The 144,179-nt window shown below is 37.9% G+C and overlaps 1 protein-coding gene and 1 long non-coding RNA gene across 2 annotated transcripts; one reads left to right on the top strand and one right to left on the bottom strand.

Annotated features, from left to right (window-relative positions):
• Positions 1–7,213: 7,213 nt before the first annotated feature.
• LOC308056111 lies at positions 7,214–64,948 on the bottom strand. The gene is made up of 2 exons (XR_013924710.1): positions 43,285–64,948; positions 7,214–34,426 (listed from the first exon to the last, which is right to left on the bottom strand). It is a non-coding gene; the product is annotated as an uncharacterized lncRNA (long non-coding RNA).
• A 47-nt stretch (positions 64,949–64,995) lies between these two features.
• LOC308056110 (uncharacterized protein) lies at positions 64,996–112,220 on the top strand. The gene is made up of 3 exons (XM_080370961.1): positions 64,996–82,780; positions 83,235–83,280; positions 100,932–112,220. Exons 1-3 carry the CDS (start codon positions 82,568–82,570, stop codon positions 101,057–101,059), a joined length of 387 nt encoding a protein of 128 aa, XP_080227087.1. The 5' UTR covers positions 64,996–82,567; the 3' UTR covers positions 101,060–112,220.
• Positions 112,221–144,179: the final 31,959 nt, after the last annotated feature.

Here is a 144,179-nt window from a genome sequence, read left to right on the forward strand (position 1 = left end):
GCAAGAAACATAGATGGCTTTCAAATAGGACTTGAGAATTAGGTTATTACAGAATACTCTTGCCTTTAGCTGTTTCTGTCAATTAAGCACAAGAATGTAGGTGGTATGTAAGCTGACTGGATGTGATACTAGATGTACAAGTAAAAGTTGTGTCTTAAAACAACCTGAATTTTAACAAGTAAAGTTTGCTATATCATGTGGCTGCACTCAGCTATAACATGTCTTCCTCTTCAATTTATTAGATATTGAGATCATTTACGTACATGAATTTAACTCCAAAATGTGTCCATGTTGATGGTCAGTGAATTTGCCATTTTCTAAGGTCACAGTGTTGTGGTGTAGTACTGTTAGGTCTATAGGAAAGCAGAAGTGAATTTTCCCTGAGCTGCAAAGAAAAGGTCAAAAAGACAAAAGCCAGGAAATGAAATTGGCAGCATCATAACTGAATGAGGGAACAGCCTGAATTTCTCAGTGGCTAATAGTATTGTAACAGCTGCTAATTTGTTAAAGTTGTACCTGAAATGACCTTATTTATATAAGCATGCTTTTTGGGGAAATTTTATGGAAGGGAAATCTGAAAATCGGAAATGTGTAGTTAAATGATAGGTAAAACTCTGCACTGTCAGGGTATTATTTGAGAAGTAATACGGTATACTGTGGTCCTGTAATGAAATGCCAAAGATGAGTATATATGGACACACTTGAGCTGCAGAGATTTCTGAAAGACACCAAAATAAATCCAAATAGTTCAGTAATCCTTTCATCTGAAAGTGCAAGTCGAGTCCTAGAATGTCTTTTCCAGGGCTTTCTATAATTACTATATTTATCTTTCTAATATTCAGCTTCATTGCCATGGCCAAAAAACCCCTCAGAAATATATATGAAAGTAAAAAATTAAATGGACTCTTATTTAGTTCTTATCCTGTTTAGTCAACCAACTTCTTTTGACACAGATAATCTTGTAATTTTTCTATATTCTGCCCCTTTTTAATTTTTGATAAATCTGTATTCTCTTTGTTCTGTTGATTATTCCTCTGGCTGCTACTTAAGAATCTCCTTCTTCCTCATTTGAACCTCTTTCACATGCATCCATGGGTCCTGCTTTCCCTCTCTTTTCCCTCCCTGTTCATAGTGTTCGAATGATATAAAGCGTTGTGAGAGTTTTAAAGTAGCTGCTCTTTGCAGGCAACTCCCAAGCTTACCTCCTCACCCCATTCTGTCGCTCACAATTTAGTTTCACATTTCAGCCTGTCTTTCTGGATGTCCTGTTCCCAGTTCAAACCCAATATTCTGAAAGTGAACTATCTTTGGGGGTTTTTTTTAGATTATCAGTGTTGCTCAGTTCTTTATCCTAGCTGGTAGTTTCATTATTTCTTTGGTGATTTAAACTGTGACATGTGTCCTTTTCCAGCTGCATTTGTGCTGACTTGTAGAAATCACTGCTATCTGTCCCCAGACCACTTTCTTGCTGAAAGTTTCTATCTTTGCCACATCCAGTGGCTGAGGACTTGTAGAATATATCATTTAGTCTCTGTCAGAATGAACTAGGTTATTTTAAACAGTGAATTTCATGTTGATTTTGATGGAACTGTGTTGAGGAATGCTCACACGAGCATTTCGTGTGGACACCAGACTGGTCCATAACCTCTTTCAGAAGTCAATACCGAGTAAGGAGGAGTTGTCTGGGAGCAGCAGTTGTAGCTAGTACCAATGTGTATCCAAAACTATAGCAATGGGATCTTCAGATCATAATAGCACCATATGGGAACAAGGGTCTTCTTGTACTGCTTTTCTTCACTGTTATAGTCAGAAAAGTGTGACAACTTCACATTAATTTATTAATCTCCTGTCATGTAGACTAAATTTAAAATAAAAAGGAAAATAGACAAGTGACATCCACAGCCTGAAATAGGAAGCTGAAGGAGAGAGTTCAAAGTTTCCAGCACTTTGACCCATGCCAGCCTTGACCCTAAGCTGAGCAGCAGGGCATTCTCCAGAAGGGGAGAGTCCTAAAGGTGCCACAAAGCTCTTTGTTTTGCTGTCCAGGACCATGCTTCTCTCTGTGTTAGGTTTGCAATGCGGGATCTTCTTCTGGAGCAAAATATATAAGGTGTTATCTGTGCAGAAAGTTGAAAGGGAATTGATCTCTTTCAAACTGGTGAAAGAAGTTGTGGCACTGTTTCAGTGTGCGTCACGCTCAGTAGCTGAAGAGCTCACCCAAAGTGTGAGGGGCCTATGCTCAGTTCATCTCTGACCAAACAGACTCAGACCCCCGTTTCTCACTTTGCCCTGATCAGCAGACAGTACGTATTTCATTCTCGAGTTGTCCCCGGGAAACAAAAAATATTTTCTTTGCTTTGGAGAATGACCAACTGATTGGGCGCTTGGGCAAGAAGTGCACTTCATGCTCCATCTAGTGGTTGTGGCTTAACCTTCACTTTAGAAGGCCAAGAAGGAATTTTTCCCCTCTGTCTTGGTCACTGCTCTTGCCACTGGACTACTTGATGGCTAAGGGAGCATGTAAGATGAGGAGGAAGGATAAAGGAGAGAGAGGGAGATGAGCTGCACATTGTTGTCAAGACTGTTACATGTCTGTGCATATTCAGAAGACATTTAGATATGCAGGGGACTTCACAAAGAGAGTGGTTGTTTTTAGGCACCAGAAGGATTAGACAGTCTGAGCAAAGTCCAAACCCCACTGCTCTGGGTTTGGAAAACCTGTACCAGGGAAAAGGCCAGTCTAAACAATGTTGTGCCTCTGATGTTACATAGTGGTGGATGCCTGGGGAGGAGAATAAGAACATGTAATGACACATGTTTTCATTGAGCCAGGGTGGATGTCTTTATATTTCATGGTCTTTGCTGTGTTTTTCCCTCGATGAATTTGCCCAGTTGCTTTTTAGAGACATTAAAATCCAGCATCTACAGCATCCTGTGGCAAAGATTTTTACCATTAGTTGCACACTGTGTGGAAACCACATTCTCATACTTGTTTTGAACTTACCTGCTGTTTCCTGCTGGTGCCTACTGGAGCCTCAGAGAGGGTTCACCCCACTACCATGGCATCTACCATGTTTTCCATAAATGCCGGTGCCAGTAAGTGAGTGAGATATCTAAATCCTTTTTTGTCAAGCTGGGCTGTTACCCTTGGGAGCAAGCAGTGCCCAGTACACTGACAGAATCTGGTGAAATTTAAGTTTAAAAGATGCCATTAAAAAAATAAGATTTTTTAAAAAATAATTCAATATGTCCTGCTGTTTGTGGTCTCAGTATCTTTTCATAATGTCTGTATCTAAATATGTAACAGCTAATTCTTTCTAAGACAGGGAGACTAGAACTACCTGCATTTTTCCATGTGGAAACACAAAATCACTTTATGTATAATATTATTTTTAACAGCAGAAAACCAACTGTTTTTCATATCTCATTTCATCTTACATTTTCCTAGAGAGTGGACAGCTTTTATTGCTTGCAGGTTTGAAAGAAAAGAGATTCACAGAAATAAAGGTGATGGTCCATTAACATTGCTTCACTAGAAGAAGTTCATCGCTAGACCCCTCAAGCCATTATGTGTTTCCCTTCACTTGAACTTATCTGTTTTTCCACTCTTCTGCACAGCTGGGTAGGATATTGCTTGGGCTTGATTTCGATGGCCAAAGGTAGTCTGGACCATCTGTTCCTCATTTAGTTCTCTCAACCTTGGTATTTGAGCAGCTGGCTTTTCTTTTTTGTCTCATGTTGTCTTTTTTTCTTTTTTTTTGGAGGACTGTTAGGACCAGCAAGAGTTCTTTGCTTACTGCAGCTCTTATATATTGCAAACACAGCAAACAGCTCTACTTATATTAAAACTAACCAGTAATACATACAAGGAAAGGGATAGAAATTCAAATATTTGAATTCCAAAGAAGCAGAGGTCCTGTACATGTGCTTAATTGTTGACTGAGTTAAGATATTTGTAAAAAATTACCATTAAGAATTCATTTGTATTCACATTAGCAAATAATCAAGTGGTATCAAAATTACATAGTCTAATGCTGCAGATTTTCCTTGTCCAAATTGTATCTGGTGTTGGTAGGATTTTTGGCTGTGTTGTACTGACCATAGGATACAAAGGAAACCGAAGAGATAGTAGGACACACCCCTAACTCCTAGGTGTGCTACACACAGTGGAGCTCTTAAGTATCTCATCATCAGCAGAACTAGAATTTGTTCCTTCATTAACAAAATCAAAATTTTTAAGGCTGTACTCCTTCCCTCCAAATTCAATAAACCCCAGGACCAACAAAAAACCCCACAAAACCAAAGAAAACACACACACCCACACACCCGAAATAACAAAATAACCTGGTGCAAAACCAGGCTGAGGACAAGTTGGTGTCATTATCATTTCTTATTATTTGTTGTCCAGGAAATTTCTGCTACCATCCCAGTCTTCGTTGTGATTCCTGTTCTGACAAGCCTGGCTTTGCCCTGGTGCTGGATGGGGAGTCTTGGTGCCCAGTGCAATGATCTGCATTTTTGTAGGTGATAATTATCTAAAAAAAAAATCATGTGTTGCAACCTTTAACTTTGTGTGCTCAAGCTTTGTTCTGGATCTAGCATTTTTAATCGTCTCTGACTGTAGATTAAATTCTTTCCAGCAGAGGGTGATGGCACATTTATGCTCAGACAGCTGATCACAATGACTCGGGAGCAGAGCTGATTTTGTACTAAAGAGGATGTGAACATACACGCGTTTCCATTAAGCCCATTCCTGTATGTGGGTCTGATCAGTCCCAATGTAAAGCACTCTCTAGGTTCATGGGAATTTATGACTGGTCCAAATAATAAACAAGTAGATCTGTGAAAACCAGAACTAAAGAAACCTGGTTTCATGGGGTGTCTCTTCATTCATTGGTTACTTAACTGAATTACAGTATGATTCTGTGCTGTACTTGCATTTATGTATCACTTTCCTTTGAGAGCATTCCCCATTCAGCTGTGTAAGTATTGCTGGCTTTGACTGTAGCAGTACTATAAACCCAAAAGTTATTATCTTTGAATGTATATCCACCTGTCTGTTTTTACAAAGCTTATAGGGGCTTATTTGACCTTGAGACCTCATTGACTCTAGCAAGTTCAGGTGAAACTGGCCAAGGGTTTCAAATCTTATGTGGGGAGGAGGGGAACTGAAAGAACATGCAGGACAGCTGCGTAACATAAGTCTTGTTTCCAGAGGGAACAAAACTATTGAAATTTAAATATAGCTAGAATTATAGAATATATTAAATATACCTGGACATTATGGGCATTTTAGCTTCATTAACATCAGCACTCAGCACCTAATTTAGTAAGTACTCTGAGACTTCTGAATAAAAGGTCTATGGAGAAATACTGCAAAGCTTGACTGAATCCGGACCTGGCATGGATTAGAAAATAAAAATAACACAAAATCCACCCATCAATACAAACAAAACAGAATTACAAATGTGAAAAAGTGTGTACCTGCTTTTCATGATAATGAGGGTATTTATTTCATTGCCATTTATTGTCAGTCTTTAATTCCAGTGATTTCATCGTTAAACCCGTATCTATAGGTGAAAAGCCCCATATATATTGTACATAAATACTCACGTTGCAGATCTCTAATTGATCTAGACTGTTTTGTGTGTTGCAGAGCCAGAAACTTTAATAAATCTTAATTGCCTAAATCTTTTATACCTCTGTGCGCTAACAGAAGAACAGACTTGAACATAACTTTAACCAGAAAAAGATTAATGTCATGCTGATCCTCCAAACAACCTGTCTGTATATCTTTTCAGACCTGAAAATTTCTTCAAACTTTAATTTGTACTAATTTTTTCTCATCTGCATTGAGTTAATGCCTTTATTTTCTGGTGATATTGTTTGATTGCCATGTCTATGTTTTCAGGTAGGTGTACATCTGACAACTAATGTTTGAAATACAAGCAGAAATTTTTTTTGTGTGTGCATTGTGTTTAGATGCAAAACTCTTCCAGATTTCCTAGGTAAAGAACATTGAGTTCTGAACCAGTAATTCCTCTCAGAAAAGTACTTATTTTCTACTGTCTGAAAGGAAATTGAATACCAAGTTCAGAACAGACTGCATTTGGGGAGAAATCTAACTGTGGTATGTTAATTTATCTGCAAAATGAAATATTCATGGATTTTTGTAACATTTAAACAACAACAGCAAAAATGACTAACATTTTTACACAGACACACAAAAAGAAATTAGAAGAGGCATGGCTAAATCTAACTTTTGCAGCAGTGATCGCCTGGATGATTCTGTCCTTAAGCAAGTCACATTAGCAAACAAGTAGCTGGAAGCAATTATAGTAGCAGATGCTGCTGTTTCTTTTCACTGTTCTGGGCTGCTAACAAGTGCATGGCAGCTGTTGTAACCTTGATACTTCTAATGGAATTATTTTGGATAAATTATTATTTTATACTGTTATATCTCTTTAACCACCTCCTGATCTTTTAGTAGGGGAATTCCTGGAGCTTCATAGGGTCTTCTGGGAAATGTTGTCTTGCTTAGTCTTTTATAGCGAAAAGAAATCACTAATTTATGGCCCAGGTCACAAAGCAGTTAAACCTGTGTTTACATCTAAGCTGTGTGGATATGGGGCCAATATACATATATATGTAGTTATTTGTTTAATATAATGAGGTTAACTTTCATTTTTGCAAAATGAAAATTAGTGTTTGCAGAGGCTGAATCTGTATAAACCTGCTGAGATTCTGTGGCTGACTCCATTACATCAGGGAACCAGAATTCTCCTTTGAATTGCACGTTCCCAGTTGGGGCATGCAAAAATCACACACTGACTGGAACAGGCTCAGGGATGGCACTCCCCTGCAGGATGCAAAGGTGCATTTTTCTCTAGGAAGAAATACTTGATCTGAATAGTTTGGCATGCTTTGAGAGACAGCACAGGGCCTCTGAATTTATCCCCCCTCCCTCTCTTTTTTTGGAGAGTGTGTGCGCGAGTGAAAAATAGTTTGTTAACTGTGGTGAGCAGAACAAATTTCAAATTTTAGACCTGGTAGTAGGATATTCTGCCAGCTGAGTTCTTTCAGCAGTTTCAGTTTTTCTGTCTCACAGACATGAAACTGTGAATTGTCCTAACAGGTCTCTTTTACTTCATGGGGACATTTCAGAGTTTAGGTACCTATAATTCTTTGTTATTTTTAGAATCCTTTCAGAAGCTGGTTTGTTTGGGGTTTTTTTGTTGGTTTTTTTTTTTTTTTTTGTTGTTGTTATTGTTTGTTTCTTAAATGACTGTATTCTGATTAATTTAAACCATAAACGATTCTGAAGAAATAAGCTGATTAAATAGTAATAATATTAGATGAATATTAATCAACTTTGTGGCAAAACATGTTTTTTGGTATGTACGTGTTCTTAAAAAACTTTGCAGTCATGGGAAGGACAGATTGCATATCTTCCTGCACCAAAACAGGATCTTCTTTCATACATTTTGGGCATTTGTTGCTTTTACCCAATAGAATGCTAAATTATTACATTTTTGGAAATTGGGGGGGAAAAAAAAAAGCTACCCTGAAGTGTCCAGCAAAAAGCCACTCAACATTCAACAAATTCTGAAGGTATTATTTTTATAGATTCATAGAAAACATCTTTTATTCACACACCTGTTATCAGGGAAGTTTAGTGAAACCTTTTTTGGGGGACTAAACTCATTTAATTAGTCTCCACTTCAACATGTCTGAAAATGCTGCGAAGTCTGGGAGGTGAGAAACTGGTAGATTTGCAGGTAGTTGTGGAGGTACGGAGATGACATTCTCAGTCACATCCACCGCAAAATGTAGGTGTTCATCATAAGGGTAAGCACCCATTTTCTCACTCCTATCTGTGACTAAGGACTTGAGGCATGGTCATAAAAAGAACTGACAGGACACAGCCCCCAGACTTACCCAGTGACAAGCTGTCCATGTCCTATCTCTAGCTCGTATAGCTGGCACGCTGTGCTCCAATCTGCTCTCGCAGCATTGCTGGTGAACTTACTAGTCCCCACCTGGCCCTGCAGCCATGCTGACTGCTTTCGATATACTGCCCTTCTTACCAGCCAGGACCCTAACTCATGCAGTAGTTTTTAAGAACAAACAATTCAAGACCAGCTTTGCTATGGATAACGTTTTATTTAGGGAACAGAGCAGGTCACAAGCATAATGCTGTGTATTGTTGAATAAACAGCAAGACCAAAGCCAAAACCCAAAGAAAGCCATCCCCAGTTCTACTGGCCTACCTTTGAATAGTATCTTGGAGATGTTACCAGTCATTTTCTTACTGCTTATCTATGGTCTTCCACAGATACGGTCTAAGTGTCTGTGATACACTTCCTAGACTTTTTTATTTATTTTAGCTATGTGCACTGTATGCACTGAAGCCTTTCAGTTAATCCTTTCATGGGGGACACATTCTTAGCCCCATTAGTTAGCTTAGTACTTGGTTTATTTATTTCTGTAATTTGAAGTAATAGTACAGCGGTGATAATTTGCAGTTGAAGAGATTTAAAGGTATAGACTACCTGAGCTGACTTTGAAATGCTCAGCTATGGTACATCAGCAATGTGAAGAGGACAGCATGGAGCTTAGCAGAGCTGTGCAAAAAGCCAAACACCCATGCCATTACTTTGCATTGAGCTGCAGCCTGCCATTGACAGCTCCACTGGTATTTGAACTAACTAATTTAAAGCAAACAAAGCATGTCCATAGTGGGCTGGATTGTAACCACTTTGGTGCTGAAAGGTGAGTAAAGCAACTTCTCATTTTCCAGGAGCAATATATGTAATGAGTCAGCAGTAGCAGTGCACTCTGAATCCCCTTTGGAAAGTGTGCTGTCCTATAAGATGCATTTTGGGAAAGAGGCCTTTTCCATTGGAATACACTTTTTTTTCTGATTCAACTGAACTGTGAAATTATTTTATATGAAAACTTGGGGTGTGTGGGAGGGTGTATGTTAACTGTCCTGGGGTCATGTGTGATGATTTGTTGAAAGTTGCTGGTGTGAGCAGTTTCTACAGACAGATTATTCTGTTTATTCAAACTATGTAACAGCTCATGTTCTTAATCTTCAGTTCTGTCTGCACAGTCAGCTCAATATATTTCACATTGAAATGCAATAAAGTGGGAAGGATCACAGACCCAGAAAGCACCATTAGAGAATGGTGTCTACCTGCCTGAGCCGATTCCCTGCTGTCTGAGATTGATCCTGGTTTTACTTTAGGAACTTTACTGTTTAACTCCAGCAGTCACTGCAACTAGGTTTGAATTGTACAAAAGAAAGGATACTTGGTAAAAAAGGAGCTAGAAACTGAAAGACTCAACATGGAAATAGGGCAGTTCATTAAATATGTGTTGGGAGAGGCTTTTTTTAAATGAAGAGTGAAGAAGGGGAAAGAAGATTGGAATTGGAACAGGAATACTCTATTGTGGTCAATACCACTTCTTTTAGATGCAGCATACGCTGCAGATCCCCCCAGTGTGACTTACAGACCTTTGTTGCTCTGCTTCGGGAATGGCATGATGAAGGCTATGGCTGTAGAAAAAAAGGACATGCTAATGACCTCAAAAATATGTTTTAAAATTATATGTAGCCTCCTTAAAGGTCCTAAACACATTTTAAACTTAAATATAATTCTTAAACCATAGTTCTGGGAGTATTAAGGCAGTGTGTAAGTGCAGGTTCGGAGCGTATGATCTCTGTGTAGGACTGCAAGGACATAGATATTACCCAAGTCTCAAATCCTGGTAAATGGTGTCTTGCTGGGCTGGACTCGTGGAAATCAGGCAGGTCGTGTGCTGTTTCTCATGCTTTCGGGTAGAGGCAAGAGCAGTGCCCCTGAACAACAAAACTATTCTTCCCCATGGCAAATGGCTGCCTAACAGAATGGGAAATGTTAACCATCTGCCAGAAGAGACAAAGAAGGATTTTCATTACATTTGTTCAGCTACTCATTTGATTTCAAATTCAGAAAAAAATATGTCTTTTTTTGATAACTTTTACTTTCTCTTATTCAGTATGTTTCTAAACTTTGACATGTGTATCCCATGGTGTATGCCGTGGCAGGCAAGCAAGCTCAAGTCCCTGTACACAGAAACCTGAGTCTTGTTTACCTCTTTTTAACTCTTCAACGCTTTGATAGCAGGGTTATTTTAACAGCATGCATTCTTTAAAACCCTGTCATAAAATATGTGTTTAGCAAGAAACATGGGACCGAAGGGGGTTTTCTAGGTCACTGAGTTTTCTCCCTGCTATTGCAGGCAGCCAGGATCTTTTCCAGAAGCCAATCAAACATTGTCTCAGGATTTGAATTATTGACCTTGTGATTGCCTTTCTCTTAGGTGCCTGATTTTGTTTAAGGTAAAATATTAATTTCCTTTTTGGATAATAGCAAGAATACCTTTATTTTGCACTACTTGGTAGCATAGAAATATCTGTTTTCTCCAGTGTTTGTGGCTGATGTACTGCCTGTTTTTTTTTAAATTTTCTCTGCTAGATTTTACTCAGCTTGACTGCTAGCACTCCTCACTTGCCCTTGAATCTGCTCTTCTCCATCGATCCTTGTTCTCAATTCTTTTCTTCTCTCTGCTTTTTTCATTAATCTGGAAGTGAATGTCTATCTAATCTGTGCTTTCCCTGAAAAATCTTCCCCCATTTATTTATTATTTTCTTTTAGTTAAAACTGGAAGTACTGATAAGACGTAAACATACTGTTACATGTTACATCATTTACATGATATGGAATGTATAGAATCATAGAATTATAGAATGGTTTGTGGTGGAAAGGACCTTAAAGATCATCTACTTCCAACCCCCTGCCATGGGCAGGAACACCTTCCACCAGCCCAGGTTGCTCAAAGCCCCATCCAGCCTGGCCTTGGACACTGCCAGGGATGGGGCACTCACAACTTGTCTGTGCAGCCAGTGCCTCACCACCATCACAGTAAAGAATCCTGATATTGAATCTAAATCTATTCTCTTTCAGTTTAAAGCCATTACCCCTTGTCCTATCACTAGAGGCCCTTGCAAAACCTCTCTCTTCAGCTTTCTTGTAGGACCCTTTAGGTACTGGAAGGCTACTGTAAGGTCTCCCCAGTCTTCTCTTCTCCAGTCTGAATAATTCCAACTGTCTCATAGGAGAGGTACCCCAGCCCCCTGATCATCTATGTGACCCTCCTTCTCAACTTACTTCCACAGGTCCATGGCCTTATTAAATACATTATTAGCATCTAAGAGCCAGTAGTGCCCTAATGTACATACACACCACACACATATGTTACTATTGTATTTTTATTTTGTAATTGTAGGCTTATTTTATGCCCATGCTTCTATGAACTCCACAGCAGAGATGGAATAGCCACTAAGGATGATTCAGACTCAAGAAATCAAGTCAGATTATTGCTGAAGCCTTCATTTTGCAAATATCAAAATTCCCAGTGGAAAATACATTGCTGTTCTGGCTCTGGAAATTGTTTCTTAATGAAAAAAAATTGCCTGAATATTCAACAAAATCAAGCAGTGTAAGTTTCCCCTCTTACAGCTACCTTGTGTTTTGAAGCAAGGTATATAAAGAAAGCATCTTCCCCAGGAATGCTACTCCTTATTCCACAAATGCAGGCAGGATTGCTTTCTGCATCTTTCTTGAATGCAAGATAAGAAGGGGCTTTGATTCCACTCCCAAAATGTTGCTGATGAGCTTGTATGAAGCTGAAAGCAGTTGGTGCTATATAAAGAAACAATGTGTGAGGCAGAACATTTCACTTGGAATGGCACCAGCTTGTGGTTATTGATGTTGTTGCAAAACCTGTATCTTTGGTGCTTTGAGGCTTTTCTTTTTCAGTGCTGCTCTGAATTAGGAAGCACAGTGCACCAGGGCAGGAACTCTGAGATGACCGTGTTGAAAATGCATTTCTTCCACTGAAAAAAGTCACAACAAATTTCTTCGAACGTATCACCTATATTTGAGTAGGCTGTCAATATAAACAAATGTCTTAGGAAGGTTTTTAATGGGTATCTCAAACCAGCCTGGGTTCCATGAGGGAAGTATAATTTGGCAAGAGTCTCTGCAGGACCTCTCCACACTCTGCAGGTTTCCACCAAGATCCTCAAAAGCAATTCAGTTTGCCAAGGAGAACGGACTCCAGGGGAATACAATAAATTTATAGCTGTGTAGTACTTTCACTTCCCTCTTTGCTTCTTTTTTGTGACATTTAAAATTGATGTTGGGTGTACTTTTTTCTCTGTATGACTGATAGACTCAAGCAATCAGAATATGGCAGTTGTACCTCCATCTTGGCCTTCCTGTTTCAAATGTGTTTGGCTTGAGAATGGCTGTGAGAGTCAAACCCTCATATTCTTATTCAGATGAAAAAGCCCATTGACCTTTCACACAATGAACTGAAATGATCAGAACCTCAGAGTATAGCCAGTGTACAGTTATGTAATTCTGTTTTGTAAGTTCCACATGTATGTTTAATGTACCCCTTGGTACATTGCATAAGGGGACTCCACAACTATAAAAGGGTAAAGTGGCTCTTGCTAAGAGGTTCTGTTGCCTGAGTGGCTGCAACTGAGTTAATTCCTGTAAACATCTGTAAATACACTTCTGTCCCAGGCTGACATTTTTTGCTCTGAATTCCATAGCAAGTTTTACATGCTTGAGTGTGAATATGAATATATATTCCGTAGCTTTCTGCAGTCACTCCCAAAATTTTAATATATTTTAGAGGAATTTTCTCCATTAGCTTCTACTTTTTTTTTTAAATAGTTCTTATGCTGCAGTTAGTTTTGACAAATTTCTTTATATTCATGTTAAAAAATCCATGAAACTTGTGTGCTAAGGTACAGTCATTTAGAAAGAAAAAAACCAGCAGCAGCCTCAACATGTCGGTGGTGAAAATGATGTTTGGTTTTCTGTTACTGGGCTATGAATCATGCATAATCTTTCAGATTTTAATTCTTTCTGATAGAAGTAGGATGAGGGTAGGTGGGCAGTTTTGAAAAGTGGATGAGCCTCATTTGATACAATTTAAGGTCAGTGGTTTGAAGCACTTTGGGAGGAAGAATTTGAAATTATTATGACTCTATGCTTTGTTCCTATGTTCTATAACAATTTTGATACAAAAAGTTATTAGGTTGTCTTAACCACTGTGAAATATTCTAAATTAAACTACACCAGCTGCATTCTTTCAGGGCTGATTATTTTCTTTGGATAAAGGGCGTGTTGTGCAGTTGCTTGTATATGACTTGTCATTCATATAAGCCATATGCCTCTCACAAACAATTATGATGAATTATATCTTCTGTGGAACTGTAATAGACCAGGGTCTAGGGAAATAAGAGATTTCATTTCTTGAAGTTTGCAAGGAATATGTGAGAGCTGTGAAGAGTGCCTTATTGCTCCAGGCAGGTAACTTAAATTCAGATGACAGAAAGTTAGAGGAAATCAGGCTATTTTCTGTTATATCTCTTGCTGCTCTGGAATAGCATTTAGACAAAGAGAAGATAAGATGGGGATTATTTTAGACAAAATGATTTATTCTAATTTTACTCCAAGATCTGAATAGCACTGTGTTCGATTCCAAAACAATTGCCCTCAAACTGGGAGTTTAAATAGCCTATTGGCTGGTGTCAATGCCTGCAGTGTACATAGGTCTACTTTGCTCTAATGAGGCATATGCAGTGCTGAGGAATCTGTGTTGTTTTTTTAACTTTACCTGCTCTGGTCATCCATCCTCATGTTCTTAAAGGTAACCCTGAGAAAACATTGGGTGTGAATGCACTGCTTTTTTCAAGGTTAGTGACTGTTTGAAAGGATGCAAAGAGTTTGAAAAAAAGAGATTTCTGTTGATCTAATATAAATGTTAGATCAGCTCCTTAGCTGCTACAAAAAGGTACTACACCTACACACTCATTCACAGCATTTCTACATTTAAACACCCACCATGAACTGACATTCATACTATACCCCGAAGCTGCAGCCATGCACCTCTCAAATCATTAACCTGTACGTGTACATTTCTCCCACTTTCCTAAATTTTAGTAGCCCAGTGCAGTGTCATGGCTTAACCCCAGCCAGCAACTAAGCACCACACAGCCATTCACTCACTCCTTTGCAGTGGGATGGGGAGGAGAGTCAGAAGGGTTAAAGTGAGAAAACTCATGGGATGAGATAAAAACAGTTTAATAATTGAAATTAAATGAAACCTATTAGTAGCAATTATTATAACAAAATAATAATTATTAAATGATAAATATAATGGAAAGGAAAATAACAAAGAGGGAGAAATAAAACTCAAGATAGACAAGTGATGCAAATGAAAACGATTTCTTACCACCAAGTGATCGATGCCCAGCCAGTCCCCACGCAGTGGCCCCCACACCGAACTCCTCCCTAGTTTTATTGCTGAGCATGACATGTGGTATGAAATATCCCCTTGGTCAGCTGGAGGCAGCTGTCCCGGCTGTGCCCTCTCCCAACCCCTTGTGCACCTCCAGCCCCTCGCTGGTGGGGTTGTGTGAGGAGCAGAAAAGGCCTTGGCTCTGTGTAAGCGCTGCTCAGCAACAGCTAGAACATCTCTGTATTATCAAACTGTTTCCAGCACAAATCCAAAATATGGCCTTATACTAACTATTATGGAGAAATTTAACTACTCCAACTGAAACCACACCCGGTGATCCCCAGGTAATGGTATTTGTAGTTTTCATTGGAAAGTATCAGGATTACTTGGGATTCAGTAGATTTGCCTGCTGTTACCAGCCTTGCCCTTGGCCAGCTGTATGTCTCTTGCCCAACTTACTCTGTCACAAATTCCCCATATTCCCCTCATTTCCGACTCCAGTAAAGGTAAGCTGTCTACGACTCGTTTGTAAGGATGGTTAGATCTGATGACTCAAAGTGCTACAAGATGAAATGATTGTTGTTATTTTATCATTCAGTGACCTCAGATATTCCATGAATGTCAAAATTCAGAGAAATGTAGATTTCAAGTAATATAGGAAGATCATGCAGATTAGTTGGATGTGCAAATGTAAGTGGAGATGAATGATATCTGTGAGGATGTACTAGAAGATTATAAGTAGGTTGACTTAGTAAGGTATAAGGTTGGTTGGCTTCTGTGATTGAATGATATAAGAAGTTTGAGTAGATAAATTTTGGTGGACACTAAAAGTTTTGTGCAGTGATATTGGCAATTTTGAGACTTTCCTATGAACAAAAGTACTATACCCACCAGTCACATGGGAAGCAGGCATGGATGCCTGTAAGTTCTCTATTAACTCTGAGATGAGAACATGCTGTGACCTACCTCTGCTAATATATTCTGAGAAAGAATTTTATGAGTTGAAGTTAGGAGGGCTCTTTATTAAGATGAAAAGGCTGTGATACTGTATAAAAATCTTTCCGGTCCTACATCTGGGGTTAGTATTTAATTGAGAACAGAAATCTATTGCTGAAGGATTTCAGTACATGAAAAGATTGAGAAGCCGTTGGTGCTGACAATTTTTAGATGGTAAGAGTACTTAATTTACTGGGAGTTATACCTTATGAAGGAGCTGAATATGTGCTTCCAGTCAACTTCAAAAAGAAGCTGTTCTTAGAATGACAGCTACATGACACTAGTATGCCTATTTAGTCATATCTTCAAATAATCTTGACCTAAATAAATTCCACAGCCATTTTATCACTCAGTGCAGTATTTCAAAGGGAATTGATTATTTCTGACAATAAGTCTCGTAACTTATAAGCAAGTGATACCTTCTAAGCTACAAGCTGCCAACCCTATTTTAAAACAATTTTAGTCAATGACATCATGTCTTGTCTTTGTTTTATTTTTCCAACCAAAGGCAGGAAAACAACACTTAGAAGCTGAGATGAATATGCAACACCATGCTGTAATTCTGGGTAGCTGAAAACACTGGAAATTCTGATGGTGTCATTATGCTATATAAAAGATATTTAGTTTACTAACTTATTTAGTTGTCTGTGTATTCTTCATTAAAGTTTATATCTATGCCCTGGATAATGTTTGTGGGGATATGTAGTGTCATTTAGCTCATGAAAATGATAAAGCTGGGGTGGGAAGTCATCTTTCAGTCACACAATCCTTTCTTCTGGTCTGAAACAGAAGTGACTTGTTAGTGCTGTGATGGATTCAAGTTTGCTTTGATGTTGCTGAGTTAATTTCAGAGGTAAGTGTTTTTTATACTAATGGAATAAATACTCACTGGGTTTGTATGCAAGGAGGGTTCAGTTTGACTATAAATTTTAATAACTATAGAAAAACAGTAACTGGCAGTTTTCTTTGGATGTTGTAGCAGTGTTATTTTGAATGAAGCCATGTATTAATTTATGTTTGGCCAGGGCTGATGTTACTCCATTCATTCAGCAATCCAGGGGAAGACAGATGGTCTGACTCACAGTTCACAGCCAAAGAAACAGAGTTAAACAAAATTATTAATTTTTTTATTATTTTATCCATAGTTCATGACCATCACCTAGTCTGTGATAATAAGATGACTCAGGTAAAATGTAATTCATTGGTTTGAAAAGATGCTTTACATTTTCCTTCAAGAAGTTCAGGATAGGATTCCCACATTGCAGGTTGTTCTATCGGTCATGGAAGGTGTTTTCCAAAAGATATCCTGAGTGGCTAGAAATATTTGAATACTAGTCTCTATGCTTTGATCCGGCCAAGATGATATAAAAGCAGATAGACGAGAGATGCAAAGAGTGACTTCATTTCGGGCTATTAAATATTTGGCTTCATGCCAAGAAGCTTCTTAAGTTAATATGGGCTAGTATACTTCATCTCCACCAAAAGAGTGAAAGGGAGAAAGGCAAAATGATGATAAGATTATGTCTTTTTCTTTCCCATTTCAACAGAACTTTTTTTAGCCAATCTGAAGTTAAAAATAACAAAAATGGTCCCCCTGCCCCTTCTCAAATAAAAGGATATTGGCTGGTGAGTTTCCAGAGAAGTCTCAGGTACTCTGATTCCTCAGCTAACATGGCCTGGCAAGCAATCAGCACTGGGATGTTCAGAGCTAAATGTTAGCCTCCATAGTTTGTCTTTCTGCCTCCTACTTTTTGCTGTACAGAACAGTAAAGGCAAGCTGCACAGTGTAATCACACTGTAGCAGTCTTAGATCAGCTGTGCTTTGGGGCTTTCATGCAAATTTTTCTGTTATGTTTGTGAGGGAGTGTGGGTTTGCATCGCAAAACTACAACCTTTGAAATATAAGTTTGGGGCTTTTATTTGAAGAAATTCAATTTCTTTAAGGACAGCTTGTTCATAACTGTGAAGTTTCACTTCACACCCAAACTGTGTAGGACTGTGAGTTTTGCATGATTAGGATGCAGCAATAGGAACTATGAATCATTTCCTCCAGTTTTATGAGTCTTTGAAGATTATAGATGTGAGGCTTTTGTTAGCTGTGATGTGCTTTATATAGTTTCCAGGTCTGTTGCAATCTGTCCATGTGATTGCAGTACCATGAAATGGCATGGTTTGAGATCAGTCTAACTTTTCTTAAAGATAAAGACCTGTGTTAGTTCTTGCCACTTTTAAGCTTGCAGTGTGATAGCTACAAAAGGAAATCTAGTGAGATCTATGAAGGAGATCCCATTCAAGGGGACGTATTCACCTTGGAAGCACTTGTCTCTTTCCATTGACTGGGACCAGGTGCCTGAGGTGCCATTGGACAGCTGGGGTGCTGTACACAGATGCAAGTTATTTTCAGTCATCTTATTAGCAAGAAGTGTCATTTGTCAGTAACCTTTAAATGCAGACGATTGCTGCTGATCCTCTTATGGAGGATCTCACACTATGGATCAGTGAAGTACACGTGCACATGCTGTGACCTGCCTTTGGCATAGGAAGGCTCTGGTTTGTTTATCATGATCAGTGAATCTTTGCTGTAGATTTTCCTATTACCTTACATTATTACTGACTTCTGAAAGCTAAATAGAAACCAGTGTTATTTCTGTTCACATGTAGCTAATTTTTTCAACTAAAAGAAAGCATCTTGATGTAAACAGGGGAAATATTTTGGAAGATATCAGTGATTAGGAGGAAAAACAATGCAAAAATAATATCAGTTGGAGAGACTTCAAATTAACATTTATCTGCATTTGATGTTTGAACAGGAAACACAGCAAAAACTAGGACCCTACCCAATGTTTTCTTCCCCAATTAATTATATGGACAAAAGCAATTTTTCTATTTTCAGTTCCAAAATTATATGATACTGTAGGTTTTCACAGCTCTTCCACAGGTTAGTAAATGTCTCTTAATGCTGAAAATATATTTAGTACCATGAGCAACAGGGGAAGAGTTCATTTCAGAGATTAATTCCAGAAAAAGACTATGAAGTTGATGGTATTAATTATTTTTATGGTTGCTAGAAATATACTTTGAAAACTTTATTGGCTTTAACCATTTGATTTTGACTTTATCTGCAAAACCAGACCGCCTATTTGGGCAGTCAAACAGAGCAATTGTTTGAGAATTGTCATTTTGCAAACTTGTTAAATGTGAGAATATTTTTTTCAGGGCTGGCTGCAGCTACAGTGAGAAACTGTAGAATTGTATGCCAGTCATGATGGGGTGCTGATGAGAGGATGAATTCTTGCAGATTCCCCATTCCCATTCAGAGCAATATGGGATATTTCCTTCCCTTTCCCTTTACGACACTGCTGCCTACCACATGGTTTATTTTCAGTTAGAAACTGAAGATCTGGTTCAGGGTCCACTGCTGATAGAGGAGAGACTTCCATTATATTGGTGTGGGGAGCCTTAGTTCATGTCATTGAAGACCATCATGCTCTGAAGTTAAATCAACAGAATTTGTTCCATAGAGCTCAAATGGCAGAGGGTCATACTCTAGAGGTGAAATACTATTTGATGAACCAGCACAAAGCACGTGCATGATAACATTGTGTTGTGAAGTACTGAGCTACCATGCCTGTGAACTCAGTGTAAGAACTCATGGTTATGAACTCAGTATAAGAACTCCTATAGACTAGGACAGAAAAATATAAGAATTGGCATATGCACTGTGCTTAGAGTTTGCATAGGAATTGCAGCTTAATAGCATTAAGGAAAAAATATACATTTAACATGTAGTTATTAGGTAGTTACTATTTGGGATAGTTTTACATTTGTATACTGGCTATTACTGCATTTTTTCCAGCTGTATTTTAGCATACAGCTAAAGCCCTTTATAATGTATATAATACTAGAAGTGAGGTGGTTTTAGGAAAAGGATAAAGGTACTTATATATTTCCAGTGCTTCTGAGTACTCTGTTCATTGTAGAAAAGGATGACACACAAAGTGTCCATTCTGCTCTGATCAGGGATGTTATGTTGTCTCTCTCTTTCTTTTTTTTTTTTTTTTTTTTTTTTTTTTTCCATGTAGTTACCTCCAGGGTAGTAAAGACAGTAGTAGACAGTTGGCAACCATCAAAGAAATAATGAAACATTTCATTTAGAGGTTGTAGAGCTGTTCAGAATATCACTTCAAGGCTAAGAATAGCACAGAGAATTTAAATGACAGTGCAGTGTTGAATTTTTGTGCTACTTCTAAAGTGTGAAGCCTTTTTTTCCCTGGTTTAGGAAGATCCCAAGTTTATTTTGAATCTATAGTCAGCTGGAAAGCAGTTATGTTTGAGCTGAAGAAGATGTTATTTGGGGACAAGGAAGAACAAAGGCGTCAGGAGTCAGAAAGACAATGTTTGTCATTATTTTGGGTCACTGAAGATTACATCTGAAAAGGATAATCTCAGATAGGTATTTCTAGGCTCACATATGGAGAAGTAGGACAAGAGATTATTTAACAGATCAACACAAAATTTGTTGGTTGAGGTAGCTGGTGCCAAATCTCAGTTTACTTGGCAATAAACTGCTTTTTATTTAGCTTAATCTCTTTGCTAAAAACTATTGTAAGTTATCCATACTCAAAAAAAAAAAAAAAAAAAGTAAATGCTCCTTTTTGGATTAAGGCATGAAAACTGATTAAAAATAGCATCTCTTCACAGACTCTGAAGTCCAGAAAGCAGGTAACCAGAGGAGAGTGCTACCTGCCAAATGCCAGTGCTTCTTCCAATGTCAGAAAGTTCCCTCAGACCTTGTAAGGCACTATTTCAGAGATGGAGATTCAGCTAACTAACATTCCAGTTCATTTCAACAGTAGTCCCATTCCTTTAGGCAAAACAGCAGTGTTAAGGTACATTTGGGCAGAAACAGTTTATTAGATTTAAGAATTAATATGCCTTTGGATCTATGAGAAGCATTTTAAGAAAAGTCATTGCTCATCCAAAATGGCATTGGTGTTGCCTCTGGAAATGTTATGCAATGGGGTTGTAGTTAGAGTAGTGCCTAGGTTTAGTTGAACATGTTGTAAAAGACAACAGCCTCAGAAATCTGCCTTTGAAATCTGGCGTAATAGGTTCATGTGGATTTGATATGTTTTACGTTCAAAATTTCTGTAGAGTTACTTGAAATATTGTAGAACTCAGTGACTTAATAACAAAAAATCATATTCTCATTTTTATTTTGATGTGTACATAATAGTTAAAAGATGTGGTGCTGTGCAAACCAAAGTAATATGGAATAAAGAAATATTTAGCAAATTTAACAAATAATGTTCTATATGTTCTGTAGGTGTTCTGTTTTATTTACTTAATATGATGTGTTCAAGATTTTTTCTTGTAACCAGTAACCAGATCTGTCCCAAATGTGCCTGAAATCAAAATGTAAATTCTGTCCCACTGTGAGCAAATCTTAACTTCTGCCATACAGGCTTACTGAAATGGTGGAAACTGGTGTGCAATAAAAACCCAGAACTTGAAATAAAGTGAGTAGCTCAGTAGGCTCGTGACCATCCCCACTTCCAGCAACTGGTGTACTCTTAACATAAAAGAATTTTGGTGGGATATTTCTGTCATTAGTGCTTTTGTCCTGGCAAACAAAAAGTTGCTTAGTGGCTCACTGTGCTGTTTGGTAACACCTGAATGAGGTGTGAGGTCATGTTCTGCTGCCCTTAAAGGCAATACCTAACCTTGTAGGTGTTTATTTGCTCTCTGAAGGTGATTAGGGCCTGCACTACAACACCAATACTGCTGGTTTTAAAACAGCAAATTAAATTATTACTGTATTAGGTATGAGTAAATAATCACTCACTACACAAGTCTGTCCAAGAATACAGCATTTCAGGATCTCAGATGTTTTAAATAAAGATAGATGATGTGTAAAAATTCTTACATCTGTAGTTTAAAAATGCAGTTTCTGAAGCAGTTTTAAGTCACAGTTGTATGGAAGATTCAGAGAAAAATTTTATAATTTGCAAGTCTTAAATGCCTGGAAGACGTATCTTGAGCTTACAGGCATCTCCATGATGAATACTCAAGCTGAAAGGAGATTTTCATCTCCCTATGCCATGCACAGCTAGAACTGTGATTCTCACTGAATATTTGTCGTGCTGCTTTCATTTTATCTGGGAGGGTGTGGATGGGTAGCAAAACAATGTTCCAAAATTAAAAGCTCAGAAGACCTTAAACTGACCTCTTAAGTCCACATAATAACAAAGCAACATTGAAGGCCTTCCCTCACAAACTCAGAAAACACAGCACCAATTAATCCTGTATGGTATAGCGAAGCCAAAATATTGAACCTTATTTTAGTTCTGCTCTGACAGATGCTCCAAAGCCTTGGGTGCATCTTCTTCTCTACTCAAGAGCAACATACAGCTCAAGCTTGTAAAAAGAAAAAAAAATCCTGCATGTCCACAAGTGGAGCTCCCTGTGCTGCAAGGCAGCTGGGTGCTGGGGACATGGGGAGTGCACCTGGGGCAGGAGGTGCACAGTGCACTGTCCTTTGGGGTTTCTCTTTCCTCACTTGAGACAGGATGGCAGGAATTAGATACAATGGAGCAGTGATGGAGTAGAAGAGCCAGCCCAAGGAAGACATGTGCTTTTCTGGTGAGGCTGACAAGAGATTCATGCCCCTCTTCTGGTATTTGTTGTTTACAGCAAGCCTGGGTAGAATCCCATCACTTAAAGTGACTAGGTTTACATCAGCTGTGAATCTTGATGCAAGATTACATGCAGTGAAGTAGAAAATAAAAGCCTACGTTAAACTTAGGCACAAAAATCTGTCAGGATTTAATTCCAGCTCCCTTATACCACCCAGCCCTGGGACTGGGTATATCATGGTACAGAGCTATGAGGTTTAAGGCTACTGTCAGCACAACTATAGCAGCTAGAAATTCCTCTTTGGGACTGAGAAATCTGGTGGGTAGCTGTAGCTGTTTCCTGAACTGTAGAGTATGTCTTGAGGAATGTCTTTGATACCCTAACTCCAATCCATTTCTCAGATGGAGAGACGACTGAAATGCTGCTGGATCAGGTTTATCTGCAGAGAACTCCATCTAAGTGACATCTCTTCATTGTCTTCCTTTAAGGATATTTAACTTGTGATAATTCCTTATAGGAAAATGTTAACTGCAAAAGTGTGTTTATACTGATAGAAATGTGTGTGTTTAGGGTTGTAATGAGGGAAGTGCTCCTACTCAAAAAAGCTCTTATGTTAGGAAGTTTGTATTCCTACAAGGTGCTGCCTGTATGAAGATAAAAGTACAATGGAAATGCTTGGCTACTCCTCTGTAATTTATGCAACATGCATAATGCTTTTATTGTAAAATAGAAATTTTCTTCCCATAATAAAATGGCTAAAAAAAGTTAAGTCAGCAGATAAAATAGAAGTGCTGTGAATGAATTGTTTAGTCTTTTGCCATGTCAGTCCAAGTCGAATTTTCTGTTCCACACTTTATAATTGGGTTGCTGTTTATTTCGTTGCAGCTTTTTTCAGTTTGGGGTGAAAAAACATTAATGTTTTGATTTTAATTTGAAATAGAGAAAAGAACATAAATAGTCTGAACCTTTAAGTAATGAAATGGAGATTCATAAGTGAAAAAATACATTCATGTTTAGAAATCAGATGTTAGAAATTAGTTTAGGGTTTCATCTTGCAATTAAAAATTGTCAAAATGACAGATGACAAATATAGTATGGAATGCTCCAGTATATCTTCCATGCAATTAAATTGAAATGTTGCAATTACTTTGATTTACTTTGGTATTGGAAATTTATCAAGAAGCTTGTGGGACACAGCAAGAGGAAGGTCTGCATTCCTTTCAGAGTGAAGATGGATGCTACTGTCTGGTGGCATTTTTATCCAGAAATGCAGTCATCAGCCTTGTCAGGACTAGCCTTGTTCCTGACTAGCATGAACTATAACTAACAGAGTGTACAGTTACTAACAACATTGTGATGGCAGTATTAGGTGCTGTCAGTAATATAATACAGATATTTCTTAAGCTGTGGTTGCAGTGGGTGGTGTGTGATCTGTGAAGGATGAGAAGAACTGAAAGGGATGTGAATTTCTTTTTCAGTTGAGGCAGAGAGACATCTACTCCCAGACCTTCCGTGCTGTCTCTGAATGTTTTTCCTAGCTTTTTGACACAGCCTTGTCTGGGCAGAAGAACCATTTCCACCATGAAGAGCTGAAAGGGCTTGGAATTATCATAGTGTTTTATGGATGCAGAAATCACGGCCACTTGGTCTGGGTACAGCACAGAGCCTATCAAAGATGGACCCAGATAAATGAACAGATGAGAAGCTGAGAGCTCAGCTGTTCCCATCCTCATCTGAAATTCCAGAAATCTTATACGAGGATTACAAGCACCTTGCTTGAGAGGGCAACAGTTATAAGGAACACTGCAGAATTTGATAGCTATATTGATAAGAATCTATTGAGTACAGATGATGCAGGGTTTGTCTTTTCATGTTCTTTCATGTTCTTATGCAAGAGTAACTTGCAATGCTGGGAGAATTCAGGCTGAGGACACTACATAAAATAGTTGACAATGAATGTTAATACTTGTCTTTTCTGCTCTGGTCAGTTGTCCTTAAAGTAACTCCTGCAGACTCCATCTGGCCATCCTTATGTGACATTGAAAAAGTCAGCACTATAAACTTCATCTGACTGTTAATTTATTTATATTTTTTCCGGTCCAGGCAGATGGAATAGTAAGAAATTTCCCTTTGCTGCCAAGAAACAAGAGAGCTGATGATATCAAGTTCAGGTGTTTTCCTCTACTCCATTTATTCTGCATTGCAATGGTATTATGGAGGGAAGGGTAAACATGTACTTTCTCTGCTGAAGTTTCCCTGCATGTGGAAGAATGAGGGCACATGGAAGAAAAGGTGGGTTTTATGTCTGGAGGGAGGTATTAACAGGACTTTTGTGTGCAAGATATAAAGGTATTTATTCTGTTCTTACTGTTGCTTGTGAGCCTTCAGATGGACAAATGTGTTACAGATAGATCTCAACATGCTTGTCCCTTCCTTCTTGTAGGAAGGTGGGCTAAATGATGAGTTTGAAATTCCTTCCAATTCTGCCCTTTCTATGATTTTTAGCTTCTATTTAGGAATCTCTGTCTAGTCTGTTTAAGCGGAAGGACACTTTGTTTATAGTAGGGTAGTCATTGGTTGCTTATGATTTTTTAAAGTGGTAAGGCAGCTGTCTGCCGTAATGTATATTGCTGCGTATCTCAGAAAGCAGCCATCATGCTTCCACTTACAAGTTCAAGAGCTGACTGTTAGGTGCAAAGATGAAGCCATAGACTGCTGAGGCCTATGTATGACATATAAGGAGTTAAATACACACGCTAGTAGCTGCCTGATGTTGGCAGACTTCAGAAAAGTGTTGGTTTGTATAAAGCTTCAACTTTGCTATCATGAACCTAAGGCAGAAATAATTTCAGATTTTTGTGAAAGAACAATCTTTTTAGCATTTTACAGTGAATTATGTTCTTACAGATTTAGATATGTCCATATATATCAGTTCTCAGCTCTGTTCTATGGCTCTTTATGGCACTGTTATAGATGGGAAACCAAGATAACTAGCTTCCTAGCTATGCTTTTTGTATCCCAACAAAGAGTGGAGTAGTGGTGGCAAAAATAAGTCATTAGAAACATGTGTTCGGGAAATCATTATAGTTGCAACTGCTTCTTGAGAGCCAGTTTAGTTAGTTGCAGTTCAGGGAAGCCATGACTTAATATCAAACATGGCTCCAGAAAGTACATTTCTGAAAAGCTAGGTTTAATGTAACCCAAATATCGGTGATTTTACTTGACTAATAAGAACCTGTTCGGTTTGTTCTTTATGGCCTCGATAGTAATTATGTTATACTATATTCAGTCTACCATTACTTTTTTAGTTAAGTTCTGTAATTAAAAAAATGCCCTCGTTGTGTGGTAGATGACTTAACAATCCCTTTATTATCTTGTTTTAAGGAAATAGTTTCTCAACATTTTTCCAGGCCCCCTGGAGCAGAATCATAAAATTTCAGAATTGCTGTCTTAATTTGCTTTCAGTCTTCTATTGGTGATTGCTGCCTCTGCTGAAATGTCGTATCTGGCATCTAACCTAACCAAATTGCATTGTTTTTCTTTTCTGCTTATTTCTACAGTTTGTCAGGATCTTTCAAAATTTGTAAAATTGTAGTCTCCAAAGCATTCACAGTCTTTTCCTGCTTCTTATCATCTGACAGTTTGATATTCTCTGATTCATCATCAGTGTCTTTGATGAAAATATTTATCAAGGTCCAAGAAAGCCCCACAACAGAACATAAACTTTCACAACAAATTGTAGCTCATCTTTGAGGACATTTTTTAGCTTGGTTTACCAAAAGCTTGCATTAGTTTCATTTACTAATGAAATTACTCCCATAGTTTACCTGTATCAGGACATAGTGTCAAACTCCTAACTAAAGTCACACACTATTTCCCCACTATAAAAAAATATTATTAGAGTGGGCTAGCATGAGTTGCTTAGCTGTTACTTCCATTTTGTAAGTACCTAGAATACTTTGTTGCCTATCTTTTCCTGTATTTTTTTTCCTGGGAACTCAGTTACAGATAACTGAATCTGAAACTCCTATTTTCTTGCTAAAATATAAGAATTATTTTTTGTCCCATTTTTTGCGTCCTGGTTGTACTAGATTTGATTATTTAATGCAGTCATCATCTTCTGGAATATCCCAGCCTTCCTTATGAGGGGGTTCAGAATAGATAACCGAAATGGTCCTGCCTGGCCTTGAAATATAGTGATCTGGGATATATGTTTTTGAGATTATCCCTGTTTATTCCAGACTGAAACATATTTTGGCTCCAGATGATATTAAGTACACCTAGACTGTCTCCTGCAGTTTGTCACCTTGTAAGTCTTGAAAGCAGTCAGTGAAGATCCTGCTGTATTCCTAGTTGACCAGTCCTGGTACTTAACTGTAATTCTGGATGGATATTTTTCCTAATGTGCCATCCAGATCTCTATTTGAATTTAAGTGTTTGCTTCTTGCCTGACCTTTGATTGGCATGGGGAACATTCAGACTCTTTATTTCACTTTCCTTCATATTTGAACTCTGTTGTTATGCTTCACCTCAGTCTTTCCTAAATCAGGGAAACCTGAATCCTTCTTTTCTTGTCTTGTATTTCAAGCCTCTTAACTGTTGCTGATCTTTTTTATGTTCTCTTTGGCTTGTCTAATAATTGGTGCCTGAAACTGGATGGAGCAGTCCAGGTGAAATTATCCATTGCTGTTTTTAAGAAGTACAAAAGGAAAAAAAATGTAATTCTGTACTATGCACCATACTCATTATATCATAGACTGACAGTTCTTTGGAACTGGACTGTAGACTTGCACAGACTTAATGAATACATTACAAAGTTTTCCTTCAGCCCTGTTTTATTAATCTATGTTAAGAGTTCATTTCAGTAACAAAGTATAATTTCACAAAAAAAGTGTGGGACTTCAAGGAAGGCAAAAGCTCTTAATCGAATGTGCTCAGTTCAAAAATCTGAAACAAGAAATAGCAAGCAATAAAAAACCCCAACACCCTATTTATGAGCTCTGCAAAGACAACTTGCCTAAATTGAATTTGTTCTTCCCTGGTGTACTTATACAAGGGCCAGCAAAATTTAATTTGCTGCGCCTAACATGAAGGGAAATTCTATCTGTGTGCAATCTGACTTCTCCAACACTACAAGCAGAAACTTGTTCCCCTACTACAATTAAATACAAGCACCTTCCAGTTCACAGTCTGGATTACAAGCTGTCCCTCCCCTCTGGATGACAAATTTCACCACAGTTTCACAGATAGAAGACAGAGCTGAGGCAAAGCAAAGCTTCCTGGTGTTGAATAAAAAAGATGGCAGGCAAACACAAAGCAGTGTTGGATACACAGGCAGCAGAGGTTAGCTGCTCACTCCAGGGATGTCTCTACAGCCAACATTACTGTGCTGTCGTAGGCAATCACCTGCTTTGCCCAAGCCTAGGGCTATCACTGTTTCAAATGACAAGGGGAATTCTTCTCAGTGCTTCCCCGTGAGCTCTATGCTGAAGCTTAGACATTTGTGTGATGCTCCAAACCTGTTCATCTTGGTCTGAGCCATGACTCTGTCTTGCTAATTCCTCTGACAGAAGTGCAATTTGTAGGACTCTAGTTACAGCTAAAAAAAAATGTAAGTTTACATGTAATTATTTAATCAATAGTTGGAAGTTTCTTAGCCCATGATTTGTGATCCTTTCCTCCTTCTCAGCCTCTTTGTGTGAAGACAAGAGATTTGACAGACCATGATAAGGTGTCTGGCACATAAGTTGCCAAAAGGTAATTAGCAGAGTTGTTTCTGATTTAACATGTGAAGCAGGGAAAATACTAAAGTTCAGATAATATCCTTAGCAGCCCTGGCCAAGTGCGAGGTCCCCCAAGTGAAAGAACTAATTTCTGTCTTCAGCAGCACTAATAAGAAATGTGAGACACAGGACTGTGGGGAGCATTTAGTCATTTGGACCCCTGGGCCTCAGTAAGCACAGACTTCAGAAAAGAGAGATGCTGTCCTTGGGGGCCATGTTTCACAGATATGTTGGTAGCATGGGGCAAGGGAGTGGAGGAGTTCATGGTGCAATAGCTTAGGTACCCATCCTGCCTGGGTTTTAACAAGAGACCTTCAACAAATTCAGGCTGCAAATAATGAGGTTTTTTATAAAGAGGTTGTGCAGGAAGTGGAAGCCTGTACACAGGCACCCTGGTCATGTTGAAAGGTGGTCCACTGGCAGTGGTCCCTGCTTAGCAAACATCTGTGAACATGGGAGACTGGAGTCACTTCTCTTCCTGCTGTGGTGATGGAGCTATTTTCCTCTAGTGTTCCAGCCTTTCTCCTACCACCACCACCGGTGCATGTGAAAGTCTTTGTAACTTGTGTCCTGTGACAAGGTTTGGTTTGCCTCCACAGAACTCTGATGATGTCTGAAATCCATCTGGAGCCAGATGGATTATCTGGGCTTATAAAGACTTGGGCACAGCAGAACAGCTCAGCATCCTCCCACAAATATTCAAACCTGCTCTTTTCCCTCAGAGACAACTGCCAGAGCGTTTGTAAAATGGACTGTAGATGGTTAATATTATGTTGTTGGTGATGCTCTATGCAACAGACAAGTGACTGAATATTCCTGATTACTGTAGTTTCACTGGGTGCAGGAACAAATACAATTTTGTGAATATGTACCTTTTCCTTTTATGACTGGTTGGTATTATTACACATATGTGAAATATAGGTAAACTAATCAGTAATTTTTTTTTTTTTTAACTGAGAGTGCAACAGCAGAACAGAATGGTGGTCTACTTAGCCTAGTATACTCACTCTTGAAGAGGTCAGTAGCAGATGGTCAGGGAAAACTGTAAGAAACCAGATAAGTTGTAAATTATGCTTGCTTTTGTGATTCTCTCAGGCTCCAGCAATCAGTATTTTAAGAAAAAACCTGGAGGCTGCATCTGTTCTGTTATGTTTATGTGCTTATTAACTCCTGATGTCAATTCACATATTTCTCTAATCTAGAATTTTCTGCACTGTCACAATCAGTGACATGTCATGGCAATGAATTAATTAATACTATTAAAGAATAACTGATTATGTGCTACTTGAAAATTCTTCCAAAATCTCATTTTGTTTTAAACCCACTACCCTGTAATTTTGTAGTGGGAAACTGCTTTGCACAGTTTTGTCAGTGACATTTGCAGCTTGACAGTTAGACCACAACAACTCAGACATCTCTTTTGCTATGAAGAGCCCCTGCCTACTTAGCCTTTATATAGAAGTTACTCATAAGCTATCTTGTACATATCACTCGTTACCCACTCAAAGCCTTGCTTTTCTGCTTTAAAAAAAAAAAAAAAGAAAAAAAAAGAAAAAAAAGTCCAGTTTTGGCCTCGGGGAAAGTCGTGAGTATGATCTAATTAGAAATAAAACAACTATGAACACCAGGAAATCGGCATTTTATGAAGCTCACTGGTTTGAAAGCCTGCTAGGCTTATAGTGCTGACTTTGGCAAGTTTACCTTGCTGTCAGAGTACCTATTGTTCCAAGGTATAAAAGCAATGAACAATATATACTGGTTAATAACAAAGGAGAAAATACATGCACCCTCATCAGCCAGCATCAGAAGCCTTCAGACATAAGCACAAGCAAGATCTGAGCTGAATTTTGGAGATTTCATGTTCTTACAGGTGACTAGTTCTGAAGTACAATAATGAGATAGCATTTGGTCAGTCACTATGCAAATCTGATTAACTAGGGTCAATACAGGAGGATGTGGGTAGGCAGATCATTGCCACACTGAATGAGTCTGAAATCTGGTTCTAATCAGTTCGTTAGACTAATTATCTAAGCAAACCTCAAAGAGTGAGCGTATACTATTTTTCAAAACAACTGTTAGAAGCATTATAATGTAGGAGGTTAATGACTCAGCTCCAGTTGCATTGAAATAACTTTTATATAAAGAGGAGATGGTCAGTTTTCCTAACTGACCTTTTGAGTCATGAACCAGGATCTTTGTCTGGCTGGGAGCCTCATCACCTTTCCCATGGAAGACCAGAGCCAAGGAGGTGGAGAACTCCAGGAATAGCAGGACATGATAACAGCTCTATCACTGCATTACATGTAATTGAGTCATGTAACAATATTGGCCTGAGCGGTTTTGCTACTTTAGGCCATAGCTGGAGATTTGGACTACTGACAGCTCCTTCTCTGCTCGAGGAGAGCTACTTGCAGATAAGCTATTATCAGAGAGCTGAGTGCACCTATATCACAGAGGTGAAATCAATCAATACTGGAGAAGGAGTAATCTGAATAACCTTTACATAGTAGTTCAATGATCCGGGCTCTGGTGGAGACTAATGTCACTGCCAGCTTCATTCCACAGTGGTCAAACCCACGGTTTTGAAAAACATATCTCCATTTTTGAAACTGCAGATGGGTTTATTTTATCTCTATCTATCTGAAGGCACAACTAACTGAAAAATAATAATGAATGCTACATAGGTTTTATATCCTCACATACCTATAAAATACTTGTTACAATTGTGCTTGTGCATGTGTAGCTGCAAATGTATTCACATTTTCTGGGTAGATTGATACATCTCCCATGCAATAGGAATGAGCATTTTCTGAGGGATAAGATACTACTTAGTGAATGCATTGTGTTCAGGTAGAATTTACATCTGGACCTCAGCAGCTGGAAACTGCAGTTCGTAATAATAGCTTTCTTCTGATGATGATGCATAAGACCATCAAGCTTTTTTGTAACATCTTGACATTTTTTTAATATTAGTCAAAAACGTTTTCACTGTTTATGGGAGTCTAAATTTCAGTTACCTATTAAATTTCATTACTGTATTTTGCAAGGTGTTGTTGTCGGTTATTTAAATTATAAATTGTTCGGGATATATAACTACATACTATTATAAAAAGGTCCATTTCTGACATCTAATTCCAGTTTATCAGCCAAACAAGTGAACGGATGGCCCTGGTCAGCAGAGTAGGATGATAAAACCCAGCTTTGAAGTATATAATCCTCTTACTAGTTATATAAGACAGGCTAGCAGGAAATTTCCCAAATGAGGTCTTAAACTGTGTTGTTCTCCAGTCATTCAAAACCATTCTCAAATCTCAGTAATGATATCTCCAGCCTACCTTTGTGTAGAAAGGAATTATTGTAATTTTTAGCATCTTTTATTAATCAGAAATGATCTCACCTTTTCTACTCCCTCTCATTTTTTCAGTCAATTGTATGGGTTTTTTTATTTGCCAATTCTATTCTTTTCAAACATGTTGGGGCCTTAAAGAGTTAGTTTCTTTTCTTCTCCTGAGCAGTTTTCAGTGGAAAGAAGGGTTGAGAAAGCATTAGGAATACACCCACCAGCAGCTTTGCTGCTTCCTTAAGGTTTTGAACTTCAAAGCCTGTAGCTCTATAGTGTTGTACTCTGTGTGCTCTTATTTTACAGGAAATCATTGGATTTAGAGGTTAGAGAGCTCTGTTCTCTCATTTAGTGTTCTAAACCTGCGGCATATTTTAATTCACAGAAGGGTCATGCTGATTTAGCTGATAATGGTTTCCATTAATTCCACATGCTGTACCAATTAAAATCTGGGCATGCAAATTAAAATGTTTATTCTAGATGAATGGAAGATAGAGGAGGTTGTAAGCCCCAAATGCCTCTTTGAAACGTGGCTCTATTTGAACAGAAAGAGCTTCTAAACATTATACTCCGTCTGTGTGTATTATGTCTCAATCAATCCTTATCAAATGTGCCCAGGTTACAGTAAACAAGGTTTTTATTTCCTTAGCTGCCAACCTTGACAAGCTGATGCAGTCTGTCAGAGTCAGACTGGGATCTTTCAATCACACATTACATGACCAGTAAGAAAGATTCTGCTGGCCAAAATCTGTCCTCAGCTGCACTCCTGCAATCCTGTTACCTCCATAGCGTGTCCTCAGTGACACCAGAGCAAATCCCTCCTTTGCAAGGGAGCTCTTCAGCTCTGGAGGAGATGAGGAAGGGTGTTAGTGATAATAAAGACATCTGAGGAGGCAACCGATGCATTTTCCCCTTGCAAAGTTTGTTGTTTATCTGGTTTTGTAAAAAAAAAAAAAAATTCTTGAAAAAGATAAAAACATACACTGTTCCTACTATACCTCATAACTGATTAACATTTAGTGAACCATTTTTAAGAAGGTGAATTAGAAGGGGCAGAATACAAGTTCATCCTTTGGTTTCTCTCTTCAAGCAATGTTCTTTGTATTTCCATTGTGTTAGTAAATGAAAAATTACTTTCAAAATAATAAAAAAAAATCCTCCAGTATTTCAAGATCAGATTTAAAATATCAGGTGTTCTGGAATGCGATATAAATTTCCCAATAAGTTTCTTCCTTATAAGCAAATAACTTTTATAGTAACAGCTTTGTGTCCTGTATTTTTTGACAACTGCTGGTTACTTAAACATTGAACACATTCATTTACTACCTTTATATCCATTTATTAATAGGTATATTTCTTATTTTTAGGCACCTATGGAATATTTTGAGGGAAAACATGGATACAAGTAGCAGACTATGAACAGTACTCCTGCATTGTTTGTGACTTGCATTGGATAGTTATTCTGTTAAGTAGGACTAGGCTACATCTGGAACTTTGCCTGCAGTCTGCTCTATACGATGTCACTTATGTCCTAACAAGCTTTCTAAATGGGAAATAAGGTGGCAGAAGATGTAGTAACCAGTATTCTTTCTGATATTGTGGAAACTTTAACACTGCAGGAACATTTTTCACAACTATCAGTAATACAAATATTCAGGAACATAAACTGATGCGCATGCATAGTAAGGCAAAGCAATTGAACGATTTTATTTGAAAAGCATTTGCAAAAAATTTTTGTTAGGTGAAATAACTGTAAGTCATGTTTGTAGTTGTTTGTATGTCAAAAATTACCTGATTTTTGACACTATATCTGATAACAATTTTAATAGTTTTTACTTTGCAGTATCTAATACTTGTCAGCCACTGTTTGATAACTTCCAAAAGATACTCCATCATCTTAAAGTCGGTTTTGCAAATATTTTTGAACTTTGCATTGATTACAGCTATATAGAACAAAACCTTTGAACACTAGAAGTCTGACAGTTTAGCAAAATTTTAAGAAAATACTTGGCTTTGAAAAATGGTTTTGTATTGTTAAAGAAAGAAATCCAGTGGAATTGTTACAAAATAGAATATCTTTTAACTCTGTAACTTGAAGTTTATTCCATAATTCTTTTGACATACAAACCACTTAATACTCTCAGACTTTGTAAACCAGGATTCAAAATTTTTAATCTGAAAAATTAATTCAGATGTAGGAAGATAAAATTAGTCCAAGCACACTAGGCAGGTAAAGTGACAACACTAGGCTGTAACAAAAGGACAATTTTACTAGGACTAAAAAGGACTAGTAAAGTTCCTCAATGATTTATTCCAGGATTGACTGGATCTTCTACCTTTGTTGTGCAAGTTGGCACAAGCTAATAAAATTTGCAGAAGATACATTGGTGGCAGGCATTGTCAGCTCATGGAAGGATTTGAATAGCATGTGCTTTTGAGCAGAAATTCAGAGATATTGTGCATTTAAGTACTAACCAAAACTTTTGCTGTCAGGGGGGGAGATCATGCATTGACAATGGTTGAGGAAGGAACATCAAGGTTAGTATTGATCCTATTGTTGTTATCAGGATAATAGAGATCTGTAAAAGACACCTGTGATTCCAGAAGGAAAACAGCCAAGGTGTTTCAAGGAGAGATCAGAATATACTTGTGTGTATCTTTCTACAAGGCATGGGTGAAATCTCACATGTGATCCAACATGCAGTTCTGATCAGCAGGGTATAAGGAAGATGAATTCAAAATGCCATATGTGCAGAGAAGAGCTTCGAGGACAACTAGGAGGTGGAAGAGCTTATCTTCATGTAGCCACAAGAGGCAAACTGGAAGGGGCTAGGACTGTTATCAACAAATTTAGCAGGAGGGTGGACAACAGAGAATGGAACAGACTTTGAAAGAAAATGCTGAAACAACAAACAGACATTAATTGGTCATGAATAAACTGGGAAATTCAAAGATTTGTAATTGCTATTCTGGAACTTGTTCTAGTGGACTGACAGACTGAACTTGGAACTCTTTGTGAGTGGAAGGATGTTAAGTAGTTGCCCAAAACCAGAAGAGCTAAGTGAACCCAAAGTCCTCTCAGTCATTTTTACAGTGTTGTTGGACCCTGTATATTCAACCTGAACAGTCCTGTGACTGAATGTAAACATTGAAGTTAAGACGTGCTGTCTACACTTTTGTACAGTGATTCCTATTCATCCTGTAATATCCCTTCAGAGCTTCTAGTTAGTTTACTTCTAATTTCTTGATATCATTCCAGTGGTTGCACTTCAATAAACTTGTGATAATCTTGGATTCTGAAGGCCTGTGTGAAAATGGAGAAATTGTTAGGAATGTTTTGTTGTTCATAGGTTTTAGGTAGTTTATTTTTTTTTATCTGTTTGTGTTCCACTTCCTCTTTTTTACTTCCATCCAGAGGGCGACTGAGTTAAATGGCTTTGGATTCAGTAGTAAGCTCACGTAAGTGCATGTAAGCCTAAAATTTATGTATAAGACAACAAAGCATACATGAAGTTTGATTGTAGTTCCAGGAAAGTAGTACAATCTGCTCCTTTGTTGAGGAGTTAGGCTGATCTGCATGATTGAGAATGCAGAAAATGCTTTGGAAACAAAACAACACACACCTCCTACTTGAAAGAAATCAAGAGACCACCCCTTTGTCTGTCTTTGTGTTTGCACATAGTCACATCTATGTGCCACTTTGTAGTATTCAAGATACTAAAGGCAGCTGTCCACTTCAACAGGGCTTTGAACAGCAACAGCTGGATTTGCAGCACCTCTTCCTTGCCTCCCCTTATTATCTGTGATTCAAAAGTATAAACAGATTTTTCTTTGGCAAAGTCAGGACTTCTGGAAATTATACAGATTCATGTGTAATTCATGAGTGACAGTTCTTCTTCCTGGAAGAAACTTTGTGAAAGAGAGAAAGAACTTAATATTGGTGATGGTCAACAATATTCAACATTTTTCTGGAAAGATGTTTTTAAAAGTTTTCTTTTTTTTTTTTTTTTTTTTTTTTAATGTAGACTATTAATAAAGGTAAAAATCCGTTACTGTCATGGTCTTATTTACATATATTTCCATAAAAAACAGCCTTCTAACTTTTGGAGCAAGGGTGCTGAGCATTTTATGTAATGACATTCCCAACATTTCTGGAATTTAGATGCTAAAGAGAGACGGGGAGGTACAAAAGAGCGTAAGAACACACTAATTCTCTTTGTTTTTCCTGCCCCATTTAGAAACTTAGCAGGATAACTTTGATTAAATACTTACAAGAAAAATGAGTGTGTCTGGATGCAAAATAGCCATATGTTTGCCATGCATCACTTTACAGTCCTTTTAAGTTGGGAATTCTTTTTTCCTCACATGCATATGTGCACAGCAGTCTGAAAACTAGATGCTTAGAGGCCTTACCATAGCTGACTTACACTGAAAACAATAGCAAAAACTATCAACAAACCTCAAAAGGACACACACATTTTGGAAGAACTACATTATTTGTGCTTGCAATTACTATTGACACTGCTTAAAGTAGTAATATCCAGTATTTTCCGAAGTAATAAGAGCATTCAGGAGTAAAGACACACTCTTTTTTTTTTTTTTCTTTCTTTTCAGTAATAAGTGCTCAATGCTGCAATTATGTGCAGGGGATGCTTACAATTTGATTTACCAGTGGTACCATCCTGTTTGTTACAGTCATGGGGAGCAGGCTCACTCACTGACAGATCACTCTGGCACCCTGTGATTTCTCCTAGTGCAGGAGCACGTGTGGGGCTGCAGGAGGAGCTGGGGGGCCCGAGGCTTACCTGGCTCACCTGGCACTTGCAGTCTGTGCCTTTATCCCTCCATCATCTGTCACAAATACCACTCCCCTGACTTGCTTTTCCTGACTGCTAATGCAGGGGAGGATTAGAAAAGAGTTTTGTCATCTGGACTCCACACAGCTCCTGGTGACCTCCTAAGGTGAGCTTGCCAGGAGCAAGTAGAAGCAGAGCTAAATCCGGTAATTTACATAAAAGTATACCTTGGAATTAGGCTTTCTTCTTTATTGAAAGTTAAAAAAACCCAAACAAAAACAGAGTAAGCGGAATTAAGCTTTTCTGCTGTGTTTGCAGGTTGCTCCTTCATGGTCCCAGCAGGCAGACCTGTGGTGTGAAATGTCTGCTGGAGCACAGAGAGCCTGCGAGCCTGTCCTGCCTCCTCTCCCCCTAAGAGCAGTCCTTGCATTACAGCTGTGGCTGGTGTGTTGCACGTTATCTAATATTACCCCATATCAACAATTGTAAATGCTAAGTAAAATACTTGTTTATTTTTTCATCCACAGATTTTTCGAACCGAATTCTGTTTTATATGAGCAGTGATGTGTGATTCGTGATCATTCCGCTGACTCTGAATCCAGACAAAATTGAAATGGTCATTATTTTAAAAGCTTCTGTGTTGATGTGCAGCTATTCTCTTTCTTCTCATGCATTTATACTGACCTCCTAGTATGTTTTCCAAACTCTTTTCTCCTTTGTTGCTTTCTCCAACTGTCATTCTACAACATATATTACTTTTCTGTAACAGCCACTTTCCTCTGCTGCTGTAATAACATGACACAGAGTGCCTCAGACTAAGTGATAAAGAACTAAACACTCAGCTGGATTAGGCTCTTTTGAATCAGAGTTAATTAATAAAAAATCAAAGGAAAGAAGAAAAACAAAACCCAGGGCACTTTCTGTAGAGGGAAACATCACCTAGATGTGAAACTGGAATCTAAAATCAGGTGCAATATCCATGGAAAGTGTAATAATCAGTCAAGCAGCTGTTTTAAAATAAAATTAAAAAAAGTCTCCATTAAAAACCAACTGAAAAATCCACACTTTTTCTTTCCCTGTTGTTGACATATCTCTTAACTTCTTTTCTGTTAAGGATGATTTTTTTTTTTTTTAATACTGATTGTTGCTTCTTATCATTTTAAAGTGCTCAGAATTTTATTAAGTAGTTTTAAGAAAATGTCTTTGAGATAATGTCTCTGCCCTGATTGTCTGTTTCAGGTATATTTATCACAGTAATATGACAAGAGCATGGGACTGCTTTCCATCTCCTTTCACCTCTCCATGTTCTTGGCCTTGTAAAGGGCCTGGCCACCTCCACATGAACCCAATGCAGTTTTACTTGTCTGGCTGACTCCCTGCATTGGACATTTCTATGATGCAGTAAGACTCCGTCCCTTCCTCTTCACATGGTCCCTTCCCCTGCAGAGTATAGCACCAGCCAGGACAGCTTCACACAAAGAGGTTGCTGTACTCTTAGAAGTGAAGTGAAATCAGCACCTGGAGCTGAAGTTCTCAGTGTTGATTACCCTAAAACTGAAATTACTGTTCTTAACACAACTAGTGCTCGGTATTAAATTATTGCACATTGACTCAAGCTATGTACCTTAATATCTAAATTTTGACACATACCCATATGTAATCCATTGCAAATGCTACTGACTCCCAGGGCACAGTAAAGTGTATGTAAATAACAACACTCTTGAGGCATTATTAAATTAAAATAATTTACTAATGCAGTATAGGAGGGAAAGAAAAGGAAAGAAAAATGGGAATTAAACACTGTGCTGATGTGACACTAGCAAGATTTTATATGGTGGTTACCAGGTTCAGGCCTTGCAATGGATAATCTTGCATGGATACCAAGTTATCTGCATGTAGCAGACAAGAACAAGAAATTACATGTATGTACTCCTGCAGTTTTTGAAAAGAACATTCTGGATCTTTCTTATATCATTTAGGGGACATGATTTCTGGCTGCAGCTATAGAATCTCAGTGTTTTAACAGAGATTGCTTGTGCTTGTGACACCCCCCTGTTGCTGTTGTTATCATCTGAGAAATTCTACCCTCTGCCAAAGCTGGGATTCTTTAATGACCTGTCACAGACTAACATTAAGTGTTGAAATTGTGCTTGTTGATTTAGATTATTCTGGGGGGTTTTACGTTGTATAAGTGCATATGCGTTATCCTTTAATGAGTCAGGTTATTTAAATTTCAGATCAGATCAGATTGGGGGTGTAGCAAGTGTGATGGTTCTATATTCCTCTGCCATCTGTCACCAAGGAGCTCCTTAAAGCTGCAGCCTCGGCTAGAAGAATAGCTTTGTCCTATAATCTCTCTGTCGCTGTTTCTCAGCAAAGACTAGACAGGCTTCTCATCTACTGAGGACAATTTTTTGAATGAAACTTTCATAGCGACAGTGGAGACACTGGGTCTAGGTGGAATATTCAAAGACTATTATGTTGGCATTACAAATGTGATGTTTACTTCCGCAGCCCAGACCAGGGAAGTTTCCTGCGGGATCTTATGGTCCTGAGGTAGTAATCTCAGGCAAATTCCTGGTGCTGAAGCAAGGCAGGTGACTGGTCTTAAATTGCACTCCCACAGGGAAGGGAGGCATCTGGTCTTTTTTATTCTTTTTGGTGCCCTTTGGTTGGATCAGACAACCCTAGTGAAAGTAGAGGAGTCATTCAGTCAATTCAAAAGTGAAATGGGACTGACCAAAATGGAGACTCTGCAGAGATGGCCTGAGGTGCCTCAGCCTTAGGGTCTCCCTGCAGAACCTGGGTGACAGAATTTGGAAAAGAGCTAGGAAGATTGTTTTCTGAGCAGTTTTCCCTGTGATGCTTTTGTTCTTAATATATTAATCAAATATTCTGAATATATTTATATCAATATATATTTATTCAGATTATTGTTTATATCAAAGCTGGCTGGTTTTGATTCAGGCTTTCCTCAGTCTCAGGAGACAGCCTGTTTGCAGACACTGGGTTAAGTCAATGCTGCTCAGGTTGATTGTGGTGAACTGCAGGCATCAGTTAGGAGAAAGAGCTGGAGACCTGAAACCAAAGCTTAATGTCCTTAGGGAGCCTCTGGTGACACCAGAAGCAGCAAGCCTAGGTGCTGACAGCAGACAAGTGCTTGACAGAAAGGAAAAGGAATTGGTCTGCAATTAGTTCTCATCCACTCCCAAGAGTATAGCAAGACTTTTTTTTTGTTCTCTGAAAATGTCTACAATATTACCCCTCTTGTGCATGCCCATGTTATCTGGTTAGGTAGTGCTACTCTTCCTCAGCAAGAGCCCAATAGGCACAGCTGATAAGGCACAGGGCTCAGGAGACACAATCTCATATGTCCTGCAATCATTATTAACATTTTCTTCTTTCCTATTTTCTGTCATATAGTTTGTGAATTCTCCTGGAATCTTGTATGAGGGACCTGGTTTTTTGTTACTATCCTTGTAAAAAATAATAATAATAATACTAAAAAAAATAATTGTGATATCTCTGTGTATATATATGTGTGTTTGTATTTCTATCTCTATCCCTCTGTGTATATGTATTTACTTAATTTATCCAGCTCTATCCTGGGTTTAAGTATCTGAGAGTGGAAGGAGGAAAGCTCCATTCTTTTCCTGTTTTTTAAAAAATGTGATGATGATGATGATTATTATTATTATTATTATGATTATTATTATTATTCAATTATATTCATAACTGATCCACAAAAGGAATTGGAATGGTTTTAGTTTGTCTTTCAGCAAAGGATCTACTGTTGATTTAGTGGTGCTGGCTGATGGGTAAATGCATTTCTTATCAGTTTATTACACAGTTCAAATGAATGTTGGTATGACCTTTAATTGGTATTGAGATGTCAGTGAGGACAAATGCAACCCATCTATTATACATACAGGTTAGTGTATATATGGAAAAGTCACATGCACAAATTAAACACATGAAGTTTGGTAACCAGCAAACCTTTCCTAATGCTTTGGAGTACTGCCATGAGTGCTTTGCTGATACGTGAAATCAGAATCATGAGCAAACTTGTGATCTTCCTCTTACATGCAAATTTATGACATGGACAAAATGGGTGCTGCTTTCTATTCTCCAGCCTCATTCATGGCTCAACAACATTGAAATAATTTTTGACTTTACATTTCTAACTGGTTTCATGCTTCTGTGAGTTGTTGAAATTCTGTCCTTGTCATATGAGCGCTGCTAACATTTTCCAGTGAAAGTTGTCCTAAATTGTTGAAAGAAAGCACTTTCATATGTTCCTGAGTCTTTGGCTTCTTTCATTGTCTAGAGTATTTTCTTCTTTTCAAAATGCATTTGCTAAGTAATATTGACTTCCCATCAAAAAAGAGTTTTCTACTGGACAAGTAGGACTTCAACACTATAATACAAGATACGTCACTAACCACTGTAACTGCAGTTGTGATTTCAGTGCTAGTACTGAAAAAATAATAACATTAAATGACTTTTTTTTCTACTGCTCATTTTAAATTTAAAAAACAGTCTCTAGCACATGGATCTTTTCCATTAGTGCACTTAGACTTCTTGAAATTACTAGATTAAAAATGTGTGTCAGTTTATAGGCTTGCACAGTGAATGTGACTTCTAAAGCATGTACCTCAGATTTTTTTTGAAGTGTCAGACTGTGTATAAATACTGACCAAATTAAATCATGAAAAAGATTATTAGTATACTGTAAAGATAAGGGTTTCCTATTTCAAAGTGCCACTTAGCAGTGAGAAAAAAAATATATCCCATTATAGTTGCCTTAATACTGTGGTTCCCTGAACTCTGTTGGTTCTCAGTTTTCTGAGTGTAGAATGTATTGTATATAGCTATTTCTAAAATCTCTGTCCTCTTGTAGTGCTCCAGCATGAAACACAACCCCTGCTGTGCTTTGAATAGGACCTTGAACAACCTGACTTAAAGGGGAGGAAAGGTTGTCATTGCCGTGTGCAGTGAAAGAAGGACAATGTAAATTCCTAGGAAAGATTATTACAGAATTGTAAAGGATATACCAAAAATATACAACACCATATGAAGGAAACTCTAGGAACAGATTAAAACATTACAGGAGGAAGGCAAAATATGTGTGTGCCCAGTGCATGATTCACAGAAGGCTGAGAAAAAAGGGGTATTACTGAAAACGTGCCTGCAGATTTGGGGTGAGTATTGCCTGCCAGTTTCCCTGGGCACTGTAAAATTGCGGAGTTTAAATGTCTCATAGAAGTGTCATTGCTCCCAGTTCTACCTGCTGTGGCAGACAGCTGCACTTTGTGAATCTGCCTTCCTAATACTAAGGGCATCCAACAGCATCATAGTCAGCTCACCTAACCCTCCTGCAGTCCAAATGCATTTAGGTCAACGTTGCACAGTAGTTGTTGTCATAGTTTGAAGAACTTTAAAGAAACAATATGAATGCTCGTACAAATTACTATGGTCATATATATCCAGATTTTCCAGCTCTGCTCTAGATACCTTGCCAAATCAAAAGCCTGGCAGCCTCCATTGCTCACAGAGCAGCTTTAAAACTCTCCATGGCAAGTTTTCTACTTGTCCAGTAGAAAACTCTTTTTTGATGGGAAGTCAATATTACTTAGCAAATGCATTTTGAAAAGAAGAAAATACTCTAGACAATGAAAGAAGCCTAAGATTGTGACTGCCCAGAGGCAGCAGAATTCCTGCAGCTAGAAACAATCTATCTTCATCTCAAGAATGGAGATAGTATGTTACGTATATCATCAAAACTTTTTCCAAACTTATTTTTAAATCTTCCAGCACCTCTGGAGGAAGGTACACTATCCCTTTCTAGGGGACAGGGAGATGGAGGTACTGAAAGAATAATTTCAGTCCTACTGGAATAAATGATTTTGCAGCCATGGCAGTTTCTTGGGTTTTTTTCAGTCAAATCTGCCTTCAGCAACTACCTCACGTAGTGCTCTTCTTCCTGTTTAATTCTCTTAACTTTGTTGAACTGACATAGCTATAGGCAAAAGCTGTGGCCACTGTTCCTTCTGTGTGCTGTCAGTGGAACTCTTTATTGAGGTCACTTCCACCATAAGGCAGGCATGTGAGGTGCATTACTGCTCTCAAGGGACTATTTGGATGGAGGATTATCTCATGCAGACTCATGATGCTCAACAAGGGCAAAGCCCTGTTTAACTTATGGATTCTAGTTTGAGTTTGCAGGATTGTTAGAAGTAGAGACAAAAGCCCCTGTTTTCTTTTGTTCAGTAATTGAACAAAACATTGAGGTATGTATGCAGAAGACAACAGGGGTAAACTAATCCCCATTTTTCAGAGCAGTTTTGTGATAACCAGGTAAATATTTTCGTGATAACCAGTTTATTTCTCCCCTGAGTATTTAGAGAGAGTGACAGATAAAAGATAAGGTGTTACAGGAGAGCTGACATGGAAGTAATTTGTCTGAAGTCAGCCAGTGAGGGGATCAAAACCCACTGCAACTCATGGCCTCCTGACAGCCAACTCCATGGCTGAAGCTCATTTTGTTTCTAACAACTGGATGCTTGTGAAGCATGGTTTAGTGGCTCTGCCCACCATACAGATACTTATCCTGCTCTATGGAGATGTCTGCAGCAGAGCTAATAATCCTAAACTCTTGTTGAAGTTATTAGGGGGAAGTAAGTACATTCAGGGCACAGTTCATCTCATCCTAAAGCAGTCATCTAAGTTAGGTAAATCGTGCACTAAAATTTCCTGTGTATGCATTGACTACAAAAGGAGCTCTGGATGAGCTGTTCGTTGGTAGATGTTGATCTAGTAGATGACTAAAGCGTTGAAAAGCAAAAATGGGTCCACTTCACTTAGAAAAAATAAAATTTGTATGTTTGCCTTCTCTGTAAATTTTATATCTTGCAATCTCAAAATTAACTCAATCCCCTTCCCTTCCCTTCCCTTCCCTTCCCTTCCCTTCCCTTCCCTTCCCTTCCCTTCCCTTCCCTTTCCTTCCCTTCCCTTCCCTTCCCTTCCCTTCCCTTCCCTTCCCTTCCCTTCCCTTCCCTTCCCTTCCCTCCCCTCCCCTCCCCTCCCCTCCCCTCCCCTCCCCTCCCCTCCCCTTCCCTCCCCTCCCCTCCCCTCCCCTCCTCTTCCCTCCCTTGACCATCCTTACAGCTCTACTCAGTTCTCTGAGTAAAAAAAAATGTCCTTAAGTAATCATACATGTAGACTGACTAAGAAGTGTCCTCTTTGGGAAATTTAACATAGACAGGCTACTTATTATTTATCTGATATCTTTGATTATAAATTCCAGACTTATGACAGCTTGATGTGGTCGGATGAAGTGTACTACATATGTAGTAAAGTAACTTACCTGGCTTGCATGCATCTTCGACAGAAACATGGTGACCTTCTTCTGTGTATTTAGTGAAAATGAAAGTGAAAAAGAGGCAATGAGTGTGCAAATAAGGAAGCGAAGGGAAAAGGGGGCAACAGGCAAGGCTGATGGAAAGCAGAATATTTTCATACCTTAAGGTGCTGATTTCATCATCCTATTCAGATAAGTTTTGAGTTAAAGATTTTATATGAAAGGTATATCAGTTTGCTCTTGAGGAGCTCTTTAAACAGAGGTACAGTTTATGGTTATGTTCATATTGTATGTCATCACTGTGGCAGCATGTGGGGCTAAAACCCTAACATAGCCTGACACCTGGGCACCGACCCTGCTGCTTCATAGCAGCCGTCCAGTCCTCTGTCAGCTTGCCCATTGCTCTCTGCACAGGAGCCCCAGCACCCCTCTCCATCATGTGTCCTGCTTTGCGGTTACTTTGCTCTGCTTTCTTTCTTTTCCCTATCATTGAGTATTCCCCCTCCTCCTCCTCTCTCTGAAAATTTTACTTTTCAGTTAAAATTTGGTTCACAGTGCTGGTAACTTTATTTATTTGGCCACACTGCAAGTTTTTAGATGTCTAATTACAAATAAGCAAATAAGATCTAGAAAGAATTTTTAATTGGGTGTTAACAGTTCCCTGAAAGTTAATGGTAAGGTGACTGTCCGTATCTATGCAGGGGATGTTGAGAATTAGCACTTTAGGGGCATCTCTGTTGCCTTCTCTCCCCACGTCCCCTCTGTGGCTGGGCACTGTTTGCTGAGGTGTTTCTGTCATCTACTTTTTCATTACATAGTTGAGGAACAGTGGCTATTGCACACCTTTTGTATCTGTACTGCTGTTTCACAACACATACCTGGCTGCAGTAATGAAAATGGCTTTAAGAAAACTCTTATATTTGCCTGAGTCCTTTTCCTCTTTTCCATGTCCCACCCTTTCCCTCCATTTGCCTTTTTCTTAGTTGGGCTGGTACAAGTATTTGCAGGGCTGCACAGCATACATTATCAGTAAAATTAGATGATTGAAAAAAAAATCCTAATTTATATCAGCAAAATGTGGAGAGGACAAGAAACAATGGTTCAGGGGAAAAGCAAGGACAGGAAACTAAAACTGGCCTGACCATCAAAGGAGGGTTGCCTTATAGGAACATTCTATATTTCCTAAGCTGGGTCTATGTTCTTGGGCCTGGATAACAGATTCACTGTAAATATCATCCTCTGCCATAAAGCTGTTTGTGGATGTGATTCCCAGCTCAGCTTTGCCAGTAATTAACTTGCTTCCTCTGATGGTGAATGGAGACTCCTCACGTGAAAATGTGTGGTCCTATTGGAGGTGGGTGGCAAAAGGTTATGCCTGTGCTTCCCTCCTATGCACCAGCTGCTCCTGTAGATGGAGCATTTGTTTATACCTTAGCTATTCACACACCCTTTCTGAGCTTCTCCTCAGACAAAGCCTATTCATGCTGAGCTCAGGAAAGGACATCAGCTTAGTCAGGCTGTGGTTTTCAAAGAAGTCTAGAGATCTGGGCACCCTATGTATTTGAAATTAAAAGCACATGTTCAAATTTATATGGTTTTGAAAAATCCCACCTGGAGTCTGCTTCATGGTAGAAAAGGAACAGACTGATAAAAGAACCTTGGCCACAATACTGAAAAATGACTCATTGCTATAATTTAGCTTACAACCTCCATTACATTTAACAGTATTTATTCATTACTTGTCTTAGTTTTTTTCCTTCTACTTGCTTGTCAGGGACAGATTTGTTTCAGATCTAGTGGAGAGAACATTTCTCTCAAGGACACTCTGGAGGAGTTGTTTGTACAAGGCTGATCAAAAATTGCAAAACTGAATTAAAAAAAAGACAAAATTATGTACTGAAATATGTAAAATAATAATGGCAAACTTTTCACTGTAACAAGCCAAAAGCAAATAAGACTTGCAACTGCTGACCCAAAGAATAATTTCTTTAATGCATGGGGTGTTTTTAAACACTTGGGACTAACTTTGTCTGAACCACAATAGTTGAGAAGCAGCAGTCTTTGCCATGAGTGAAAAAGGGTTATACATATTTTAGGTAGCTAATTGATATGGCTGTTTGGTATGTCGCCAGTGCACAATGCTGTTCAGAATAGAGACAGCTGAACCAGTCCCAAATGCACTAGTCATGCTATCAGAAGTAGGATAGCTGGAGAACCACACAGGTGCATTTGTTCTAGTTTTCACTTTTCAATTGTCTGCAATGAGATGTGCTTTATGAATCATGGAACAAAATGTTCTACCTCCTTGCTTCCAGCTTATGTAATCAGAGAAAAACTTTACAAATATTCTGTGAACTGTCATTATACCATTTTTTAGCAAATACAAATTTTCTGCAAATCCAAACCCTAGAAGATGAGGTTTTAAGAAAAAGCGATGCCAAGCTGTATGTTAGATAAATATTGCATTATACTGTGCATGGCAAAGAAAGGCATTGAGTATGCAAATGTACCAACATAATCTAGGTTTCTCATCCTCTAGTCCAATTTTTGGCCTTTATTAAGACTGTCTTACAAGCAGAAAGCATCTGAGTAACTACTTCACAAAAACAATAAACAGCATATTCACACAAATTCAACACAAAATTTTCTTGTGGGCTGCACTCAATTTGATTTAATTAGTTGCCTTGATATATGTGCTTATGTCTGCTCAGAATGTCAGGCCAGAGCATCAGCTGGTTTAAAAGAGTAGTCTTCTATTCCATCCAAAGGAAGTACTTGAATTTGCATCCTCTGAGGAAAAGGAGCTCTGTTTGCATTAGCAGTATCTATAGAGAAATACAGAATCTAAATTCAAATGATTGGTGAAAACCTGAGTATGAAGATAAATCATGTTTTATACTCCATAGTCTAGTCGTCTTCACTTGACCATGTAGTTGGTGACTTCATGCTTTTTGTAATATACCCAGGCTAAAAAGGAAAGCTATTTTATGACAGCTATGAATCCAACTATCAGCCCTTTAAGATCCATTTTCTTTATTTATTTTTGCTTTTTTATGACTTCCTGGGGTGTCCTGAAAACATTTTTTGCTGTATGCACAGTCTTATTTTGCATTTTCTGTAGTGCTCATAAAAATGGGCTGAATAATTCACATGCAAATTTAAAGTACAGAATGAAACTTTTTAAAAGTAATTGTATCCTCTCTTGTTACCAGAAGAAAAAGTACAAGGCTTTCCCTGGTACCTAGTAAATCATGTTATTCTGAAGTTTTGGCTCTCTTTGAACCTACCTTATGGTAGGTGCTTGTGTATACATTGCCATGGTATCCACCAGAACTTCACCTACAGTATGCCTAACTATGTAATATGGAAGTACTGAGCACAGCACTGGACTTACCGTGTATTAGACCATTGAACATGCACAGACTGACTTCACATAAAATGAATCACACACGATAGATATATGTTGGATTTACTCCACCTGCTCTCCACAGCAAACTAAAAAAAACATTGTCTGTTGCACAGACTTGGGCTGGCGTGCAGGCAAGCTGCACTCACCCTGCTCGGCCTGGGTGTGCTGGGGTGCGGCTTCAGGTTCTGGTCTTGTGATGAAGATGGGCTACATTAGGCTGGTCCCTGAGATCTTTCAGCTGATGACTAAAGAAAAAATATTTCTTAATTCTTAATTTTATTTCCACTTTCTGCAACAGTAGCTTAGTTTTTCTGCTCAGGGTGCATGAGAAGCTTGGATGAGGCTGTCTCTGACTGGGGCAGGGACTAGCAAATTTTAGAGCTATTATGTGGGTGAATTTTTATGAAGTAAAACCTTTGATAGAATCAATTGGAGAATATGGTGTGATACACTTGCACATCTACATTGCTTACCTTCATTAACCAATGTATTAACAATTCTCTCAATGAAAGGGAAAAAAAAGTTACAGTTTGGAACTGTGTTGTGGTTTAACCCCAGCCGGCAACCAAGCACCACGCAGCCACTTGCTCATTCCTCCTCACCCAGAAGGACAGGGAGGAGAATCAGAAAGGAATGTAAAACTCAGGGTTTGAGATAAGAACAATTTAACAGGTAAAGCAAAAGCTGTGCATGCAAGCAAAGCAAGGAATTCATTCACAGCTTCCCATGGGCAGGCAGGTGTTCAGCCATCTCCAGGGAAGCAGGGCTCCATCACGCAAAACGGTTACTTGGGAAGAGAACAAACACCATAATGCCAGATGTCCCCCCTGCCTTCCTTCTTCCCCCAGTTTATATACTTAGCATGACATCATATGGTATGAAATACCTCTTTGGCTAGTGTGGGCCAGTTGTCCTGGCTGTGTCCCCTCCCAGTTTCCCATGTCCCTCCAGCCCTCTTGCTAGCAGGACCCAAGAAACCCAAAAGCCCTTGATTTAGTGCAAATATTATTAGCCAGCAACTAAACTCGTCAGTGTGCTATCAACATTGTTCTCACACCAAATTCAAAACACAGCACGGCACCAGCTGCTAAGAAGAAAGTTAACTCTATCCCAGCTGAAACCAGGACAAACTGATATGAAACAAAATCATATGGACCTATAAAAATAATCTCTGCATTAAATGAATGCCCTTTCTTTGGCTTTGCAGTTATTCAAGTCCCAGTTAGTTAGTACTCCTAAGTGTTACTTGGGTCATAGGACTTCATAGGACATCTGGGGATTTCTTTCTACTTTGAACCTTCTCATTTTGAACTAATGCTACCTATGCTTTGCTGTCAATGTCCATACATCAACAACTAACAGTTTCTGATAAGGCATTTCTTGACGATTATCTAACAAAATTACAGTTGTGCTTTCTTACCATTCAAACTTCTGCATTGTTGCAGATCAACAGGCTCAAAAATGTTGAAATGATGTTCTGCAAGGCTGCAGAGCTGGGGGAGATTTACAAGCCTAAAAGCAATACTGAGTAAGGAGGATATTTTCCTGTAGTCAGTAAGCAAATTACTCTTCCTTCCATGTCTGCTCCATTTGATGTTTATAATATTTAAATTTACAACATTTAGACTAATATTTAGTATATGCTTCTGATTCATGTGAAGATCATGAAGATGTAGAATTTATGCAGTTGTGTGCTGCTCAGTCATTTCTGCTCTGGCAAGCTTTTGGTTTCCTTAGGTGTAGTTGAGGCTGTTTGTAGGACCTACAGCCAGCAGTGGTAGTTGTCACTGGTTTTTAACAGTCACACGTGTGCCAAATGGAATTTTCTCACTCTGTGTATATGCAAATATGTATTGTAAGGTATGAGAGTACGTATTTACTTCTTGTTTGATCAGATTCTTTGTCACAATAATTTAGACTTGAAGGTTAACTTTAAGAAAATACTCAACTAACTTGTCCTGGAAGCTGCACAAGGACCTTCTCACCTGAATTAAGTAGCAATATCTTCTGTGTGAGACTTCCCTGCATTTCTACGCATGCTGTCACTGACAGTGTTTTTTCAATATGTTTCCCAGAAGATGGATCACTGAGATTATTCAGCAATGTCAACCTGGTTGTCACTGCACAATGACACATGGTATTCTCAAGGGTCTGCTCTGGCTGCCTCTGGTGTGTGAAGCTCCAGTTGGCATGGCAGAGGCTTCCCTAATTGTGTACAGGTGCTGTGCATGAGACCTGTCAAAACTGCACTATTCAGAGCTGACACATTCTTCCCAGGCCTGTGGCTGAAGAGATCTGTTTTGTTCTCTTTTATTTTCTTCTTTGTTTTTCTTTTTTGTTTGTTTCCTTTTCTTTTTTCTTTTTTTCCCCTTTTTTCTTTTCTTTTTTCCTTTCCTTTTTTTTTCTCTTTTCTTTTTTCTTATTTTTTTTGTGTCTCAATTGTAGCCCATATTTTTAAGCATTTTTTTCCTAGATAAGACATCAAAGAAGAAAAAAGGCAGTTACTTTAAGATGGAGCCTGATCTGTTTATGATTGCTATTTCTATCACATGCACAAATGGGAAGCAGAGCAATTCTCTAAGTGTATATCCTACAGATTGCCAGTGTAGCATATTTCTCTGTTTATCTGGATTATGACAAATTACTTTTCATACAAATGTTAAAATGTCCCCAGGGGGCACTGATGATTACACCACTTGCTATGCAGAACCTTTAAACTTCTGGTTCTTTATGTGCGTAAACTTAATACTGTAGAGGAATGGCTTTTCTTGTTTATTTCTCCTATAGTCAGTAACCGAATTCTCATTTTGGAATGACTGAATGATAAAGTGGAAGTTGAAATTCTATGTAGATAAATGTGAAGTAATGCATTTAAGGAAAACATCTTAATGTTACATTTAAAAAATGGGAACTGAGTGAATATTAGTATTCAGGAATAGTATTTTGGGATTACAGGAGTTCTGTAGGAGCATAAACTCATTACCCAAGAAAATGTAACTCCCACACACTCCCAAAATGTGTTCTGAATTAGAAAGAAAAACAAGAAAATAAACCAGAAAAATAGTTTTACTACTGTATCTATCCATGGTATGTCTGAAACTTGGAACAAAGTGTGCAATTCTAATCTTGCCAACTTAAAAAGACATCACAGAATAGGAAAAGATTTAGAGAAAAGCCATAAGGATGAACAGGTTATGGAGTAGTGAACATATGTGGCAAGCAGACAAGGGGAGTTTTGGAATGGTGAAAAATAAGAGGTCTGTAAGACTCATAAGTGACTAGGAGAAGGTGGTTAGGGAATAACTGGAAATGGGTTACTGGCTGATGTTTTGGCCTAGGTCAAAACCTATGGTTTGACCTAATACAACTGTTCTTTTGGAGGAACAGAAGGCCTTAGTAATGATACCTAAAAGACATAACATTTGTTTAGAATTTTCTGTTTAAATACACTAGTGAACCTGAGCTATGTTCAAGCTGACACAGTTTTGAAATTTGAGTAAAAATTGGTTATAGTAAGGGCTCTTCAAACTGCTGCAAAATTCTTCACAGACAGCAAACTTTTTTTGGGCATTAAGAGAAAAAATTGCTTTTAGATTCTTTACCTTCTTTATGGGTAACATATTGAGCTCTCAATTAATAAAATCTTGTCATACACTTTGATAGTGCCTGGATTTCTCCCTTCAGCCCTTTCAGACTGTGATAGGAGGAGCTTCAGCTATGAAGCTGGCAGTGAATGTTGAACTAGATGTTGAACACTCCTTGTCCCACATTTTTCTGGGTGATAATCAGCATGGTCTGATGCCTGCAGTTTTGTCTCTAATATGCTAAGTACTGAGAAGGAGGGGGAAGGGTAGGGGCTAGAGTCTGAAGCGAAACTGTTCTTCGCTTACTATAATGAATGAAAAAAAAGGTGAACAATGTTTGATCCTAAGTATCAGCAGTCAAAAGGATAATCTGTCCATCTAAGAACATAAGAATAGGCATTTTTAAATTCTAGTTAAAACTTTGAATCACATTTAGCCGGGCAGGTCTCAAAGACAGGGATGTTGTCTTTAAAAGCTCACTGCTGTATGAGCATGCAAGAGTAACAGCTTGCCAGAGAAGATGCCAGTCATGAAAGTGGGTTCTATTTCAAAATCATTCTTCGAAAGACATTTTGAGTTATAATAGGATTTCACAGAAATGATCAAATCAACTCACTATGTGTTTTCACTAGTAATGGGCTTACTTTTTTCCCCCACTTGTTTTTTTCCAAATTGCAACTGAATTAGAGCTACTGAATTTACTGCCTATTACTAAACCAACCCAGAAAGGCAGGAGTGAGTAATCAAGATTCACCACTGTACTTATCCTAGTACTCCACTGGCTGCAACTGTATGCAGCCCAAGCAGGACATTACAAGTTCAGGCATGGTTTAATAGTGAATAAATGGGAGCTAATTTTTGTGATGTCCCAACTGACCGCCAGGGCCACCTTAAACATCAGCATATTTTCTTACCTCTTGTCTGTGGTATCTTACCCAAGGGGGTGCAGAGTTCTTTTTTTTCCTTTCTGCTCTTTTCTTGTTTAATCAACCACAATCCCCCAAGACATCCTTTTCCCATGCCACAAATATGTAGTTTCTCAAGGCTAAATTAGCCACAGGAGAAAGACTCCTGTCCAGAGTAGAAACACTACACTAATAAAAATGAGTTAATCTTTAGATGAGGGAGGGTAACATAGTTCAGGGAATTTGCAGACATTTTTTTAATGATATATACTATTTGAATGAATTAATTTTACACCCCATAAAAAGAGCATAGTGAAGAAGAATTAAGAATAGTTTCCACACTTTTATTTACCTTTTTAAAAATTATTATAATTTTTTTCTGCATGCATCACTGAATTAAATAATTCCATGGAACACAAAAAAAGGTAATATTCAGTCAGCATGAGAAATAATGTTTCTGCAAACCAATTGCACTCAACTATTTGACATAAAAATAAAAGAACACTATTTCTGAATTAAAAAGAGGGAAACAACCTTACCTTTGAGAATCTAATTAAATCATAAGACACTTCAAATTTCATCTACAATACTTCATATATCAAATATTTCTAAAAAGTAATATTGCTTCACAAAAGTGTCTTAGTTCCAGAATGTGACAATCCTCCCTGTATATATTTTGATATAAGTATAGAGGAGAACATTACAGCAATGAAGAAGCACCAGTATTAAAGTACCACCACTCCTAGCAGAAATAAAGTGTGTGAGTGAAGGGAGAAATTTGTGCACAGGCACTTCTGCCTCTGGGTGTAGCGAAGGCCAGATGACTGGCTGAGCATTTTTACAAACTTGATTTTTCTAAACCTGTGAGTGCAGGTCCCAGCCTGGCAGGGTGATAATGTGTCCATTTCACCCTGCACTTCTGCAGCCATAGTGTACAGCCTTTCCCTTGGTGGATTTGTGGATATTTTCCAGTGGAAACATAGCCCACACTTGAGTAAGTTTGAGTCTTCCCAATAGGCTTGTATTTTTATCTTTCCCTGATGTAGTCCTGCCTCAGTGTAGTCAGCAAGACAGACTGGGTGGTATGGAGCCAGGCTCTGGCTACATATTGCTAATTTCCTGTACTCAGGAGGCATCTCTCCTCCTATACCTTAGTGTCATTCCTGTGCCAGCTACTTGTCTGAACCTGGTGTTCTGTAAGGATGGAGATACTCCCTAAAAATGCTTTCTAGCAACTGATTCAAATTCTCCATGGCTTCAGAATTTCTCAGTTTGTGTTTTGGTGACAAAAAAAAGCTGACTTATAGGAAATAGATTTTCCTGTGTATGCAGCAGAACTAAAAATAAACCTTTCTTTGTGTAGATTTCATATAAAGCAGCCATGCTATTTTATTTTTCTCTGAGCTTTTAATTAAAAAACTGCTATGTTAAGTAAAGGTTGAATGAAGACACCAACAGTAGACATTTTTGTTCAAGTAAATGCAAAAACCATAGAAGTTTACTTCTATTTATTGTAAGAAGAAGGGAAAGGATCCAGAATGAAATTGCAAGTATTATTTTACTTAATTTTGAGGGAAAATATTGACTGGTTTTTGCATAATATTTCCTCATTCTAACATTGACAGTTACAGATAGGTAGATAAGCAGAGAAACAGTTCTTTGGAATGTGTGAGTGTTAGAAGTGACTGCCGTTCCAAAGACATTCTGTGTATTGATAGTCATGAATTCTAAAAATGAGCTTTAATCTCTATCTCAGATTTTCCTACAGATCGCTAAGCAGCCAACATGTCACAGCTTCAAAGTCTGCAGATAGTCTTCTGGTTCTCTGGCATGCCAGTGGAGAAGAAAGTAAATCTCTGAATAGCGAGATGACACTTTCATCAAATACTTGTTTGTGGCAATGTTCAGATAAACAATCTCTTCTAATATGTCATCTTCTTTCATCTTCAGACTACTATGGAGCTCATTATATATGAATCCTATTGAACTGCATTGCTGAGAAATGAATTCTAGTGTATTTTTTTAATGTGAACTCCCAGTTACCTTGTTGCTAGTGCACCAACTTGTCTAGTACTGAAAGAAAAATAATCCATCTATCAGATCAAGAAAAGTGTCCTTTGTAACAAAATTGATTTGGTTTGCTCTTGTTTTATGAAACATGCAGAGTGTCAGGAGTTTCATCAGCCTTTTATTTTGGGGAAAGGAAGAATGGGCATTTTGGAAACTTGAGTTAGTTGTTTTTGCAATCATTCTTCGGTAAGCTGTCGCTAGCACCTTCACTCTGTTGTGTTTTTAACAGTGTTTATATGGTTACAAATGATAAAGCAGAAGAGAGACCATGGAAAATAACAGAAGACTTGACTTAACAAGCTTTGACTAATATATGACATTTGTGAGATCTAGATGTGAAAAACATTTTTAATCTTTGTAGCCAATGTTTATGAATCTTGTTAGATTTTTAATGACCTGAATGAGAGGCACAGAATAACGGAAGAAAATAATTTTTAAAAATTTGATTTCCTTTCCCATGTCTGACTTTCATCTTTCTCCACTTCTGTTATCAATGTATTTTGATTAGTTTCAATGGCATGTAATTCACTGACACACTTAAAATAGGTTATATTGTTATTTGTTGTAAAGTTCATGAAATTGCATATAAAATACAGTTTGTCAATGTATATTTATCTGAGCCTCAGCTACGGCATTTATTGATCAGCTTCTCATTCTTTAGTTTGAACTGTGACTCACAGGCTTTTGCTGAATACGTGTATTAAGTTTCTGAGTGTTCAGTAGTATTGACAAAGCCATTTAGATGGTAAGAAATTAATTTCAGCATGACAAACAAACGCCTGGATGCCAAAAAATGAATGAGAGGAACATATAGGACAAGAAAAAACCTCAGCATTTCTATGACTGTGCCTTATTTTACACCAGTAATATTAAGAGACACAAAATGACAGGACGACTAAAGCTTATTTTGTGCAGAAAAATGCAACACTGTTGTTTGGGCCATCTGCTAAATTTTGTTTTAGAACAACAATAATTAGTCCAGCTATTTAATGTACAGATCTTGATTCACTCTTTCTGCCTTCTAAATTTATATGTACGTTTTAGAGATAGAGGAAATACATAAGGATTGCTTATAGAGCCCTGGACTTGAGCCTTGAAGGCACTTTTGTCCCCTGTGCCAAAAACATGCACATGCAGTGAAACACCCGATAAGCAGCTGTGTGTGCACCTGTTCTCTTATAAAGTTGTTCAGTTCATCCACCCACTACTGCTGTCCGAGCCTGAGCCTAAAACACTTAGTTTCTGATTACAGGTAGCAACTGTTGGTTTTCTCATCTTTCAACTCACTGTAAGCTTAATGTATTTATAATTAGTTGGTAGATGAAGTCCTGAATGACACACTTCTTTTATATCAGCTACCAGGATGGCCCACAAACACCAAATAATAATCATGTGCTTAGAACAAGAGGATTATCATTTAGATAGAAAAATCAGATTCCCAGAAGTAAAGAAATGCCAGATTTACTATTTTCCTTCAAAAACTACCTCTGTTTATTGCCATCTGTTTCAGCTGTTGTGCAAGATAAGGCAGAGTCCAACTTGCACAGTGAAGTAAAAGAACTTCAGTTGCCACTGTTTTAGCATATTTTGCTCTGATTTGTGTGTTTTTTCTAAGAGCAGAAAAGGTAATCACACATTTTAATGTTAAGCACTGTTAAGAGTAACTGCCTTGTAGATCTAGAGCATGCTGTGGCTCCTGAAACCTTAATAAGTACACACTTAGCACCTGAACTATGGGATGGACCTCATAGCCATGCAGACTTATACTGGTTTCCCTGCTCCCACACCAGATTCTGCAGCTATTTTAAATGCAAAATCTTGGTTATTTTGAGTAGCTGTTTTGAGTGGCCTTACCCTGGAAAAATGTTTGAAGAAGCACAAACAAAAGAAGGAAAACATCATTTCCCTCTCCCCTTAAAACATAATGCAAAATTTGAGGGGAAATTGCATAGAATAAATTGCCATCTGACTGTTTCTACTTGTTGATTTTTAAAGGTTGGTAAAAGCATTGGCCTTCAGTACAATTCTCAAAGTAAAGTTTCCTGCAGATTCCTCTGCAGTGGAAAGTATCAGGTAATCAAAACATGCTACCAAGTCTGCCTTACAATAAAAGGAAATGATTAATACTTAAGGCTGAATTGAGAAAATGGTATCCAAATTTAGAGGATTCAACTGAAATTCTGTAAACTGAGGGCTGGCAGTGTCAACCTTCAAACGACGTAATATTTTTAAGTTCTTTGAAGTTTAAAAATAGTTCTTTCTATGTCTGTGGTCTTATTCCTAGCATTATGTGCTGATGCTGGTACAAAGGATTAAATGGTAGACTTGAACCAGAGCCCTTGCTTTTGATTCACCTTTCAGCCTCTACTTCCACCTATGTAAAATCTAGGAAATGTCATTGTCCTTTGTCTGATAGCATGCGTGGAGCTTGTTATGGACCAGGACCCATTGTGCTAAGCAGTATATAAACACACAGCAAGCACCAAAAGGTAGCTGCTCTGAAGAGACTTTCTGCTTCTACTGTACGTTGTGTTTGTCTCTGTAATAACTGATTGCCTTCCAGTAGTGCACTGAGAAATGCAACTACCATCTGGCATGTGTTTGTTCACTCACTCTCTCCCTGGGGGGAGAAGTGTGTGCAGTGAAGTGTTATGTTTCTGAATTTGTATACATAGCTACTGACACGTGCTATTATATGTGCTTATGCTGGAAATGACAAGGTCAAAAAATATACCTTGCACTTGGAGTGAAAACTGAAGATGTTTAGGATGTTCCTTAGTTAATTCTGCATGTGCAAGGTCTTGAGAAAGATCTCCCTTTTGCACAAGAAGAAGCTGCATTTTGAATTTAATGCAGCATTTTCCCATCTTGCATAGCCTGTAGTCACCCTCAGTCTTTAGTAAGGAGTTGCCAGGGGCTTCCATCCCTTTCTCCATATGGTGTTGGGAGCTGAAGGCAAGAAAAGGGAAGAGGAAAAGTTAAATTTAAAAGTGTTCATGCTCACAGAAATGAAATCTGTTCTTCCTGAGACTAGGAAAAGTCATGAGACAAATAATTCACCACTCATTCACATCTTGTGCAATCTCACCTAAGACAAGATTCTGTTCCATGTGTAAATACATGCAGCATTTGGTCATTCCAAATACATTTGTACTTCCAAAACATAGAATCAAATATAAATGTACATCTTTGGTATGTGCTGAAAAAAAACCCCAACAAAATATAAAAATTGTTTATCATCATAATTCACAAATGGGCCTAGAAGGGAGATAATAATTACTGAAAACTGAGTTGTTCAAAGCATTATTATTTTTTTTAATGTCCCAAATTCTTACATGTAAAGGCACGGTTGGATTACCCTAGCTGAAATGCCAGGGAAGGGCATTTCTGACAAGATAGGTATCTATATTTCTTTAGTTATTTCATAACCCAGACAGGTGTCATGTGGAATATGTGTACTCATGCTTCAAAAGGGAAAGAAACCTACTGCTTAAAGATTTTTTTCCAAAGGGAATTTCCGGAAGACTCCAGAAGTCAACATAAGTTCACTTATAATCAGTCAGGAGCCTCCAAATATGTTGTAATCAAGTGATCTCTTCCTTGTGTGTATTCTTAGTGCATGGGATCTCCATCAGTTCCCTAACTCTTTTCCTTTGTAGTTATTTTTTATTGCTCCACAGTCTTTCTGTGGAAGCTGTATATTTAACCATGCTCTTTCAAAAGTCTTCTATTACAACATTTTTCTCCCTGCAGATTGATTGTTTTTTAATTTAGAAGCAGAAATTGGTGATTAACTCATTATTAACAATTTGTGTTCAGCATTATTCTGATAAAAGAAGTATGATGCAATGGGTAGAGCTGGTCAATGGGAGACCAGACTTTGAAATTCCATCCTGAATTCTGCCAGTAATTTCCTATGTGGTTTTGGAAGTACAAATGTTACTTAACTTCTCTGTAGCTGAGTTTACCTGTGTGTTCATAAAACACTTAACCTTATCTAACAGAGATGCTACAGCATTTAATTTTAGAATTAAACACTTAGGCATTTTGATTTCTGTAAATTAAACTTTCATCGTAAGTATTTGCTAGGCTTTTAGAAAGCAAATTAATTTGGAATAATTTTTATGCTTTTGTTGCTCACGATATAAGCTAGTAGCTCCTCCATTCAAGTGTCATAAAAAGTGCCTTCAGTTTACTGTCAATTTAAATTTCTGATTTTCAAAATCTCACATAAAAGCTCTTCTTTTTCAAAAGACATGCTGCAGATTTTTATCTGCTCTCATAGTTAGTAGTGAGATAAACTACAAAGAACATTAAGAACTTTTCCTAGGTCACAGAATATAGTTTCTTGTAAACTTTATTATGCACTACACAAGATTATCCTTAATACCAATTTAATCTCATAAAATTAGCTTTAGGGTTTTTTTATTATGAAACATGGAAGAACCTTTGTAAGTAGATAGCTTCTTACTTCTGTTACAAAAATCAAGTTATTTTTAATTACACATGGAAGACTGTATTCCATAATGCTGTTTATAAGTATTTTTACCTTCTCTCTGTACTCAAATATAGGTGTTATGCCAGGTTGAGCTTCTTTCTAAATCTTTTTTGTTCTATTTTATTTGCCTGCTATGTATTTTTTGCAAATACAGTTTTGTCATGTGTATTTTGCTTCATGCTTTTGTTACGATACTTGTCAAAGGACCAATGGATTCTGCTCCTTACCCTGTGATTCACCTGGGTGGATTTTAAAATGGCAATCTAGGTTTTAACTAGACTAATGCCCCTTTCACATGACAAACCACAATGAAATGCCTTTATATGCACTGGTAAAATTAGCACTTTGCCTGTAACCTCTGTTTCAGTGTTTGAAGCTGGCTGTTCTGCTTCTAGTAAGGGCAAAATGTAGGGAACAATGTCTTCCTGTGTGCTGCACAGTTTTTCAATAAGAAGCTACATGTTTTTGAAACTATCTTTCAAATCTGTAAGCCCCAGATACAAACCTGTATAGCAACTGCGAAAGTCTGCACAGTACATATCTGCCTTGAGGCTCCATCATCTCTTCTTTTTTTCTTGGTCCTGATCCATCATTGCCTATGTAAGTGTATTGCACAGATACTGGAGGCTTTAATTTCCTCAGCTGTTGGCTCTAGCCATGCCCTTTTATGACAAAAGGTATATTAGAGATGTTTTTTTGCCTGGGTATATGAACTCCCAGCATAGGAGGGTATTTACTTACTTAACACATGCTATAGCCTCATGGATGCTTCTTTAACATGTGGGACTTAAAAGCTTAAATGAGGCCTATCTAGAAACCAGACTTCTCCCTTCCTGGGCAAGCACTGTCTATTACACGTATTGAATGAAAAACAAACACTACTTTTGAGTCCAGCTATGTTGTAACAGAAGTGCATTTCAATATATGTATTCATACCACTCTTTGAGCACACCTAGAAAACCAGGCCTTCAGCAAGGTGAAGACATGGGGAAAGTCAGGGTGAGTGTTATTGCCTTTGGAGGTAGACATCTAAATAACCTGGGAAGACAACTTAGAACTGCCCATTTCTCTTCAGCAGCTCTGAAGACAGCCAAGTTAAATGGCTCAGATGTCTTCCTTATGGGTGAGGAGAACCTCTTCTTCTGCTTCTGGCTTTGGAAAGGCCATAGGTGCAAGAAATACTCACGTACCTGTTTTGTCCACTCAGCTCAGGAAGGTTTCATAGTTGTGGCACTTCTGTGTTGGGTAAGTTTGGCAGATCGTCTGGTACCCAAACGATTAGATGTGGGGAAGGAACTGATTTCTACTCCTGGAATCTATAGGTACATTGAAAGATGTACTGAAATGCTGTTAGAAAGAAAGCTAGGTAATTCAGTGAGAATCACAGTAGGTCTGCTCTTGTATTGGTGTGGGATAGAACTGGTATGTGGGAGGATGGTGGCTTAAATACATGCATTTCAACCAGAGGAAAAAGTGAAGATTATAAGGCAATTTCATTCTAAGTGGGGTCATCTGATGTCTATGGAAAGTGGCAGAAGGTGCTGGAGATACATGGCAAGATGCTAAACAGATTACCCTGGTTCAGTGTTTCATGATCTGTACCAGTGATGCTGAGACTCCCATTTCCTGGCACACTCTAGTGCCTTCCAGGAAGTGTTCCTCAGTTGTTGCTCATCATTTTGAAAACAAATCAATTCTCTTTTTTGAGCTTTACATGATTTTATGTATTTATAATTTTATATATACATTTCTAAAATGCAACAGGGAAATTTTCAGCTCGTTCTTTAAATGTATCATATCTGGGCATTGCTAATTCACAACAGAGATGGGACATCTTTATCCAAATGAAAGTGTTATCAAAATCATGGAATGATTCTGCCAGCTATGCCATTTCCAGCATAAAAGATGCTTTTCTTTTGAAATGAATGAAAAGATTCTCTAATATGATTACACTTCTGGGAATGTTTGTCAGACAGAACACAAGCCAATCAGGGATTTCTTTATGATTACAGTTCATTCTAATTCAGCTAGAAATATTACCAAATAGTCCCATTTAAATTTTTTGTCTGCTACTGTCCATCTAGGTCTTTCACAGATAAATTTTATCATAAAAACGACCGACAGCACTTTTTTTAAACTGATCTACAGAAGTCAGGGTTACAGTGTACAATTTCTAGTGTCTCCCTTTGCTCTTTAATATCTGCTGGATGAAAGCCATTACTTCATTCATTTGGTACCTTTATCGCCTTTCACCCTTGATGGTCACAGACTTCTTTGAAATCAGACAAGATAAAACTGAATATCTAGCTGTGGAAATCTTGACAAAACTGTACGTGAGCTTTATTTTAAAAACACAAAAATGTTTCAAATTTGTTGAAAATACTTGAGTGTCTTATATGTGAAAGAAGGATGTCACAAGGGAAGTAACTGTGGTAAAAGCTCTGTTGTTCAACAGTTATAGTAATGGCTAGATAAATGACCACTCTTGTCCACTTTTTGAGGAATGCCTGATAACTCAGGAGGGAAAAGAGCAGCCAGTAATGGCCTTCAAATGAACTCCAAAGTGCTATTAAGCCTTATACCTTCTACAGAACACAATAATTCCTAATAATGGCAGTCCTCGGCTTTTACAACTGAATTGTGTTAACTATAACTTTTTTTTTTCTTTTCTTTTCTAACTTTCTGCTGAACTCTGCTAAAGACCAGAATGCTGTGAGGTAGCTGTATTTGTGTTCCCTGAGAGGCCTGATCCTGTGAGTGTTAATAGAAGAGGACTACTGATAATGGTAGGATCAGGACTGTCACTGATTTTAGCTGTGCACTTTTTCTTTTGGAAAAATTTGTGCTGCAGACTCCTCATTACAGAATCCCCTGTCCAAGTCCTTCAGCAGAAACTGGTGAGCCTCTTCCATTTCTTCATAGATTCATCTTCTGCTTTGTCCAGAAGTATGCATTTTGTCCACCATGCTGTCAGCTTTTCTGGTTGGAAACCAATTTACATTTCCTTTTTTTGAAGCCCAGGCAATGTAAAGCAAGAAACGAAAGAGTGCTGACAGCAGACACATGGAGTAGGGTGAAGTGTCAAGGCAAGAGTCAGCAGAAACTACTATTCCCTTTTCTCCTGCTACTTCTAGTGCTTTCCCCCTACATCCCTCATTTCTCAGCTAAACAATAGATGGGCATAAGCCCAAGTGACCAAGTGGGATGTGAGTTGATGCCTCTTCAGAAGATAGGATGGCCAAGTTTGTAGGCAGAATTCATATGTAACATTTGACAAATTTGCCTGAATTGTTGCCAACACAGGTCTGACAAATGGAGGAAAAAAGAAGAGAAAGCCTTGATAGTAATAAGTCATTCATCAGAGAATAGTGTTTTCTCCCATATTGTTTATGCATTTTAGTCATTGGGTTAAAATAACTGGATATAACTTTTCAGGCTGTCTGAACCCTTGTATCTTCTGTACTGCTTTGTGCTCACACTGCTTCCATGCAGGTTGCATTTGTTGCTGTTTGGTGGCCCAGACTAAAAAGGAGTCTTGAAGTCTGTACTTAAGGATTCATTTTAGGAGCTGTGGATTTGTTAGGCTGAGGACAGAACTGAATTTGCCTTTCAGATGTACTGCTTTAAAAAGAGCATCATATAAATGGTACACTTTATCACACTTGTTCAGGAGTCCAGAATGACATGAATTAAGAATAAACCAAAATGTTATGCAGAGATGAATGGGTCATGGCAGATGCTTGCTTGAAAGGTTGTTGGATCCCACTGATAGGTCTGGTAGGATGTCTGAAGAAAGCCATAGACCACTGTAAAGGCAGACTTGACAGCATATCTTCTCTCATACAAAGGGCCTGCAGTCATGTGGAAGTGATCCTATACTCCCATGCTAGAAGCCTGTGTGCCCATCTTGCTCATCTTGTCCCTGTATTGAGAGTACCTCAGGAATGGTATCAATGCACAGAAGCTGAAGTATCACACTTCCTATCAGAACAGACTGGATACAAGAAGCTAGCAATTGTGCAGGTAGCAGCCAGGGACAGGGAAAGCAGGTAGGGAGCAGATACTTGTGTATTCTAAAAAGAGGCAAGAAGGATCTGGAATAACATCCCTGCAAGTACACATTTTGTTTTCAGAGTGACTTGAAAATCCCTAGTGTTGCCAACCGCTCGAACTCATCAAGGAGTTAGTTTTTACTGTTCTTTTTCATAGGCTTCGTTAAGCTAATTTTCAGCTACCTATAAACGGTAAATACTTTAAAATTCTACAGAGACACGTCTTTTACTGCTTGAGTAGTCACTTGACAACTTGTTAAGTGGGAGCTGAGTAATTGGGAACTGAGAAAATCCTATGGCGACAGCAGAAAATTGTATGATTTAAAACCAAGATAAAAAAGCAATAGGTTTAATAGCCTTCAAGCACAGTCGCAAGAAAAATTCTGCTACTGTACTGGTCCAGAGACTCAGGGTAGATTTCTGGCAGTGTGAGTAGGAAGCAGATACTTCAAATACAGCCTATTGATCCAGGTTACCAAGAATGAAAATAGACAAATAAAAAAAAAAGAATTATGTAAACTAAAGAAATAGCCTCTAGTTTACATTTTACCACACTTAAGTATAACTCAGTCTTTAGATGTCTGAAATTGGTGGTTTATTTTTGCTGAATTTTAGTAGAAAGTCTCCACTACTAAAACATTAAACTACTTTAAGATGTGTATAAATTTACATATAAATGCATATAAAGGTGTGTATAAATGTACATATGAATGCATATAAAGGTGTAAATTTGAACCTCAGTTTCTGGAAAGTCATTTGGTACTTGTGGAGTAAGAGCTACCAGTTGGCAGAACATGTACAACATTTCTGTAAAGCAAAGTACTCCTACTCAAGGTGTAGTCTTGACTGCAAGTAGTATATTATTAATCTACTGGATACTAAAAGCTCATTTTTCATGAAAAAAAGTATTGGGAAAGCAACCAAAACTATTTCCTTATGGGCTCAGCCAAGTCTCTACAACAAGTAAAGATCCTCTCTCTTCTGGGGAGAAGAGTCAATTAGATTCCGAGAGCTATTTCTTGTTGGATCGATTATTGCCAGAGCCTGCCATCAACATCTTAGTACCTGGAATGGTTTCACAGCTTTTATTATGTGCTAATTCATGTTTAACTAGCACAGCACTTGCAGCTGACTATCTTTTTGTGTCAACTTTCCACCAGTTAGTTCTCCAAATGATTGCATAACTAGCAGATATAGGCAATAACTACAAAGAATTGGTCCCCGCTCATGCTGTTTTAATGCAGCCAAATACACTAGCTGCAAAATTAAGCATATGTGTATCTATAGTAGGGAGATCCGTGTGTTCTATGTCAGGCACTTGCTATTTACTACCAATTCGTTGAATGCAAAATCAGTATTTAATCAGAACCTCCAAAAGTCTGTCTTCAAGTTTCAGAAATCATGATCCAGTTTCATAAAAATGCAATTTGAGGCCCTCTGGCACCTCAGAAAGTAGGAAATACTGCACACAACCTAGGCTGTCAAATGCGAAAAACAGAAAGTCTGATTAGTTAGTTGTGCTGCTGGAATGCTGACTTGAATAATACATATGGCTGCTTTTAATCCTATAGGAGAAATATCTAATATGAATGGGTCATTTTTAGGTCTTGAGAGTATCTGTGTGCTGGATCAGCACCCCATAGTCTATCTGCAGTAAAAGGCACCATTTAGCTGCCTGGGGAAACTGTCCCAGCAACAGAGCCCCAAATTAGCTCCCAGTTTGGCTGCTGGCTTCTCCTCTCCACATTGCTTCACTCCACTCCTTGTGCCAATTCTTCCATGCCACCCAGGGTCGCCATGCATCTGACAATGTAGGCATTTGGTGTAAGTGTCTTTCACTCCTCACATCTGTAGAACTGTGTGCAGTAATCCCCTGCAGGCTGTTTTTCTCTGCTGGGTAGCTCAAGCAGTGCTGCTTCCTATGTCCTGTTGTTCCCCTGCACAGGAATGGGAGAGCTTTATGTCTCCAAAACCTTCCTGCTGAGAGGAGTGCTTGCAGGGCAGCAGTTGAAATTCCTCAGCAGTTGTGCTGGGTCTGGCTGAAGGCTGAGCTGTGTTGGTTTCATCAAGAACTGCTTCACACTCATAAGCACTCAGTGATGTTTTCCGCTACGTGGGACATGTCAGTGATTTTTGCGCTTTGATTAGATTAGTGTCGGTTGGTGGTTACAGCATATAGGCAGCCCTGGTTCTTTCAAAAGTATCTTCTAAAATAAACATTGTTAGAAATTGGAACAAATGAGACACAGATCTTAAAAAGCTGGGTGAGAAAAAGGTCAGAGTAGTCTGAAACCTCAGTGATTAGTATTTAACATCCAGCTGTGATCTCTGTTGTAATGCAACTTGTCAATATGAAAGTGTGGTTTGACACATCTATGCATTACAGAGGATGTGTTTGCTTGCATGCAGCAGATAGAAATGGGTACTGATTATTGGGAATTTTATTTTTTGGTTGTTTTTTAAGTGGATTTACAACACTTGGGGGAAATGAGGAATGATACTTTTGCTGTGCCCCTGCACAAGCCTGAGGAGCTGTGCATGACTGCTGCACTGGCTGCACATGTGCTGGGGTGGTGGGAGGTGAGAGTGGGTGTTAGAGGCAGAGGATGAAATAGGCATATGTCAAGGGGAAGAAGAATGAATGTGAGAGCTGAGATGCTGAAGGAGAGGAGAGGAAATGAAAGAACAGGCAGACCAGGGAAAGGGACCAGGATGACAGGGATAAAAACAGGTAAACAGGCCAGATGGTCAGAAGAGAAGTAAAAGGTGGTTTCCAGTGTGAGATTTTCAACCAAATGTCAAAGTCAAATTACCCTGCCAAGGTGTGGAAAGCTGATCTGATAGGTCACTGCCACTTTGAGCAGCAGGTTATGTCCTCTTGTCTCTCTCCTTCTCCCCATAGATGCCCTGTCTGTCTCTGTCATGTGCTACTGCCACTTATGACTGCTCTGGTGCTCACTGGTCCTTTCTGTGGCTGCTCAGAAATATGGCAGAAAAAACATCTAGAAAAAACCAGGGTATTCTTTTGCTGGGAGGGTTCTGCTGCTTCTGCTGCAGAAGGGTTTAGTCAGTGCCTTAGCTGGCTCAAGGGAGGAAATCATCTGGAAAGAGGATGTGGAGTGGGAAAGTGAAGAAACATGAAGGGATGGGATGGGATGGGATGGGATGGGATGGGATGGGATGGGATGGGATGGGATGGGATGGGAGCGATGCTTCTCTCCATTTGGTGACAGTGAGCCATGTGATAGACTTAGCCACTTGTAGAGATGCAGCCTGAATCTAATTTATGCTCCAAAATAATCTGTAGGAAAGCTGGACCCCACAATTTACTTATTCAAGATTAAACATGAAAGTAATCTGAAAACACACCAGCTGAAATCACAAAATTTGACACTGCTGCAGTATTTGCAAATGCAGAGTTTGTTGTAGGGAAAGTGCTTTCTAGTGTGAAGGTGCTGACAGCTGTTCAGCAGAATTCAAGAATGTGCTGGTTTTGGCAGGGATAGAATTAATTTTCTTCTCAGTAGCTAGTACAGGGCTATGTGTTGGATTTGTGATGGCAACATTGTTGGTAATTCAGGGAAGTTCTAGTTATTGCTGAGCAGTGCTTACACAGGGCCTTTTCTGCTTCTCATCCCACCCCACCAGCGAGTAGGCTTGGGGTGCACAAGAAGCTGGTAGAGGGGGCAGCTGGCACAAATGGCTCCCCAATTGACCAAAGAGATATTCCATACCATATGACGTCATGCTCAGCATATAAAGCTGGAGGAAGAAGAAGGAAGGGGGAAACGTTTGGAGTGATGGCGTTTGTCTTCCCATGTAACCATGACGCATGGCGGAGCCCTGCTTTCCTGGAGATGGCTGAACACCTGCCTGCCCATGGAAAATGGTGCATGAGTTCCTTGGTCGGCTTTAACTTTCGTGCACGGGAGCAAGTGGCTGCCTGGTGCTTTGTTGCTGGCTGCAGTTAAACGACAACTAAAAAGGCAAGGCATTGATGCGTGAAAAAAGTATCTGAGTTTCCTCTTAATCTTCCTCCCTGTGATTCCTATCATCCATAAATTAAGTGAATGATTTTGTCATTGTTCACATGAAATCTCTAAATTACTTGCTTTCCCCTATCAATTATTAAGTGTACAGGTTTTTACAAAAGCTTTGCCAGACATAACTGTTGTGTTTTGCTGAGCTTGAAGCAAACCATTTTTCATTGTCCATGTCTGATTTCCAAGTCTGAATTACTTGAGTTTCTCCTTAGAATTTGGGTTCAAAGCTTTCTTGGTTTCAGTCATAGACAATAAATTGGTTCCTGCTCATTCAAACCCCAAAGCAAATCTCTCAAAATGTATTTTCAGTTCTCAGTGAATCTTCACTAAATGTGCTGAATTCTCAGCTGTTCTCAGCTATCAGGGAAGCATAAATCAAATTACTACAAATTACTTAATTGAGGTAGATTTTTCAGTGCTATACTAGCATAAAGGAAAAAAATGGGGTTTTTTTGTACCTGTATATGTGTGATGTACACATCAGATACATTCAGAGCATGACAACTATGCTGTTTTGGAGGAGGACTGCCTGGGACAATATATTCTGAGCAATTTATAGACCAATTCACTGAAAAGCCACCACAGAAATACTGTTTGCTTCTGTTGTGGTATGTTGGCAATGGGATGTATCCCTCCTGGAATTGGATCTAAGCAAGTCAGTAAAAGTTTATGTTCATCATGGCACTAGGCAGGACAGAAGTGCCATGGAAATGAGGAGAGCTGCTCATGTGTAGGATCAGCTAGACAAGAAATGCTAAAACAGTTGAAGTTAGGCACATAAATTCCTTTACTGTGTGTGGTTTGGCCTGTTTCTGTTCTTATTCTTGCACACACCTACTGTCATCTGTGAATGATGTTTATTTCCACCTTTTCTAACTTCTTCCTGTAGATAAAAATCCACAACAATCCCTCCTCAATCATTGTTTCCAGCTCAAAGGGAAAAAAATCAATGACTAATATGGGATATAGACAGTATGTATCTGTAGAAATGGCCTCATTTGAGGTGATATTGAATCATATTGATTAATGTTGGTGATTAATTAGTTATCACTATGCTTCTACTTGTTATTCAGTATTACTTCTCTTCTTCAGCTTCTGTTCATGTAGTTGTGGTTTGAACTGCTTTTTATTTACTGTTCTGTTGTAGTGGATTAAAGCAAGAATACCATCATCACCCCTACAGAACATCACCTAAAAATGACTGAACAGAGCATGCAAAAAAAGTAATTGAATAACTGGTGATTTCAGTTGGGAAAAGAGCAGAAAATTACTAGTAGAACATGCAGGATCACTGCCTTTTGTGTTTAAATCTGGTTTCCATAATAACAGAGAACTCCCTCTGAAACTAAGGAAGCTGCCTTTTCTTTTTCTAGTACAACAGAATTAATTTTCTGCATATGTTATGCTGACTTTTTGCACAGTGTGCTGGGGCATGTCTCACTGTATCATCAGCTGTCAAGTCTGTTAGACTCTGGGCCAGGTTCTGCTCTGAGCAGAACTAGTGAAAATCTGAAGTAATACCACTGAAATTAAATATTTTGTGAGTTTGAGAAGAAGTGCAAATGTTTGCAGGATTTGTACTTTGTACAACCAAATTATCATAAAGTCGGAGGCTCTGTACCGTTGATACGCTAAGAAAAAAAAGGTCTTAGAGATATTGTGAGATTTATCCTCCTGATAGCAAAGCTTTGGGGTATACATTTGCATATATGAGGTTATTTGTGTACAGAATACCATTTTCTGACATAGAAGTCTCTACAAGTCTCTACGCTTATGTCAAAGAAAAGCAGGTTAAAATAAAAAATTAAAACCTAGGATAGTGCCTGTTGTGCAATTGTTCTTTCAGCTGAGTCACTTTCCCAAATGCAGTAGTAAGGAACAAACTCAAATGTTTCCTCAGTGTCCTAAAAGCGGTCTTTAACAGTAGAACTGGGTAATTTTGTATTACAGAAACCAGAGGAGCCTGGATCCAGTGTCCATACAGGAGGGAGATACAATGCTGCTTTGTTCTGATTTTGTAAAACATACAAGTCTTTTGATGTAACATTTAAGAAATAGATTCAAGCCCATTCTGCTACTGGATAATTCCTCCAGCTTTCCACCACTTTCATCTTCAACTTTCCCAGTAAGCTACTCTAGAATTAGGGAAAGATTGCAATAGGTCTAAGAACCTGTAAAAAAAATCTACCAGTTTTCAGTTGAAGTTTTAGAATTCATGGAGTGATAGTCAGAGAAACCAAGTGGGATACTTTTTAAAATACAGTATGTCATGGAATGGTGTTTTCTACAGCAACATGAGGGTTATGCTTAACTCTTTCCCTTGATAACTTATTTTGGTTCACAGGGTAGGAACCAGACCTTCCCTCACTTACCACTGCAGGAGGTGAGGGCACATGAAGTAAATGTCTCTAACTCTTTGTTTTCTCCTTGTCTGCACTTGAAACATGAGCAAGGCTAGCAAAGAACAAGCGCTCCCAATGACACAACTTTTTCACAGACATACTCTTGGGGAATTGCACCATGCTTCTGTTACATTCCATTGCGTAAGGAATTTACATTGCACTGCGGGAATATGGTACTGTTTTTCTCCATGTAACCAGGATAGGTAACTCAGAGCAGCATCCCATCTCCAGTTAAAGGTTATCCACCCATTATTGCTGGGAGACTGGTAGGGAGGAAATTTTTCTTCAAATTAGACAGAATGAAGAGTCAAATCTGAGCCTTGAACATCCTGAGAATGATTGCCTGAGGATTGTGCTCTGCATCACAACATTTGTAAAAGTTATTTATAGTTGTTCTTAATTTTAACTTCAGTTATTCTAAGAACACTGAAGGGAGTAGCTGTTATGTTTTTATATGCATCTCTGACAGTTTGTCAAATGGTATACTTTTATCAGCTGCAGTATATTTGCTGTAGATCATTACTGCACTGAAAAAACCCAAACATTTCTCCCAAGTTATCAAAGGAAAAAAAATGCTAAACCCCTGAAATGTGTGGTTTTCACCCACTGCCCAAAGGCAGCCAACATAGTTTACAATTAAAGATGAAGGTGGCTAAATGGCTTGTATGTGATCAATTTCTATCTGATCTACTTTCTCCAGAGTAATTTTTACAGTAAACTAATCTTTACAATGTCAGTTCAGTTCCTCAGCCTTATCAGTGTCATTAATTGTATTCTTCCCAGAAGCAGCATGGTCAAAGATTTTGCTGCTGATGCTGCTACTCAGGGCTCCTAGTGACTTGTCTGAAACTTTCTAGTAACTTAACACACCATTACTGAAAACCCTCGCTGTAAGCAAATACATTCCAGCTTCAGCATTGGAACTTCATACATGGTGTGTTGTGAGCATAAAATTGTATATTTAGTTATAGTAGACTACACAGAGGTAGGACAAATTTTGCTGTATTTTCCTCATTGTTGGATTTAAGTTTGGTGAAAACATTGCATTGGAATCCATGGGCTCTTTCCATCTAGCTTCTCTTTATCATACTATGTATTTAAAAAAATGTGTCCTACCATTCAAAAATCTATTTTCAGAACAGAATTTCTTCATTTACTACCTATTTTGAACCTATTTGCATCTAACATTCATCCTCAGTTTTCCCATGATCAATGTAAACCCATGTCTCTTGTGTCAGTCTGTTAACCTGAAAGGCTTGGGTTTTTCCTCTGCATTTTATTCCACCTTGTTTTTTTTCCAGTCAGTTTACAACCAAGTTATCTATAACCAATTAGTTTGAACAACTTGTCTGAACGAAGGTGACATGGTAGCCTTCATCTATAAAAATATGGCACATGCGCTCTCACCTGTGTTGCTAAATTAATCTCAGAAAGACTATTTCTGCAATAAGGCTTTAGCTAGTAGCAAAAGTAGCAGCCTGTGACTTGAAAGAGATTGCATATCTCACACTGTAAAACACTCTTTAGATAAAATACCTAAGCTGGTAGCACTTTGATGTGGAAATCTGTACAGTTACATCCTCACAGACTACTGCACTCACTTCTAAGATTATTAATTTAGAATGAAAACTGTGAAAGAGAACCGAATGAGGTTAATCTTTACAGCTCTGTTTCCTCACAAATGAAAGATTATTTTTGGACTTCTGTCTAATTTATTGGTAATTTAACCATTAAATTTTTGGGATAACTGTTAAACTTTCTAATTCAGCACAAATTCCAGGATTTACCTTGGCTTTAAAGGCAAAGAACAACAAACAAACCTTCAATCTTTTTTAGAGAGAAACATAAAAATTATGGTAAGGAATTTAACTACAGCACAAGTCATTGTGACTGCTGACATAAAGCATGAAAAGCAGATCTTTAACAGGTTTAGTGTGAGATTGTCAGAACTGTATTTTAGACTAGCTAATAGCTGTTCCAGAATATTCCTACTCGGATTTAAATGTAACAATCTATTGGAATAGGAAGAAAGTTTGCTGTTTAAAGGTTGAGGGGGACTGGGAGACATCAAAGTACTGGCTGAGATTATTTTAACACTTTTTTTGGTAATTGGAAAGTACAAATTCATCAAAATCTAATCTGCTTGTGAGAAGCTGATTTCAGTTCTTCATCTTTATAAAATGTACCGGGGGAAGAAGTTTGAAAATTGGTAATACTTCCTTTTTTATACTTTGAAGGAAAAAATAGTTCAAAATAATGGTATTATTTCATAACATAAAGTGTAATAAATAACATGCAAAAGTTCAAAAATAGAGCAAAACCCAAACCAATCGTTGGGCATGGATTTCTGTTGCTGTTGGTTTTAAGTATTCCCTAATGCAAACAGAAAAATCTCAAACACTGCAAAACCTCAATTCATACTCTTGAGGCAAAATCTAGTCTCTGAGGTCTATGAGACATGTGTGTGTACGTGTATGTATATATATATATATATATATGTTCTTTGAATAAAGAAACTACTAAAGACATTATTCTTCATCTTCCAATAATATTGAGACTGTATGTCAGTTCGTTATCTTCTAGTAACAAACCATATCAGGAAAACAAGCCAAGATTAGAGGAAAAAAGATTAGTAAGAGTGCTTTCTATTAATAGCAAAGTAGCAATACTTTTAGAAATAATATATCCAAAGATTTTTAAAATTGTACTGATATACAAGGCCTGTTAAGACAGTGTCTTTTGCTAAAGCATTCAGTTTTACTTCTCTTAATATACCACTGTATTTATAGTTATCCTTTGTATGCACAGGGTGGTAGGATTTATATATTTTTTTCACGAGTCATCAAAATGCTGTTGAACACAACAAAAGTTGGAAGCATCTACTTTCTATGAATGGATTTAGGAATTTATATATTGCCTCTGTATTTGCTAGAGTATATATTTTGTGCTCTCTGTTTAGTGTTTAACAAGAAATAAAAGAATACCCTGTAGCCTGAACAAAATGCTGGGAACACAATGAGTTCTGTTCAACAGGTCCATGTTAATACTTATATTTATTTTCCTTGTAATTTTCATTAACAACAAACAAAATTCTAAAGCAAAATATATAGTATGTGCAATTCTACTATAATTTAGTACACAATACCCCAACTTATTTACTAGCACTGTATAATTTGAACTTGCTAAAATTATGTCCCAGAACATTGTTTGAATCAAGAAAGTACAACCAGCAATTAGGCTGTGCACAAAAAGGAGACATAAAAAGCTGTTGCTACTGAGTTTGGATTAGTGTGGTGGTACATCACTAATGTAGTTCTGGCTTTTGATAGGTACCCACACTTATATATGTAGCTACTGGCATACAGAACACACAAACATGGACTACACATTTCTTATTCAACAGAATAGATTGAAAGAGCCTGGAAAAATTAAAAAGCAGTATCTGTTAAATATAGGATGGGATATAGTATATAGTATAATTTGCATGTAAGTATGGTATAGAATATGGGATTTAGAATCAGAAGGCAATGGTATGTGTATCTTTGTATTTGGGATAATAATAATTCTAAAAAGAGGAAGAAGCGTGAATGGAATATGTAATTTCACAAACACTCTAAACATCTTGAAAGTGCATTTGAATCAGAGACCACTACTGAATTTAAATTTGGGATGTTTGTCTTCACATATATATCCAAATATGTGTATGTGTGTACATACTTTCATGTAGACATGCACACACAGAGTTCAAGAGCTGGTGCACCTACTGAATATCAGTGACATTTCCTGTTGAGATGGTTTTTCATGATGTATGCATTTGAACACAGATTTTATTGGTAAAACAGTAATGAAAAAGAAGAAAATTGTGTCGCTTTAAAGAAACTAAAGGCCGGATATGATTTTGCTATATTCATCAAAGATTAAAATAATTCTAAATGGACAGTCCATAACTTCTAACGATCTGGAGGCACTGAACATTCAAGAAAAATATTTGGAAAAGATTACATGAATTGCCCTGCAGGCTGTCTCCTTGCCATGTTAACACATTTTACCAATTTCCTGACATTTTTAATATTGATTTACAGGATACACTTTTACACTTAGGCTCCTAATTTTCAGAGCTTCCTTGCAATGACCATATCCTGATTATTGTGTTAGTTTAGTGGTTATCACTCTTTAAGTGATAATGAAGCACACCATATACTTTTACTTTTGCTTATCTTGCCATTGCTATTGAGAATATACTTACTGTGTTTTCCTTCTTCACTCATTTATATGCCATTATTTACACACATTGTGTTATTTTATAAAGTATGAAATATGGTTTTGGCATACATTCAATACTCTGCCTAGTAACAAATTTACAAAATATTAATGCATGAGAATATTTAGGAGAGCACATAAATGTAATGGTTTTACAGCTAAGCTAGCCAGCTACCAATTATCTGATGAACTCTTAGTCTAGCACTATCTGGGGCCAAATGTATGATATATTTATTGACTAGAAGCAATATATGTTATCATAGTACCATTGATTCTGCAGAAATTTTTCTAACACTAGTTAAGAATCACTATGTGTAGGTAAATTGTAAGTATTAATTAACAAAATTTGTATAATGCAAGGCCTTAGTTCTGACAAAATTTGGATGACTAGTTTGTAGTTGTCATGTCTAGCTTCACGTTTGGATCAAGTCTACACTTCAGTGTCTCTTTGACCTACATTTAAGAGAAATCTCAAAGTCCAGAAAGCTGGAAGAGTTTTTAAATGAAGTGGAAATATGATGGCTATCACTGTGATGGTGGTGGGAATGTCTGATAGGACAGGGAGTGGATGTTATTAGGTGACTGGAAGAAAGAAGAATATTTTTCTTTTGCTAAGATGGTGCATACCTTTCTTTCAAACACCAAAACATTCTTGAAGAGTCCTGAAATGGGAGAAACCCAGCTCCCATAAGTTCCATGGGTATCAACAGAGCTAACTGCCACCTACTTGTAAAGAGTTGCTCTGTTATGCCCAGGCCAAATCCTATTAAAACCAAAAGGAATAATTTCAGCTGGTCTTAGCTGAGTAACTGATATTGCTATTACATCTATTTAATGCAAAAGTGAATATGTCTGTTCCATAGCACAAGTTACCTTCATGCCAGACTTTCTGGCTGTTACCACTGTTAATTGGTAATATTCTAGTTTCTGAAATATATACAGTCTCTCCAAAGACAAACAGATTTGTTTAAAGACATCTGTATAAATTGTTATTACCAGAGAATGAAGACTACATAGGATTTGCAAAAGCACGAGAATTGGACATGGACATCACACAATCAGAGGATGGCTGAGGCTAGAAGGCAGCTCTGGAGATCATCTGGTTCAACCTCCACCTCAATGCAAGGTCACGTAGAGCAGGCTGGTCAGGGGGCCCTTCAGCTGTGTTTTGAATATCTTCAATGGTGAAGACTTCACAGCTTCTCTGGGTAACCCTTTCCCATGTTTCATCCCCCTCACCATAAAAAAAAAAAAAATTCTATTTAAGTAGAATTTCTGTAATTCTGTTCATGACCATTGCCTTTTGTCTTGTTGCTGGGCACCACTGAGAAAAGCCTAGGTACATCATCACTGAAATGAACTCAATCTAGACTGTTGAAAGCTTGCCCTACAGCTTCAATTAGTCAGCAGCATCATTAAACAAATCCCGATAAAGCCATGGAGTTACTACCTCTGCAATTAAACAGCTTACATAGGTGGGGCATTTTCACTTTCTGGACAAGTTGGATATGAGCCTCTATACAGATATTTTGTACAGCAACACCTGTCCAAATTCATATTGGGACGCATATCACTGTGACAGCTGAGCTCCATAAAGTGAGACTGCCTAGGCTGTCTACACAGTGCAACAAACTAGACACCTACACAACCCAACATCTTCCCAGCTAAAGAGCTGAGCTGGGAATTACTACTTATTTTCCTACTGCCTCAGTGAGGAAGTTCACTCCCTCCCGCCCTCTGTAAATACCTTCTCCATCTTCTTGATCCTCTTGGACACCATTGTTGTGGCAATACCAGCAGGGAGTGAGAGATGGGACCTACTGGGACTTTCCCAGCTATAGGAGTATAAAATGTTTGAGCCATTTCTACATTATTCATGCAATTCTTGTACATTTCCTACATTGCTTAGAAATGAATGCAGAGGAAAGACTGAAAGAATAACTCAGGTTTACATGATACCAGCAAGGTAAACCCAGTAGACCTGTGCCTGAGATCTGTTTGATCTCTGTAATTTTGCTTACTGTTTCTTGTAACAATTAAAGGATTGTATGAAGTCACCATCTATGAGATGTGAACCTGAAATTTCTTTATGAAGTTCAGCTAGTGCCAAATAGATGTTGACGAAGTCTGGAAAAGGTGCTAGACGTTTTAGTGTCAGGCACTCAGATTGATTCTGCATTGCTGGAAGGACTCACTGCTAAGTCAGAATGTGCTGCACAAGTCTCATGTGTGCACACATCTGAGGACAACGTCATTAAGAAAAGTTAAAACCAGTGCAGACTACAGATCTTATGTGATTTTGTCTAACAGAGAGAAATCTTTGGTCTGATGACCATCCTTTCTGTCTGCTAAATTACTTTGAGACTGCCTTGGGCTTTAGGAGTTATTTGGAAGGGGGAGGTCATTTTCTGTTGTAAAGTTGGCCATCTTAAGGAAATTGGACAGCAGAAGTAAATCAGGTTTTGGACATTCATTTTTCTCCCTTCTTCACAAAGCACCAATATTTTTGAATGAAATTTTAAAGTTTGCATTTTAATTATTCAAAAACTCCTGTTATCACAAATAAATAATTTACCTTTCTTATTGGAAGAGGCTGAATACATTTTTGCAAGTTTTGGCCACTGCTGCTGAAACACTTTACTGTTTCATTTTGGGCATCGATGGGATTGCGTCTCTAGAGCTGAAAATGCTGTTTTACTGCAAAAGCCATCAGGTAACCAAGGAGAAAGAATAGGAGGAGGTGACCTCACTGAAGAAATGAGCTGGGTTATCATTATAAATATGTATCTCACTGGCTGGGGAATGGGACCTTCCTATTCCCTGGGTGTAAGCAGAGGGCATAGGGTGTGTACTCTTGAATATAGAATGTATACTGTAAAGTCCATATTCCCTTCTGTCTCTTGCTCCTTTTTGATGCATGAAATACATACTGGTTTGTTTATTGTAAGAATGCAGGCATGCATTACTCAGTAACTGAGGATGCCAAATGTTTTATCAAAATTCTTTATTGGTAGTGAATTAAAGTTAAGAGTTACTACTGTAAGAATTAAGAAATTAATAACACCTTTTATTAGTCCTGCCTCTTCTATTGGCCTTCTTTGATTTTTTATGACTTTGGTGCTATTTCTTTATATCTCAAAGGAAATTGCAGAGCTGAGTTTTTTCCTGTTGAAAGAAATTAATCTTGTGACTGGTGAGAAATTTAAATGTAGTTAGTATTTCTGCAAAGAAATGCTCAGTGCTGTTACAGCTCTATATCTCTCTATATCCACAAAAGGCAGCCCGTGTAATACAGGTTAAAAAAACATTTCAGTGCTGCTAAAATTTTAAGTCAGTTATAAAACACTAATAAAAATGCAGATTAAACATTAATTATCAGATATTAAAAATATCCTTTCATATATGACAGCATAGTAAAACATAAACCACTTACCTGTAATGAGTGCGATTGTACTTCTGCTTATCATTTGCGGTTCCACATCATCAAGCAAGATTGATAAAACTTTGAAGAGACACTGTGGTTCATATGGGCATAATAGATGTTTTCCATGAACAGAGCTTTCTCCTCCTCTTCTCAGGAGGGACTGCAGACACGTGCCTGTTCTTTCCAGCCTCCAGAGTAATGTTTTTATGGGGGACCAAATTTCACAATGCCTATTTCGATCCTATCTTCATGCTGTGTTTGTTGATGCTGTCTGAATGAGTAGTGTTAAGAGACTTCTGATGTATCTTTACAAGACGACTTGTGAAGGTGAATACTTGTAGTGTTACCTTTACTAGCATTGCACTGCACAAAAAATAATCTTGTGGGCTATTGGTGGCCTACACACTCTTTCTCCTACACTGTAATGTTAGCACTTACAAAGGCAGCTGGAATTATGTCTACAATTTTCCTTTGAACCAGCTCGTTTTCTGCAAATTACTCTTATAAGATCCTTAAAGTTTCTTGCAGACATCTCAATAGTCAAGCAGTTAAAATGTTAGTTTTAAAATAAAGTCAAACTCAGTCTTTTGAAAGGACCACTTTATTTAGCAACAAATTTTTCTTTTTTCTTTTTTCTTTTTTCTTTTACAAACCTTTTCTTCACATATTCTGTGAATCCCACTACATTTTCTAAGCTTATACATATTTCAAAAGATACTCGTTGATATCTACTGTCAATGTCCATGGTTCACCTCACATCAAACAAGCATCAACTGTCCTTATACAAGGTTTTGTCCTTTCACTGCAGGGAAATGAGTGCAGATGTACTGAAATAAGAAGCACCAAATGGTCATGGCCACAGGCCATATGGAAGAGGCCTTAATGGGCCACATCTGAAGCTGTTTTAATCAGCCACAACATCTTTGGCTGTAAGGGAGATATGTTATTTTACGGTGGCTAGGGATTTGCTTTAGAATGAGAATGGCTGGGGTTTTACCTTAATATAGGTTATTTATCCATCCATATGTATAGCTGTTTCACCACCATGTAATCAATATATATAAAGTGACTAGGATGCTTCGAGGATTACCTTTCTGTTTTACTTTGGGTTTTTTCTTTACTCAAACGACATCTTAGTTTATGGACAGACAACATATAGCGTTTGAATTATCTCTTTTTCTCCTCAGTATCTCTGCACCGTGCATGCAATGCCATGCACACATATTTGACCTAGCTGTGAGCAAGGTTTCTTGGGTGCTGGCAGTAGCATAACCATATTCTGATGCATCATCTGAGCCTCTGAGTAGAAAATTAGCCCCCTGGGATGGCTCCACTAAGTTGCCAATACAGCTCCCAGGACTGTGGCTAGTTGCTGTACAGCTCTGTCATACCTTTGACCTGCGTTCGGATCAGGAACTTCAAAATTATGAGAAACGTCTGCTTATTGTTTTTATGTCTTGGGGCAGAGAAACTTATGTCACTGGAGCTTTAGATTAGTGTGAAATAATATAAAAAAATCTCTTGAAAAACTAGAAACATCTGTTCATTCTTTTTTTTTTTTGTCACAGCAGTAGTGACCCTATTGCTGTTGAAATTTCAGATTGCCATTAATTTAATACAACAACAATTCATACTGAACATCTGGCCTCTTTTCTTCTTGTCTGTCACAGCCCATTCTGACCCAAGAGCATTGCCCTCGTGGGTGGTAAACAAGTACAAGGGAAAGCAAAGCATACCATCTGCCTCCTTTTGTGTTTGCCCATAATACATTTTTTGTGTTATTTATTCAGTAAGTAGGGTCAAGAGCTTCTACACGGTCAAAAATATATAGCAAGGTAGATTTGACTTATGGCACAGCTTCCATAAGCATGGTTTTATAAACTGTGGAGTAGCCTTGACACACTGGACAGCATAGTCTAGATGAAAATACTGTATCACAGCTTTCAGTCTGATTCTTCTCAGAGAGTTGTTTTAAATAACTCTATGTCATTATGAAAATGGAACAGGCAACCAGTAGGATTCTGTAAAGGTTTCTCTGACCTTGCTGCCATTCAGTGTTTTTGTTAATGACAAAACACTGATAGAAGGTGCAGAGAGCCAGAAGGGGTCTCCTGGTGTGTTGCCTGAAAGATTTTGAAATTGCATGATGTGAAGAAATTGGAAAAATAAGTCTGGAAAAGGTAAATTAGCATCTGACATAAGCAAACATTGACTTCTGGCCTTGGCAGGGATAAACAACTATGCAGCTGTAGGACACTGTAGTGGCAGTGTAGCTGCCTACAGGTTTAGAGGGATCTGGATTGTAAATTGAACATGAGGCAGCACTGACATTTTACAAGGAAAACATCATCCTGGAAAACAAAATGAAAAATCATTTGAGGCAAGCAATACAACCTTGTCCTATGCAAAAATGAGCAAAATATTAGTCTAGAGTCAGTTACTTCACTCTGAGGGAGACCTGGACCACCTGAAAACATTTAAGTAAGACACAACTCCTGAGCATCAGAAAATATTTCCTTCAGAAAAGACTTAAAGATTCAACATTGTTTAGACTAAAGAAGAAAAGGTGGAGGGGCATAAGTGAAAGAATGGTTTCTTTATTGAATAAATATAGTTGAAGTTAAAGTAAATATAAAGGCATAGAGAGCTGTATTAACCTTTTTGTTCCTTTGGTTTTACTCTGTTAACTACTCTTAAGCTAATGGCTTACTAAAAAATAATTCCATTATTACTAAACTGTACTGCATTGGATTGTAAATGTCTTACAGTCCTGGCACTTGGCTATCAGTTTACTATATTTAAATTCATTGTAACCTGTAAGAAAATTATTTTTCTAGGAAAAATAAGCTGAGAAGATCATGGTTTAAACTAACACACAGCAATCAGGATAGTCGTAGTAGTAAATTTTAGGTGCTTGACAATAACAGAAGAAAATCAGTAACTCTTTTATGAGTTTGAAAAAAAAAAAACTAAGCCAAGCCTTTAATGCACACATTGCTTCAGTGATTATTTTGTAAGAAGATAAGAATAAATAATCAATAATAATGTATAACAATTAATAATAATAAGGAAAATTTATAATCTAGTTATCAATTAAACATATTTACACATAAAGACGAATCAGCAACACCCAGTTATTAAATGTTAATTAAAAAAATACATCATTATTTTATTCTGCTTGAAAATTTTGAAAACTTCTAGATCCCAGGAACATGGTAATTTGTTTAGATGTCTCCCCTTTCTGGCATGAGGGCAGTGATTGCAGCTTTTGCTGAAATTAGTCCTGACACATGACTAATTCCCTTTCAGGAAGGGAGCTATGAGTTTGTGACTGGAAGAGATCGTATCTATTCAATTATGCAGTTGAAATACCTCCTCATTAACTTAGGATGGCACAACACCCGTGGAACAGCTAACTTTATTAAATCAGGTTTTATGTATTTTTGTGGGTGGGTCAAATTATGCTCTGGTGTACAATGTGGAATGTAATTGCGTAATAAACTAGAGAATTTCTCGGCTATTTAAATTCCTCTAAAAGGATATTTAACTCAGAAAGCTCTTCAAATTACGGAATAATTCTGATGAATGTTCAAAATCTTATTTGTAGGGAACAGAGATGTTAAATAGTATTTATCAGCCCCAGTATCATCCCCGAGGCTGCTGCTTGTTAAAAGAATTGCTGGGCACTAGACTTTAAGCCTGCTGGTTTAGGAAATTGCCAGCTTCCTTGGCACCTTTGGATGTATCCTGTCTGCTCTTATGGACTTAAACATGTCCAGTTTACTTAATGAAACATCAGTTGTCTTCTACAATGGGTGCAACTCACCCCTCTCCAAATTCTACCACTAGCCATAGAGACCATGCCACTAAAGTCTAAGGCAAAGATATTGGCTACCTCAGCCTTAATCCACAACTACAGAATCATTTAGATTGGAAAAGACATTTCAGATCATCGAGAACAACCTTTAACCTAACCTTTAACCTAACACTAAACCATGTCCATAAGTGACACATTTACACATCTTTTAAATTCCTCCAGGGATGATGATGCTACCACTACCCTGAGTAGCTTGTTCCAGTGCTTGACAGGCCTTTCCACAAAGAAATTTTTCCTAATACCCAATATAAAACTCCCCTGACACAACTTGAGGACATTTCCTCTTGCCCTATTGCTTGCTATTTGGGAGAACAGAGCGATACCCATCTGTCTGCAACCTCCTCTCAGGTAGTTGTAGACAGCAATAAGGTCTCATCTAGAGCCTTCTTTTCTCCAGATTAAACAACCCACATTCCTTCAGCTGCTGCTCATAAGACTTGTACTCCAGATACTTCACCAGCCTCATTGCCCTTCTCTGGACATGCTCCACCACCTCTACATCCTTCTTGCAGTGAGGGCCCCAAAACTGAACACAATTTCTGAGCTGTGGCCTCACCAGTGCCAAGTACAGGTGGACAATCACTGCCCTAGTCATGCTGGCCACACTCTTTCCCATACAATCTGGGATGTTACTGGCCTTCTTGGCCACCTGGGTGCACACTGCTGGCTCATACCCAGCTGACTGTCAACCAGCACCTCCAGGTCCTTTCCCACCAGGCAGCTTTCCAGCTGCTCTTTTCCAAGCCTGGAGAGCTGCGTGTGGTTGTTGTGACCGGGAACTGGCACTTCTCCTTGTTGAACTTCATACAACTGGCCTGGGCCCATCGCTCCAGCCTGCTCAGATCCCTCTGCAGAGATTTCCTACCCTCCCACAGATCAACACTCCCCCCCAACTTGGTGCCCCTCGGCAAACTCACTGAGGCGGCACTCCATCCCCTCGTACGGGTTGTCGGTAAAGCTATTAAACAGAACCGGCCCCAGCACGGAGCCCTGCGGAACACCACTGGTGACCCCTCGCCAGCTGGGTGTAACTCCATCCCCCACCACGCTCTGGGCTCAGCCAGCCAGCCAGCTTTATATCCAGCATAGCGTACATCTATCCAAGCCATGAGCAGCCTGTTTCTCCAGGAGAATTCTGTGGGAGATGGTGTCAAAGGCTTTACTGAAGTCCAGGTAGACAATATCCACAGCCTTTCCCTCATCCACTAGGCAGGTCATCTCGTCATAGGAGATCAGGTTTGTGAAGCAGAACCTGCCTTTCATAAACCCATGCTATCTGGGCCTCATCACCTTGTTGTCCTGCATGTACCACATGACGGTGCTCAGGATGATCTGCTCCATAACCTTCACTAGCACTGAGATCAGGCTGACAGGCCTGTAGTTCCCCAGATCGTTCTTCCTCCCCTTCTTGTAGGTGGGCACCACACTGGCTAACCTCCAGTCTGCAGTCACCTCTTCAGTTTGTCAGGACTGTTGATAAATGATGGAGAGTGTCTTGGCGAGCTCCTCTGCCAGCTCCCTTGGTTCCTTCAGGTGGACCCCATTTGGCCCCATAGATTTGTTTGTGTCTAAGTGGAGTAGTGGGTCACTAACTGTTTCCTCCTGGACTGTGGGAACTTAATTCTGCTCCTCTTCCCTGTCTTCCAGCTCAGGGGGCTGAGTACCCAGAAGGAAGCTGGTCATGATGTCAAAAACAGGCAAAAAAGCATGAAGTACCTCAGCCTTTTCCTTATCTTTGTGGCAATGCTTGCCCCTGCATCCAATAAAGGATGCAGATTATCCCTAGCTCTCCTTTTGCTTCTAATGTATTTGTAAAAATGTTTTTTGTTATCTTTTATGGCAGTAGCCAGCCTGAGTTCTAGCTGGGCTTTCTCCTCCCTGATCTTCTTCCTGCATAAACTCATGACATCCTTATAGTCCTCCAGAGTTGCCTGCCCCTTCTTCCAAAGGTGGTAAACTCTCTTTTTTCCCCTGCAAGTTCCAGCCAAATCTCTCTGCTCATCCAAGCTGGTCTTCTCCCTTGCCAGCTTATCTTTCAACACATGGGGATGGCCTGCTCCTGTGCATTTAAGACTTCTTTCTTGAAGAATGTCCAGCCTTCCCGTATCTCTTGGACCTTCAGAACTATCTCTCAAGGGAACTGTCTCCATATCTCCCAAGATATTTGTATGAATTGATAAGGTCTCCTCTCAGTCTTCTCTTCTCCAGGCTGAGCAGGCTTAGCTCTCTCAGGATTTCTTCATAAGAAAGATGCTCCAGTCCCCTCATCATCTTCACAGCCCTCTACTGGACCCTCTCCAGTAGTTCCCACTCTCTATCAAACTGGGAACCCCAGAACTGGACAGAGTACTCCAGATGTGGTTCCACCAGGTCAGAGTAAAGTGGGACAATAACCTCCCTTGATCAGCTGGCCACATTCTTCCTGATGCACTCCAGAATCCCACTGGTCTTCTTGGCCACCAGGGCACACTGCTGGCTCATGGGCAACTTGCTGTCCACCATGACTCCCAGGTCCTTCTCCGCAGAGCTGCCTTCCAGCAGGTCAGCCCCAGCCTGTGCTGGTGCATGGGGTTGTTCGTCCCCAGGGGCAGGACCCTACACTTGCCCCTGTTGAACGTCATGAGGTTCCTCTCCATCCAACTCTCCAGCCTGCCCAGGTCTCACTGAACCGCAGAGCAGCCTTCAGGTGTGTCAGTCGCTCCTCCCAGTTCTGCATCATCAGCAAACTTGCTGAGGGTGTGCTCAGTCCTTCACCCAGGTGATTCATGAATGAGTTGAACAGGACTGGACCCAGCGCTGAACCCCTGGGGAACACCGTGAGCCTCCAGCTGGACTGTGCTGCTGATCACAGCCCTCTGAGCTCTGCCATTCAGCCAGTTCTCACGGCCTGTCACCGTCCATTCATCCAACCCACACTGCCTGAGCTTACCTATGAGGATGTTGTGGGAGACAGTGTCAAAAGCCTTGCTGAGGTCAAGGTAGGCAACAAAGATGTCTGATTTTAAAACACTCTATGATTTTGATGAATTTATTATCTTATGAATTTATCATATAATTTTCAATAGTTTTGCATTCTTTATACGGAATGTTTCTTACTGACGACATATCTTACAAAGTTCTTGATATTCAGAAGTGTCTGTAAACAACATGAACTGTAACCTTGCTACTATTTTTCTATGGATGAAGGGACATTGCAGAAACACTTCTAAAATGTGTTGATCAAGAATTGATGTGTTGTTAGTCTGCCATTTATTTCATTCCACTTCAAAGTGAAAGATAAAAATATTGAAGCTCTTGTAGAAACTATTTCTTTTAAGTATTAAAATAAAATGCTTTGGATAATGAAATTACATTTGTTGACTCTATTTCATTTAATCAGACAGGATTAATGGGATTTCCAAATTTTGTTTATGACCTCTGTTCTCTTCTCAGTCTCTTTTCCAAGCACAGCTCTGGCTAATGTTCCTGGGGTCACAAGGTGAGTTTTAGGAACAGGGGATGCTGAAATGGGTCCTGTCATTCTTAGTGACTTTCAAACTTCTGGAAAAAGAGAAACAAATTATTTAAGTAAAACAATCTTGAGTATGTTGTTCATTTGCAAGCTTTTTGGTGATGGTAGTAAAAAACAAACCTTTTTCCATTTGACAACACTTCATATTGATCAATTTTTATTTTTAGTCTTTTCTTTGAATGGAAAAGAGCTGGAGTTTTAATTTTGCTGTTATATAACTAAGTCTCCAGCCATATTATGCAAAAACTGCTGGAACCAATATTTCATAACAATGCAACCCGTTCAAAATACAAGATTAAAATTAATTTTAATCAACAAGATTTACGCAGAAGTAGATACATGGATTTTTTTATTTAATTCCTGCTTCTATGATTTTGCTGCCAAGTACCAAATGACAATCTAACCAAAGGAGATGATTTTTTGAGTTTGTATGAATGTCTCTATTTTTTCAGGACACTATAGTACAGAAATCGTTCATTTCACTGAACAAATTACAAGAGAAAATTCTACCTTGGCCTAGAGACATCAATTCTGAAGCTGTGATAGAACTAAATGTGTTGATTTAAATATAGATTTATGAGGGAAATTACTGTTTAACTGCCAAATATATGGACCATTCTACAAAGACTTTTATGGTAATTAATATCTGGCTTTCCTAAAAGCTCTTCTATAGTTCTAGTGAGAAACAACAGATTTCTCAGATACACCTGAAAAGATTCTGTATGTAAATTCCCTGGTTTTTTATGTATTTTAAGTTTCAGGAGACCAGGCTGGTAAACTTTCTCTAGAAACTTAGGACAAAAATTATCTCACCTGACTGTTGGCTAAAAATCAGGCGTTTGATCTAAGTTCATGGTGTTTAGGTGTTCTTGCAGTCAATGCAGGGAAGCAGTTTCAGCAGCACTTCATTCCCTTCTTAAATAGATATGCAGAACTATTGGAATTAACTGCTAGTGTGGATTTTGTATGGTAGGAGTCAAGGGAGATGAATCCCAGCCCTTTTGTTCTTCATTAGTTCAATTGTAATTTTGTACATTTCCTTTATAAACAATTTTTTTCTTGTGTTTTCATGTCTTTACTACAGATGACATCAACATTGCTGTGTTATATTGGATAATCTAATTCCTATTGTTAAAATAAAACTCAGATTATACTGATGAATTCCATGAAAACCTGTCAGAATTTTTAGACCTTTCACTGTCAGTGGTAGCTGGGAACTCTCTACACATTGTAAAAAGTGACAAACCTTCAGGAACAGCACTCATTAAAGAAATTATCTCTGTGAAGCTTATCTTAGTGGTCTAATTAGTATTTCATCTCAGGAATTCTATTCATTTGAGAGAGAATTAGTCGTGTGGAAAAGCTTGGCATGGATTAGATCTGTTTAATAGTAATCTCTTTGGTGTTATAAAAAATATTGATCTAGAACTCCACTTTTTCATTATGGATTTGGTGGTAATACAAGTATTTCACTCCTATGTTTCTGCTTACAGCAATAGACTCATTCTTACATGAGTCCTGAAAATGCTTCTGTGTTTACTGAACTCCTTGCTTGATGCTTTGCAATGGACATTTGGGAATGGAGGTTCCTTGCCTTAGTTACTCTAGATACAATAGTATGTTCTGTTAGAGGTAAGAGTTTTAGAGTGTATCTTTGTGTGTTGTATCAGAGAGTTGTAGAATGTATTTTTTCCTTTAAGATAGTGATTTTTATTTTTTTTTTTTCATCTGGTATAGTATATTGAATGGCATTTGTATTTGGCTGTAAACTTTTAGTGAATGTGATTGCCTCTGTAGTGCCTTTGTTTTAATAAGCCTGTGAAATGTAACCTGATTTACTGCACTATATCAGACCTTTGGCACTTGATAATGCTCTTAAATAACCTTATCAGCTTAACAAATAATCTTACAGGAAACTGGCTAGGATTACATGTACTCTGTATACAAAAATCCCATAACATGCCTGGATTTTTCTTATACATTTTCCTGAATATGTATTCCAGGAAAATTCATATTACATATCTAATAAAGATCAGTATAACACATCTTTCTTCCTAGTTGTCATATAGTCAATGTAGAGTAGGGAGCTCTATTTAAATAAAGGAACCAAAGTTGCATTTTTTTAGTAGCAATGATCGTGTACGCAGTGACACCTTGTTTTTATTCCTAGTTGTGATGGAAATGCAATGGAAAGCTTATTTGAATTAGCTTATTCACAGGGATTTTTTAGACGATTTAGAAACCTGAATACATTTAGAAATACATTTAGAAACCTGAAACTCATGGAACCATGGAACTACTAAAGCTCAAATACAAACTTTGGTGGAAGGCAATATGAGGGAAAAAACCTAACAGAATTCATAGTGGTTCAGTGAGTTGTACAGCATAAGGGGAAGTCAGAAAAAACTCTGGCATCAGGTAAAGGGATATTTGATTTTTTTCCTGTTTTATAGGTAAAATGAAATGGTACCCTTATGTAAATGATACTCTAATACAAATGAAAGATCTTTAGGGCATGCTTGCGGATAGTGTCAGCCGCAGAACCATCTGTACTTTCCAGCTTGGCTGGTCAAATTGAGCAAACATCAGCTTTCTGCAATTCTTAGAGTTGCTTCTTTTCAGTTTTCATCAGTTCTACATTGCTGTTGTTAACTAAGCATGTCAGAGGAAACTGAAATGCAACACTATATAAATGGAAAAATTAAAACTAAGGAAGAGTTTTCAATGAAGAAAAAAATTACAGGAATATTCAAAATCACTAAATTCCTGTTATTCCATCAGGTGTCTCATTTTGGACACAGGTGGCTTGATTTTCTAGAGGTAAGGTTCACATGAAGGACTGAATTCAAGTCTGAGTAATAAGCCAGTTAGTAGTACAGAAGCTGGCTTGAAAAATCTCTTTGGCTTGCTATTCATGAGAAACAGTAACAATTTATGGAGGATTAATAGAACAGAAGAAGATGGGAATACAGATAAATTTATTCCTGTTCCTTTCTGTTATTATAATATTGCCCAAAATATCATAATAAGGAAAGTTCAATTTACCTGCAATATATTGACATTTAATTTTCTTTTGTCATACTCAATTGCATATGCATACAGAGAAATATACAGTGCAGTAAATTATTGTGTAGCTGGATAACAACATATCAGTATCAATTTTGAAGATTTCTTAGAAACGGTGTCCTCGTATGATATAGAATGGTGTTTGATCTCCTTTAACTAAACAAGAATGACCAAAGAAATCTCACTTGCCAAATTTAATGTGTCCAGGAAGTCTTATTCTTTTACTCTTTCGTGTAAATAACAGTCTAAGCCTACCTTTTTAGTGACTCTGAAGGGTATATAGGGTGAAACTTAAATCATCAGAGAAAATCTGCCAGATGAAGTGGTAAGGAGGTTGAGCAAATGAATTCTGAGGGCAAAATGCTCTTTTTGCAGGCAAGTCTCTTTCTGGTAGACAGAAGGGTTTTTTTAAAAGTCTACTTTATTCCAATGACAGAATTAATTTCCTCATAAGTGTGTTTTGCTTCTGTCAAAGAAAAATAATTTTTTTAGGCTTCTTACTTCCTTCAGCAGATAAAATATATTCCAGTGCAGTATTGTCAATGAAATGTTGTGGTCATTTTACCAGAAGAAAGAAACAAAGAGAACATTATTTTCTTAATAAAATTGAGACTTACATTTATTTTGGAATGATAAAAAAGAGGAAAATTTTTGCAGTGACCCTGAAATTCAGCAAACTTTTCTCAGCTGACACATAAACCTGTTGACAGTTATATGAAAAGGAGGGCCATTTTAACAGGAAAAACAGTGTTTTCATATAAGAAACTCTGTGAGAAAGCAGAAAGATTGTAAAGATCTTTTGGTGTGCTTTGTGGGTGATTTGTCAAAGGAGACTGCAGTACTCCACTCAGGATTTTTCAGACTTCATAATTGTCCTGAAAGTACATGTATCATTTTCTGCTGCCTATCTAGCAGAGCTTTTAGGCAAAATTATTTGTAGAGCAAAGGTCAAAGGAAACTGGTTTGCAACTGAAAAATAGTTTCCAGCTAAGGCTAAGAGAAAATTTCAAGAGAAATTTCTGCTTTCTTTAACTATTTTATTTTTTTTCTTTTATTTCATCAGAAAGGTCAGAGATAATTTGTCAGAAAATAGAGCTAGTACTAGTGATCAGATTTTAAAAGATATTTAGGTCCTCCATGCCCACTGATATTAGTAAGAATTAGGAACTTAGATCTCTTTAAAATATCTGTGGTGCTTCAGAATGGATACCTCATTTCTAACGGCAAAATAGTGAGGCAAACAGCTAGTGAATACTTCTGGGACTGATTTTCAGACAGAAATGTGTAAATAATCAGGAGTTACATGTTGGGGTAGTAATAAACAGCAGATAAAGCAGATGTCCTGGCTTGAAAGACTTTATTGTAATTAGTAGATTTTGATGCCTTGGATATTTCCATGGCTTTTGAAGCATCTTCTGAGAAATTCAGGAGGTATATTTGAGTGGAAAGCTTTATAATGTACTTACCCTGTTACATTCCCCCTTCTTGGGATAGTAAGAATGGTAACTAATGATGTGTAAACTTATCTAAATTATCTTAAAACCCTGGAAGAAAATTATTTTCAAGCTAAAACTGAATCCTGGGTCACAGCTTAGGTCTGCAGTTCTACCTTCAGACACATTTATCATTGAGTTCTGCTCTGTAGATTCAGCTTTTGAATTATGTAATTCTGTCACAAAGCTTCTCTCTTCCGGAGCTGTGTAGAAGGTGTGAGTTTCTATCATAAGGGACTCAAAGGTTCGCTTAATGTATTTAGTTAAAGTAATATTTTTTTCAGTTTACTATTTTCTTTTTTAATAGAATCGTAGAATAGTTTGGTTTGGAGGGGACCTTAAAGATCATTTAGTTCCAACCCGCTGCCACAGGCAGGGACAGCTTCCACTAGACCAGGCTGCTCCAAGCCCCATCCAGCCTGGCCTTGGACACTGCCAGGGATGGGGCATCCACAGCTGCTCTGGGCAACCTGTGCCAGTGTCTCACCACCCCCACAGTAAAGAACTTCTTCCTAATATCTAATGTAAATCTACACTCTTTTAGTCTAAAACCATTACTCCTTGTCCTATCACCACATGCCCACTAAAAATTCTGTCCCTATCTTTCTTATAAGCCCCTTTTTAGGTGGTGGGAGGCTGCTATAAGGTCTCCGTGGAGACTTCGGTTCTCCAGGCTGAACAACCCCAGCTCTCTAGGCCTGTCTTCACAGGAGAGGTGCTCCAACCTTCTGATCCCCTTTTTCCTTGCCTTGCCTTGCCTTGCCTTGCCTTGCCTTGCCTTGCCTTGCCTGCCCTGCCCTTCCCCGCCCTTCCCTTCCTCACTCAGCAGGAGAAAGCTGTCTGAACATTGTACTAGGTCTCTCTCTAAATGCATTTATCCCTAAAATCCTGCCTGTCAAGCAAGTTATCTCTTTCTCACTTTCTCAGGTTTTCTCAGGGTCATGTTGGCTTCTGTTTTCTGATGATTTTTGCAGCCTTCCAACACGTGTATCAAGATTCACATAGAAATTAATCTAATTAAAACCATATTCTGTTCATATTTTGTTTACCAGACTTACATGAAATCCAAAGGCTCTCAACACTTGTATGGAATTGGTGATTTCCATTCTTGTGTGATGATTTTTATACTGTTTAATGTGAAGTTCACTAAGGCATTTCTATTATTTCCTAATTTTCACTGACTGGAGTTTATTTTGCCAAATATTTTTCCATTAGTTCCACTGACATGTTCTTTTAAGTTGCTAGATCTCAGAATAGCAGGGGTTCAGATAAAACCTCTCAGTTTTTGTGTGTGCATGTTAAATTTATCTTCACAATTTAACAGCAGAGGAAGAAAACTGAACTGCATTGAAATAGCCTGTCTTTTCTGCTTCTCCCACCTTCTGACAAATTCCAATAACTTTACAGTGCAGACTAAGATAAAACCAAAACCAAATAACCATTTCTTCTAAAGACTGCTATCCATCTTAAATTACTTCTAAGTCTTAAGCTTGTAATGAATTTATATTTGGCTTAAATAATAAAAGAAAAATAAAATGTCTTTAACATTTAAAGGTATGTTTTTATCCCTCCTGTGTTTATGTTCATAGATCTGGAATATGATCTGCTTACAAGAAGAGAACAATAAAATATGTCTGAAACTTGACTTCATTTACACAGCTCAGTTCACCTCATATATCCCAAAGCATTTCACATATTATATGCATATCAGATATTTGAGCAACTTGTACCTTAAAGAGGTCCAGAGTACTTTCCACTGTTCCAGTAGCCTTGGAACAGCTCTATTACCACTGGAGAGTGCAGCAAACCATGGCATATACAAATCTACTTCATTCTCTCTCTGTAGCTGTGTTTTTTCTTGATTCAGCCAGGACTACAATGTACACTAAACATAACTACAACATACACTATTAAAATACTAGGTCTGGTCACCTCTTTTAGCTGTGTAAAACTAAATGCATCCCATTTTGGAAGAGATCCTATCTCCCTTTTTCTGTTGCAAACTTCAGAACCTTTGGTTTGGTTATACATCTAGCTGTAAGGTGCTTGGCAAAACCATTCTGCTGGGGTTTTTTATCTGTTTCTATATATTACCCAGTTTTATTACTTTGTTGTTGCTCCTTGGTTTCTGCAAGCATTTATGCATACAGGTAACTGCCATAGAGAAAAGTGACTGGTTCTTGAAGAATCAGGGCATGACTCCATTAATTCCTTTTTAAGGAGCTTTCCATGAGCAGGCATGCTTCCCTGTGCTGCCTTTATGGCACAAGGCAGAGCTGATCCTGCCTAGGGCTGCTGGCAAATATAGTACTGCAAGCGTTCATATGTATGACAAACAGAATGCTGAGGCAAAATGAGGACAAAACAATTGTGCAAGCAGCTTTGAGATGAAAGCAAATCTTGAAGTTTAAATCCTTTGTCTAGCATCTTAGTACCACAATTCAATATTCCCAACAATAATTTGCAGTAATAGAAGTCAGATATTGCCAGGCTTAAAACCAAATATGGACCTGATAAGAAGACTACCCCTCATAAAGAGGCACATTGATGAAATGTGAATTATTCACTCTTATCTACTTATTATTTATTATCTTTCTATGTCTTCATCTATTCTATTTCATCTCCTCACAACACATAATTAGAAATGACATTTCTATGTCTGTAATTCTGAGGGAAAATATGCAAACTTAATTCCATTAGAAATAAACAACAATATTCCTGTCCTTAGGATTTCAGCTCTTAAAGACCATCAGTAGAAATAAAATTAAAAAGATTGCAGAAATTGCAGCTTACTTTTATGGTGTTTCATTCTTCTAGGTTGTGAGTGACTGCATGTTGAAGGACAAAGGAGATCAGGGAAAGTGGAGGGGACAGAGAGGTGACTTTCATGTAGTCTAGATATGTATAAAAGGCTGAACTGGAATTTCTGCTGCAGCAGGCTTTAATACATCTGCCTTTATTCCTTAAGCAGCAACAGCTCAGTTTTTATAGGGTTCTTAGTGGAGCTGGTTGGCAACTATTTAACATTTTGGAATTCTTTTTCATCAGAAAAAGAGACTGATCAAATAAAAAATATTTTGTATAAAATCACCAGTTCTGATAAATTTCTTAGCTCTTTTGTACATTGATACATGTTTTGAAAATGTCAGAAAGTTCTTGCTGCCTTCTTAAAAATGAAACAGAAGTCCAATATAAGCTTTCTTGCATAATTGGATTATAGATATTTCTGCTAGTTACAGAATAGAAATCTTGAAAAAATGAGATAACAACAACAACAAAAAGTAATTATTTGATTGCTCAGATATGATTTCCTGATACATGGTTTACATTATGGTTTATGTTAACTATTATGTTACATTATGGTTTATGCTTTTGTGATTTTTTTTCTTTATGGAAATTATTTCTGTGACAGCCTCGATCTTTTTTACAATAGAAACAATTCTATTCAATTGAGGTTACCATGTTAACTACCAGAATTAAGAGGAATCAAATACTAGCAGATAATGTACCGGTATACCACAGCTATGTTTTTACTGGCAAAACATTACAGGGTCTTGTATTTGAACGTTTATGGGGACTATGAGAAGTTGCTTTAACATTCAAGTAGTGTATTTGTTTTAAAAGGTAATAGAAACTTTTGAAAACTCGATGAACTTCAGCATCATGGAACAGAAACATGAAATACTTTATACTGGAAGGAAGCAGTGAATGTTGCCTGGTCCAGCCTCTACACTGAAGCAGGGCCAGCTGTGAGGTTGCATTAGGTTACCCAGGAACTCACTTAACTGTGTTTTGAACATGTCCAAGGGTGGATAGTCAGCAGCCCCTCTGCACTGAGCTTCTCTTGCTGCAGCCTGTGTCAGTAGCTTCTCGTCCTGACTGTGCACCTCTGAGAAGTGTCTTAGGTAACCAAAAGCAGCTGCTAGATCCCTCCCTTGGGCTTCTCTTCTTCAGGCCCTTTTTGAGGTTTTCACCCCATTTTTCAAAGCAGCAGATTCATGAATGAGTGTGGTATAGGACCATCTCTGATTTCTGAATCCTGTTGTGATTTTGGTTTGAATCTTGGTCAGTACTGTCCAAAAACTGTCTGATGTTCCCTCTGTGACCTGGTGAAAATTAGATACTAAGATTATGTCAGTAGCTGCACGCTGGCATGGCATAGAGGTACATGCCAAAGAAAGCTGGGCTGGTAACAGAGAGTCTAAAGCCACTCAGAGTGAGAAATATGGGAAAGGTTTTTCTTCAGTCCAGGCTAAACTGAAACATTTTGCAAAGTATTTGTTCTTATAAAGGTAGAGATTTCATCAATGATTTAACATAAACAATCGGTATGATGGACTGCAAGGGTACAATTCTTATTTAATCTGGAAGTGTTTGAGGCAGTCTGATACAATACTGTGTTGTTGCTGTAGAAAGCCTAAAGATACAGCAGTCTGATGGGAGGAAAACTAGAAGATTTATATATAATATGCTTAGAATCAAACCATATCCATACCAACATCCAGCCTGAAGTGATATTTTTTGTACCTGAATTGTAATCTTCTGATAGCAGGATTACTAATTAAATAGCTTATCAGCACAATGGTGGTATATTTTACATTCTTGCATCTTGCCCATTTATCTCTATGTGAATGAAATGAATACATAGAAATTATCCTGACAGTGGGCTACCTGAACGCAAAGCAAATATGAAAAAGATTATATTATGGTCAAAAAATAAAAAGCAAGAAGTCCTTTTTAACTCCAAAAAGTTATTCTTAAAGGAAAATAAAAAATATCTCTAAAGATACAATTTTAAAAGAAAGCAGTTTACTATTATGAATTCAGAAATCTACAAGCCTTTGCTTTCTCTAATGAATTGTACTGCGGGAGTACGGGGACCCTTTCAGACTGCCTGCTGAGGCTTTTTTTCTGCCCCCAGATTGTCACGTCAAAGAAGTTCAGTACATGCGGTCTAGGAAATCTAATACTTTAAAGCACCTGATTGCAGACTTTTTAGAAAAAAGCAAAGGGTGGCAAAGCAGCAATGGTTATGCAATATCTAATAATACAGGGACTTTATTCAGTACTGAGAACATATGTAGTTCTGACAGCTGCAATATGATTTGAGAACATGTAAACCAATTTCAGATATACCTCTGTGGAGTTGATTCGACAATGAACAGTGACTGTACATTGCCTTGGCCCAAATTAAAAGTTCCTTGAAAACTCTGTCTGTACAAGGAGGAGTTTATTCAAACTATGCAGTCTCACCAATGGTTTATAAATAAAATGCAAGTCAATCTCCTTGATTCCTGCACCCGATGTTATGCACATCCAAATTTTTTGGACCCACCTCAGTACCAGAAGCCACAGATAATCTGTGCAAACTATCACAGCGGGGTTTCAAACTAATTCTTCATAGTTGTAAATACTGCATTTTATGAAAAGGGGTGAAAAGTTGGGATGTTTAGGTAAATTGTCCTCCTGCAATGGACTTTCCTTGGTTTGCTGTCTTTGATAGGTGAGTCCTTTCACTGGCCTAAACCATTATGGGCTGATGGTTTTCAGATTGTATTTCACACAAACTAAGGGTCTGGCATTATGGAAAATTCCAAACTGGTATTCAATTTGATGCAGCATTTAACAAAAGACACCAAATTGATACACTAGGGTGTTTGGCAATATGAATTAAGGCTTCAGTGTGGATTTGCCAGCTCTTCAAAACACATATGAAAATTCACTTCTATTTAAACAAGAAGGTGTCAGTTGTTGCAGAAGTGGGAAGGGAATCTTGAATACTGTACAGTTAAAATTCTGCATAAATCTTTGAAATTTATCCAGTTTTAACAAAAAAAGCCTCAACAAAGCTGACTAAAAATCAATTCTGAGTAAATAATAGTAGGTTTTAACACTTGCTTCCTTTTCTTAGGGTAATGTAAATTGAAACAGAATCACACACTTGGCAAGAATTATGCTGCGCTCAAGTGTGTGAAATGACAGATTCATCTGAGGTAATTACATTTCACAAATGTGCTGCATTTCCTGGGAGAATCACTGATCTTGTTTAATGACATTGTTCAACTGGCAAGAGGTAGAAGTGATTGTATTCCTTCTATCAAAACAACTGTATAGCCCAAATCTGTATGATCATGACAGTGCGTAAAAAATATGGTGTTTCCATTTTTCCAAAGTTTTGAAAAGGACTCACATGTTTATATTTCCTCATATTAGGCAGAATATTTTTTTATTTTCCCTTTTGTTTTTGAAACTATACGAAGTAGAAAGAAAATCTATACAAAGTAAAAAGAAAGGAGAATGCAACCATAGCAGAGGAACAAAATATACTTCAATAGCAAAAAAAAATAATGTCATACCTTTAGAATATGAGAACATAAGCTCCAATTGTAGGGATGGGAGCTTAGTCCAAAAGCTGTACAGCTGGAAAAGACTTTCCAGTTTTAGTAAGTAAACAAACAGATCCACAAGAAAAGTCTATGTTAGTGCGAAGTGGTTTAGCTCCTACCTCTTAGGGTTCAAGCAGTTATTTAATGACCTAATCGAGATTCTTTGATTTTCTAGACATTTAGTGGCAATGTTCATGAAGAGTTTCATGCTAGCACTAAATTCTGAGTATGTCTATAGGCATCCCAAGCAATATAAAAATGTGAGGACACAGATAGATTGTAAGTAAGTCTTCCCCAAAATTTAGACATGTTCTGTAGAACTGAAGACAGTTGTAGAACTGTAAGATTATTCAGGTTTGAATGGACTTTTGGAGACCATCTGCTTCTCCTTCTTCTACAAAGCAGGCCTAATTTTGAAGATATAGCCAACTTTGAGATTAGATGAGGTTGCTTAGGACCTTTTCCAGCTGAATTTTGAATTTGCCCAAGGATAGAAATTCCAGAACTTCTTTGGGCCCTTGTTCCCATTTTCTCTTTGGAATTTAAAGACATATTTATTCATCTATGAAATACAAATAGAAAAAGAAGCACCATTACTAAAGCAATCACTGTATCACATGGCAGGCTCAAGTTCAGTCCTGTCCTCCATTGAAAGGAAGTCTTCCAAGAATACCACCATCTACAGAATACTATATGGTGCTGGAGGGAAGGGAGGCAGTGTGCTGGGAAAATACAAACATTAGAAGCGGCTTTGTTTCAAACATGTCTGTTGAAGCTGTTCCTCTTTATGTGGAATAAATAATTGTCACAGAAACAGAGAGTCTGGGGATAGAGAAGAACCTTTCTCTTTCTCATAGTAGGTTTGATATGCCTTTGTTCAGAAAAAGAAATTTAAATATTCTTAAATTTTATAACTTTGTATAAAGATAGCTGTATTTAAGGCTCCTTATACCATATTTTATTCTTAATAGACATTTTTGATCAGTTCTAGAAGAAAGGGCTGAAAGGGCAACTTAAGTGATAAGAGAAATAGGTTTCATTTTAAACTGGCAAAGGTGGAACTTTACTTAGCAACTTTTACTGCTGAACTTGGGTAAAAGATACTTTGCAGCAGAGAAGTTAATACCTCTTTATCTGGCTGAACTCCACCAGTTGTTCCTTAAAACCACCAAATAGGTTTGGCAGGAAAGAAGAGTAAACATATGTCTAGTTTATGTCTTCCATTAAGATGTAGAGGTGAGGTAGGTCCTAACTGCTGAACAGTCATGATATTAAAATAACTTAACACTAAGATCCATTTTGCAGCTACCTTGAAAAATTGCTGGGGATCCCTATGAAAAAGTGGTTGTGTATCACTGAGGCACCAACTGAGCTTTGAGGATCTGGAAGCTCCTAGCTTGTTCAATAAGTTTATAATGTGCTCTCATTCTAACTAAAAATAAGTGACACTCCTCTTTTTGACACTGAATAAAAGATTAAAGACAATCCTAGAATATATCACTGTGGAAATATCAAGGCAGTATTAGCTATGGATAGGCAGCTACATTTGTGTTTGATTTGGGGTCTACATGCCACCATCAAATTGCAAAAAGGATACTCACAAGCTTCAAATGCTTAAGGAAAACAATAAAAATGACCTAAGGTGTTAAAACTAGTTTTTCAGTAACAGTATAGAAGTTTAGCCAAATCATCAAAAGAAAACTAATCTGGTGATCTTATTCCTGTGTGGAGAAGAACTTCGTGATAGTAAACAGGTCTATATTTCATCAGAAGGAAAGTCTTAATGGACACTGAAGTTAAATTAATTCATAACAGAAATAAGGTGCAATATTTTTAACAATGAGGATAATGAATAATTAAAATAACCTCTCTAGGAATGATGAATTTTCAGTTACTCTAGGTCTTTAAATTAAGATTACATAATTTTTATTTTAAGTATGCAATTACTCATGTGGAAGTTACAGATTTCACAAAAAATTACAGCACAATGTCCTTTTCTGATTCTGTAAGGAAGGAGAGGCTATATAAATAGATTTAGCATCTCTTGTTTTCAAATAAACTGTTCTATTAATCTAACTGAGTATTTGTCACGGTCCACTCAGTGGACTCGTGGTGGTTCGTTAACTATGATCTCGAAGCACAAAAATCAAGGTGACCACGCCAAGGGGTTATGCTTCAATCAAACAGCACAATTTTATTGTTTGCTCATAAAGCGGCGTGCCATAGAAAGACAGAAAGTGAATAAAAGGAAAAGTAAAAAGAAAAGGAAAGAGGATTATAGCTACCACCACGGGTCCAAGGCATCCCTGTGGTCCCAGGTCCAGGCAGCGTCCCGCCGGTCCTTCTGATTGTCGTGATCCCTGGTGGGGAAGATCTCCAGAGTTCAGTTGCTAAGAAGGCATCTTTTTATGCCAAGCAACACACCTTGCTCCCCCTCTGGTCCATGGACTTCTGCCAGTCTCTGCCCTCTCAAGCCACGTTAGCTTGCCCCAGAAGTGGGTAGCTTCAGACCAGGAGGCATGTTCTTGTATTGTTTTCTGGTTCGTTGTTATGACCACAGTTGTGATCCATCTTCTGGACAGCTGTTATGCGGCCTTATTCAATCCCAGGTGGCAGGGAACGGCATAGTACTCCTCGTACCGTGCAGTTCTCCTTCCCAGGGTGTTCAGTCCCAGGTTGCAGGGAACGGCATCGCACTCCTCGTACCGTGCAGTTCTCTTTCCCAGGGTCTTTGTGTCTTGGTGTCCGTGAGGACCACATTCCATCTCCAGGTCTCTGTTGGCAATGTTGAGACAATATTGTTCCCTTTAGACCGACTCTTACAGTATTCAACCAAAAAAAATAGAGAAACATGTATGTCTGATCCATATTTGTTGGTTGACTCAAATGCTGCTATCGAACAGTGAAGATGTCAAAGAGAAGGTGAGGTGAATTAACAAAGCAAAGAACTTACAATTCACTGACTGAATGGTGCAAATGGCTTTCCAAGTAACCTCTACAACTAAAAATCAGTTTTCTCTGTATTAATTTCCAATGTTACTATGGGCCCACTGAATCTTCCCCTCCACAGTCCTTTCATATTACTGAAGCTTAAATAATTTGTAACCTGGTAACTATTTATTTATTTAATTTTCTAATAATGTCATTTGCCATTAATTATATAATATTAGACCAAAAGCTAATCACTGAAACAGTAACCAGTCAAAAGATTACATAGCTTGTCACTGGTGGTAGTTCTAGGAGCAAAACAGAGGTTTAGTCATTCCCAGATTAGGTTCTCTCCAAAGTTCAAAGGAGCAGGCATAAGTCAAAATACTCTTTATTGCATCCTCTGGATTCAGACAGAAGAAACCCAAGAAAGAAAATCACTTATCAAACTCCTGCTTAGCACAAGTGCTAAGTTTAACTCCATGAACTAAACATAATTTTAAAATATGAAGGAACAAGTATAATCCATCAAGGGCATCTAATGACATAGCAGCTAATCACTCAAAGTTGTAATCAGAATATTCACCTACAGGAAATCACAAATAACTCATATCTACTTATCACTCTATCATTATAATATATCCTCAAACACTTTTTTTTTTAAAAAAAAGAGAATAGTAATCTTCGAAGAACCAAGGTACAGTTTATAAAAATTAGGCCTATATAATTCCTAAAACAATTTAGTAAGATTTTTAATATACATAATTCTGAGTAGGAAATGGAACAGCAATACTTGATCTGAGATACGTAACAGGAGATAAGCATACTTCATATGATTCTAGTCCTTTAGAAAGCTGTAACTAAAGTGATTAGAGATAGTTTCAAGTATGTGAGAAATTAAGACTAGGATGCTCTCCAAACTATGTTATGAGTTTTATAGTATGATTAGAAAGTACATGAAGGAATTTCAGTCAGTATTTGGTGATTTTTCTGCTCATTCAATGACCAATATCTGCTGCTGCCTATGAAGTTGCTGTCCAAGATATATTTTGCTATTTCTTCTACCTTCATGGAAGCATCTAGTATTGCATTTGTAAACACTTCTCACTTCCTTCAATTAGAGGTATTTTTATCATTATACTGATAATTATACTAATACAGAAGCTCTTGTTTTTGCATAGCTGAACGTTACTGTAGCATACGTAATGAATCATTAAACTAGTATTACAAAAAGAATTATTTATACTAATTAATTTCAAAATCGACCACATTGCTCTTTATCTCATCACCTGTGAGTCTTAAGGAGCAGGAGAAATGCTTTTCCACACTGTAGCTGATCATTTACGGTCCATATATCCCAGTTCTCCAAATATCTATCTCCAACTGGAACAGTATTTTATTAGTAAAATATTACTATAATCAATATATTCCATAAACTCATTCACATAGAGGTAGCCACAGAATACCTTGGCAATTTGCAATATATGTTTCTCATTCTTACAATTACTTTGAGGATTTTAATAATTGCCTAACTGACTCTGTAAGAAGAGTGTTTAAATGACATGGTGAAATTATATTACCTTCACCATGTGAAAGATCAGGTGTTACAAGCCAGGCAGAGTGGCAGTGTTTTGTGACCTTTTACCTATCATTATCAACTTATCATTAATGTAGGGTAAGATGAAAATGCAGTGACAAGTGTGACCCCTAACTGTTCATATCTGCCTTAATCTTTAGGGGAGAAAATAATGGCTTTCATTTTTCTGAAATAAAGTTTTTATCTCTAGAACTTTAGCTCATACACTGGAGTTACACCCAGCCCAAATTAGCATGTTAACAAATTAAAATTTTCAGCCATTGTTTTAGCATTGAGAAGATGTAAAAGAAGATATCTATTTATTTATTTATTATTTCCTAAGGCATATTTAAGAAGAAGAGACCACTGTAGCTATATTTACTTAAGAGCACAGTGTATTTGACTTTCTGGCCCATATACAGAGTAGATTTAAAAAAAAATTATTGTCATGTGAATGTAGCTTCATTTGGGTCTTTCTCACAATCCATTCTAAAGAGGCTGGATTGTGACTAAAAACACTCCAGCTTTGATGCCTTATTAGCAAGCTAAACTGAGTGTATTCTTTTTAGAATGGAAAAACCAGTTTCTGTCTTGCATTGATTATAAACCACATATATAAAAGCTATGTGGACAATTGTCAGCAGGAAGAAGGGGATCAAGATATTGAAAAATACTTATCTGGGCTGGATTGTGACTAAAAACACTCCAGCTTTGATGCCTTATTAGCAAGCTAAACTGAGTGTATTCTTTTTAGAATGGAAAAACCAGTTTCTGTCTTGCATTGATTATAAACCACATATATAAAAGCTATGTGGACAATTGTCAGCAGGAAGAAGGGGATCAAGATATTGAAAAATACTTATCTGGGCTGTACGTGACAAAAGATGCATGTATACTAACAAGTGATCTCACAGTTCCCGTTAAAAATAAGATAGAGCAGCAGTAAGAAATGAAGACTTTCTTTCTGAGCAATACCAGTAACAACAACAGCAGCTAGAATGGCTCCAGCATGGTGATACTCTTTTGCCCAGCCTTAGTTAACAAAAATTTACAGATTGCAACAATCTGACTGCATGTGCCAGAAAGATGTGCCTGCTCATGCCATTAACAAATGGTCCTGCAACCTCTATTTGGCCATTGGAATAGTTAATCATCACCTCGTGTATAGAATAGAAATGAGATGGACAAAAACTGAGCAGCAGGGATGCCTAGAGGAAAATGGGTCTTTGCTACCTGACAGTTGTTACCTTTAATCTGTTTATTCTCTCTACTGTTTGAACAAAAGGGGAGATTGAATCTTGCACTGCAGGGAATGGGTTAAAGAAAAGAAACTACCTGTATTCACAGATGCATTTCTGTTACAAGGAACGTGGGTCATGTTGGGACTAGGACTAACAAAAGAATTGCAACCAGAAAAGCAGTAACCCACAAAGAATACCAAGTCTGTTACAGAGAATACTGTATGGTAAGAGATCATCTGTTACAAAGGTGAAATAGAAGTGTAATTAGAAGAGAAAATAAGTAACATGTAATGAATTAAATTATAAATGAGTTGAAGATGTAATGAAGTTTGGGTTTTACAATGAAATGAAATTAAAATGCTCCTTCTATAAGAATTTGAACAATGACTGTACAAGCAAGGCATCAGGGAGTCCTAATCCTATTAAATCTAATCACTGCAGTGTCTGTTTCTGCATACACAATGAGATTGCACACAGGAGAACAAATTAAAGCACATTGTAGGGTTTCATACTTTTCTCCAGACAACACAATGGGACAAATTCTGCCCTTGTAGTATGCATACACAGTCACAACTTCTCATACGTTCATATCATTAAGAGACTTAGGTGTTACTCAAGACACACAGAGTGCGATCATCTTCTTGACCCACTTTTCACACTTTCTGTTTAAATTTCAACAAGTAACTTCAAGTTTCTGTGCTATGATGACCTACTTATTCCTTGCTAGTAATACCCCCTTCTCTCAGCTAAAAGAAAAAAAAGTAAATTTTTTTAGCCATCTAAAAGTGAAAAGAAAAAACTTAATACAATATTAGAATCATCTCCATTATCATCACAGGGGTTGCTTTAATGTCATAATATACATGATGACTCCACTGCAGATCATAATTTTTTCCTAACTCCTTTTCTTACTCATCTTTATTTTCAGTTCCATACTACTTTTCCAATGTTGTAATGGAAAATGAAAAGGAAAAGTGTCGTCCAGACCCAAATGAACTACTCTGGCAGATGAATGAAAAAATGGTCATTATGATTATTGAAGCAGGTGTGACATAAGAGAGAAGAAAGTCATAAAGAGAATGAAGAGAAGAGAGCTAAAGAAGGATGGAGAGTTCAGTGAAGCTGCAGCTTTTTTAAATCTTTGCAGTTTTTCACAGTGGACACTTGTGTGGACAGTGAACACAGCGGACAATGACCACATCTCTGATTTTGGGCATATGAACTCATGAAAATTTGAAAAGTGGTTTTAATCCCTTTCTCTCCTCTCTGAGCCACGAATCTGGCTGATTTTATCTTCTCCAGTATGAATGTGTTGGTTCACAAAATAGAGACAATGTTCTTAGTACAGCTATATTTAGTGTGACTTTAACCCAGCACACACTTAGGCACCAGCTCCATGGAGCCTGATGTAAGCATATTTCTTGGGTGCTTCATGATACCCACTGTGAATGTCAGGAAAGAATTTTCCTAAGCAGTCAGGTATATCAGCTATTTTACTATTTGTATTTTCGTCCCTACTCTGAAGCATCAGGAATATTCTGTCACCTGGAAATGGGATCCTGCATTTACTGTAGAGAATAAATATACTGAATTGATATGACAAATCCTATATCCCTTCAAACGTGACATTTCACTTACCCTTTTCTTGGAGCATTTCTCTTTTGCTACTGGTGCTGATTGAATTGTATAAGAGTGGAACTAGAGAAGAAATCACCAGAATAATTGCACATCAATTTTCCCTTCAGGAACTGTAAAACCCAATATTTGTACAGAAGGGGAAAGACCACTTAGCAGAAAGATGCCTTTAACAAAATAATTATTATGAATAAAATCTATCTAGCATGACGATCACAAGTATAGCTCCTTTGAAGTCAGTTTCCCCAGAAAGTATACCACTGACCTTTTATGTTGCTGAGATTAGTTCCATCTTTGGCTTTACATGAGGTCTTCAAAGTGCTTTGGATCACAAGAACCTAAGAATAAATTAAAATTAACTTGGAATTCAGTCTCCCTAAAAAAAAAAATTCATGTATGTGGATCACTGTAAGAACACATGACTTTTATAGGAGTGAAATGGTCTTACAGTGGTGGGGTCCAGTTTGGAAAAAAATGAAAATTAATAGTGTATGGGCAGAGTATGTCTGGATTGGTTTGTGAATACCATGTTGTACTTACCAAAAAGAGATAACACTAGACACACCTGATAACTTTATTTGATAAACTAAGACTTTCTTATGCAAGGGAAATGAAGTAGATGTAATCTATCTGGATTTCAATAAAGCATTTGATATGACAATCATTTAAAAGGGAGAGGACAGGGATTAGTGCATGAGTTGTATGGAAGGTAAGAGACGGGCTACAATGGAGAGAGCAACCAATTATGCTGAAAGCAAAAGAAAGAGGTTACTAGTGAAACATGAGAATGGCTTGTTTAACATTTACATCTTTGAAGAGCTTGAAAAGTAGCAACATGCAAATGACAGTTATAAAGATTTACAGAGATTTAGGAGGATTCCTTTCCTAAGAGGGTGGGGGTGGGGGGGTTGGGGGGGGAAGAAAGAAAAAGAAGAAAGAAAATGTGATTATCATAACAATAATAATTTTAAAAGCCCTTGAAAGCCTTTGCAGATTTTAGTAATAGAAATAAGATTCTATTTTAAAGTACAAAGCAAAAAAATTTAGGAATTACTAGAATTTCTGTTGTAAATGTTATGTTTTCATCTGCAAACAGTAAGGGGATGAACTCTGTGAGATAGTTAGGGGCTAAGGAGGTTTAACCTAACTGTAACCATAAACAGACCAGTAGGGAGAGATAAGCACCCAGGGTATGATTCATGCAACCTTTAAAATATATGGCCAAGGTATACAGGAAATACGATACAGCTCCTGCAAAGAGGGATTGGTGGCTGAGGGCATACCACATCCTATGTTGTGGCTGCCATCAAGGTCTGCCCAGGGGAGGGCATGGAGGAAAACAGGAACTCTGGAAAGTATGAGCTACCAGCACAGATCCAAGTGGGTTAGGACTTTTAAGAGTAAGGACATCAGGATCAAGACTGGAAGATACTTAACACTTTACTGTTTTTCTGTAAGAAGATGCTGAAATGAGGAAGGGAGCAACCTTGAGAAGGTTAGAAATTTCTATGAAAAATATTAGCAATAATTCATCAGAAATGATGTATCGATTCTGATACCACTATTTCTGCGACTCTCAAAGCCACTTTTCTGTGCTTCTTGCACATTGGTCTTTAAAACCTTTTTGAGACAAAAGCACAAACATCAACTCTGATTGACTTTCAAGTTCTTAAAACTCCCTGCAAAACAACAGTGTCTCTGCACAATAGCCTAGGAAGATAAGAAACGGATTTGATATCTGAATATCCATTCAAAAGGATATTGTACTTCAGAAGGACCACACTAAGAGAGGCTGGAAAGAAATGTGGTAGTGGAACTCCATCTAGATTGAAATGTCACAAAGTCTTTCACCACATAGCAGGATGAGATTAGATGATGGAGAAGCATTGAAGCATATTTGCAAAGCCTTGTAATTCTTGTATTTTCCTTAGAGTAAATACATGCAAAGATTAAAATCCTTTGCTAAACTTTATTCCTAAATTTCCTGCTTTTTTTCTGTGGAAGGTGTAAGTCACAATATCACCATGTAGATGAGGACCGTGTGATTCCATTTTCAGAGGAATTCCCAGAGAGTACTTACTTTGTCAGTTTGTAACTTTACCCAGATTCATAAATAATATATCACCAGAGTGATGGATGATAATTATAATTGTCCTGATTTCATTTCCCACTTGTGTGAATGTTTTTGGCATATCCTACTGATGCTATATAATCCCAGTGTTGGGTTCACAGAAGATATCTACAGTGGCTTGAATAAGTCCTTCCAAAGGGCATGAACTATAACCAGCCAAGAAAATACTTCTGCAGAGTAAATCTAAGAGGGAGAAGATGGTCCTGCCTTCTATCGGGTCTGGTTCTGCTAGGGCACTAGGGTCCTATCCAGCGGAGAGAAAACTAGTACTCATTTTAAACAATGAAATTACAGCAGTTACTCTATCCTGGTTATTGATTCTGGTTCAACTCTGAGCCAGAAGACGCACAACAAAAATGTGAATTTTGTGAAATATAGTTGTAAAAACTGGCATAGTTTTCAATAATAAATCTGGTAAGAAATTAGTAGACCTCTCCCCTCCCTGAGATTTAGAAACTGTGCAATGTACAAATCAGTAGGATCACGATGTGTGTCAGCATTTTGATATGCTCAGAAACAGGTTAATTTAATTTGCCCCCTGTTACCTGTCAGAGCTCCTGTACAAGCACCAGCAGTTCCATGTGAGGCCAGAGGTGAGCTCTGAGCTGCAGAGCAGGTAACTGGTAGGGGGGATAAGTACAGATCAGAGCAGATCAGGATGTTCCTATCCCAGGTGGTATAATGAGGCAGATCCCAAAATAAGATTTAAATGCTTGATTCAGTGCAGCTTTTCTGTTAAGTGACATAAATCTTGAGGAGAATTTAGCTTGCATGTGTGAGTCTGATTATATTAAAGGTGCTAACGGAACCACTAATCATCTTGCCAACAGCTATATGCAATTGCTATTCAAGACAGCACTCCACCTCTTTACAACAGGATTATTCTGTTGGCTTGTTTACTGTTGATTTTTTCTCTATCTATACTCTTTAAACAGGAAGCAGATATGAATGCAAAGCTATTAGAAATGTTGCATACAAGTAAACCACTGATTTTTAGCAAGTGTAATCCTGAATATATTTAGCCACTTCTATAAGTGTGCAGAATAAATTTATCCGAAAAGCTGGCTGAGTGGTTTGAATTTGCTGGGGATGAATCTGTGTACCTTGCTTTTAGTACATCATCACAGAAACCTTTCTGGTCTCAGAGTTTTTGAAAGTGGCCTTCACTTACTAGTTGATCATATTTTTATAAAGATCCCAGCTCCTCCCACAGGAGGTGCTCATTTGCCTTCTGATATATTTGACTCAAGAGATTAATCTTCAACTCCCTGATTTTTCAGTTTTCACTGCATTTTTATAGATTCCATAGTGCTGACACTTGCAGTTTTCACTTAAATATATTCAAATACCATTTTCATTTCACTTCACATTTCCATTTGTTTCCATTTCCATCTCACTTAAATCTTACTCTTTAGACCACTTAACTTTAATGTGATTGTAATAATAAAATAGTTTTGCTTTCAGAGTGTGAATTATAGATGAAACACATGTAAGCTCAATTTCTTTAAAATATGCATTTCAGTAGAAGGAAATTGAATACTGAATGCTAAGGATGGGTAATTTTCAGTGGATTCTGGCTTCATGCGAAGTAAAATTGAACATATAATTTTCTTTTCCCTTATATGTGTTAAAAATACAGTTAGTCTAAATGATCATTTGACTGCATATTGGCCAGTGATACCTTTTGTCTCAATTGGATGCTATAGGCATTTTAAAAGATTGCTAAATAAAGGACATTAATCCCTCCATGTTCATTCTTTTCCTAAAAGCAGTGAAGAAATGTTTTAAAACATTGAGTGTTTTAAAAAATATGATTTGAAGTATTTTTGCTATCTTGAAGCCTCTTTGTATGCCAATCAAAAGTGGCAACATTTATCAAGAGTATAACATTTTTAATGCACTTTTTATATAACTTCTTTTTTTTTATTATTTTCTAGGAATCTATTATATCACAGAACAACATGCTGCCCCAATAATTTATGTTTCAGGGATAGAAATCAAAGAATTTTTAACTCTCTTCTGGAAAAACTGCAGATGGTTTTACTCAACTACAAGGTGAAGTTCTGCACTTTTACTAGAGAATTATCTTTTGAAAGATGCAGATTAAGCATCGTTAAAACATCTTCTCATTTACAGTGTTATATCTCTCAGTGAATGCATCTGTTCTACAGGCCCTCTGTGCACTCATAGCCAGAAAAAGCAACTGATTTGAAACCAGAAAGAGAAGGTATATGATCAGAGAAAGAAATAATTAGGGAAGCTAAAAGAAAGATAAGGTGGTTCTTGATGGGCTTGGTACATCCTGAACCTGCATTGTCTGCCCAGAAGGATCAGTGATAAGACTTTTTCTTTAGATAAGAAAGATCTGAAGATGGCACTTTTTTATCCAGATCTGAGCTGAGGGAGATGTCTTCACTGGTTTTGTAAAGTATTCAGATGATTTTTATTGTGCTTGGTGTTTCTTTAAGTCTAGCAATCTCTTTTAAGTAAGCTCTTTTTGTAGATGAAAGCTCTCAGTCACTAAGGAGAGGTATGGCAGGCAAAGGCAGCACCTTCACTCCAAAGCACTGCTCACACACTTGCTACTTCAGTATGTTGTAAAATTCTGAGTATAAATGTTTTCAAAATCTAAGAACACAAGGAAGAGGCATGTTTGGAAAGGGCAGCAAATGACAGTAGTGTGCATGAGACAGAATACATACACTACATACACTGAAAATATGTTTGAATATTAAAAAAGATCAAAACTTTGAAAATTCCATTTTTCTTTTTAAATTCTGGAAGACAGAAAATAGTATTGCACATGCCTAGAAATGATGACTACTCTGTGTGCGTTATCTTCCCCAAAGACCTCTCTTCATCCTTCTGTGTGACACATATCTCATCCTTCCCCCTTCCCCTTCCCTATTTTTCCAGGATTTCACTCCCTGAAACCACTGTTCAGGGCAGACACATGGCAGAGATGAACAGAATGATCATAATGGTGGGCTTATCTGTTTTTTCTTACCTCACAGCCTGCTGTGAAGCCTCTGTCCCTGGACTTTCAGATCTCTTTTTATTATAGGACCCTTCTGACCTCCTGCTTCTCACATCTGTGGGATACTTTTTACAACTTGGAACATTACAGGATAGGACAGAGGTTATCTGTAACACCATGTGAAAGTTCCTTTCCTTTGCATAAAATCATGTACCTGGTAACATCCTAATGAGGAGACAAATCCGTTTTCCTAATAATCACCATCGACAATGTTTCATGTGTCTTAGCGTGTTTGATGATTTTACATAAATTTGCACTTTGCAGACAAAGTTGTCTTACAGGAGAGCACTATATGGTAGGTGGAGATTTCGCATCTATGAATAAATATGACTACAAACATAATATACATGGGTGACTAGAATGAAGTCACAGAACACCAAAAAAGAATCTTTGTAATACAAGAAGGTAATTTTCTATGTTTTTGAATACTAAGCACAAACATTTTCCAGGAATTTCTTTTTCATTTTAAGCCCCAGTATTACTGAAAAAGCAGTCCTGCTTTTTTTTGACCTCTCGTTCTTCCTCCAATTTATGTCCACTTCTGCTGTATTAAAGATTCCTAATTGAAACTAGGAGGCATTTCTACTTGAGTCATTACTTTAGAAGAAATATTAGTACAGTATCTTTACATTGTAGTTAAAAAATGTGGCTTGTCTCAGATCTTCCTGGACATTTAATAGACCGTGTGTGAGCATTATCTTGTGATATTCCTAACAAGATGTCTGCAGTCTGCACAGCTGAGGCAGATGTTTCCAACCTGTTTCTCTTTCATATGTGTGGCTGGCAGGAGGAAAATTATAAAATTTGGCTCAGGTCTGCATGATAACAGCTTATAAGTGCAGTCTCTGCTGCTATTTTATGATATAAAGTGTTCTCTTAAGACCTTGAATAGACAGATTTTCTTATCCCTCTTTGATCTGGCTAATATCACTTTGTTAGACCAATGCAAGGTGTTTTACATCTCTGCTATCACATTGTTGATAACCGCAGCCTGATGAAATTAAACCTTGTCTGATATGGAGATCCTGGGTGACTGCACTGTAGGAGACTAGGTGCCCAAAATAAGGAACTACCTAAAAAAAATTGTCTCTCTACTCTGCAAAGATTTGCAATGCTGTGGAAAGAATATAGAAAATTTCATTTCTTTATAGATGCAAGATTCTGTATGAACACGGAAAGGAGAGACACTGCAGAACAGCAATAAAAATATAGTGATTCTAAATATACTGTGCAATGCTGCAGGATTACTGCCTATCTTTTGGCATTAAAGGAGGGAGGCGGGAGGCTGCTATTATTAAGCTCCCCAGGAAGAAGAAAAGTTGTTCAGAGAGGGTTTCAGAGCACTAATACTAACATCTTCCCTGTACACCTCTGACTTAGACTTAGTCTCCCAATTTCTTTAATATCATTCAGCATGAATACTATCCCTTAAAATAGAAATTTTTGCTGTTGAATTTTCAGTGGAGGAAAGTATTGCATGCCCATGAGCAGTAGCACATTCCCATGTGGACTGCAGCAGACGTTACATCTAATAATTATTTTTCTGCTGCTTGTGTAAAGTATTCATAACCTGTGCCCTTTCATTATTAATGGTTAAACCAAGCCACTGGTGCAGAAATAGCTGTAATTGCTGAGATAGCTTGGCAGAAGACTTTTGATTTAAATCAAATCTCATGCGCCTGAAAATGTCTGTCTTGACTTTTTAACACAATTATCTGCATTAATATGATGGAAGTACCATTACTGTACAGCACTGAAGTCTAAGGTGGTTTTGGTGGAGTATTACAGAAAATTTAGCTAAGTACGTAAGCACAATCTGCTGAGGTGCACAATCTGCTGAGCTACACAGTTTGCTATATCAAGTCTCTACTGCATTCCCTTATGGATATTTCGCTCATCAGTGTCTCCCTAGTCCCTAAAGAATCATTTAATTGGCCAAGACAAATGGCTGTTTAAGAGCTGCCATTTATGGCAGTATAGTATTTCACTGAGCTTCTCTTTCAAACAGAACACATAGCTGTTTCAGATCTATCTAGTCATTGGTGTGGTCTGAATTTCTTAAATCATCTACTTCTATTGCACCTTAAGTTAATGTTTGTTTCTATCCTTATAAATGTATCTAATAGCATAAGTACCCTCATGAAAGGGTTAGTATTCATTCATAACAGCCAACCCATCTAAATAAATGCAGGTGCAAATGTAGAAGAGATTACTTACATAGTACTTCATCCACAATTGTATATATACAGCTTCCACTATGACCATCAAGAAATTATTGTGTTATTTATTACTGCAATGGGCATGCAGCTAAGGGGGAAAATGGTATTTTTATGTGCAAGAAATGAACGGCAATATGTTATCAGATCCTCAGACTTTAAAAAAACATCTGGAATCCACAGCCCCAAGTTACCATCTATTAGCTCCGTAAAGCCATCTTTTCCTTATTAAAGCAATGAAATACCTAATGTTTGATTGCTGAATAACTCAGTAGAAAAAAATCCTTTGACAAAATATGAGTTACTGTTAGTCAATGGGTTACTAACAGTTATGCTGGGAAAATTGGGATTAGTGGCACATCCCTTTTGTACTTAATGTATAAACAACTTGTGATGACCCATGAAAGTGAAAATAATTAAGGTTTTGCTGGGTGACTAGCATATCTGTAACAAATTCCAGGTTCAAAAGAAGTTAGCAATGCTGTAATGACCTATGGACTGTAAACATTAAGAAAGACAGTTACAATTTATGAAAGATGTGGAAAGAAGTATAAAACAATATTAAGTCACCTGTGTCACATTCTCTTATGCATATGAAGTGGCTTTAGTTTATTTCCAGAATAAATCATGTGGAACAGCTCTGAGTCCCCTCTCATTGTGAAGTGACCAGACAGAAACTTAGTGATGTTGAACCAATTTATACAATTTTCCTTAGCATCCTGTTTCCTGTGGAAACAGACTTAAAGGATTTAACTATTGCCAAAAGTTGGTTGTGTAACTGTCCCTACTAAATATGAAGTGGCTTCAATACTGCCTATGATATCCTGCTGGGAGTCATTATCAAATATTGTTTCAGATTTACTCTACATGGCATTCTCTAATAAGCATTTCACAAATGGTACCCTATTCTGGTCAGGTAAGCAAGGTGACATCCTACTGTGTGTAAGATATTACTTTCCCAGCTCATAAACCATGGCATGATCTCTTTTATAGCTTTATTGGCATTATACAAAGACCAAAAGTCAGAGTAAAGCTGGCCATAGGTATCAAGGTCCTGGATTTGTGTTCGCAGTAAAGATTTTAGCCATACAGAAAATAGAGCAAATATAATCCCATACTCTACATAGTTCTGAAACAGAGATAGTAGTAGTTTATGCACACACACACAGACACATATATATGTACAGTGCAAGGGTTTCAGGTTTTAATTGTGATTGTCAGTTGATCCTGTAGCACTACAGCACAGTAATTACAGTAGTGGCACTGCTGCTAAAAGACCCAAGCTTCATACTGAAATTACAAGGCCTCAGCACTGAGGCTTGTTATGCTTCCTTCACCTGAACTTGTCTGGATCTCCCTGGAGCTTTGTTTAGTTGTATCAGCAATTTATCTAATGCCTATGTCTAACATTTTACTTTTTCTCATATGGTGTAGCCATGCTTTTATATAGATAGTATAAACCAACATTTTATGCATAGAATAAGAGATTTATGAGACTGCCATGAAGATATACGGTGGAAAAACACAGGTGTGGTATAGTTGCTAAGGCCTTGAGACGTGGAGGCTGAAAATGCAATACACAGGCATGGGGCACAAACTGGCACTGGAGACTTCTTGGCTATCATATCTCACCAATGGTCAGAATAGGGTTATAACAAACAGAACAAAGAAGGAATACAAACAGCTGCATAAACCCCACCATATATAATAAATTGGAAGTAACATGGACTCACAGACCTATGAAGAAAGAGCAAATAGTAAAAATCATGTTATCAAAGATAAGAATTCCCCAGGCAAATCATAGGCTAAGGAAGGGGAGACCATCAATAGCTTACACCTCCTGGCAAAGGATGTCGGATTGTGATGACCAGTTGTACACTGCATCACCTGCTAGCATATATTCAGATCCCTTAGTGTTCTTGGTCATGTTACTTTTGAACCTGGCCAAACCAAACTCGTGGAGAGCCCATTACTTAATGTACACTACCAGCATTAGCACTCTAAAAGGCAATGAAAGGGCGTGCATAACATGGAAGAAGGGCATAGACACTAGGAAGTAGTTATGTATATTGTGTATATTAGGTTTAGTAGTAGTATTTTGAAACTTATTTATGTAACAGTATTTTCTTTATTTTAATTTATTTTTCAATTAAAAATACAGATGTTCACTAGTAATATCTTGTTGATTACGTAGTGAAGATTTCATTTATACAAGCAATAAATTCCTAGCTTTACCTGTTAGGTGTGCTTTCTGCTTGGCCTTGACAATCCCACAATACAACTTATAAAATATGCTAGAAGAATTGATACATGATTTGATGTAACGTTGCATACTGAGTTGTCAAAATCTTGAGCAGGTTAACTTGGATGTTCTTGGGTAGCCAAATGGAAAATTAGGGTACATCCTAAACATACTGAATTGTGATTGTCCACCAGGGGGCACTTTGAAAAGTGAAGTTTGCAAAGCGCTGGTTCGGTCTTGAGCTAAAACTTGAGTGTGTGTATTAGCAGATTTGATTTTCATGGTGAATGAATGTTGAGTGCTGTAAGATACTAAACTGTTGTTTGAGTGACATGAACAACATGACAGCTTTGTAAAATCACAGTCTGCTGTTTTAGTCAAGATATTTACCATATGGGATGACAGGCTTCCTGATTTCAGAGATTAGGTTCTACAGTCAGAAAAGTTAGTTCTGGAAAAGGAGAAGACCAACACGAAGATCCACTAATATCTGCAATGGAAATTGGGTGCCTTGCAAATGATGGCATCGTAAATGTAATATGTTTGTTTGTGAAGGAGACAGGAACTCCTTGATGCTGGGGTCATAAGTCAAGTCAGACGCACAGATGGAGGGAGGGTCTGGACAACTTGAATGCACCACCACAGTTGTTAAGTCTTACTAGAAATGCAAATCAGAATAAGAGTCTTGTACCCATATGGTGTGGGCATGATAATAGCATAGATGAAAGCTCATGCTGCTCAGAGCAGACCCCTTATTCAGGAAGGAACAGGAGTAAACAGAGGCACTGACTTGGAATTGATCAGACCAGTCCAGTACAGACACAAAGTGTTTGAACATGCTTGGGAACCACCTTGATTTGGTGGATTAATTTATGTAAAGATTATCCAGAATACCATGCACCTTTGTGTATCAATACTGTTTTCTTGGTTTTGTTTTGGGTTTTCATATATATATATATATATATATATATATATATAAAATATATATAAATATATATATGTATGTAAGCTTGATTGTACATATTGAACACAAATTTTTCAATACTTTGGGAGTTTACTGGGAAAAGTGAATTTCTAAGTGAAGTTCTCTTTCAATAAGAATATAGTATTTTTTTTTCATTTTCATTTATTGATTAAAAATGAATTATAACTCTGTTACTTCAACTGCTTATTCATTTAGTTGTTTAGCTGCATGATTAAATTCCTTTTATTTTATAGTTTCCATGTCACTCTTTTTTTTTTTTTTTGGTATATAGCAATGTGTGCTTTGTTAAGTATTATTAAAACTGTTGAAATAGTCAAGATTGAACTCACACCTTATCAGACAATAATCTATTAGTAACTCTATTAGAGACAGAAGGTAAGTCTTAAGTGAATGTAGTATTTTTATTCACATATGTAATAAAATCTTTCTGCAACTTCAATTTCATGCTAATCATGGTAAGTAGCAGCATCTAAAGTGTGTGACTATGAACAACCAGGAGTCATATGATTAAGAGCAAATTTATCCAAATTTCATAGAATATCCATGAAAGTCAAAATTATTCTCAATTTTAAAGACATTTACAAAGGATTATTATAACAAAAAACAAGGCTAAACAAAAGTAGTAATTGTTTTCCTGCCTCCTGAAGGATTTTTAGTTGTGATGAGAGCCTGAGGGCCAGATTTATTAAGGTATTTAAGAACCTAAGAAGCAATTAAGTAATGCAAATTTTCAGAGGTCCCTTGGTACCAAAGACTGGACTGACAAAGACTTTCACAAATCACTGCTGCATTAGGGATCAAACTTGCACTATTCATCTTCCCTATTTTTCAGCTCTTATACAACTCTTAAAAGTTAAAACGTCTCAGCTCTTTCACCAATGAAACACCTTTTGTGGTTCAATAACTACTCACAAGTAGTTAAATATCACTTTGACCAAGGGCAGGGACTACGGACATACTCTCAAGGTAACACGCTTCTCTGAGAGTTGGTAGAGAGACTGTTACATCTCTGCTGGAATGAATATGTAGTTAACCCTTATGCGTAGGTAGCCATTAGTCAGCTTGTATGGATTAGACTGTGAGAGGTCCTGCCAGGGTGCCTTGTAGCTAAGGTGTTTGGAACCAACATTAGGAAATACCAACATAGCACTAGGTTGTGCCTGCTGGCACTTTCCAGTTACACATTTTAGTTCATTTTAGTTAACTTTTTATTTTAGCAAACAAGATGAATTTCTATCGGCCTGATCAAAAGAAATTGGAGAGATGTGTACTTTCCTACAGTATCTGTATCAGAATTTATACAATAAAGCTTAGCTGAGACTGATTGTATTGACATTTTTTGATCATGGGTGAGTTTGCATGACACCAGGCCTGCTTGCAACAAATGGGGTACACCTGTCTAAAAGGGGGAAATTATCTTTGCAAAGGAGTTAGCAGCACTCATTGAAAGAGATTTAAACTAGATTTGAAGGGGGAAAGAGATAAAACCAGGCTCCCTAGTGCTAAGCCTGGGGGTGGCACACCACTGTCAAAGGGATGGTATGATAGTGATAGCCTTCCATCTGCTGTCTCAGTGGAGTCAGAAAAAGGAGATCCATGTGACAGCAAAGACACAAAGGTTATTAATGTGTTAGAAACCATGGAAGCACCTGTGAACAGTCATGTAGGAATTAGGGCTTCTCCTCCATGAAAGCTGGTGGGATTAATAGCCCAATTGAGATGTATCTACACCAATACATGCAGCATGGGTAACAAGCTCAGGAGTAGTTGGAAGACACTGTACAGCTGGAAAACCATGATGTAATTGCAATCATGGAAATATGGTGGAATAACTCACATGACTGAAGTGCTGCAATGGATGGATATAAACCCTTCAGAAGGGATGGGCAAGGAAGGAGAGGTGATGGGGTAGCCCAGTGTGTTAGGGAGTGTTTTGACTGCCTGGAGCTTGATGATGTTGACAATAAGGTTGGCTGTTTATGGGTAAAAATCACAGAGAAGGCAAACAAGGCATTTGTCATCATGGGATTCTGTTACAGACCACCCAACCAGGATGAAGAAGAACACAGAGTATTCTACAAGCATCTGGGAATCTCACAACAGCTAACCCTTGCTCTCATGGGGGACTTCAGTTTTCCAAATGTTTACTGGAAATGCAACATAGCAGAGAAGCAACAGTGTAGGAGGTTCCTGGAGTATGTGGAGGCTAACTGCCTGACACAGTTGATGAGGGAGCCAACTAGGGAAGGTGGCCTGCTGGACCTGTTTATAAACAGGGAAAAACTTGTGGGTGATGTAGTGTCTGGAGATCATCTTGAGCATAGCAATCATGAGATGATGGTGGGTTTGATTCTTGGAGAAGTAGGGAGGGGGGTTAGCAGAGCTGCTATCTTGGACTCCCAGAGGGCAGACTTTGGCCTGCTTAGTGGCCTGGTTGACAGACTCCCTTGAGACTCTGGTCCTGAAGGGCAAAGAATCCAGGGAGGCTGGACATTCTTCAAGAAGGAAATCTTAAAGGCGCAGGAGCAGTTCTGTCCCCATGTGGTGAAAGATGACCTGGTGTGGAAGAAGACTGGCCTGGCTGAGAAGAGAGCTTTGGTTGGAACTCAGGAGAAAAAAGAGAGTTTATGACCTTTGGAAGAAAGGGCTGGGCAACTCAGGAGGACTACAAGGGTGTCATGAGATTAGACAGGGAAAAAACTAGAAGGGCCAAAGCCCAGCCAGAACTTAATCTGGCTACTGAAGTAAAAGACTATAAAAAAATGTTTCTATAAGTACATTAGCAACAAAAAAAGAGTTAAGGGGAATCTTCATCCTTCATCAGGTGTTGGGGGAGATATAATGACAAAGGTTGAGGAAAAGGCTGAGGTACTTAAAACCTTCTTTGCTTTGGTCTTTTATAGTAAGACAGTTGTTCTCAGGGTACACAGGCCGTACACAGGCCCCTGAGCTGGACAACAGGGGGAGCAGAATGAAGTCCCTATAATCCAAGAAGAAATTTTTATCAACCTACTAGCCCACTTAGACACACACAAGTCTATGAGGCTAGATGGGATCCATCTGAGGATACTGAGGGAGCAGGTGGAAGTACTCACCAAGCCACTCCATCATTTATCAACTGTCCTGGCTGACCAAGTTGGTCCCAGTAGACCCGGAGGTTAGCTAATGTGATGCCCATCCAAAGGAAGGGCGGGAAGGACAGGAAGGACGATCCTGGGAACTACAGGCCTGTCAGCCTAACCTTGGTGCCGGGGAAGATTATGGACCAGATCATCCTGAGTGCCATCACGTGATACATGCAGACAACCAAGGGATCAGGCCCAGATAGCATGCGATTATAAAAGGCAGGTTCTGCTTCACAAACCTGATCTCCTTCTGACAAGGTGAACTGCTTATTGAATGAGGGAAAGGCTGTGGATATTATCTACCTGGACTTTAGTAAAGCCTTTAACACTATCTCCCACAACATTCTCCTGGAAAAACTGGCTGCTCATGGGTGTACTCTTCTCTGGGTGAAAAAGCTGGATGGATGGCCAAGTCCAAAAAGTGGTGGGGAATTGGCTTACATCCAGCTGGTGAGGGGTCACCAATGTTGTTCCCCAGGGCTCAGTACTGGGGCCAATTCTGTTTAATACTTTTATGGACAACCTGTACGAGGGGATTGAGTGCCCCTTCAGTAAGTTTGCAGCCAACACCAAACTGATCTGCTGGAGGGCAGAAAGACTCTGCAGAGATCTGGGCAGGCTGGAGCGATGGGCAGAGGCCAGTTGTATGAGGTTCAACAAGGAGAAGTGCCAGGTCCTGCACCTGGGCCACAACAATGGCATGCGACACTGCGGCTTGGGGAAGAGCGGCTGGAAAGCTGCCTGGCAGAAAAAAACCCGTGTGTGTTTGTCAACAGCCGGCTGAACATGAGTCAACAATGTGTGCCCAGGTGGCCAAGAAGGCCAACAGCATCCTGGCTTGTATCAGAAACAGTGTGGCCAGCAGGACTAGCGAAGCGATTGTCCCCCTGTACTTGGTGCTGGTGAGGCCGCACCTCGAATCCTGTGTTCAGCCTCGGGCCCTCACTGCAAGAAAGACACTGAGGTGCTGGAGCGTGTCCAGAGACGGGCAGTGCAGCTGGTGAAGGGTCCGGAGCACAAGTCTGATGAGGAGCGGCTGAGGGAACGGGGGTTGTTTAGCCTGGAGAAAAGGAGGCTGAGGGGAGGAGGCAGCAGTGGGGCGAGTGTCTGTCTCTTCTCCCAAGTAACAAGAGACAGGATGAGAGGAAACGCCTCAAGTTGTGCCAGGGGCGGTTTAGGCTGGGTATTAGGAAACATTTCTTCACGGGAAGGCTTGTCAGCCAGTGGAACAGGCTGCCCAGGGAAATGGTGGAGTCACCATCCCCGGAGGTATTTAAAAAACGTGTAGGCGTGGTGCTTAGGGACATGATTTAGTGGTGGACTTGGAAGTGCTAGATTAACAGTTGGACTCAATGATCTTGTGTCTTTTCCAACCTGAACAGTTCTGTGATTGTATGGTAGTATGATTCTGTGATTCTAAGAGCTAATAAGTCTGAAAGGAACCTCTAACTCCTACTCAAAGTGGAGATAATTCCAGAATCAGAGAAGCCTAGCTCTGAAAATCTCAAAAGTAGATTTGCATATTCTAGAATCAACCTGGGAAACCTGTTGCAGGGCTTAAAGAAACCCACTGTGAAAGTGTTTCTTCCGTTGCAACTGAGTTATCTTCACTGTAGCTTGTGACCTCTCTGCCTGCTGCTTGCCCTTTCACTCTGTGCCCCTGAGATGAGTCTGCTTCTGCTTTCTCCATAATTTCCCACCAGATCACGGAAGGCTGCAATGAAGTTCCTTCTCCAGCTCCCCCTGCATCACCTTGTGCATTACTTGATGATGTAATTTTTGTAAATGCAGCCCCATATGCAGATAGCCTCTGTCACCACAAGAGCCCACTGCTGACTCGTGACAGAACAGGCACTCAGAAGGATTACAGGAAGTTTTAAGAACTGACCTGAAAAATTAATAACAATGACATGACTTTACCATCTTCTAGAATTTAGCTGGAAAAGAATAGAGTAAAATCAGAGATACTCACCTGGTGACAGTGAGTATCTACACTATTTCTCTTGGAACTAAGACTTAAGGATGCAACATCAAGTCCAATCTTCTTTCATGGTAGGCAGTTGTAATTTATAATTCAAGGAATACATTTATTCTGGTTCCTTGTAAAAACTAGCTAGGGCTTGTGTTTCCAACGCTTACAGTAAAGAGTGGTTCCACTACACTGATTATAAGGAGAAACTACTCTAATTCTCAGAGTAGGCATATTCAGTTCAAGTTTATAGCAATTTGTAATTGTGTCAGTATTGCCTTTTAACTTCAGTAGCTCTTTATCCTCCCCAGTAATAACAGTGCTGATGTATTTATGGTTACATCCTATCTTAGGCTTTTGTTTCCTGGTTTCAAAAAGTGAAAATCACAGAGCAGAGCAGAACAAGACACCTTTTCTAAAATGCTGCAGAATTGCATTTACCAGTTTCATGGCTGTATATCACCTTAGTGCTTAATAGCTCCTCTAGTGTCTCTCACCGCCTGTACTGCTTCCAGCTACCTCACTCATTAAACATCTGACCTTAGCCCTTGCTCCTTTGAAATACTGAGAGATTTGATTTTGCTTCATGTATTCTGAATGAGAATGTATAACAATTTGGCCACTGATACTGTATATCATTTCACCTCCCTTTCCTCTATCTCTCAGAAACTTCAAGTTACTTGAGTTCCTCCTCTCTTTTCTTTTTCTTTTGAGCTGTCAGCTGCATATAAAATAGATTAAATAGATCTACGTGACAGATGAACAATCAAACAAAAGCGAGAAGATATAAATGTGTTTCTATTGTTCCTATAAGGGAGATTATAGCTGGGAATCTTTCTGTTAGAGCTGTCATAAAGTGAGTAAAATTCTCAGGAACACCTCTTGTATTGGAAGTTAATTGAGATGGAGGAGCAATTTCTTTCCCATAAAGTTATTGATCCAAATTTAAAGAGCAGTTTTTAACATTTTAAACTCTTTGAACCATCACTCTTTGTACAAAATCTAAAAGGGTGGCTATGAACGCGAGAGCCAGAGCATCACTCAGCCTAAATATCACAGTATGGTGTAAAATCTATGGAAGGTTGCACAGAGATGTTAAACATGGGTTACAGGAAAATCATGATGTGTATACAGCATAGATGGATGAAAAAAATGCAACTTTCAAAAACTACGAAGATGAAGCAAATATCAGCAAAGGATTAAGTTAGGTATTCTTTACTAATAAATAATTATTAATCTTTCAAAAATATCCTTTTTTAAATGACCTGTACAAAAATCTATGAAAAAAGAGTAACCTCTAGGAAAACAGAAAAGAGTTTTCACTAAGATACAGAAAGCATACTTCTTATATTATTTTCTTTTGTTTTGCAGTGCCAAAAGAATATGTATTTTTTCCATTTTGCATAACATAAAAGAAAAATATATGCATGATCCTAATGAAGACAGAAGCAAGTTTAATGGGAGAATATCAGCATTACTACATAACAGAATCTTATGAATACATTTTTAAGTGACTTATCTATCACTTAATTCCAATATATAATCTATTTATACTGGTCTCAGAAATAGGCATTTTAAAGAAGTTTTATTTTAAATGATAGCAAAGTTATGTCTAAATATTAACAGACATCTGATGAAGTAACAAATGTAAAGGAGTGGTTTTTTAAAATTTGGTTTGTAGGTTTTTAAAATGTAGTTTGTAGAGGTTTTCTTAGTCATTTTTATGAAGTTTGGGTTTTCACAGTTTTAAAAATAGATTAGATTTATTTCTACTAAGCATTACCAGGTAATTTGAGGACACATGTTAATTAATCTCATTCTACAATGTCTAGTCATGCTTGTTAGTAAGAGAAAAGAGGCTTTCTTTTTTTACATGCAAATCCCATGAGTCCTCTGAAATCCATTTGTAAATGAACATTTTTCATTCAGACAAAATGCTTAAGGCTAAATTAAATAATAGCAAGGATAAGGAGTATGACAAAGTCATGCACCCAATTAAAAATATAAATAGACCCAAACAGTGACCTATTGGATCTAAACATGTCTGTCATGTTTTCCTACATGTTTATTGCATCTTACTTATCTCAATGCACTTGCAGCAAACAAAACAACACTGATCAATTATGAAGAACAGAGACAACAGGTATTTTTGAAAAAGAGACTATAGCTTTTTTAACCAACTAAAGCACTGGACATTTAATCATGTATTTATACTTTCAAAATCCTGCAAAGTTTTACTAACAAACCTTCTCAACCTTCCATAAGTACATAAGTACATGGCTGGTGCTACATGTTTACAGAAGAAAGTCTCCTACCTCTGGAGGACTACATCTCTCAAGCTGATGACTGGCTAGATGCAAACGCCTTTAGGATTATATTTATTACATTTTTTAATGTGAAGAAAACACATCCAACTAATATATGATACATAAGACACAGAGAATTACTATTCCAAAGACCACCCTATGCACCTTTTTTTTTAAAAAAGTTTGCCTGAGCTGCATTTTAATTTTTTTTCAGCAATTAAATCTCAATATTTGCTGAAGATACTCATCACTTGTTGGATTTTGTGATCAAGTCTTGCACCTTCTGCACAAGAAAGTCATGACATGAACATCAGTAGAGGTAGGACTAGACCTTTGTCTCTTCTACAAGATACTGCAAAAAACCCCACCCAAGCTCATAGTCCTACCACCGGGCAGCTTGTCTGGCTTCAAAGGTAGAAGCCAAAAATAAAACATCAGTAAGTTTTAAAATTCAAAAGTAACAGATGTCTTTCCCCCACCCCACCATGTTTTCACTTCAAATTTCCTTCCTGCTCTTGAATCACACCTGCTTGTAGCAAGAAAACACAGATTGCTCATCCGCTTACTGATGTAAACCAATGAATGGTGGATTTTGTATAGTTTGTCTGATGCACAGAAATTGTAACCTACTAAAACCACCAGATGTACAAGAAGTGACTTTCAATCAAGCTGGTAAGATTTATAGCTTCCTTTCTCCAGATACTTGATTTACTCTATACTGATAGCTGATACAAAAATAATAGGTTCAGCTGATGCTGATTCTTGCCCTAATGTAGTGAAAAGGTAAGGTCTGAACCTAAACCCATAACTGTCTAGGCTGTTTCTTTACCTTTTCATTGTATCACCTCAACTATTAGATCACATTATTTTTTTCTGAATCATAATGTAATCTAACCCCTCCTTCTCCTAAAATACATAATTTTAAGACCTAAAATTGCATACAGAATTTTTAACATTGTAAAAATAAAACTGCTACTTTTGAAACAGTCTTCTTTTTTTTTTTTTTTTTTTTAATATGCTTTATGACCTTTCTGCTATATAGTATAATGTTCTATAGAAACTCAACACATGTCTTCCAGCTGAATGCACCAACCATCAGGATGCAGAGACTGAATGGTTTCTTGTGCTCTCCCTTTCTTTTCCTGTGAATTTCAAATTATCCTTTCTTCAGGATAGCATAATTTAAAGAGGAGTCAGTTGGTTAGTTGCAAGGCACACTTCCACCTGATCAAAGCTGTGGGTTTAGCCTCCCTCTGGTTGACACAGGTCTTTCCCTCTCCAGATAATTTCTCTATCCATTTGGTTATAGTGTTGAAAAGCAGGCAGTTTCCTTTATTAGGATTTTAAAATAAAGCAGATTTTCTCTTTTCTTCAAATGAATGGTTCAAGGTTACAGGTTTAGCACACAGCAGTACGCTGGGAGTCCCAGGCAGACAGAGGTACCTCCTAGTAGTTCTGGATCAAGTATCTCAGCTCCACTGAGATGAGGGATTTGAAAACACACGCTTTCTTCCATGTTTCCTGTTTCTCAGCATGGGGTCTTTTCCTGCTTAGTAGCTCCTTTCTGAAGTGCCTTACTTTCCTGGTCCCTGACATGAGAAACATCCCAAGGGCGAAGTAAGGAAGAAACTAAAAAGGAGGCTTTATTTTCAAAATTTCTCTTTAAGTTACAGCAATAATCTGTTACCTGTAGAAGTGCTTATGTCAAAAAGCATATGTCAAAACCTCTGTGTGATGAGCACAGTGGTGGAGCACTAATGGTGATGGAGGTGGAAACCTTTTTATTGGGGTTTATTATGATGAGTACATTAGTTGCAAACTTAATTAAAAACTGGATTAATCAGTTTATAGTCCCAGACCAATTTTGTGTAGTTTTACATTATGCTATCCGTGGAATTGTCACAATGTTTAAGCAGGTGTAAGTAACATTTCTGTTTCCAGTTCCAGCTTGCAGCTGACCTTGAAAAGTGTAAATTTATTTAGCTCTTTTTTTTAGATTTTTTCAAATTCAGATTTCAAATATTTTTAATTCTAGATTTAAATTAGATTTTAGCAGATATTTATAATAAATTCCATTGTAATAACATTCTTTTACATTGTCTTAAATTTTGTTACCTTCTGAAACATCATTGTTGCTTTTTGCCTAAACTTCAGTCACAGTGAGGACTTTAGTCCTAAGTTTCCATACGATCAACCAATTACAATCTTGTAAATTTTATCGAATATGTAGCAGGAGTCCTTAGAAGAAAATACCTAGAAATTTATCAGATGCTTCAGAACTCAAATGGCAACTAATATACTCAATATTTTGAGAAGTATTTTTTTTTGAGACCGCTTTATAAAGGAAGAACATTATTCACTGTTCATCACTGTATGTCTGGAGAAAAGGACATTGCAATCCATCACAGCTTGCCAAGAACGGAAAGTATATTTTAGACAGTAAAACAGCCACAATTCCAGCTAGAGAGGGACAGATAAGAAAAGCTTTTCACAGAAGTGATTTATACAGATTGTGTTCACCTTAGCTGAATGCTGAGGTCTGGGCAAAATTAGTCCTGCATTTGCTGCTGTGCATAATATTCTGCTTTGTCTACTTTGATTTTTCCATGAGTGCTTCTACATCCTTCTAGTGGATGATAGCCCCTAAAATACAACTGTTGCATGGGCATAAGTGATGGTGATCCAGGGGTTCCTGACTCCACAGTGGGAGACTGCATCTCAGGATAACATGCTTTCTTTTCTTCCTTAAGCATATATATTTTCAATAGCTAAAACTGAGAAGTTTCAGGGTAAGAGGTGTGGGCACTAGGAAGGCTGGGGTCAGCCTTACCATATGGAAACTCATAAAGCAATGGTCACCTGTTTTCTAGGTTATTCACTACTTACTATTAACTTCTGCCAGCTCAGTTAATATATGCTGCTTGCAGAGGGTGATGATAGAGACAAAACATTTGTATTTGTGGCTCACAGTGATCTAAGTGGGTTACAACTCAAAGAAATTACATTAATTTTTCAGCTTTCTATGTCCAACCAACTGAAAAAAAGGATGCTCTGGAACCCTTCAGTCCTAGTCTAGTCTGCAAACACCATATGCAGAGACGAAGAAATAAATTCTAGTCCGAAGAATCCCTAGTCTGACTGTTTTCAATTTCCTGCTACTAGGATCTAAAGAAAAACAATTAACACTCATAGTAAATGAAAGGCATGCATACAATAACAAAGGAAATGGAAATTCCTAAAAAGTAAAACCACCTGTCACCCACATATCTTGCCTAACCATAAAAAAACATGGAAAATAGGAATATTGTTATTTTCTTCTTTTGAGAAATAAATAATGCTGATCTTTTAGTAATTTTTTTTTTTTTTAATCATTTCTAGGTAAAAAAAGGAGGTTACCATTCCAGTGGTTATGGCAAATTGCACTACATAAGACTATAACCAACTAGTAGGTTTCTGCTTCTTTTGTTATGGCTTCAGGGAGCTGCAGAAGGACCAGTGTTGATCTTAGCATCATCCTTATTAAGTGTGCATTAAATGAGTTTAGCACACTTCATAATGGTGAGTGGAATATTTTTTGACAACATTTTTTCAGACCTGGCTACATGTTGTTCATATCTTCTCTGTCAACTTTATTGTTGGGATATTTCCTAATTAACTTAAATATTCAACAAACAATAAGGAATTAAAATATACTGAATATATATTCATATAATAATATACACGGATGTATACATATATTAAAATATATAAATACTTCTCTTAATAGAGGACATAAATTCTGCTACTATTAAATAATTTATGTATTAATAATGGTAATTAAATGAGTAAGGGAAAGGTGTTGGAAGAAGTTCTAATATATACATGTAGATTTTCTTGGCAAGCTTTGAGAAAATATTTTCATAAAGGGTTGTAATTATTTTGTGATATTTACATGCATAAGCCCTTCAGGAATTTGATCCTAGATTGCTTGACACCAACATGAGTATTATTACGGGCACAAACACTGAAACGAAATTTTCTAAAAGAAACATCAGATAGGTGTGCATATCCACATTTCTCAACTTTCTTGACACTTCCTTGCTGTTTCTGTGAGCAGCAAAGTTACAGTAAGTATTCATTATCACAGGCAAGTATACAGCAACTGATCACAAAAGATCAGAGGATATAAGAATAAAATACACTTTGTAGTAGCTTTATTCATGTTTTCTTTTTCTAGAACTAAAGAACAGCTGTTCCAATTAATGATCATCCTTTTTTATTCCTTTTTGTTGTTACAGCTTTTGAATTTTTCTGGAAACAAAGACACAAATTATATGAAGTGGAATCAATAGCAAAGTTGAACTGGAGTTAGAAAACATTGTAAATATTTCAGTTCTGTGCATAAAAGAATTAACATTATGTACGTCCTCATCCCACTGAATGAAACTAATTGCATTATATTCTTCTTTTTCCTGCACTTCATGACCTTGAGTCTGCAAAATGAGGTGTCCCCTCTCTCCTTATTTTGCAAAAGAATAAAAAAAGTCTTTTGTGCCTTCCAAGAAGTCTTCCAAGATCTTCACTTCCAGGTGGAGGGTGGGGGGTGGGGGTGGGGGGGTGGGGGGTGTTGGGGGGGGGGGGATGGAAGATGTAAACCAAAATATGTTAAACAACTTTGGGGGAAAAAAAAAAAAAAGGCTGCCTCTGGATATACACACAAAATAGATGACTAGAGTTATGGATTTTGAAGCCAAAAGTACCATTAGAACCATTAGCCTGTCTTTCTGTAAATCACAGGCAATTAATATTTCACACACTTCTGTATTGATTCCAGTTAACTTGTATATTTATTTAAAGTATAAGTTACTTTTGGTTGAAAAATTATTCATTTTCACACATTGCTCTAATGATTGTTCATCTGTTTTCTTAAAAGTGTGTGTCTAATTTTCTTTTTGTGCTGGGACCAAGTTTAGCTTACCTGAGACCTGCAGTTATGTAAGACTGAAAAGGTTATTTTATCCTCTTGAAGGTAACTTCATTTTCTAAAGCAGCATTTCTAAGGCAGAATTTAAACTATTTTTAGCTTTCTTTTTTTTTTTCTAAACCATGACAAAACTATTTTCTAGCACGTAGACTTCTTATCTCTGACAAACTGCATCTGAAATATTCCACTTTGTTTATTGGTTTTTATTGACAGTTCCATTCTAAGATCTGCAGGTTAACTGGCTCTTCATTAAATGTGCAGAATTTTAAGTTGTGCTATTATCACATACAGCCTTAAGTATATTGTATCTACATAGTTATCTTTATTAACCTGAGCTCCTGTGTCTTTAGAGAATTAAGTTTCTTTGTCAAAAAAATGTTAATTGACATTAATTACATTCCTCACGTTTTATTAGATGAATCCCCTACCAGCTTTGTCATTTATGTTGCCTATGATAATTTTCACTTAACTAGCCCTATGGCAAAACATTGTTCCAATCTTCTGGCATTTCCTCTACTTAAAAAAAAAAAAAAGAAAGAAAGAAAAAAAAAGATCAACTCAGTGTTGTTTTCAATGCTGTTAGAATGTATAACCTCATAACGTCAGGTTATCTGGGCCTAGTAATTTTGACATCTTAATCCCTATTAATGCAGTTTAGCATACCCCCTTATCACGGAAGGGTGGGAAGATACTTCTCCAGGAAACAGCTTCAATTTGATTAGTATTTTATTTTTTAATCATGAAACGCAAATAATGACTTGAGAAATCAATGGACAGCATCTTACCACAACAATGGAACAGCCTGCTCAATATTCTTGGCAATACACAATATAATCCTAGTTGTCTAGAGCATGAAAAGACTTGATCTTTGCAACCTCCCCCATTAGGAGTCTGAATGCTGCAAGTGTGGAGCGGTGACATTTATAGCTCTGCATAACTGGTCACTGATTAGTCCTGTATTTATGAATTCGTACAGGAACAGGTGTTAGTAGATATAGTTTGTGTAACCTTATAAACATGCTGAAATAGTCTTCAGAGATTCGGGTGAATACGGAGAGACATTATTATTGCAAACTGAAGCCAAATAAAAACAAATGGAGATTTTTACTCTCAGAGAATCACAGAAGAATCTGGGGCAATACTCAGATGATTCTGAGCACATCACTTCAGAGGCCTGTAGGAGTTTTTTTCTATTGTGCAAGCCAGGGGCTTACCTAATTTGGGATCTATTTACAGATCTAGTTCACAACAGGTAGCTCATGAAAAAAATTGTAAAAAACTAAGCTCTGTTTTTCAAACACATATATTGCTGTCTCTACACATACACACTGAGAAAGATCATTTTAGAAGTATTCTTCATCTAGAAAAACTTTATACTGAGAATGTAAGCTTTTATACAGCTTTCACTATGTCCTCCACAGCCTCCCATCAACATGTGAACTCATACAAACCACATACTTTCAGACAATATCTGAGTTTTTTTACAATCATTTTTGCAAATACTGCATTTTTCTATGCCACTAATTGTACGTAGCCTCTTTTAGTTACTGAATGATCCATGGACTGATTGGAAGAACCCATATATGCACATGTGCACACAGATATTTTCAACTCTATATAGCTGTTAAGCAAGTTTTTTGATATTTTTTAATCAGGAGTTTTAAATGTCTTATTCTGACTTTTAAGTTTTAGTGGTTTTCAAGGTACAGTCAAGGCTTGAGCGGGGTTTGAGATGAGGGCTGTGATCACCCAGTTGCAGAACTTAGCGCCATAACCTTTTGGTGGCAGCCTGAGTATGTATATTATCTGATTGCAATGTCTAATTATGAAATTGCAGGAGTTTGTGGATATTTAACTTGTGGTTAAGGGTGCTGGGGGAAAAGGCATATGGTTTCTGAGACCAGGATCTAGAGTTAAGTTTCTTCCTGAACATGTTCTGAGACAGAGAAATTTTAGGTCTCAAACAGAAATCTTGGTTTGAGTCTTTCTTGTATAGTCTATCTTGTATTGAGTCCCTGGGTGGCCACTCATGCAAGCTTTTTCATTTAAAGTTTATAGCATCACTGGGCACCCTAGTGCTTACAAAATTCTCCCTATTTACTACCTGACTGCACAGTCTCAGAGCAACATGACCTTCATGTCTGCTTGATGACTGTATTGAAGTTTTTGGAAATGCTTTCAAAACTGTTCCTGAACATAGGTAATACGCTTACATACACATCCTCTCCTCAGCTTCTTACACTTTTTGATGTTTATAGAACCATACATTTAGACATGATTTGTAGCTGCATTAAGTTGTGAGACAGTGACAAGCAAGGCTGTGTAGAGGAGTACATGCTTTCACCACAGATCACTTGAACTGAGAGAACAAAAATAGTGGGAAACAGTACATACACCACATATCACACAATTTACTGACCGAGATCTATATTCACAGGACTGCCTGACAGGCAGATTCCATCTTGACATCAAGACAATCCCCATACAACTCCAGCTTAGTGGACCTGCAGCCTCTGAACTTGATTCATTATAGCACAGACCTTCAACATCAGGAAGCTCTGTGTAGTTACCTTATTTTACTCTGGAGAGGGCATAACATGCCTTGAAAGCCTTCTCCAACCACTTGGCCATGATGGACAATGCTGTTTACCCACTAAAGAGTCAGGCAGATGATGTATGGAAGGACTCATCCCCCAAAGACCATATCATGAATAACAACCTGAAAAGTGAAAGGTATTACGAAATACACAGGGCTGAGATTCCTGACTATATTGTGTTTATGACAAGGTCATGTCTTATCTCAAGGAAAAGAACATTTGGACATCTCAAGAGAATTAGAAGAATCCAAATCAAACAATTAGGACCTCAAATTCAAATGTTTTGAATGAGACATACACCAGTTTCAAAAGCATACAGTCTCTGGTACAAAAGAAGATGTACACTAATTTGGCTTCATCTACTATGATTTTCTGGTGTAAAGCTGCTATCTTTATTTTGAAAGTCCAGTCCTGAATTTTGTGACTGCTGTACGTGCATAGTTTACAGACAATGCTAGGACTGTGGCTGGAGTTGTCTTAATATCCAAGAGATGAGTTTTCAAAGCAAAACTCTCAGGCGTGGATTTTTGAAGCAGTTGAGGGATGAAAATGTTCCATCCTGCTGCTTGTGTGTTTACCTTTCTCCAAACAACTTCATATTCCTAGCTTGCTTTTTTTTTATTTTTTTTTTTTTTAGTAAAAAACATTCACATGCTGTTCATAAGGTCTCTTGATGAACATTCTGACTGATTTTCCCATTTTCAGTGTATGTCACTGTGTAAGTTTACACATGAGCACAGTCTTCTGGCACAATGAAATTAATATTTGTATGTATTATCTACTAAAACAACAAAATCAGAAGAAAAATAAAAAAAATAATACTGAATATCAGTAATTCTGCTCTTAAGGAGACTGTGAGTAAAGAAACATTTCTACCTCAACATATCTCTGACTTCTTACTAAATAGAGCAGATGGACTCAAAGAAAGTATTTTGTAGATGTGATCCTTGTACTCTGTAATGTTAAAGATTTCATTCTGTGTCACTCTGGGTTTGGTCAAGTCATAGTTGTATTGTTTAAGGGAAACTTACTTTTTTTCATTTCACATTGTAAGTTTTGTACATTCCTTAAGTTGGAAGGAAAGGTGATCAAGAGAAAACCCATTTTCACTTCTGTCTTAAAGAAGAAAAGCAGTACATAAATTCCAGTTCTTCTCTATCTAGTTGCCTTACTCTATTTTTTTCATTTGGTTAGTTGATGGACAATTAATTCTCTAAGACAACAGACTTTTTAGAGCCAAATATCTGGCAACTTCAAGCAGTATTTTTACTGAAGTATTTAAACTCTTACTCAACTTGACAAGTTTGCCAGAATAAGGCCACAACCAACAGAAGCAAATCCATTAACAGTTAAAATTATGTATATCCATATTTCTGTGTGAAAGACAAATTGTGATTAACATGCTGAGCCTGGGAATACAGCCAATCAGCTAAGTGCATTTTTTTCAGATCTGAATGTGGATTAACTTTACTCACCAGGCAACACAGGGAAAAGTTTCTTTTTAGCAAGACAGCAAGACCCAAGGCCCATATTGGTTTTGACTGTGAAGGATTTCCAGGTCTCCTTCTTCCTTTGACTTCTCCAGGGAGAAATCTTGTTCATAACAGTTTAGAACCACAGAACGTTTAGAACCATTTACAGTGGTAGGTGTAAAGCTCGGTTTTAGTGTAGAAGTGGAGATTCTTATGTCAAATAAAACCTGTTCCTGGGCAAGGAACCTTAGATAATGCAGGCATGTATTCAGCTTTCTGGAAATAATGTTTTGGCTCCTGGCACTAGGATGATTTTAAATTAAGTCAGATGGACAGGCAAATCTTCACCTCACTTAATTTCCTTGTCTTAAATCTGCCTGGGTTATCCAGAGTTTTCAAGACCCTGATGTGAAATTTGGATGGAAAAAATTTCAATGCCATGTGGCATTTGAGAAAAGTTTCTACTTGAATTAAAAAAAAAGAAAAAAAAAAAAAAAAAGGAAAAGAATAAAGCATTAAACTAGCCAAGACTTTACTTTTAATTAGGTGGAGAAAGCCCATCTATTGACCTGTATTTCAGGAAATACAGATCATTTCAAAGGAGACAGCACAGTGAAGGAACCTTCCTGAGAGATTGATACAAATGTTTGAGAGATGTGGACTGGGTCACAAAGATCATTTGTGAAATGAGTTCTTCACCACTACCTTATGAAAGTATCCTTAGCAATAAAAAGTCAAATTCAGGTCTTGCCTGTGCTTCATGCAGTCTGATCAGTTCCTGTCTGAATTGGAGATTGAACTGAGAACTAGTGATGTTTCTGTGCTCCCTCATTGATACAAAGATAAATATGTAACACCCTTTGCTCTCAGATTTCATTCTTTTACTGGACCCCTGGCTTCAACAGAGTTGAATTTTTCTTTTGATTTCTGCACAATATCTCATATACCAACAGAACAGACTGTTAGGATAATGTTTTTCATCACCTTGTTACTCAAACCAACCATGAGATTAACTGCTATCCAATCACTATTTCTACATATTTAATGCAGTCTATTATAAATGAAAATGCTTTAAATATTAATATTAACTTAATTAATGGCACTGAAAGTAACAAATCCACATCTTTGCCATTGCTTCTTTCAACCCTGTGAAAGACAAAACTGTTGTGAAAAAAAAGAGTGCTAGATTACTGTAGGACAGTGAAAACTAGTCTAAGTCAGAACTGTGCAATTTTTAAACGCAAAAAGTTACTGTAATGACAATGAAAAACATGACCTTAGACCCATAGTAGAATCTGAGGTGTGTGGGCGTGTGATTTGTATTTCTTTTTTAATCTTTTGTGCTTTGTATTTGTCAAATAGTAAGATTAACATTAATTACTGAAATTAATTACTGTAGCTGTGCTGAAGACATTGGACTTTGGTTGATGTGCTCCAGGGAAGGATTTGACTTTTAAGTCCCAGTACCTTTCCACTCATGTTGAAAACAGAGATCCTTTATTCCTGTCATATGCTTTTGTGCAATCCATCATGCCACATCCAGAAAGATCTTTCCTTTCAGTAGCTGTCAGTGCTTTCTGAAAGCTTGCCATTTTTTCTCTTAAAGGTTGCAAGGGAGAGAAAAAAACAACGCAATTTATAGGCTGCATCTTACTTTTTCTGACAAATTCCATATACTTACCCTACACTTAACGAGTGCCCACCCAAGCACTTCCAGTTTGCTAACACATGTTGGAAAGGTCAGATTTATCAATAAAAGATCCCATTTTATATTTCGCAGAACAATCACATAATGTATCCCATTTCTCTTCTGGGAAGGCTAACTGAACATGGTAAATTTGGTGCTAGAAAAGTGATGACTTTGAAGATTTAAGTTTCTATTTATTTGGGAGACAATATACTCTTGAGTGTTTATGCTCATGTACCCTGTCTGTACTTGGGGAGTAGTTCCAGGCAGGGAAAGATTTTGCCTGAGACAGGGTGGTGAACAGAAGCGAGACGGACTTTGTTTCCCTCCTAATCTGAAAGAACTGTGCTTGTTCAACTGTGTGATGGCTGCTAATTAGTACATCTACTGTAGTGTACCAAGACAGCATGGATTCTGGACTTAAAAGCACCATACTTTTGGACACATCATCTAATGAAAACTTAATTTAAATATCTCGGTGCTTCACTGTGCATGTGTCTGATAGATGGATATTTAGCTGATGTAGTTTTTCCATCATGAGCAATAAAGCTCATGGAATGCCTTTTTTTCAGGTACCTGACAAAGACATTAAGCATTCTTGCTTCATTGCTCACAAAGAAGTTACCAACCACATTCAAATCCAAACAGTTTTCTTGAGATAGAATTTTTCAGAAAAGGCATTTATAATATGAAATGCTTTATGAGATATCTTTATGAAATGTTTTAAATACTCTTGCTCTACATCTTAATCTGCCTTTTGTTTAATTAGGATTAAAATGCTAAAAGTAGATTTAAGTGGCTCTAACCCAGGCCCCTGAAGATTGTCAGTCCTTCTGGAGTACTACATCAAATGTCTATACAATGCCTTTTCATATATGTAAGACAGTGTATAGTTGTATTGTCACATACTGTAGTTTTTAGGGGTGCCACAGGTTGCTTTTGCTGTGCAACCCTTCCTCATGTTCCTCACAGGCAGTTACTCATTGTCATACCACAAGGCCATGCTTTCCCTTAAGTTTGCTGGGACTCACCTTTAGGTTCATAAGCCAAGTTCTGCTTAAATTCTAAAAGAGTCAACGAATATAATGAAATTAAATTCTAAGCAAAATTTTTCTCTTAAGATTGCACCTTAATACTTCTGTTTCTGACATAAAGAAGGTTTAAAGACTAGAAAGCTTGTCTGTTGTTGCGGCTCTGCTACTGACTCAACAGCTGGTACTAGCCCTCACAATGTAATTTCGATATACCAGGGTCTAATTTAAATGTAAATAGTCAAATGAGAACTATCAATGAGGTCACTACTCAGGGTGATAAAAATGATAACTAAAATTAACATTTTGCTGATACAAGAAGAGAAAATCAGTGACATACATCAGATATCTGGGGATATGGCTAGGCATTTACATTAATTTTACTTTAATATTCTGTTTGAATTCAGACAACCTAAGCTATGAATGTGACTTTGGAATCTAAATGCCTCTGCCACCTAGCCTGTTATGTTGGATTCCTGTATGTATAGAGTATAGCTACATTCTATATTTCTATCAGTGAGCACTGGAAAAGGAAGTGCAAGCACAGAGAAGTGTTTCTTGTCAAAACCCCAAAGCAAATATCTCAAACAGTTCCCTGGTAGCAGTACAGGTGTTAATTGGGGCACCTTTCCTCTGCTTCTCTGACCAATTTTCTGTCTCTGTGTGATGCGTTGCATGAACATATGTGCAGTTATAGAGTAAACAAGACTGAGGAGCTGATCCAGATGCAAAGTAACCATGAACATTCATCATTTAGCTTAAGCAGTACTGTTATTAAATACTGAACCACACTCAAAATAGTCCTCTTGCATAAGTCACATATTAGAAGGATGTGATCAAAACACATTATGTTATAGACATAAATTCCAGCAAGAGGAATACACATGCACATTCTTTGCCTGCCCAGATATTTAGCACTTTGTCCACTGACAAAGCTCATGCAGCAGAAGTAACATCCTGGCTCAAAGAGGCAGATGTTCCCTTTACTTTTTCCTCCAGATTTGATTTTTGATAACTTAAGCTTCTGAAGGAATGGGGAGTCCCAGCTCTCACCCTGAGCTTTCCAGAGGCCTGGTTCACTTTCATATTACATGGATAATATTACATGGGGTAAGAAATACAAGGGCTAAGCCTGGACAAGAGCTTAATATTAATGGTTTGGACTTCATTGTCTTCATGAAAGGATGTGTCTTGAAAAACTATTCTGGAAACAGTAAGTATTCTTTGTTCTGAGAACATCTCATCATGCATTTGCAGCATCAGCTGGTTGAAGACTTGATCCAAGGACACAAGGACTTGCAGTTCCAGGGACATAATGATTTAAATGCTTGTGGTGAACAAAAGCACGATATGCTTTTCATTAAAGTCTTTGTAATGAGGATGGGCAAGCTGGTGGAACTAAGCAGACAGTTTCTAGTTGCCAAGTAAGTCACCCTGTGAGAGTGCCCTTGTGCTGCTTTGTATAGGTGGCTCACAAAGAGCATAACACAAAGGTGAGTGTCTGCAAACTTTTGTGGCATCTTTGGAGCATCAATCAGTCACATTTGCACTGCATAAGGAACTGCTGCCTTCTTACAGTATGTCTCCTATATCTAAATGTAACATCTGGGAAGGTTCTGCCAGTACCCATCCCAAGCAGGGGTTCTGGAGGATGGAGAGCATTTTTATCTCACTCTACCTCTTTAAACAAGGAGCCCCAAACTTGTCTCATGTCATTACTTGGAGCACAATGATAGAAGTGGGAAAAGCTGGTGAAGATACTTTGGGTAAGATGCTGTACCCTCAGCAAGTTGATGTTGCTTGGAAGCTAGGCAGAGGGGACCAGGGGACAGCTGCTTCTAGGCACATAAAACATAACTGATTTCTTGTTAGAAAAGTTTAGCATTGTGATTCTTCTGACATCAGTGCCATGAAAGCTTCAAGCATTACCACACATAATTAATAGCAAACTTAGTATCTAAGATTACCATTCAGCTTCTTGAAGTGCTGTAACTGTTACCTAAGGGACTTAGAAAAGTAGACATTACTGAGTAAAACCAAATAATGAAAACTACCTACAAAAAGGACCAAATTTTCAGGATGACTCAACTACTCTTCTAGGATCAGTTTATGATACATACCTAAAGCACAAAGAAGATATTATTCCTTAAGGGTGCATCACTTTTTTTCCTAATCTGCTATTGGCACCTTTGCAGTGTATTTTTATTTCATTTATATACATAATGCTAATTTTTTCAATTTTTTTTCAAACTTACTGTGAAAATATCCTTTTACTTTTAAATTGCTTTCTTCATCCAGTTGCTCACCTGTTACATCCAGAGGAGCAATTCAATGACTAGAAGACTGAAAAATTAGGAAGACTACAATAGAGAGCAGTCAGATTTTTAACTAAGCAAGTAACCTAACATTAGTGTTCCTGTCACACTACTATAGTAACCATGCAGCCCTGGTAAACCAGAAATGCCCTTTTAAGGTATTCCTCAAATCCCAGGAAATCACTTGTAACTTATATAGCTCTCTCCCATGTCTTTTCCCTCACAGACTCCTGCCAGTAAGGAGCCATTGTGCTTTAGGCCCACTCAGATGGCTCCTATGGGACCAAAGTTAAGTTAATTATCAGTTCAGAGCAGACCTAGGTTGCTTTAATTTCCACTGGGGCAAGTGTAGATATTTAGAATCAGAGAACTGGGAGCTGCCTCACCAATCACTTATTTAGCTGAACAGAGCAGAGGCCAGACGCTTCAGGCAAGTGCTGAAGTATATAGGGTAATTTTCTGAGCAAAAATCAAACAAAGCCCTCCATTTTTATACATTCTGTTTATTATAGTTTGCTTTCTGCCAGCAGTGCCATACTTTCCAGTATTGTTCCAGCTGTCCTAGGAGAGTAAACTACTGACCAGGGGGGATGAAGAAAGCAAATATCTTGTAAGAAAGATAACAGATAATCTTAATGTCTTCTCCCTCATGCTGCCAGATGCAGTTGTAAGTGACCATTTAACAACTATCTGACACAAATAAGAAAAAAATACACTTCTAAAGGAGAAATGGTTTTGTTTATAATCTGTAATAGACCTACATATTATACTGGCCAAGATGGTCTTGTTATGCTAACCAGCTGAAATAAGTCATGGAATAACGTTAAAACAGAATTTAGGTGCAATTAGTCAATCACCTTTAAACATAATTGGCTTTATTGAAAAAAATAAACAGCTATACCATCTGTAGTCATTTTTTAGATCACAGGAAATTTAGGGTGATGCTTTCATTGACAGGGAATAATCAAAATTAAATTATCCATCCTTAGTGTGTTTTTTACATATCTATATCTATATCTATATCTATATCTATATCTATATCTATATCTATCTATCTATCTATCTGTCTATCTATCTATATCTACCATGTTTCTATGGTATAGAAAAATGCTATGATTTTTGTGTAATAATTGACTTTGATATATTTTTGACATGCACACTGCATATACAGTATATGTGCAACAACACATCATACAAACAATATGATCAGAAAATAGATAATGCATCAAACTTGAGGTTTCTTTAGAATTCATGTGGCTTCTGTATTGCTGAAACACTTAGCCGCGTGACAATTCTAAGCTCCGATCCACAGGAAGGTTGGCCTAAGTGCTTGGAAATAAAAAGTATAGAAATGCACTCAGACCATAGCAGCACAATGTGGAGACTAAGATAAATGTTGAAAGCTTTCCCTTTTCAAATATCTTTTCTTTTTAAATTGCCATTACACTTTTGATAAAGCTAAAAGGGAATCAGAATTACTGGAAATAGTTATTTGAATGAACTTTAGCTATGAATGAATAGCACAAAGACTTCTTTTTTTCCCCTTTTGTAGGCCACAAAATGAAGGTGAGACTATGGCATTTTAAATTAACTTAAAATAATGATTCCAATTTTAATCTTGTTAGATGACATAATGATCCCAGTATAAGAAAACTGCAGCAAGGTTCTAAACCTAAATTTGGCGTAGGGCTGTGTACCCATGGTCCCCAGAGGCTGTGCCACACTGAAACTACATGATACCCATTCTACAAAGGCTAAATGCACCTCATTCTCACCACAATTGCACCGCTATTTGGATGTGTAAACACACTCTTAGTACAGATAGGTTCTCTGTCAGAATGAGGGGAAAGCACTGCCATGGGCCTGAATATCTCACTGAACAGTCAAGGGACATAGTGGCTAGAGGGGCTACATGATGTCAGGATTGTGGGAGTAAGCCAGGGACTCTGAGCTATCACCACTCATGGCAAGGCATGAGCTGTAACAGAGCATAACAGAATGGAGATCAGGACATACTAACAGGGAACAACCTAATTCCCTGAGTGAGGTCACTTAGGCCACATAAGGATGGATTTGTGCTTATTTTAATAGCAACCTTGAAAAAAAGGTTATACATCTTGATAACTGTGTTTGTATAAAGGCTACTTACATGTGTACACGTTTAACTCACATGTGCATAAACTCTAGAAAAGATACGTAAGGTAGAAAACACTTATTTTCAAGCCTTCCACAGGGTTTATGGGGCTGCTGTATGCATTAACAGTCATAAAAGCATGAAATGGTAAGTACCTAAAGCATTTCAAATAGAATATCCTTACCACTGTATGGAAAAAAAACCATGAAAAATCATCTAGTGACTTCACCATCCCAAAAATGTCAGCTGATTGTCAAGAGACCAATGACTCAGATGACTCCCTAATATTGCTAAATGACCTGGCAAGGTTTTCTGAAATTCCAATTACCAGAAGTTATTCAAGCACTTTCTAGTACTAATCATATACTTTGCTACCTAGTAGATGGTACCTGAGCAGCAGGAAATTGGAGGAAACAGGTAACCCTACGCTAGATTCTAATAACTTAAAATTTGGTAAACAATCCAAGGAAAAAAGTGCTGTTTCCAGATGATTGCCCCTTAACTTCATGAATAAGGATAATTATCAAGCATCCTTATTGATACACAACAAATGAAAACACAGCTGGAAAACCATCACCTATTTGATGTCTGAATAACCCTGTGGTTTCAGATATTTCTCATCACCGTGATTTGAGCAGGTATAGGATTTTGCTTCCTCCTCAGTCATTAAAGCTTCATTCCAACATTTTAATGTTTAAATGGGTCTTTATCTTTCTGTCCATGAGACCCAGCCAGTTAATGGCTGAATAGTAATTCTATCACTGTGTAATAATGTAGCTTTAGAGTTTGTTTTGGCAAAGCTTGTGCTTCCAATCTGTTACTACCCTGGCCTCAAAGCAGAAGTCTCATTAAGAGAATTGTTTAAATGTTTTGTCTGACAGTTACTGTATGCAAGCTAGGAGCGGTCATCATTGACAAGTAACAAGTATGATAGCATAAATCTGATGAGACAGTGAGATTTATGGGGTGAATACACGTGGATAAAAGAGTGCAGGATGAGTCTAAATTCATTAGTTGCTGGGGGTCTGTGGGAAGAAGGAAGATCCTGGCTGGTAAATGGTGGAACCAGCCAGCAGCCAGCATCAACAATCCCTTTGGAGAGCTACAGACCTTTTCAGAACAGTTTATCAGCTTTTCAGCAGTGATCTCATGGCTGTACAGTCATAATAGACACAAGGTAGATAATTTCACCAGGGAAGGTGGCCAGGCTAAGACTGAGCATCCTGGCACACCTTGTGCATCCCTGTATGGAGTAGCCTTGTCCACATTGACTAATGAGAACAGTCCCTGACCTGTTCACCTTGTCTGCACTGACTAATGAAAACAGTCTCTGACCTGTTCACCTCACCAAGACTATTAAGCAAAATGGATAACTGGCGGCCAGAGCCTGAACCCTTTCCCTGGCTCTGTTCAGTCTGAGAACTGCTGCATCCTGCCTAATTATTTCACAAGTACACCTGAGCTGACTCAACTAGGGTTTCAATGCACTCATCAGGAATTTACATCATCAGCTCTGGATGGAGTCTATGATCCCACAGTGCTACTTAAAGAGGTTATATAAAAGATAAGAGATATATCTGATATAAAAATACAAGAATGTCTTTAAGATGTTCTTAAAAAAACGAGTGAGTTCTGTGCTGTTCATGACCTCAGTGCCAAATAGCTCATACAAGAACTTCTCAAAGATGCCGTTTCCTTTATCAGGTTTTCCCAGCTTAGCAGAACTAAAAACATAGTTAGCAAAGTACAGAATTTACAGTTGGATACCCATTGATAACTTCTCAAGTACGAGAGGTGGGAGTACTTATTAAGAACCTATGCTGTCCCACAGTGCAGCAAGGCTTTCCGAGGCAGTTGGCACATCATCTGTCCAGGAGCAGTTGGGCCATCAGCTCTGCTGATGGCATTACCTGAGGCTCAGCTGTTTCAAGCTGTGGAGCTGCTTCTGGCTTCAACCTTGGCAAGCAAAACAGACAACTTGAGCCTTTCTCTGTTCTTCATCTATTATTGCACTAAGAGAAGATATTGCCCTTTTTTCCACTTGTCTCTATGTGGAAAGACTTCGGCTTTTGTCATCTCAGTGGGTTATGCCATTCTTTCCTATCACAGATGTACAGTGCCTTCTTTTAGGAAGCTCCAGGCAATAAATTAGAAGATTTGTTGGTTTTCTATCAGTCTCAGGACCTCAGTGGACCTCCTATTAGGTAGAAGTGGTGCTAGCAAGTCGTCTTATACATTTCTGACAGAAAAGAGAAGACAAGAAAGTCAGGATACAGGGCCACACGCTGACACAGTAGCAGGGGCTACATTATTGTTTCCCACCAGGCTTTTGGATCACTTCGCATAGCTGGGACTTGCAATACGTGTTTACATCCAGCCTTACTATGAGCAGCTTAGAGTCATGCATATGGTTTGCTGTCCAATGTAAAAATTAAAGGCTTACCTTATGAAACTAGGTATAATAGCAACAATAAGATATTGAGTACTACCTAGTCAATGAAAATCAGGGAAATTATATAAAGGTCTTGAACAAATACTTTATTTTATTCCAATTGATCTAGTCTTGTGCATGAACTCATCACTGATTTTTAGTAGGGTTAGGTTTTCTGAGGATTTCTTAACATCCCAGCATATTTAGGACCTGCATAAGCCATTTTCGCAATATTTCATATTTTTCTGCCCGCAAATAATCTTGGTGTGAGTTCATTAAACATCTCCTTTTCACACTTTAGAAAGCACTGCACAGATGTGCAGATGTAAAATCCCAGGTAGGCCTGTCTCAAAGTGACAGTAAAGGCTATGATTACAATGTCCAAATACTCTTAATTTTTGCTATGTTTTGTTCTTAATAGCAGCTTGGGTGATCGCAATCTGCTATCCAGGTTTAGTTTTTTCATTTTAAACTGATTGGCGTGCTGTGATGGGATTCTGTGCAGGCAGACCTGCCTTCATAATTTTTCCTAATGGAATACACCCCAAACCTCCCAAAACTTTTGAATCAATAAATCTTTATATTTTTCAGAACTCACTGTAGAGTAAGTCCTTAAACAGAAAAGGTCAGGGTTAAATAGATCAAAATTAAAGGATTTGTTGCAAGGATGGCTCCCTACCTTCAACTGGTAGTTCGGAAAAATCAGTACAGTTCCCAATGGACCCCTTGAGATTTCTCCTTTCCATCTTGTCTGTCACTTGGTTATGCCACTGCTCTCTCTCTGGCTGGGAACTCCCCTAGCCTTTGACCAAATGTTGAGCTGTGTCCTGGGGGACTTCTTGCTCTCTGCCTGCCCTATCCAGCATTCAGAGAAAAAACTCAGAGGAAACGTAATCTTTTCCCCACCACACAAGCAAACCATTAGCTTTGTCTCACTTTGTCAATGGATCCAGAAAGTGCTTCAAGATCAAACAAATCTTTCCCAGGTTTGTACACAATCTGCAAATCATATCATAGCATCTGAAACAAATAAGCATTAAATTCATTGGAGGGTTTTCTTTCTTGGTTAAAGCTGTTTTAGGTGTGGGAATAGGTGTTTCTTGGTTAGCAAATATTGACCTCCTGTATGCAAACACATGAAAATTATTTATGCCAGTGCCCAAAGTGTAGTTCTCCATTTGAATATAGTGGGACTGTTTTAGCAAGTACTGTGGTAAATAAACCATTGTGCAGTAGTCCTTCTCGGCATCATTTTGTCTTGCATTTTATGCTACAGCGTGAACAACTCCTTGTACTGGTTTTGTCAATTTTGAGTTTGAACAGCACACAACTTTCTCCCCCAGGTCTCTTTTCTTTCTCATTTTATATTCTCTCTCATGTCCAAACTGTAGAAACAATATCTGTCCCTATAAACATCAGACTGGATGAAGCAAATTCCCTTGCTTGCCAGATTTAATTACTTTGTCAAAGGCAAAAGCTGGATCTTTCTGAATGTTCTGCCTCAAATCTTGCAGTAAAGCATTCCCTTGGCCAGAAACTCTCCTCAGTTTTCACATTCTTCTGGTACTCCTTCAAGAAGCATACATGTAGAATGGTTGGTTTGTTGGTTGGTTGGTTTCTTTTTCCCAGAGTAAGAAGGAAATGCAAGACTTGATTCATGTAGTTTTGTCAAAGTTCTGTATTCATATAACTGCTCAAAGGCCCATAAATTATAGCAGTTTATAAGGGGAGTTTTAGACTGATGATTGGAATCAAAGCTATCAGATTGCTGGACTATACGAAAATTGGTTTGGGAAAACTTTCTTTTAACATTTTAGTCTGCTGTTATGTAACAGTCTCTGTGTTCCCTAAAGATGAATCAAGCTATAAAGATCCTTTTTGTGAGACAAAAGTTATGGTCAGTTTTAACTCCCTTAATTTATGATTGCCCCTTGGTTAAAGATTTCTGGGTACAAGGTCCAGAATTCATTACAGAAGTTATAAATGCTGACCTTGATCTACCCTTGCCTCTGGTGGTTCTCATATCTGTCTTCCTACCCAGGGGCATTAATGCTAATGTTGAAAAACGTATTAAAATATGCTTTCACAAAGTTTCTGGCTAATTGGCCAGATTTTTCTGAGATCAATAGCAAGCACACTGGGCTGAACTCTGAGTGCTTGACCTATGAATGATAAAAAAAATCCCAGCAACCAAAATAGACAAGTTACTAAGATGTGATCCCAGAATCCTAGGGTATTTTTTGCAAGCGGTAATTTTCGCTGCCCAAAACTTGAAGCCACAAGCTTCAAGTCTCTGTTACTGTGTCCTGCGGCATCAGATTATTGTCTCCGGGATTACCTCATATTTTGTTCAAAGGTGGTTTAATTTGTTTATCTGGCTTTTTATGATGTCTCCTTCAACTCACAGAAGCCTCATACATGAAATGAATAAAGGCAAGTTGGATAGGAAATGTATCAATTTTGAATGTCTGCCAGTGCTTTCTCTCCTTTGTTCCACTCTGTACACTTTCACACAGTTTTCTTTCTATTGGAAAAACATGGCTCTGAAAACAAAACAAAAAAATAATTGATTTGTGTATATTTTTTGCTTTGTGTTTATACTGAAAGTATCAGCTCTGGTGCAGTCTCTCAGCCCTCCATCTCAGACATCCTTACATAAAGACTTACAGTAACATTCCACACAGAAAAATCAAACCTGAAATTTTATCTTTGTTTGATGGGAATATCTGGAACAGGATTCATCTCAACTAACATGAAATATGAAAGATATAAAGATGCCTAAACTATGCAATTGGTTTAAGTTCCCTCCCTTATCAACAGAGAAAAACACTCATGTCCAGGCAGTGATTCATCCTATCTATTTTAGGCACCTACTTTAATGAGACTCTGGAGATGCTTATTTTTCTTGGTTAAGAGTGATTTCTTAGTTCTGTTAAATAAAAGTTTGTTGAGCCGTCAGGGGTTACATTTATAATTGTCATGAAGTAGACTACATAAAGTAAGATAAACTTCTATGAAATTCTGCAAGATTTTAAAATGTATTTATTTGGATAACACTGGAATGAATGATGACTTGATCTGGTAAGAACAGGACACACGAAAACTTCCAGTGTTGAGGTTGTCTTCTGATTTCTAATTCCATACTTGATACTTGATGTCGTCCTTTATATGGAGCCTGAAACATTTCTTACACTTTATCATAATCATGTCATGGGAAATAATAATTCCTCCGTGTTGTGGTTTAATCCCAGTCAGCAACCGAGTATCATGCAGCCACTTGCTCACACCCTTCTCCCTCAATGTGGGATGGGGAGGATAATCAGAAAAAAGTTAAAACTCATGGGTTGAGATAGGAACAGTTTAATAACTGAAATAAAGTAAAATATGCTGCTGCTACTACTACTAGTAATAATAACAACATACTAATTATAATATTAATTAACAATAATAATAACAGCTAATAATAATAGTAATAATGAAAAGGGAGACAACAAAAAGAGAAAGAAAACTCAAGCAAAAATGAAAAACAAAACACAGAACCCCCAAGTGATGCAAAATGCAAATGCTCACCAGCTGCTGACCAATGCCCAGCCAGTCCGCAAGCAGCAATGGCCCCTCAGTTTCATACCAATTCCTCCATTTTATATACTGAGCATGATGTCATACAGTATAGAATACCCCTTTGGCCAGCTGTGTCAACTGTCCTGGCTGTGTCCCCTCCCAGCTTCTTCTGCCCCTCTGGTCTTCTTTCTGGCAAAGCATGAGAAGCAGAAAAGTCCTTAGTGTAAACACACTACTTAGAAACAACTAAAACCATCAATATGCTATCAGCATGGTTCTCACACCAAAGCCAAAACACAGCACTTCACCAGCTACTAGGAAGAAAATTAACTCTACCCCAGCTGAAACCAGGACATATGACAAGAAAATAACCCTTTAAAAAGATTTTTGTGATTTGAATGTATGTGTTTTTTTTAAACTAGAAGTGCATTGAATCACAAAGCAGACACTGAAAATACTTATTTGTTAACCTTTAAGAACCTGGGATGTTTGCAATATGAGAAGCCACATAAATGGGAATATAAATGACACTGCCTGGGTGGAAAAAAAACCAAACAAAACCCAAAACAATATAACAAGCTGATGTATCACTTCTGTTTCATTAGTTATTAGTATTAGCGGGGCACAAGACTGCCTATTCAACTGCTCCTGGGGACTGCATGCCAGGCAGGAGTGTAAAAACCTGTAGGAAGGGGTTTGGTGCTGGGAAAAGCTGAGCCCAACTTGACCCTGACTTAGCTGCAGTAACAGGTATGCTTGCAAACTTATGGGGGTGGGGGGGTGGGGGGGTGTGGTGGAACACCCACCAAACCAAACCAAACCAAACCAAGCCAAACTAAACCAAACCAAACAAACCAAACCAAAACAGAACACAAAACATTCCAAATCCCACTTTCTCCTACTGATCCGGAGAGAACTGTGCAGTGTCAGGCGACCAAGGAACCCAAGGAGAGGTACTGACCTAGCATCAAGAGAAAAGGAACAGACAGTAGGCAGAGATTTGTTTTGATATAAAGCTTTTCAGCAGGAATACCCAGCTTTCTCCATTTAAAAAGTGGTCTTTCTTATAGTATAAATTTACTAGAAAAGTCTGACTTCAAGACACTCTAAGCAATTGGTGGTTTCAATGTGCTCATATAAAGGAAAATTGTAGGCAAATAAATTAGGGACTCATCACAAAAAGCAAAACTTGCCCTAAAATCCTCAGCTATAGTCACATTAACTTAATTTGTTGTAACAAGATGCCTGATCCTTATATAAGAATTACTTTATAAATGGTAGTTCAAGATATTTTCAAGATATAGGTTCTGATCAGAGTGTTTGAGTCTTATCTGGGAAGAAACCCACTAAATATTTCTGAATGTTGTCATGGTGTGAATATAACAAGCTATAGCCTGTTGTTACATTAACAGGTCCTTCACAATATCCCAGGCATACACTTAATGCACATTTTCCAGTCCTGAAATCCTTACCAAGGGGCAGTCTTCTTCTTTTTTCTATATGTTCTTTCAGAAAAACCTAGGTTTGAGACAAAGATGATGAAATCCCCTTAAATTATGTGTTACTTTGATCTCAGATAACCCTAAAGCTGCTGTGCACACAGCAATTCAGGTTTGTATACACGAATAAATTATCTTCTTTTTTTTGCATATAAAAATAAACTCTCTTTGGTGCATTGAAGGCAGCAGTAATTTTTACTTCAGGTTATTTGCATGTACTTTCTGCTTTGGTATTAAGCCTGTGTTGAGCTAGAGTTCAGTTTGCTTTAATTGCTTTTTTTTATTCTGCTTAGTAATGTAGAAGAGACCTTGCTGGGAAAGGTAGAAGCAAAGGAAATGCCCTCTTTCTTTGGTGTTTTGCAAAGGATTATTATGTAGAAACTAGCTCTGCTCATATTACATGACGACTGGAAGACACCTTGGCAAAGGTTGCCTGTGCCAAAAATATCCCCGGTAAAATTTGTAGTTGAAAACTGCTGGAACAAAATATTCTGACACTCCAAATTACCCATGAAGAAAAAGAAACAAATGAACAATGGCATTTTAGTTTAGTTTAGAAAGAAGAGTTTATACTGAGGAATAAAAGTCACTGGCTTTCCAAATGTATTCTCAGTGGCCAATTATAAAATCAAAGAAAAAAGGGGAAAAATGAACTGAGAAGGTCACCTGTTTTACCTCCAGGTTACATCAACTATACCTAACCAGTCCTGACAGATGTTCCTCTAACTTGTCCTTAAAATCCTCCAGTGACAGAAATTCTACAGCCTTCCAAAACAGTCTCATACATATCAATTTATTATGATAAAATCTAAGTAGAAAACTGAAAAGTTTAATCAGTGA

The sequence above is a fragment of the Falco punctatus genome (assembly GCF_963210335.1).
Source record: "Falco punctatus genome assembly, chromosome: Z".
Lineage (NCBI taxonomy): Eukaryota > Metazoa > Chordata > Aves > Falconiformes > Falconidae > Falco > Falco punctatus.

Excerpts from the sequence above, each read along its gene's own strand:
- LOC308056110 (XM_080370961.1), top strand. The coding sequence starts at position 82,568 with ATGAATGAGTTGAACAGGACTGGACCCAGCGCTGAACCCCTGGGGAAC. Across the intron at positions 82,781-83,234 it reads AAAGCCTTGCTGAGGTCAAG|TCTCTTTTCCAAGCACAGCT; the intron begins GTAGGCAACAAA and ends TTCTCTTCTCAG. Across the intron at positions 83,281-100,931 it reads AATGTTCCTGGGGTCACAAG|TTCCATACTACTTTTCCAAT; the intron begins GTGAGTTTTAGG and ends CTTTATTTTCAG.